General features: G+C 41.6%; 13 protein-coding genes and 2 non-coding genes across 21 annotated transcripts in view; 7 read left to right on the plus strand and 8 right to left on the minus strand.

Annotated features, from left to right (window-relative positions):
• rhobtb3 (Rho related BTB domain containing 3) overlaps positions 1-1,329 on the minus strand; it is a 33,011-nt gene extending 31,682 nt beyond the window's left edge. Inside the window, exons 1-2 of one of the 2 annotated variants that reach the window (XM_050038466.1) lie at positions 821-1,328; positions 222-453 (exon numbers count right to left, since the gene is read on the minus strand). In XM_050038466.1, the coding sequence (XP_049894423.1) occupies positions 222-453; positions 821-822 (234 nt within the window). In that variant the 5' untranslated portion in view covers positions 823-1,328. Of the gene's footprint in view, positions 1-221; positions 454-820 lie in introns of both variants that reach the window. The other variant, XM_050038465.1, reaches the window with a different exon arrangement.
• Positions 1,330-6,014: 4,685 nt separating this feature from the next.
• rfesd (Rieske (Fe-S) domain containing) lies at positions 6,015-10,376 on the minus strand. The gene is made up of 4 exons (XM_050039301.1): positions 10,237-10,376; positions 9,149-9,300; positions 6,935-6,969; positions 6,015-6,639 (listed from the first exon to the last, which is right to left on the minus strand). The coding sequence occupies exons 2-4, from the start codon at positions 9,294-9,296 to the stop codon at positions 6,346-6,348; spliced, it is 477 nt and encodes a 158-aa protein (XP_049895258.1). The 5' UTR covers positions 9,297-9,300; positions 10,237-10,376; the 3' UTR covers positions 6,015-6,345.
• Positions 10,377-12,255: 1,879 nt separating this feature from the next.
• Positions 12,256-16,173, plus strand: nudt2 (nudix (nucleoside diphosphate linked moiety X)-type motif 2). Of its 2 annotated transcripts, none has more exons than XM_050038954.1 (3): positions 12,256-12,373; positions 14,459-14,589; positions 14,673-16,173. In XM_050038954.1, exons 2-3 carry the CDS (start codon positions 14,463-14,465, stop codon positions 14,993-14,995), a joined length of 450 nt encoding a protein of 149 aa, XP_049894911.1. In that variant the 5' UTR covers positions 12,256-12,373; positions 14,459-14,462; the 3' UTR covers positions 14,996-16,173. The 2 variants fall into 2 exon arrangements, with proteins under 2 accessions (XP_049894911.1, XP_049894912.1); XM_050038955.1 differs by lacking the exon at positions 12,256-12,373 and adding an exon at positions 12,405-12,539.
• A 10,317-nt stretch (positions 16,174-26,490) lies between these two features.
• ube2r2 (ubiquitin-conjugating enzyme E2R 2) lies at positions 26,491-34,179 on the minus strand. Its single transcript, XM_050038901.1, has 6 exons — positions 33,573-34,179; positions 33,026-33,215; positions 30,995-31,081; positions 29,883-29,980; positions 27,838-27,972; positions 26,491-27,724 (listed from the first exon to the last, which is right to left on the minus strand). The coding sequence occupies exons 2-6, from the start codon at positions 33,200-33,202 to the stop codon at positions 27,439-27,441; spliced, it is 783 nt and encodes a 260-aa protein (XP_049894858.1). The 5' UTR covers positions 33,203-33,215; positions 33,573-34,179; the 3' UTR covers positions 26,491-27,438.
• Positions 34,180-35,745: 1,566 nt separating this feature from the next.
• On the plus strand, positions 35,746-44,552 carry ubap1 (ubiquitin associated protein 1). Its single transcript, XM_050038032.1, has 7 exons — positions 35,746-35,915; positions 38,289-38,337; positions 38,477-38,601; positions 39,134-39,952; positions 40,093-40,251; positions 40,823-40,924; positions 41,698-44,552. Exons 2-7 carry the CDS (start codon positions 38,298-38,300, stop codon positions 41,836-41,838), a joined length of 1,386 nt encoding a protein of 461 aa, XP_049893989.1. The 5' UTR covers positions 35,746-35,915; positions 38,289-38,297; the 3' UTR covers positions 41,839-44,552.
• A 919-nt stretch (positions 44,553-45,471) lies between these two features.
• dcaf12 (DDB1 and CUL4 associated factor 12) lies at positions 45,472-57,341 on the plus strand. The gene is made up of 9 exons (XM_050038141.1): positions 45,472-45,895; positions 49,282-49,572; positions 51,184-51,462; positions 51,937-51,997; positions 52,782-52,975; positions 53,755-53,820; positions 54,167-54,329; positions 54,958-55,136; positions 55,285-57,341. The coding sequence occupies exons 1-9, from the start codon at positions 45,836-45,838 to the stop codon at positions 55,441-55,443; spliced, it is 1,452 nt and encodes a 483-aa protein (XP_049894098.1). The 5' UTR covers positions 45,472-45,835; the 3' UTR covers positions 55,444-57,341.
• Positions 57,342-58,601: 1,260 nt separating this feature from the next.
• ubap2a (ubiquitin associated protein 2a) lies at positions 58,602-74,126 on the plus strand. Of its 3 annotated transcripts, none has more exons than XM_050038233.1 (27): positions 58,602-58,742; positions 60,651-60,788; positions 61,247-61,324; positions 61,538-61,648; positions 64,483-64,645; positions 64,775-64,858; positions 64,940-65,003; positions 65,600-65,697; positions 65,877-65,935; positions 66,039-66,109; positions 66,320-66,506; positions 66,650-66,920; positions 67,039-67,340; positions 67,788-68,014; positions 68,117-68,399; positions 69,941-69,980; positions 70,115-70,289; positions 70,531-70,582; positions 70,974-71,283; positions 71,448-71,539; positions 71,638-71,688; positions 71,808-71,901; positions 71,995-72,411; positions 72,651-72,755; positions 72,860-72,927; positions 73,045-73,236; positions 73,329-74,126. In XM_050038233.1, exons 2-27 carry the CDS (start codon positions 60,693-60,695, stop codon positions 73,422-73,424), a joined length of 3,786 nt encoding a protein of 1,261 aa, XP_049894190.1. In that variant the 5' UTR covers positions 58,602-58,742; positions 60,651-60,692; the 3' UTR covers positions 73,425-74,126. The 3 variants fall into 3 exon arrangements, with proteins under 3 accessions (XP_049894190.1, XP_049894192.1, XP_049894191.1); XM_050038235.1 differs by having other exon boundaries at positions 65,877-65,929; XM_050038234.1 differs by lacking the exon at positions 58,602-58,742 and adding an exon at positions 58,770-59,286.
• Positions 74,127-76,852: 2,726 nt separating this feature from the next.
• nop56 (NOP56 ribonucleoprotein homolog) lies at positions 76,853-83,940 on the minus strand. Its single transcript, XM_050037123.1, has 12 exons — positions 83,834-83,940; positions 83,069-83,158; positions 82,875-82,989; positions 81,472-81,636; positions 81,018-81,216; positions 80,538-80,725; positions 80,040-80,191; positions 79,751-79,851; positions 78,376-78,524; positions 78,045-78,166; positions 77,671-77,784; positions 76,853-77,424 (listed from the first exon to the last, which is right to left on the minus strand). Exons 1-12 carry the CDS (start codon positions 83,834-83,836, stop codon positions 77,086-77,088), a joined length of 1,737 nt encoding a protein of 578 aa, XP_049893080.1. The 5' UTR covers positions 83,837-83,940; the 3' UTR covers positions 76,853-77,085.
• LOC126386852 (small nucleolar RNA SNORD57) lies at positions 77,863-77,931 on the minus strand. Its single transcript, XR_007569546.1, has one exon. It is a non-coding gene; the product is annotated as a small nucleolar RNA SNORD57 (small nucleolar RNA).
• Positions 80,302-80,421, minus strand: LOC126386857 (small nucleolar RNA SNORA26). Its single transcript, XR_007569551.1, has one exon. It is a non-coding gene; the product is annotated as a small nucleolar RNA SNORA26 (small nucleolar RNA).
• Positions 83,941-87,624: 3,684 nt separating the features above from the next.
• On the plus strand, positions 87,625-90,552 carry mlnl (motilin-like). Of its 3 annotated transcripts, none has more exons than XM_050037125.1 (5): positions 87,625-87,780; positions 88,365-88,495; positions 89,958-90,059; positions 90,157-90,262; positions 90,426-90,552. In XM_050037125.1, the coding sequence occupies exons 2-5, from the start codon at positions 88,376-88,378 to the stop codon at positions 90,431-90,433; spliced, it is 336 nt and encodes a 111-aa protein (XP_049893082.1). In that variant the 5' UTR covers positions 87,625-87,780; positions 88,365-88,375; the 3' UTR covers positions 90,434-90,552. The 3 variants fall into 3 exon arrangements, with proteins under 3 accessions (XP_049893082.1, XP_049893084.1, XP_049893083.1); XM_050037127.1 differs by having other exon boundaries at positions 87,686-87,780; positions 88,370-88,495; XM_050037126.1 differs by lacking the exon at positions 87,625-87,780 and adding an exon at positions 87,798-87,914.
• Positions 90,553-92,297: 1,745 nt separating this feature from the next.
• On the minus strand, positions 92,298-109,515 carry zgc:64106 (uncharacterized protein LOC393348 homolog). Its single transcript, XM_050037124.1, has 6 exons — positions 109,153-109,515; positions 101,529-101,768; positions 101,304-101,393; positions 100,980-101,168; positions 98,956-99,065; positions 92,298-92,707 (listed from the first exon to the last, which is right to left on the minus strand). The coding sequence occupies exons 1-6, from the start codon at positions 109,307-109,309 to the stop codon at positions 92,528-92,530; spliced, it is 966 nt and encodes a 321-aa protein (XP_049893081.1). The 5' UTR covers positions 109,310-109,515; the 3' UTR covers positions 92,298-92,527.
• A 7,922-nt stretch (positions 109,516-117,437) lies between these two features.
• Positions 117,438-124,362, plus strand: aqp7 (aquaporin 7). Its single transcript, XM_050037870.1, has 6 exons — positions 117,438-117,765; positions 119,146-119,272; positions 119,374-119,511; positions 120,920-121,038; positions 121,175-121,392; positions 122,724-124,362. The coding sequence occupies exons 1-6, from the start codon at positions 117,628-117,630 to the stop codon at positions 122,920-122,922; spliced, it is 939 nt and encodes a 312-aa protein (XP_049893827.1). The 5' UTR covers positions 117,438-117,627; the 3' UTR covers positions 122,923-124,362.
• Positions 124,363-124,815: 453 nt separating this feature from the next.
• tpgs2 (tubulin polyglutamylase complex subunit 2) lies at positions 124,816-127,058 on the minus strand. Its single transcript, XM_050037872.1, has 7 exons — positions 126,890-127,058; positions 126,695-126,774; positions 126,523-126,610; positions 126,216-126,356; positions 125,935-126,048; positions 125,644-125,807; positions 124,816-125,178 (listed from the first exon to the last, which is right to left on the minus strand). The coding sequence occupies exons 1-7, from the start codon at positions 126,963-126,965 to the stop codon at positions 124,960-124,962; spliced, it is 882 nt and encodes a 293-aa protein (XP_049893829.1). The 5' UTR covers positions 126,966-127,058; the 3' UTR covers positions 124,816-124,959.
• A 146-nt stretch (positions 127,059-127,204) lies between these two features.
• Positions 127,205-139,582, plus strand: part of kiaa1328 (KIAA1328 ortholog) — a 17,850-nt gene continuing 5,472 nt past the window's right edge. Inside the window, exons 1-11 of the mRNA XM_050039157.1 lie at positions 127,205-127,289; positions 127,798-127,833; positions 129,302-129,582; positions 129,761-129,861; positions 130,023-130,138; positions 136,259-136,383; positions 137,679-138,067; positions 138,216-138,434; positions 138,788-138,883; positions 139,054-139,145; positions 139,411-139,522. Coding sequence (XP_049895114.1) covers positions 127,235-127,289; positions 127,798-127,833; positions 129,302-129,582; positions 129,761-129,861; positions 130,023-130,138; positions 136,259-136,383; positions 137,679-138,067; positions 138,216-138,434; positions 138,788-138,883; positions 139,054-139,145; positions 139,411-139,522 — 1,622 coding nt within the window. The 5' untranslated portion in view covers positions 127,205-127,234. The remainder of the gene's footprint in view (positions 127,290-127,797; positions 127,834-129,301; positions 129,583-129,760; positions 129,862-130,022; positions 130,139-136,258; positions 136,384-137,678; positions 138,068-138,215; positions 138,435-138,787; positions 138,884-139,053; positions 139,146-139,410; positions 139,523-139,582) is intronic.

Consider the following 139,582-nt stretch of genomic DNA (forward strand, 5'->3'; position numbering starts at 1 on the left):
TTCTGTGTCTGATTTACAAGCAGGAAGGTGCACGGGAAAGAGCCAAAGCAACACCTGGTAATGACTCTTAGGGGTCCTTTTTAATGTGCAAATTGAGGATGGACACATTAATGAGCAAAGCAAGAATGCACACCAATGCAAGTCCATCTTTTCCTCATCCTGCTCTGCACACACACACACCCACACACCCACACACACACACACACACACCAGTGTCTTACCCAGCTGGGGCAATCCCTAACCACCACAGTGACATCTCCAAACACACGTGAGGTGTACTCCATGAAGGCCGGGTTGTGGATGCTGCTCTCCAGGTCGCAGGGTCCCACCAGCGCTCCGTGACCCAGGTAGCTCCACAGCAGGCCTCCCTGCAGCTGCCCCTGCCCCATGATCTCCTCCCCGGGCCCGACTCCTCCGGGGCACTCGCTGCCCAGAGCCACGATGTGGATGGACCTGTAAGCCAGACAACTCGGGGTTGGAAGTGACTTGAATACAGCTGCACACAAGCAGATGCTGATCCAGAGGCAGAACTGAGGGAGAGGAGGCACTTTTGCTTTGGTCCTTATTATTCATGTCTATCACGGAGACAGTGCATCACCGTTATGTCACTGGAAATGACAGAGAAGAAGCTTGCCATGGCCTTTAATATATCTGACAGGGGATTGTGGTTGAATAAATCAGACACTTTGAGAAATATGTTCGGTGATGTGTTTATATAAAGCAGTGATATATTGACAGAGGAATAAATAAAGCATGCAGCCATACCAGGAACCCCCTCTCCTCTCATGCCTTAATGAGTTGCAGCTTCAGAGCAACTTACATTGTGGTCACCGCTGTTTTGTTCCGCTGCTGTACGCTATGGAGCCCGTTTCCCTCACGGTGCGTTTCCACGCCAGTCTGCAGCAGTCAGACTCGGCTTTTCCGCAATGAGCCGCGGCTCCGCTCCGTCGTTAATCCCTCTCATCGGTGGCTGGCCCCCCGGGAGCACGGCTGCTGGGGAGTTTCGCAGTCACTCGCATTTCCCCGTCTCGTTATTCATTCATAAAAGCGGAGCCCGATACCGTCCCGAACCCGACCGCAGAGGCGCACCGGACAGCCCAGCCGGCGGAGAGGCAGAGCAGAGTGTGTGTACAGCAGCAGCGCCCATGGGCAGCCAATGCGCTAACAGACAAACAAGTTGTCAGTCGGTAGGAAACACAATTAGCGACGAGGAGAGGGCAGCCTCGCGCCTCGGCGTCCAGACCGTATGAATGACGTCGGTGGATAAAACAAAGTCTCAGTGGCAAAAAACAACTGGAGAGAGAGAGAGAGAGAGAGAGAGAGAGAGAGACAGAGAGACAGAGAGAGAGAGTGGTCGCGCCTGACTCAGCAACACGCACGCGGGCATACACACGTAGAAGCGGCGCGCGCCAACACACACACATGCACAGGCAGCCTCACCAGGACCATGCTGTAAACATGCAGGAAATCACAATGATGTTTTGTTCAGTCAGACATAGTTTCACACCCTGGTGTCTGCTCAGAGCGGGTACAGGTCCACCTTTACACAATCACAGATCAGGAGCTTTATCCTCTGGTGAATAGGCTACATGTCACTGAACTCACCACATGAACAGGCACCACAGGGACTGCCACAAGGTATGAGCATGGGGTGCAATGTTAATGATAGTCATAATAATGAGCTCATGTTTGCTGATGTAGCAAGGAATTATAAAATACTTAACAGGCTTTGGGGATGTTTTGTTGTGGGACTCAGTTAGGGACTGTTCGTTACTTGTGAGGGAGGACTGAGTAGTGCAAAATGAAGGAGGCATGTTGAATAAGTTTTGCCTTTTATTTTGGTTTAGAGAACGGACATACAACTTAAAATAGCTGTATTTTGTATTTATTATAAATGTAACCGTTGGAGCCTGGTGTTGTCCGCCTTGTGTTGATATGAAGAGGCCCAGCCTGTGGATATCTTTGGAGGTGATCTCCCTTTATTCCTGACAACTCTGACAGCAAGAGACAAAAACAAATTCCTCCATCAATTACTTGAGACCCTCTCCCATGGAGTGCAACAGCAAAAGGGGCGAGACACGTTACGTTCAATTCAGTACAATAAAACACAGAAAACATGTGTGAGAGCAAGTAAAAACAAAATTCTCCATCAATTACAACCATATAAACTCAAGCCCCTACACAAATTAAGTGACACAGGAATAGGTTAGCATAAAATGAATTATAAACAAAGCTTAACAGCACACCAAAACAACCACACCAAGACCTTCTTGAAGAGGTGGTCTCGATCTGGTTACAAATGAACTCTGGTGCGGTTCGTTTGTGGTGAGAACGTGTTCCGACCTCGATCTGAACCAACTGCAGTCACATGACACATTGTTTGGGTTAAACATGAGCATGTTACAGTCCTGGAGGATTATTAATGTGCACCTCCTCCTGTACTGCCTTAATATGCACATTTGGCGCATCAAATGCATCAAAACAGACCCCAGGCCCTCCATTGTGACATTAGAAAGTGTTGCATTTATCTTGTAAGTGTGCTCTTCTTCAATGTTTTGTTTACTTCCTGTTTTTTTTCCCACATGGAAATTGTGACCAACCAAGAGCAGCTTTCTCACACAGCCATTTTATCTGATCTGTTTGCAAAATTTGGTCCACTTGTAAATGCTGCTGTGAGAACACGAACCAACTCTCGGCAATTATGCAACTTTAACAAAATAAGTCCCTGACTCGGACCAAAGCAAGCAAACTCTAGGTCTGAAAGCACCCTTTGATAAACCAAATCTACCAGCACACAAGCTAAGCAATGTTCCGCTGTGGATGGGGGGGCTGCAGCAAAATGTGTTTTAGCCACCTAAAAAATCCATATCAGCGTAAGTGTGCGCTATATATTTGGTTGGCCTTACCTTAGGCACTAACCAATCAAGGCCCCAGTAGACCAGCAGCTCCAGTGGTCTGCTCAGTAAAATAACTGTTTTTGTCATTGCAGCCTGGTGGCTTTGATATAATGGCTTCAGTTACCCATCAGAAAAAGGTTGTCTGAGGACAAGGTCAAGGGGTGAAAATATTCATGCATTTCCTCCAGTCACACAGGGCGGCTCAAGGAAAAACATTTGTAACTTTGGGTAGGGTAAAGATAAAAAAAAAAGTCACACCCAAGCCTTCCCCCTCTTCTGATAAGTAAAGAACAGTCCCTCAGTAGACTGGTGGATAAAAAGTGATAATGAGATCTGGTAGTCCCTCTTGGTCAAACTCCTGGGCTTCCAGAGCTTTTTGAGAGGAAGAATAGCTCGAGCCTTAAAGGTTTTATCAGAGCCTCCTGTGTCGTTCACAATATAATGAATAATGCAACACATCAAACCAACAGAGATATTTAGGCCTTGGGTTTGAATGCCCCGCAACGCTGTATTTCCATGCTGCTTACATACTGTGCAGTCCTCCTCCTCTGGAATAAGATGCACTATCCCTGCTAAGCAGTTTCCCCTGACAGCCTGCTCTTTATCTGGACAAAGAGCGCTCCACTTGACCTATTCCAAATGACCACCTGCACATAAGAGTACCTGCCTTGCATCAAGATTCCCAGTGATACAAATTTAATATCTCATGCGTAGTAACTTTGCAGAAGTGCTCAGCCCTCTCATTCCGCGTAACCCTGGGTCCTGTGCATCTCTTGACTGTATTCAAAGCGTCACATGGGCAGAGGCTTTAGACTGTGTTGTGGGTTTGCTTGCTGTAGGCCAGCTACAGAGACCAGCATCATTCATGCACAGAGGAGCATCATACCCCATAGCCTTTGTGTTCTCAACCCATGGCATTTGCAGTCATAGGGCCGTGTCACTATTAGCCTGCACGGTGGGTACAGGAACAAATAAATTACCTGAATGTGACAGGCTGTCTTGACTCTTTACATCATATGGTTAAATTATATTGGCAAATTATGTTGCTCAGCATATTAAGTATAGGATGGCTATGCCATAAATTAAGATTCAAGATTTAACATAAACAGCCTCACCTTTACATATTTTTTGCAGTAATTATAAAATTAGACTTATACTGGACTGAAGACTTTAAATTAGCAACAGACAGCCTGTTTTACAAAGCAGAGGTTTGGAGAAAGACATGGGATATTTCCAGGCGGGTAAGGTCTAACAAAGAACGCCAGTCAAGATGTCACGGCTGCTGCTTTACAAATTTTGACTCAAGTATGTATTCCCCAGTTTTATGCAAGTGCAGTGCTAAATCACTTTAGCTTTAGCACTTTTGAGTTTTCCCTTAAAGGAGCTCTACACGACCTTCAGAGCATATGATTCAGAGTCTGACCCCGGATTGCATGCACATGAGCTGAGCAGGAGGCTAGCAGCTAACGGTGCTAACAGAACAAAAAGTGCTAACAACAGCAACAGTGCTGACCTGATCATCAATGATTCTGTGATGATGCCATACCACTCTCATGGATTGGGATGCCGTTATCAGTGCCGCTATGTCAGTGCAGTGCAGAGTGGTGTCAAGTAGCTAACCAGTCAACCTGGTCACACTCCGAAGTCGTCGAAAACCAGCACTTGGGCAGTGACTTCTGGCGTCAGACACCGACGAATCAAGCCATCCTTTCCTTTCATGTTGGCATGATATGTGACTGGTTGCCGTTATTGTTTAACGGGAGGAAACGGAAACAGGAGGATAAATCATGAAAGTTAAGGGGGGGACGAAAAGTCCAAGTAGGTTGGAGGGAGGGGTTGTAGATGGGTCCAACAACATCGACGTTCACCCAAGTGCTCGTTTCAAACTTCAATATGAAGCCAAACCCAGGTGTTTTTTCCAAACCCAACCACGTGTGTTGGCTAAATGTAACCACATGCATTTAGTGTTGAAGGAAAAACACCTCAATTCGCAGTGTTGTACCAATGTGATGCATTTATTTTGAAAGAGACTGTATACAAGCTGTAAATTTCCCGTGAAAACGCAAGTGTATTCTGAAGGCAGACAAAGCATGTTATAGACAAAAGTTGACATGGCATCCCAGAACGTCACCAACCAACACACCCAGGGTACCTTGCACGTCATATATTGACATGGAAATGTCGACATATGTCGAGGACGTGAGGAGCTTAGAGTGAGAATGTGTTAAACCAGTGGGAGGCATATACAGGGACTCACATGCACTCACATGCACTGACATGTACACATGGCCAGACCAAAGAACACAGAGGTTCGGAAAATAGTGTTTTGCTGCTATATTAATGCTCTGATTGTTACGACATCGCAAAATGCAACAAAGTCAGGTTTAGAGATATTGGTGACATCATGAATATTAAATGAATAGTTTGACATTTTGGGAAGTACACCTATTCCGTTTCCTGCTGAGAGTTGAGAAGGTGGAATACTGAATGTTCAAAACAAAACCCTGAGTTTCTGTACAGAGTATGCGCCAGGGGGCCGATGAGGGGCAGGAGTGGGAGACAGCCACAGCCAGCCACAGTACCTGTCTGAGGCTGCTGTCAACTTACCGGTACCTTTTAACAATCTTCAGGGACTTGCTTGCCGTCCTCAGCAAGCTGTTTTTTTTCCCACAGTTGCTGGAGGAATTTTTTGCCAGTGGACATCAAACATGTTACAACACAAATGCCAAATGTTGGAGTCCATGCAGCCTGTGACATTCCTGTTTTCTGATGTTATCCAAGGGAAACAGATGTGGATGATACAAAAGTGGCCAGTATTGTGAGTATGATCTTTGTATTTTACATCAGTGATTTCCCACTTTAGGACATTATTGATCATAAGCCTTTTTATCTTATTGATTCATTCACAATGCATAATGCATGAGGAATATTGGAAATACAGGTGGATACACCAGTATGGGTTCGCATTTAGCCGCCTCGTGCTGCCACTCGATTTGAGAACATCATCCATCAATCCATTATCTGTAACTGCTTATCCAATTCAGGGTCGCGGGGGTGCTGGAGCTGATCCCCACTGGGCGAGAGGCAGGGTTAAGAACAGGGAATCAGAAATCAAAATTAATTCATAAAAAAACTTTTATTTAGTTAACTGCATGATTGTTTTGAGATGAGCATGTCAATCTAACATGGCAACATCTGAGCTGATTTTTTAGTACAACATTTTAATATCATGTAAACAACCAGCAAGCCACAAATAAAGCAATTTAAAATTCTAAACACTCCCCAACTCATTAAAAACAAGACCAGTTTAAGGCTATCTAGGCCCTACTGGTTACTTGATGTAGAGCATGAATTGAAATCCTCTTTATAGAGTCATCATCCAATCATAGAGGAGATCAAGGGAGACGAGAGAGGACCGTAGCGATGACATCCTCATCCATCTATCATACTACTTTTTGTCTTTCTTCTTCTCAGCTTCTGCAGCTCTGGCCCTTTCCACCTTGCCCTTCTCTCCCTGGTAGAAGTCTGAGTCGAGCCAGCGCATTTCCTCAGAGAGCTTGACATAGACATCCCCATTGGTCTCAGTGACCGTGTGGACCCGCTGCTTCAGACCCTTGGAGTACCATCTGGGCACAGGCGGATTTTCACTGGGGTCGGTGCCCTTGTATAAGCCCTCCCCTTCGGCAAGAGAGATCTTGTACTTGTGGTTTGGACAAATTATGCACAGCTTGCCGGAGATTTCCTGTGAGTGTGTTGAAAGAAAACAGGTAAACAACCTTATGTGGGATAAGTGTAGGTCACTGAGGCCCCTCAACATTAGCATAACATTATATTAATGTGATTCAGGGTTGGTATCTTAATTACAGTGTTCCTCTATGCCTCGGCCCAGCAGCTGCCTGCAAGGTTTTTAGTGCAGATGGAATATGAAAACACAAAAGTACAGTCCTGTACTTTAACTTAAATGGCATTTTGCTTTCTTTGCTCTAGGTCAGACACAAAAACAACCCATAATCTCTTAAGTAAAATACAAACCTCACCTCAATGTCTCCTTCCTGCAGCAGTGCCCCAGCATCTGTCAAGAGGGTAGAGGATCAGTGTATTGCCGAATAAGCAAACAGTTTACAGCACACTAACCTTCTGCTGACTGGACACGCTTTAGAGGTGATATGTACTAAAATGTTCTATGGATAACCAAGTAAAGCAGCTTACTGTTAAATGTCCCATAGCGGGATGTCTATCAGCAGCACCTTTATTTTGAATAGGTTCAGTGGAAGTAAGCATGTGTCAACAACAACTTTGATCCAGGCGAGAATATACATTGTTGGTGAAGTCTAATTGCCAGAGGTGGGATTAAGACACACATGCAAGTCAAAAGCAAGTCTTAAGTCTTAACCCTCAAGTCTTAAACAGGTCCCAAGTAACTGTGGTGAGAATTAAGCTAGTTAAGTCGAGTCCTTGCTTTAAAGCAACACTTACCTTTCTGGAAATTTTACGCTTTTCTTTGTTTAGGTTAAAATGCTATTAATGAGCTGATGGCACACTAAAATGTAAGTGAATTCCACCAGAGATAAAAACATAATTGTACCATTCTCATATGGTTCTAAGAAAACTCCGACCAATCATTGCATTCAGACCGATTGCTGCTAATATAACACATAACGTTATATGACAACACAGCATCCAGTTGCTAATGGCTAACGTTAGCCTACTGTAGCGTTGCCTCTGAAACATTACGCTAACACGTTAACGCTACTATCTAACGTTAGCACTGTAAGCTTATTCTAAAACTCATCAGTCATCACTGACTCCGGTTGAGTTTTAAAACTCTGCGTTTGACTGTCTTGGTTGTAACGTTACACTTGCTCTCCTCTTCCGTGTATCTAACGTTACCTTGCCAACGCCTACTTCTATCATAGACGTAATGAGGATGGAGGAGGGGGATGGGACTTTGGAGGGAGGCGGGAGTTGTGGATATTCAGATTTTTTCTAAGTGCTGTGTGAAATGCAAGAAAGGTAAGAGTAGCTTTAAGTCAAGCAAGTCACAAATCAAGTCAAATGAAATTCTGATGAACTACCCCAGAGTCCACATTTACATCAATTAAAAAGACAACAGTCATGAAGAGTTAACATTTATTTTCAACATCAACAAATAATGTTGCAGCCTGCTTACACCTGATCAATCTCATAAAATGATATTTGACATTTTGTGGCAATTAATAACAGGCTTCCTAAATAAACAGCAATGGAGAGTGGGACTCTAACACTATAATATAGCCCTGTAGCTCTAAAGTTAAAACCAAAGTACAACGCAAAAAAGTTGGATGCTGTGGGGGTCATGTGACTGATTTGTGAGCTGCAGACTTTCCATACTGCTATTCTCTTCTCACTACAACCATCGACAACATAATCCTTGAACCCCAAACGTATTATTTTTGGACTAGCCCCTCTCCATAATAGCTGCCTGATTTGCTGGCCTCTGCTGGTCTGTCATCTTGTAGGTTGCCAGGTTTGTGCACATTGCACTATAAATCATCCAATCATGTTTCAAAAACAAGAGTAAGATTTTAAAGGGGAACAATGCCCATTTGCAAAATTCATACATTATTTCTATGTTCTAAGAAAGTCCAAAAATAATAGTAAACATGAACAAAGTTCTCCCAAATCCAAAAACTGGAGTGCTAAAACTCAAATTTGTGACATCATAGGGTATAAAGCCTACAGACAATGAACTGGGAAAAATGTTACAGATGGCACTAAGAGGACCTCGGGGAGTGTTCTGAGTATGTGGGTACGTTTTCTGTTTCAGAACTGAGAACAAGGCAATAGCATAAAGCTTATTTGGGTATAAAAAAAAGAAAACATTCTGTGTGTCCACAAAATCAGGCTCCTATTCATTGTCTATGGAGCAGCTGCAGACTTTATACTCTATGACATCACAGGTTTAAGACTTACTTCTCTGGATTCTGGCTTTGAGAGAGAGTGGCTCATGTTCACAAATATTGATTGAACTTTCCTAGGCAATTATTGGAATTCTGAATTTAGATAGTGCTCCCCTTTAATATCTAGAAAAATGCAGATATTTGATAAAAAGGTCAAGTCTTTTTGAGTCATCTGTCTCAAGTCTAGGTCAAATCAAAGTCAAAGCAAGACTGAAGTCAATTTTGTGACCTGAGTCAAGTCATGTGACTCAAGTTCCCCACCCCTGCTAACTGCCACTAATATGAGTTAAATGCAAGAGGAACTGAACTCACGATAGCAGTAAGAGTCCATAGCATAGAAGGTGTTCTGGTGGTAGATGATCAGTATATCCCGACCCTCTATTGTTCTGAAAGAACGCTTTGCTTTAATAAGTTCATCCTTCTTCCCCACAAACTGAGGCTCTCCTGTAGACTCCTCCATGGCTCTGTGAAATAACGTTTAGAAGGCAAACATTAGCATTAATAATAGAGAAGTCTGTTATTTTTCTTTACCAAATCACAAGATTGGTTGTGCAGTCGATGCCATGTGGCGGTATGTCTGGGTTAGGACTTCAACTGAAATCTTAACTACACGTGAAAAGTGTGGCTTTTGGATTTGTCAGCAGGATTATCGTGTTGGCACCTCCCATCACAGTTGTCAGCTTAAATTAAGTCCACAACACCTCCAGAAGATTCAGCCTGAAGAATCCAGGAAAGGACATCTCTTGGCACTGATCAGCTCTGTTACATACATACTCAGACCTGTAATATTAATTCCTGATATCAGGGAGCCTTTAGCAGATCACAAGTTGAACTGTATCTATCCAAAGCTGAAGGATTTCTTTACTCTTGTTGTGCATTCCTGATGTACAAAACAGCAGACCAATCAAGTCCCTAATGATCACATGTATGACCTACATGAATGTCATCATTGTGCAAAAGTAGTGGCCATCTAGAGACCACAGTCCTACATCCATGCGTAATCTCTGTGACAGCCAGTATATACAGAAAATGTCTGGATGCAGGGGAACCTGACCCCAAGTGTGATCCGTGTATAGCGGAGTGGAATAATGAGCACTTCAGTGCAGGCTGAGTAAGCACAGTAGTAGTGGCAGCGAAAGTCACATGTCCTGAGGCATCTGGCAAAACTACAGACAGCTACATGCTATGAAAGATGGAGCTATAGAAAAGCAATATATTTGTTTATGTCAGGGAAATGATACATTTTCCTTAAGCGAGCCCTAACGGACTGTAGGATGAATTTGTACAAATCCTGTGTGTGCATCCCATCTGCCTGTCTGTCAGCCTCACTCTCTCCCTCCCTATATATTCTTACTTGAAAATAACAAAAACATGTATTTTGGGTGAGTTCTTGTCTTTACCTTGAAACTCCGCAGCGGTGTCTCCTCTGTCAAGCCGAACAACTGTACTGCTGACAGTTCGGCGTGCGTGGGAAGGAGGCCCCATCTCTATTATCTTCACACACAAGCTGTCTTCAGTTGGCCCTATCTACACTGGGTACATTTCTTATCTGTCTCCCGCAGGTGCAATACGATTGTGAAGAAATATGTAAGTTTGTGATAAAACATTTGTTTAATCTGTCAGCGCGAGAGTTTACAACCGGATGAATCTATTTAAATCAAATTATTTAAAAATCTATGTTACTATATATCAGGGCGTATAGTCTCATCAGTTCATCATTTTTTGAGTTCCTAAATTATGTTAATATTTTTCACATCATCATCTGCAGTTGTAGTAGTGGAAAGGACCTAAGTGCATTTACTCAAGTACTGTACTGAAGTACAGTTTTGCAGTACTTATACTGTACTTGAGTATTTCCATTTTCTGCTTTTTTACACTTATATTCCACTACATTTCAGAGGGAAATATTGTACTATTTCTACTTCACTGCCTGTATTAGCAGTGCAGCTATAGAGCAAACAGTTACTTTTTAAAATGCAAAATATAAATTCATGAAATAATACATCATTATAGGTACATACCCAACTTACCCAGTAGTAACTGATCTTAAAAACGAAGCCAATAATATAACATAATACAACATTTTCAATAACCGCTTGTCCTGTTTAGGGTCATGGTGGAGGGGGGGCTGGAGCCTATCCCACCTGACACTAGGCGAGAGGCAGGGTACACCCTGGACAGGTTGCCAGACTATCACAGGGCTGACAAACAGAGACAGGCAACCATTCACACTCACATTCACAGCCAATGTGGAGTCACCAATTAACCTGCGTGTCTTTGTACTGTGAGAGGCAGACCCACAAAACCCTCACTGACACCGGGAGAACAAGCAACTCCACACAGAGGAGCTCCCCCACCCTGGGGCTCGAACCCCAAACCCTGGGTTTGAACCAGGGACATGCTTGCTGTGAGGAGACAATACTAACCACTGCAAAACCATGCCACCTGATCATATACCATCACAATAAAATAATAAATCTGAATATAGCAATTCTGCATAAGGAGCACTTTTACTTTTTACTTTAAAGGGACAGTTCATCCCAAAGTCAATACACATATTTTTCCTCTTACCTGTAGTGCTATTCATCAGTCCAGATTGCTTTGGTGTGAGTTGCTGAGTGTTGGAGATATTGGCCACAGAGATGTCTGTCTTCTCTCCAGTGCAATATAACTAGATGGCACTCGGTTTGTGGTGCTGTCAAAGTGCTGAATTTTTTTTAATTTTTTTTTTTTTAAACTCAACAGCAATATCTCTTTTCGGGAATCATGACCCAGTTGCTCAAGATAATCCACAGACCTTGTTGTGAGCAGTTTTGTGTTGGAACTTTTTGCTTTCTACTGAACTTCACCCACTAAGCAGCATATCACTGCACAGAAGGAATTGTGCATGTACTCATGGACGAGAGGCTCATGTTCATGACAGCCCGAGATGTAAGCATGGTGTCCCTCTCAGCTTAGCTATGACGCTAGCTAGCTCAGTGATACTGGGTGATGCAGTGGCGTAAGGTTGCCACGATTGGCCGGACCCAGATGCACACTAGTTACTTGTCACATGATCAAATAGAGTCTTGACATCAGACAACATCAGCATACATAATTCAGTAATCATCATTGCATCATCATGATCATGATTTCTGGAAAGAGACATTGATGTTTAGTTTTTCAAATGTGTTTTTTGGTGCTTTGAGCACCACAAGCTGAGTGCCATCTCGTTCCATTATACTGGAGAGAAGGCAGACATCTTTATGTCTGATATCTCCAACACTCACACCAAAACAATCTAGACTGATAAATAGCACTACAGGTAAGAATAAAAAATATATTTTTGATTTGGGGTGAACTGTCCCTTTAATTAATTTCATAACCCCTTTCACCACTGGCAGTACCAGTACTGTCAAAGCAGTTTCACAAAGCGGAACGGTTTATTTCCTTCTTTAACTCCGGACTCATTTCTCAGAGCACCGCTGAGCTCCGCAGTGCTCTCAGTCGGTGAGAAACAAACAGCGCCCAGTCAAATCTTGTGACAGTGAAGAGACCGTAAGTAAGCTGTTAACATCTGTCAAGTTTAATAAGTAGCTTCTTGTCGAAACTGCAGTCTGTGTTGACAAAGGGAATAACAGCCACCATGTTCTGTACAGTGAGAACAGAAAGCATATTACACTGAGTTGACTCATTCAGTCTGACATCTGATCTGTGCACAGAGGTAAGACAGCTAACATGCTAGAAATGCTAACAGACTCCTTTGCTTTCCTACTGCTGCAGCAGTGTTGTATGAGGGTCTGTAAACCTGCACAATCTGTCACAGATCAGAAGAAGCTGCTGTGTGCTAGGCTAGCTAATGAAAGTGCCCGTCAGTCATAGCAATGCAGGAGTCATTTAGTCCTCTACAGTTTGAACACATAGCAATATGGTCAAAGTCATAATGTTTGCTTGGCATGCTCTGGTTAACTCCAGTCAGAAGCAACACTGCTGAACTTTGTCCTGACTGACCCAGCGAAGCAAAGCCGTGGTCACCTGTTTTTAGAAATTTTTAGAAACTAAACCGCTAAACTGACCATTTCAGAGCATTTTAAACAATAGTCTTAGATCAGGGGTTCTTAACATTTCGATCACTGAGTACAGTTTTAAAGAGACAGTATGTGATTGAGGGGGCCGGACAGGAAAAAAAATTGCACACACTATGACTTTTTATGACATATTATGCTATAACTTTTTAATGACAAAAACTGCAACAACACAAAAGTGATGCAGCCTATGTAACAATCAGTTCACTGCAGTTCTCCACTTTTTAAGACATTTAAGAGTAATAAAATTGAGACAGTAAAGTGTTTGACATTGACTGTACCTACTGACAGCAGTCGAGCAACTCCTTCAGCTGGGGAACGCCACTTGCACACACCACATGCAGAACTGCACTACACCATAACATTGGAACTGGTAGTAATAATATTGGCAATATATTATGTTTCTTTATGACAATTAAAAACATTTGCTTTCTGTACGATTATTTTGAACAGCAGTGTGTGTTGAAGCATATAAATTTTAATATATATTACAATTACTGCCTAGCAGCAAAGGCTCAAATTAGGCAAGTATGTTGAACAAGAAAACCTGCACCTAATAGAATAAGGGGAATAATGGGAGCTAGAATTTCACATAAAGTGATTTCAAACAATTACATTGACCTTAAATGTTACCATCACAGCAGTTTGTACACTTGATAGAAACAAACTGTGTCCTGGGCTGGTGGGGTCACACATGGTTGGTTGAGATGTATATTTTATGGTAGTAAACGGACATTCAGTTCACAGGCAACAGCTCTGGTGGACATTCCTGTAGTCAGCATGCCAATTGCACGCTCCCTCAAAACCTGCAGCATCTGTGGCATTGTGTTTGTAATTAAACCTGTACATTTTAGAGTGACCTTTTATTTTGACCACTTCAAGACACATCTGCATAATAATCATGCTGTTTAGTCAGCATCTCGATATGCCACACCTGTCAGGGTTATGGATTACGGATTGCAAAGTGCTCACTGACATGAATTTTCACAAATTTGTGACAAAATTTGAACTAAGTATTTTGCACACACACAAAAAACATTTAGATCTTTTATTTTAACTTTGTGAAAATTGTGTATGTGTTAGTCAACAGAACTATTTTGCAGGTCCTTGTGTACATGCATGGACTTTACCAGTCAAATACACATTTAACTATTGTGATTTTACTTGCAAAACAACATCTGGAACCTTTGTGTACACATACCCATTACCTAGACAAATTTATAAACATGAACATTTAAAGCGTTCCCATTAGACAAGTACTTCTTTATTTCATATTGTTTGTAATCTAGGATAATGTAAGTTTTCCCCTTAAAAGTATAAAGAGTCACGCTTTACACTCCCATAGAGCAGTGGTTTTGTATTTCATCATTAAAAGCTGACCCTAAATGTTCAGGTGGCTCGACAGCACACACTGCAGCCTTTTGTTTTCTATAGTGGAATTCTGTAACACAGTGTAATGCAAACTGTATGTGTGTGTGTGTGTGTGTGTGTGTGTGTGTGTGTGTGTGTGTGTGTGTGTGTGTGTGTGTGTGTGTGTGTGTGTGAATTTGTTGAACAGGGAGATGGCGCTGCGTGCTTGTGGCTTCATAATATTTCGCCGTCTAGCCAGCTGCATCCCTCCACCAGACAACATTGAGTACCTCCTCTTGCAGACCTCTTATGGGGAGCACCACTGGACCCCACCCAAAGGTGTTCACAAGTTCAAAATGTATCACATAGATGATCCTGTGCAATAATGACATAATAATTACATCTAACCTGTTCACCATCAGGTCATGTGGATCCAGGTGAGGATGACCTCACCACAGCTCTGAGAGAAACCAAAGAGGAGGCCGGACTGGGGGCAGAGCAACTGCGGGTGATTGATGGCTTTTTGCGGGAGCTGCGCTACGAGGTGCGAGGTAGACCCAAAGAAGTGCTGTACTGGCTGGCCGAGCTGAGGGACCCAGGGACAGCTGTGACTTTGTCGGACGAGCACCAGGACTACCGCTGGGCCCGGCTGGAGGAAGCCTGCACTCTGGCACAATACAAAGACCTGCAGGACACACTGAGAGCAGCACACAGACACCTGGAGGCTCAGCAAGACAAACAGTGATGAATCAGAATGTGGACTGTGCAGACAGGATGATTAAAAAAGGGAAAGCTGCAGCTGGCACATTGGACCCTCAGACCTCAGCACCCAATGTGAAAGTGTGTCTGTGAATTATGTGATTGATGATTTTGTCTCCGTCAGGTTCAAATACTGTTAAAATCTGTTTAAACTAGGGCTGCACAATTAATGGAAATAAGATTAGTTCAAAAAAGTGCAATATCCAAATCGCATTTTTTTGATAAAGGGAAAATGTGTCACAACATACCATTATAAGTGACTCATAGTGGTGCTACAGAGATGCCCTTGCCTACAAATCACATTCCAGGCATATGGGAACATGCTGGTTTGGTGGTACCGACCCCAGCAAAAACGACATCATCATCATCATTTTTTTTTTTTTTTCAGTAAAAATGAAATGAAAAAATTACCATTTCCACTAGAATTTCGACACATATCTCAGTTGTTTTTTTTTGCATATTGTACAGCCCCAGTTTAAACACTTTGTCTCTGATGTACGGTTTAATGTAAGCCTGAGTAGATTCCCTTCTCTCAAAACAAAGGTGAGAATGGAGGGCATGAATCAATGCTTGAAAACTGATCTTAGTTACTGCACAAAAACATGTACAATACACTTTGTCTTTAAAAGACATACATGAAGAGATGAAAACAAAAGATATTTTAATGTAAACAAAATAAAACACAAAAGTTAGTGAAGGAAAACTAAACAAGGAGAGTCCCACTGGAACTCAGTGGGGCAGTGTAAACCTTAAGAGGGGGATATGTTTACATACAGTTTTTATCTGTCTGTAATCAGAATTAAATGTATTAAAAACAGTAAAAAACAAGTTTGGTGTATATTGATATTCATAAAACTGTATTTTAAAGTGTAAAAAATATTTACATGGGGGGCTTACCTTGTAAAAAGACAGTATCCAATGGTGGGGTACAAATAACTTTCTCAAGCCAAAAGATGAGTGGATAAAAATATAGTGTAGATCATAGATGCTGCCACAGGGTGGGGACAAAAACAAGGTATCTGGTGGTGTATATTTTCCATCATAGACTACAAAAAACTGCTGGCTGTAGAAATACGACCTGGATGACTCATGATCTCAGTCACAGCCTTCAGGCTTTTTTTCCCCTTCAGCTCTCAGCATCCAAATAAAAGTGAGATACATCGATTACTTTTGCAAATTAGTTCCTGTCCAGAAATTAAAAGCGAGTAATGGGGATCATTAGAAACTGTGGTCATAAAATATAAGAGAGACCATTAGTATGCAATGATTCTGGGTCAATGTACACATCATCATAAATGTCAAACGGAGAACATCAGGTTAACCATATTTTCAGGGATGATATAGACATCTCTATATTTTACAGCCCTTAGCATACTAATGAAACCATTTGCAAGCAGGAAGAATTACCACATCATAAATTAGACTGTGGACATCGGAGATCAGGTCTTATTTACTCTGTGATGTCTGCCCTTGATGAGGGAATATTTAAGATATTTCTCAGTGAAAAAGGAAGTGATTTAGGACAAACAATAATGTCAGTAAAACTAGTCAGCACTGGCTCCACATTCTCGTTTTGAGATGAGATGATTGAGTAGGGGATTATGTTGTGTCAGCATGGAGACTGTTAATCGTATCAAAATTATAATTCTAATTTATTTTTTATTCCAATCAACTAACCCTTATATTGTTCAACAATTTAACAGTGTTATACTCTATCAATCTAGTACAAACCTGAAAAGCAGTAAGTGCTTGTTCTCTCATAAGCAAATGTTGAAAATCAAGTGGGACTTCAAACTTGACCCTGGTTACTGGTGCTGCCACATTGTTCTCTATACAGTCAGGAACATGTTCTGCTCTCAGTGCTGTGCTGCAGGATCACATTAACAGCCTCTACCAAAGGGTTGAAATAAGAGTAATTAAAGAAACAATTGTGTTCTTGCAACTCATAAAGCAGAGTGGAAGCACTCACTTCATTTAACTGTTATTTTGTTTCTGGGTATTTTAAGGACACGGGGAAAGACAGAGACAGCAGTGAGCTGGAGGTCAGGGAAAGTGCAGTAACCTATGTCTTTACACTATCACGAGACACACACAGTATACTGTAAAGTTACACTATGCATTGAGCAAAAGCTGAAATGTTGCTTTAAGACCCATCAGGGCATCATTAAACCAGTAATTAATTTCATGCCTGGTAGAGCAGAAAAGCTCCTCTCCCGGTGATAAAGGACAGCTAATTGTTCTGAATTGAAATTACAGTTCTTTTCATGATTAAACATTTGCTCTGCAACTTGGTCGTCCATGTGTCATGTTGTTATAGGGTATGGAGTATCTTAAAATTGTCTCTCTGCATTCAGTGTCAAAATGAATTTTGATTAGGGTGAAATTATGGACCATAATGATGCACAAGTTTGGCCATCAAGGGGTCTTTCAGAGTCATTTCACTGGATGTACTAAAAAACTCCCTTACTACTCTTAATATTGAGCAATGTAGGTAGTCTGATTCTGTGGAAGAAAGATTTCTGCTTCCACCTCAGTAAAATGGAACTGAATGGAGTTTTGTTTGTGGTGCTCAAATCATTATTAAGATTATAATAAAAACATTCAACAGCAAACTGACCTCCCTTGAACAATGCCACTTTGTAGAAAAAGAGCTAATGAGAAATCAACACAAATGGTTTTTGCCTTTTTATTTTCTCTCACCCCACTCCACCTCACTGTTCTGATTGTGATGATCACTCACTGATGAAAACATTAGGATAAACTGCAGGACTGGAGGTTGTACCCATATAGATAGACTGTTAGTAACAGAATTTTGGATAATTTCTCCCTTATGTTGGATTTAAAGAAAAAAAGAGGCCTGGGATTTTGAAAGTTCTGTGCACATCTTAGTTGTTCCTAGGACTGGACTCTTTTATGGACAAAGACATCAGATGTTGTACCTGGAATCAACTGGAGCGACTCTACCAGTTTGGGTGTCACAGTCTCTAATGCTCCTATTACCTATGGGACCACTTTGGACCTCACCCTCCACATCTGCTCCAGTTGTTCCTTCAGCCCCTGGTACTTCTCAGTCTTTTCATGTTCTTTCTTTCTTCCTGATGTTACCGTTGGCTGGGATTGCCAAATCTACCACAACTGCCCTCTTCTGCTTCTTGTCAACCACCACTATGTCTGGTTGGTTAGCTAGCAACTGCTTGTCCATCTGAACTTGAAGTCTAAAAGGACTTTAGCCTTGTCGTTCTCAACCACTTTCGGTGGTTTGTCCCATCAGGACTTGGGGACTTCTAGTCCATACTCAGCACAGATGTTCCTGTGCACTATCGCAGCCACTTGGTTGTGCCTCTCGGTGTATGCTGTAACAGTTTGCATCTGACATCCTGTTATTATGTGCTGGACTGTCTCAGGGACCTCTTTGCACAGCTTGCACCAGGGGGTCTTGTCAGCTATGGTGGACCCCTGCCTCTATGGATCTGGTGGTCAAGGCCTGTTCTTGTGCTGCCATGCCATTCAGGGCAGCCTTTTCTAGCCACTGGTAGAATTTCTTGATGTCAGCCACTTCATCTATCTGCCAATGGTACATCCTATGGTGGGGTTTGGTCTGCCACGATATTTCCTCTTCCTCCTTATCACCCTCTGTCTTCTGCTGCCAGAGGCACTCTCTGGGCAGGTCTTCTCAGGGGGGCATCTTCCCGATGTATTCTTGGATGCTCCTTGTTTCATCCAGAATCATGACTCTGGAGAATCACTAATCCTTGCCCTCCTTCTTTTTGCTGCTCAGTGAGTCTCAGGGTGCTGGACCATGCATTGTGAGGACTTTTCATGTCTTGACATCAGCAGTATCCATCTCCTCCTGTGACCAGCTCAGTATTCCAGCTAGGTATCTGACGACTGGTAGGGTGTATATGTTGATGTCTTGGGTCTTATTCCTCCCACTGAGCTGCCTTTGTAGCACCTGTCTTGCCATCTGGAGGTATTTGGCTGTGGCTGATCTCCTTGTGTTCTCAACCTGGCTCCCACTGGCCTGTGGGATACCCAGGTACTCGTAGCTGTCCCACGTGTCTGTTATACTGCCCTCTGGTAGCTGCACCCCCTCAGCTCTGATCACCTTCCCTCTCTTCGTCACTATGCGGCCTCACTTATCCAGTCCGAATGACATCCCGATGTCCTTGCTGTAGATCCTATTGAGGTGGATCAGTGAGTCATTGTCTCGTTCACTCCTGGCATACAGCTTATCATCCACATACAGGAGGTAGCTGATAGATGAACCCCCAGATGATCTGGCTGAGGGGATTCAGGCCTATGCAACAGCAGCGGAGAGAATGCATCACCTTAGTATATGCTGAACTTGATGGTGAAATTTTCAATGGCCTTGGAGTTGGCTTCCATTGTTGTTTTCCACAGCCACATTGAGCTCTTGATGAATGTTATCAGTGTGCTGTTAGTGTTAGTGCCAGGCAATCCAGTATCTCTGTGTGGGGCATTGACTCATAGCACTTCTTGTTGTCAATCCAGATGTGCTCAGGTTGGTCTGCCCAGTCTTAGAGTCTTGGGCAACTGCTGTGTTGACCAGTGGCTGGTGCTTCGGCCCTCTGATGTTGTTTCCTAAGCCCATCTGAGCTTTGTATTGACTCATGTGCCTACTCAGCTTAGCTGCTATGATGCCTGAGAGGAGCCTCCATGTTGTGGAGAGGCAGGTTATTGGCTGGTATTTCGAAGGTGTTGCACTCTTGTAGGGATTTTTAATGATCAGTATTGTCCTTCCCTGTGTTATCCAGTCTGGGTGAGTGTCAGCTGCTAGCAGCCCACTCATTGTGCTGTCAGGCAGTCATGGAGAACTGTCAGCTTCCTCAGCCAGTAGGAGTGGATTATGTCAGGCCCTGGTGCTGTCCAGCTCTTCATGCGTGATACTCATTGTTGGATGACTGCCTTAGTGATGGTGACTGCTTCTTGTTCAGGGAGGTTGCTATAGTCTGCTATTAGGTCCACCAGTCACTTGGCATTGGTGTTGTGTGATGCCTCTTTTTCCCAGATGCCCTTTCAGTATTGCTCAGTCTCAGCTCTGGGTGGGTTTGTCCTTGGGTTGTTGTTCCCTTGCAACTGGGAGTACACCGTTGATGGATCTTTGAAGAACAGGCCATTTATTCTCTTGGCATCCACCTCTCTAGTGTACCTCTTCATCCTAGCAGCCAGAGCTGTGCATCTTTGTTTGGAGTCTCTAGAGCCTCACTCATGGACCCTGTGTTATACTTCTTATTCATCCAGGACCTGTCTGTCGTGACCACCTTCTGCAACTCTGTTAGTCAACTAACATCTCTCCTGGTTCCCTTGATCTTGGCTTCCAACCTTCTCCACACTGTTTTAGATCCAAGACTTTTTTTTTCCATGCACTCCATAGATTTATTTCACTCATATTTGGTTGCAAATGTGTTAATATGTGTGTTAGTCAGTACTTCTCCTTTTCCAAGATAATTGATCCAACTGACAGGTGTGACATATCAAGATGCTGATTAAACAGTGTCATTACAACACAGGTGTGCCTTGGGATGGTCACAATAAAAGGCCACATTAAAATGTGCAGTTTGATCACAAACACAATGCCACAGATGTCCCAAGTTTTGAGGGAGCGTGCCATTGGCAGGCTGACTGCAGGAATGTCCACCAGAGCTACTGACAATGAACTGAATGTTCATTTCACGTCCATACCTTGTCTCCAATGTCATTTACCTGAAGTTGGCAGTCGCACAAGTTCACTTCGACAATAAACTGCTGTCAGGTTAAGACCCTGATGAGGACGACAAGCATGCAGATAAGTTTCCCTCTGGCAATTTCTGAACAAATATGAGAGAAATAAATCTATTGAGTGCATAAAAAGTATTGGATCTTTAACATACACCTGTGAAATAGGTTTATGACCACAATTTGAGGGAAACATTTTTTTTTAACTGTAATTTTCTCCTAATGCTGTGTGCACAACAAAGCATTAAAACATCCCCATTAAAATTTCAGCGCCAGATATTTTAACGTCTGGACAAATTAAATCAAAATTATATGCATGACTAGACACCATTAGGAGTATGTTTTTTATGTGATCTGGGTGAACCAACATTTCAAAATAATTAATTTACTACAATACACTAACACTAATCCATGCAGCATGAAGTCCTGACCAATGGACTATAGCAGAATAAGGTGAAAACCTTTCAACAGGCTTCAGTGACATACTGTTTTATTTTGAATGATTTTCCAACTTAACCACATTTAACTGTATGCTTCCATTTGCATATCACTCCTAATTCTACTCCAAAAACCAACTTTCTGTGTTGTCCGTTTTCCATGACATGTGGGCTTAGCAACAGATACCAAAGCTATACTGCAAACAAACCCAACAATGTATTTTTTTTACAATAGAAACTTTATGAGTGACATTTGCATCCTCACAAACACAAAATAATGAGGAAAAAATGACATGAAATCAAAGAAAAAACCAACAGCATTAACATCAATAGGTGTGGACACGCAGGTCAGTCCATTAAGTGTGTGACCATGTGAAGGCCCACACTTCAAGAAATACTCACTTGTGCACACACACATGCTCACACACCCAGATTAAATGAACTAAATGGTTTCATTCAGGCTTTTGTAACAGTGTGTATGGAATAACATCTCAACATCTTAGACTGCAGTCCTTTTTAGTTTGTCATTTCTTAGGTTGAGTTTGGGAATTATCGTCATCCCTCAAAGATAATAATTGTTGGTTGCTCTCTTCCCTCAAAAGGCCTCCTTAGCTTCTCTCCACCTGCCCTCATTATAAAAACAAGGCATACATTTGAGTAAAAAAAGAGGATTTTAAGATTGAAGAGCTCTAAATTATTAATTAAATCGCTATCATATTAAGGGCTACACTATGCCTAGACTTCACTCTAACAAAAACAATAACGCTGATTCTGATCTCTTAATTTGTGATGGGTGGCAATTGTTAAATTAAAGCAATTGTTGGACACTTTAGGACATATGCTTATTTACCTCCCGGAGACTACTGACACCACTCTTATGGTTGTCTGTTAAATATGAAGCTAATGCCAGCAGCCAGTTAGCTTAGCTTAGCTTAACGATTGAAAACAAATGGAAACAACTAGCCTGGTTCTGTCCAAAGGTAGACATCAGGAAGTCACTGCTCCTGGCCAAGACATTTTCCAGCACTTAACTCCCACACAACCTGTCCTTTTCACATTTTGTTTTTATTTTCAGCTTGTTTTTGTTGTGTTTTAGGCAGAGTTTACCTTTGGACAGAGCCTGGCTAGCTGTTTTGCCTGTTCCAGTTTTTGTGTCAAGCTAAGCTAACCAGCTAATCACTGTAACTTCTTATTTTAAGGAACAGTTAGACATTTTGAGGAATACACCACTGCTTTCTGGCAATGTGTTAGCGACGATTTACACCATTCTCACGTCTGTCTGTTAAATTCCAAGCTACAGCCAGTAGCTGGTTTCCTCATCTAGAAGTCAATAGGGTTTTCACTTTTGGTATGCGACATAAAATACATCAGTGAATTCCCCAATTGTACACTTTGAAACTTCTGTGTCTTAAAAATGGGAGTTGCTAACAAGTGGCCAAATGAGACTACAGAACGTCATCATGCCAAACATGGCTTTACAGCCTCGTTGTGATAGGGATGTCATGTGACCACGATGAACTTCCTTTATAGTCTAACATTGGCCTTTTACTTCTGGTGATTGTATTTAGGCTTCAAAACTCACAAAAGTGATGTTCATTTGTGAAAATTACCATGCTTAAGTATCTTTAAGTATCATAGTTAGCTAATCCAAAATCCAATGGAAAAATCTCATAGGCTTTTGACGAGTGAAAAAGGGTGACGCTAGCTTCCTTATCGGCCTCAGGCCCCCAGGGAAGCAGCTCGGCATTGCAGCCAACTTTTCCCCAGTGGCCACTTGTGGTATTGCAGCAAAAATATCCCCTGTAGGCCCCAAATCATTTTCTCCATAGACTACCAATGTAAAAGAGACGCCTGGAAAAGTGTTGACAGGACACCTTGAATGGCAAACAAGACCGATTATGGCTCTTTCTATTATGACTTTTTTGGCGAATGCGCTAGGTCAGCAACTCCATTGAAATGAGGAAGCACAATCTTGTCATCCGATATCTAGGTATTATAATAAATCTAAGTTTGGCCTACAGAAAATTGTCATGCCCCAGAGTACTCTGTTTCTTGGCTTTAAGCAGTTGCCAAGCAACCAGTGAAGACTCCGAAACTTCAAAAAAACCACTGAACAGAGAACCTTCGTAAAATGATGAATTGTCATTTTAATACTGTGGGAATTGTACATATTTAACAAACAAGACATAGCTAATAGCTATAGCTAGCTACAGTTAGCTTCGCTCTGTCTGGTTAATTGTTTCCCCCACTTTCCAATCTTTGTGCACAGCTAAGCTAACCTGCTTCTGGCTGTAGTTTCATATTTAACACATTAGAGTGGTTGATCTCTTCTGAGCAACAAAGCAATTGAGCATATTTCCCAATATGTCAAAGTATTCCTTTAGCAGTTACACATGAGATTGGTACATTTCATCACTATGATTTTACTTCTCTATATGGTAAAGGGTAGAGGGATGGGCAAAAAAAATGGGGACCACATCAAGAAAAGTTCTCTGGCATTTATCCTCTTCCTGTTGTGCCTTGATATCAAATCCATTAAAGATCTGGATCAGGAGTGGATTTCCTCTCCCCGTCCTCCACAGAATCCAGTCTCTGTGAGCCCCTGAAGCACAGGGCCAGGAGGAAATGTTTCACTCCTTTGGCTTCACATTTAAATCCAAAAGGTATCTCTTAAAGAGTTTATTCAAACAGCATTAAATCCACCACATGCAGCCATGGCTCCACAGTCTTTAAAATGAGCGGTTGTGGGCTGTACTTGGTTTCCTTGGCATAAAATCCATCCACTTGAATCAAAGGTTTGCGCAGTGCTCTGTTGTGTTGAAAAGGGCAACAGATTCATACCCACAACCATAAAAACACAAGTCAAACATGTGGTTTACTTGATGACATACAAGTAATATCAGTCACATTACGCTGTTCAGTGTGTCCAAAAGTTTAATACTCAGAGGGTGTTTACTTTTAATCAGTGAAATCCTCAGCCAGTTCAGGCCTCACCAAAACAGCACTAGAACACTGTGCAAACACACAATGTTTTCTCCACTGAACAAAGTCCAGAAGGTCATTTGGGCAAACTCACTGGTGTGACAGAAGTCTGCACCTGTTCCACAGAGACAGGAACATTTAAACCCTGACACTGTAGTCAATAGATGATGAATAGTAAATGTAAATATCCACACACACACACACACACACACACACACACACACACACACACACACACACACACACATAACAGGCAATCAGTGTCATATTCATTCAAATGCAAATGTGTGGCTAAGCTGCATGTTGATTTTGTCCCTGTTGATAAACAGACTCTGGATGTGGTAGCACAGTAACAACGTCCAATTTTCACTAAGTCGCATTTAAGCGGAAGTTGGAGTCACGGCGCGAAAAACGGAACATTTTCACATCTATTGCAACATAACATGTGAGCATTGTCTCGAGGAGAAAGTCCTAACAGGTGCGTTTTGATTTTGAATTTGACTCTAGCCTACCAAGAAGAAAACAACTTAAAGGACCAATCAAGACCAACAGCGACACTCAGTCACGTGTAAACACGCTGGCGGTGGGTTTGGAGACTTTCGGTTCACTCTCTGCCCTCTACAACCACCCAGTGATGCAGAAAATAAGAAAAGGAGGTGGAGGTGAGGAGCAGTTTGTGTGTTTAGTTTCTCTTTGACTGGTTTTTCTCTCTGAAAGTCTATTGAGGCCCTGAGGTTTAAGAGGCAGAGAGAGGTGTAGGAGGTGACGTGAGAAAAGGTCTGAACCTTGTCCACCCCTAACCAAATGACAGTTGCTTTGAGGGATCATGAGGGAGCAGTCGTGATGGACACTACAGAAGGTGGGTCCCAAGAGGGTGGAGTCACGACGGAGCCTGTGTTTGCAAATTTAAGTTGATTGCATCAAAGTCGAACAGACAGCCGTGGGAGGAACAGAGATATTCTGCCACGGGACACACAGAGGGACAGCGACAGGGCGAGCTGGCCAGCTCATTGACTGGTTAATGAGCCAGGTTAATGTGTCCATCAGCCGGACTGTCTGAGCCCTCTCAAAAAATACAAGGGAAAAGTCAGGGAGGACAGAATGGCAGCCAACTAAACAAAAGAATAACATTAAAAACAGACAAAAAGAAAAGACACGATGGATAGAGACACTTTTTTTAACACAAAACCAGACAATCTGACATGGTACTAGCCAGACCAAGAGCTGGCCAGCTACAGTGGGGTTCAAGAGACCACCACAGCGGCAATTTGTTTTCATCATTTATCAAAAACTAAGAATTCTTTTACTTTGCAGGAGGTTATTAAGAACGGTTCCATGTTATTTCTATCTTTGGGAAATGCTTTTAAGTAAGTGACAGACTGGTATATGAGATAGGAAGATTCTAAAAAGCTCGTCTTACCATGTTTGCAAACGTTAACACATGTATCCTCCAACACAATTTTAAATATCACAGTCTTTCAAGCACTAAGTAACTTACTGTTAATGCATGACAATGATAAAAGGACTGATTGAAAGGCTGGAAAGAGTTTCACAAAAACGAGTCATTCCCATCCAAACAAGGACAAGACAGAACTAGAGATGGCACTGTGGTTTAAAGCCAACATCTTTCTGCATCTACATCCAAGATGCAAAGCCAACACTACAAACAAAGCTGCTCCAGCTGACAAGGACAGTTTACCCCCAAATCAAAAACACACATTTTCCTCTTACCTGTCGTGCTATTTATCAGTCTAGATTGTTCTGGTGTGATTTGCTAAGTGTTGGAGATATCGGCCATAGAAATGTCTGCCCTCTTCCGAATATAAAAGCGCTAGATGGCACTCGGCTTGTGGTGCTCAAAGCTCCAATAAAACATTTGAAAAACTCGACAGCAATGTCTCTTTCCAGAAATTATGACCCAGTTACTCAAAATACTCCACAGACCTTGTTATGAGCAGTTTCATGTAGGAACTATTTGCTTTCAACCGAACTACACCTGCCAACCGTATCACCGCAGAGAAGGAAGCACCTATCTACTGCTAGTTCACCTGAGCTCGCTAACATAACGTTTACATCTTGCGCACGAGCCATGTCCATGAGTAGATGCATGCTTCCTTCTACACAATGATACAGTTGTCAGGTGTAGTTTGGCAGAAAAACAATAGTTCCTAAATGAAACTACCCACAACAAAGTCTGTGGATTGTCATGCGTAATTGGGTCATAATTTCTGGAAAGAGACATTGCTGTTGAGTTTTTCAAATGTATTTTTTGGCACTTTGAGCACCGCAAGCCAAGTATCATCTGGTTCCATTATATTCAAGAGAAGGCAGACATCTCTACGGCTGCTATCTCCAGCACTTTGTAACTCACACCAAAACAATCTAGACTGATAAACAACACTAAAGTTAAGAGGAAAAATAAGTATATTTGATTTGGGGGTGAACTGTCCCTTTACAGGACTAACAAACTATCACAGTCACTAAGCCACTTCTTTCACAGCAGAAGAAGTCTAATGGTTTAGCTTAGATTTAAGCATACTATCATTTCACTGTTTAAGACTTGCAGAAACTTTAGTTTGAAACATGGTTGCAACCAAACAACTTACAGAGATGTGTGTGAGTTGGTTGCATGAAAGAGTAATACAACAGGGCATATGAACTACAGTTAAAAACAGTAACTAGAGTTAAACAAGATGATGCAAATGTGCAGGTGTGGGGATGTTTTGCCTCATCTGGAGTCAGTTACTTGCACATGGTCAATCACACACTGACCAAAGAGTAAATCCACGCTATTCTGCAGAGGCATGCCATCATTTCTGCATCCTCGACTGCAACATTTACAAACAAACAAAAAAAAAAAAAAGCCAAGAAAAAACATAACAACAAACACACTTGGCGGTGCTCTCAAAAAGTGCTGGAATAATTTCAGTTCTCTGCAAAACATCTGATGCCAGACAGAGTGCAAGCTGTAATTAAGGCAAACGGTGGAAACACCAAATCTGACTTTCAGTGAAAACAACCAACAAACCTTTCTCGGGAAAAAGTATGTTAATAACATTGAACTATTATTTGACCAATTATTTGTATCAGTTTAATAAATGATGAAACGTTTTTGGCAGTTGACTTTTGACCCCACTGTATTTGCAAACACACACACACACACACACACGCACACACACACACACACACACTGAAAATCGTAACGGAACACGTAAAATAAGGAGGGTATTGGGGGGCCAGGGGGGTTGGCAGGGAGGAGTCATCATCCAGATCATCATGAGTCCTCATTGCCAGAGTCGTCCTGGTTGTCGTAACGTCTGGTGGACGTCCCGCCGTCCTCCGCGGTGCTGAATCCCCCGGCTTCTCCTACGGACTCCATCTCACTCTCGTCTTCCTCCTCATCCTCCTCCTCCATGTCGTCATCATAGAGGTCGTCATAGAGAAGGTCTGAACTGCTGTCCTGGGAGGGAACCCTGGTCTGGACGCAGTACTCCGCCAACGTGGTCGGCACCTTGACGCCATCACGCTCAGCCTCCGCCGCTGTTGACATCACCTGCTTCCTGTGGGCCGTACAGGAGTAAAATCAGTCAGTGGTAAATGTTATTTCTAAATGGACTGACTGCATGATTCTCTGTAAGCACATCAGAATGAAATATTAAATGCTGTGTACTACCTGATAATCTCTGCATACTCCTTGTCCTTGCCTTTGCTGTCCCTCCACTTGCGAAACATGACAGACGCATCCACGTTAGCCGGGGAGAAGGTGTTGGGCTCATTGAGCAGAGAGATCACACTGAGCAGGATTGTCCTGATGGTGAGAGAGCAGCACACAAAAACACACAGACAGAAAATGAGGACACTTAGATATATCAGGTCCTGTCACTGTATGAAAGAAAAACTCTTCACAGGCTTTTTGAAACTGTTGTTGGCTTCATCCGAACCCAGACAGAGGCGTTACCTCACCTCTTTTCCCCCTTGCGGCTCAATTACATGCTGCACCCATCTGCTTAGGTTTTCAAATACAGACTCAGCACTTTACCTCCACTCCTGGACAAAACCAGTCTTGCTGACATGTTAAATTTAAAAGAAATTCTGAGTTACCCTGCAGCAGTGTCCTGCTCTTGAGATGTTACACAGAACAAAGGAATGCTAAAAGTGAAATGTTAATTTACACAGTTCTTGATTTCTGCTGTATGTAATGTCACATGATGTTTCCCGTTTTTCATTTTCTTTTATTTGTTCTTTGTGTGATGAGCATGGCAAGTCCTCCACCTCCATCTTACTGTCTTTTCTTTTTATGTGGGGGGCATTTTCGCTTTCATTAGATAGAAGACAAATTGAGGAAGGAAAATAAATTAATGGACACCAACTACGTAGTTAGGGTTGGGGACAATTTTGCCCAAATGTTCACTGCAACATAAAACATAACTTTTTTGTACATTGTAATACCAATTAAGGCCTTATTTAAAGATGAATTAATTCAATGCCTTTTAAGACTTTTTAAGGATCTGCAGGAACCCTGTATGCAACACAGGTATCTGGCTGGAATTGAGCCAGAAACTAGGGTACTGGTACTTGATACTTTTAAGGTATCGGCCAAAATAACCCACCAAGGAGTACTGAAACTTTTCCAGTCTAATGATACCTGCATTCAATCCTTTTTATACACAGGTCTACAAAAAAAAAAAAGACTACCGAAGCAGCTACAACTCACACAGTCTGTGGTGTGGTGAAGTTGAGCATTGTGTATATGTATTATATAACGGAGTTGTCAGTTCAGTGTACTGAGATGCCACCAAAATGTTGTAAAGCAGGCCTATTCAGTTAGCGGCCCGCGGGCCACATGCAGCCCAGAAGCAACCACTGAGTGGCCGGGCAGGGATTGGTACCGAGACCCAGTATTAAACGGCCCGAGGCAAATTTAATCAAGACTGTAATAATAGTAAGCTCAGACGTTATCTGCTCTTGCCGTTACTTTTTAAAGTTTTGGTTTCATGTATAATCATGAAGCAGCCTCTCTCCTGCTCTCTACATGTCAGGGCTGACCTCCTCCTCACAGAACACACACACTCAGACACACACAACAGAGTGAAGTCAGACAACAGCAGAGAGGCCGCGGTGCAGATGAAGGGAATATACTACGCTTGTTACTGTGAGTGAGTGCGATAAAACCTCTGCCAGTAAAAAGCCAATAGTTTATCAATACATGTGATCAGCATGTAGAAAGACATATTTCAATCCGCTCTGTCCACAGTCTCTGGAGGAATATTGATTTGTTAGATTTGACATGTTAGATTTGTTTCCAGTGAGATGTTATTGAGTTTATATAGTGACTTTGTTGTTGCTGCCATGGACTGTCTAAAACTATATCCTGTGTAACTGACCTATAAGGAAAACGTCAGGAGGTGAGGTGTGTGTGTGTCTGTGTGTGGAGAAGAGAGACAGTGTGTTATTAGTTGCTGTTTATGCCACTTATTATGCTTCTGTGCATTGGTAGCTCTTTATATAAAAAAATACATATATTTATATATACACACGCTGAAAATGTGGCCCATCAACATTTTCTGATTTAAAATCCGGCCAAGTTGAATATGTAACTGAATAGCCCTGATCTACATTGTATCCAAAATAAGAGAACGGTTATATAAAGACGTCATGTCTGTGCTGTAGCATGGATCAAAGTGCATAGAGAAGCAGAGGCTGTGCGGCTGACATTACCTGACGTTCTGGGTGGGGTTCCACCTTTCAGAGGGCAGCTCCCCACTCTGAGGGTCATCGACAGGAGGGTGCAGGATGGAGATGCACACATCTCCGTTCTGGAAAGAGAACAAAATGTTCTGTATAACGTCTGTCATGAAGACATTAAGGTGTCTCTAAATGGCTCCATTTTAGTGTGACTATATGAATGCTGTTAAAACCACTGAACTACTGAACAATCATCAGCTCTTATCTTGTCTGTCAGAAATAAAGTGCTGGATGTCCCAAAACAGAGATAATTCTCTTCAGTCCTCCAAAGTCAATACCTACTCTACAAAAACAACTTGTCTCCCAGTCTACAAATGTTAAACCTGCAGCCAGAAACCTCAGTGTAATATTTGACAGTGACCTTTAATTTGAAAAACAAATTACAAAAGCAATTTAATCATGTTCTTATCAGCTCATAGAGCATCTCAGAAATCAGGTCTTCTCTCTGTCGACCTGATCTCCAGAAGGTCATTCGTGCTGTTATTTCATCTCGGTCAGATTATTGCAAGGCGCCACGCTCAGGGTTAAGCCAAAAGACCATCTCATGCCTTCAGCTGGCTTTTAACAAACACTAGAAGACAAGATGGTATCAGCTCTGTTTTGGCCTCTCTTCACCGGTTACCTGTGAGTTTGAGAATTGACTTTAAGATTTTACTGATTACTTTTAAAGCACTTCACGGTTCAGCGGCTCCCAGTTAGATTGCGGAGCTGCTGCTCCTCTCTGAGCTGAGGAGCCGAGGACTCTCAGGCTTATCTTTTTAAAAAAAAGCTTTTTATTAATGCAAACACGGCATTTTATTTCCAACCTGTCTTATATTTTTTAATGTTTTTGCTTTGTATTTTTTAATTTCTATTTTAATTTAAATCTGTATTGTTGCGATCCTCTGATTTTATGTCACTGCAGTCCTAAAAGGTTTTTGTTTTGGTTTTAAATATGTAAAGCACTTTGTAACTTTGTCTTTAAAAGTGCTGCATAAATAAAGTTTCTTCTTCTTCTTATTATTATCATTAATATTGTAATTGTCAAATTGGCATGATAATGGCTACAACAAAAACATTTCAAGTGACAAATATTGATGTTTTACCTCGTAGATGTTGGGGTGCCACATCTTGGTGAGGAAGCGGAAGGTCGGTGGAGAGTACGGATAGTCCACTGGGAACTTGATGTGAGCCTGTGAGAACAAACGGAGGTTAACAGTCATAATGTGTTTTACAGGCAGCCAAGCTTGACTTCAGTTATGCTAAGTTTAATTCCTTTGAGAATGTGGGTATCAGTGCGAGGGTGAGGAGACCCCAGGCAGATGTGAACTGATGTTTTGGAGGCTGATGTTGATATGTGCAATGTGAGAAAATATGCGTTATATATCCAAATGAACAATCTTTGTAAGACGATCTTTCTCTAGCAAGATAAATTAAATTCTTCCTTTATGCTTCTTTAAACAAGAGTGAAATAAAACAACAGGAAAACAATTTTATGATTCAGGAACCAGAGAGGTTAAGAGCAGCTGCTTTAACAGGATAAAAAAGATCGGTCCAGACTGAAGTGATTTCAAAATTGGAGTCTGTTTGTAACATTGCATTACAAGTAAGTTCTCTCTTGACTGTCTCGTCAAGCTTCACAAGTTGCATAAGGACAAGTGTTCAACCACAATGTAGCTTCCTGTGCCCTCTCATGTGAAATTAGTCACAAAAGTGAGATATATCATACATTCAGCCATGTCTACCATCACACTATGAAACAGTTTATGTTAGTAATTTAAAACAAATGTAAACAGAGTGAGGCATTAGGTGACACAACAGTTGGTGCTTCTGGTTCTGTGTTTTCTTTCCAAAGTATTGCGCAATTATCTAGGTGAAAGGCGTGCAGGCCTGGGTGTGTGTAACACCACCCCAGTTCTCACTGAACTGCTTTCCACTCAGATAGGACTATCATTACGCGACAACTAGTCACTGCCACACCAGTGCAGCCTTGGGATATTAAAAAACACAGATGCCAGGACACACTGACACAAGTTTCGATGCAGCGGACACAAAATTACACCTGCACCAAAGTCAAGGCATGTCTTCCTGTAGCATACTAGACTCAACCAGCCAGTGTTAGAAGTACATCTGTTAATGTAATAGTGTGGGTGTCACAGGGGCTCAGGGGTGAGTATATTTGCCTCAAAGCAAAAAGGTGCTTGGGTGAAAGTGTCTGCAGGCTCTCTTTTAAAAGTTGCATGTCTCTTTTAAAGACTTGCAGGTACATTTGATTTTATTATATTATTTTCTTCCTGTTTTGTGTGTGTTTTTCCTCATCTGACTGCAGGAGCTAAGGAAAGGGGGTGTAATATGATATGTTGTATAGACTGTAAAAAACACGTGATTCAAGGATGCATAAATAAAATTGATTTGACCAGACTAGACAGTAGACAACACGAGGATGTCAATGTAAAGGCAACACCAACACCTGCTCTGTATTATTTTAGCATTCCTGGGAGATTACAGCGTCATCTGCATTGCCTCAACTTGAACGCGGGCTCCTGCCGTACCGCACTTTCCTCAGGAGTTTCACCAAATAAGTGACATGAAAGATAGGGAGATGAGTCTCATCGTGCCCTTCTCTCTTACTCTTTCTCTGTGCTGAGGTGCCATTTATATCGGTCTCACGGCTAAAAATAGCTGTCTGAAGCACAACCATCATACAGCGAAGGGGGAGAGGGCTGGACAAGGAGAATGGAGGGAGAGGGGAGACAGACTAAAAATTAAAGAAGTATAATTGGCTGTCTGAGAGTGCTTTAAATCTGAAAAAGACCAGCAGAGGTGGGCAGATGGATCTGAGACAGGTCAGTGCTGAATTACAGTTTTTAAAAGTGCCTCAGCCTCTTTAATGAGACTTTACTTGGTGTGACACTTTGGTTCAAACAGAGTCACTGTCAGCTATCTTCTATATATCCTATGTAAAAAAAGGAAAGTTGCCAAGGAGCACAGCTGCACTATATACATTGATATAAACACTGCCAATGATTATATATCAGCATCAAGAATGTGTCTCATCATCCAAACACAGTGCCATATTATGACCCGTCTGTGTTCATAGTCTGCTGCCCTTTTGGTATTAGAAACTTTTGTCCCACCTTAAAGTAGCCTCCCTCATACAGGGTGTTTGGGGGCCCGAAGATGGCCACTTCCCAGTTGTAGAGGTCAGACTCCTCCACCAGAGTGATGCGGAAACCCTCCACCGGCTGCTCCTGCAGAGACTTCAGCTCCATCATCAGGGCCTTCTGGGAACTAGGGGTCGCCTGGTGGGCCATGTTGATCCCACTTCTGTCACCAGTGGCCACAGATGAGTGAAAGGTAAGGGGGATATTGTTTAGTGGAAATAAAAATGACAGGCTTAATGATAGTGTCAGGATCCTACTTAGATTTCACATGTTTAACATTTCATGGTCACAGTTGCAGCAAACAGCCTGTTAGCTTTGTTTGTATTGACATTAGCCTTTCTAGAACACGCTAGGACAATAGAAACAGTGAACAGATAGCAGCCCTGCTGGTAAACTGACCGTCACATAAAGAATTCAAACACAAACAGGATATGTGGCCTGCCAAGCTAGCTCGGGTCAGTGCTTTACTTCGCAGGCCCTATGTGGGGAAGAAAAGGCAAAGTTAATAAAAAGTGTTTACCTCTGTCTCCTTGCACTGTACTGTGTGTTCGTGTCGTTACAGCTGTCAACTGGCAGGTAAACTCATTGGCTGTCCATGCTAGCCTGGCTATGTCTTGACAAAGAGACAGTGACAGGAGCAGTGGATTCTCTGCTAAAGCCTATGGCTGGTCCTCGTGTTGTGTTTCCGAAATTCTTTGTGTGCCAGTGTTGACAGTTGACATGGAGCTAGTATCAGTGTAAGTCACGGTCTCCTGTGGATCATTCTTGGACTGGCAAGAGGAAACTCGCCCTCCCTGACATCTCTCCGTGCTGCTGGTTCGGTTCGGCCAGGCGCTCAGCTGATCCCTGCTTGTTTATGTTTGTTTATCTGCTCTCTGGCAGTCTCAACTTCTCCACACGTCAGCTAAACCCCTACCGAGCAACTTCGTTCAAATGGGGCAGCTTCCCTGCTCTCGGCCGTCCCCTCCGGCACAGTGGCAGTGGAAAAGGCTGAGAAATTCGAGCCCACGGTCGCGAAAAGGACAGTAAGTGAGTGGTTTACACTCGCGAATTACAGTGGATTTCATCGATTTTTATTTTCCTCCCATCGGTGCTTCCGGCTATCATTGCGCGTGTCTGCAAAACGTAAAGCACGTAAGGGTGACGTGACGTGCGCGCACTCGATGCTAAACTAAAAAATCTAATTTAGAAAATATATAATAGTAAAAAAAAACGATATATTATAATATGCTCCTATACTACTACTACTACTACTACTAATAATAATAATAGTAATGATAATAATAATAACAACAACAATTTGTGCACTTATTTTAACGTATTTTATTTTATTTTGTAAATCTTTTATGAGCTGCTGAACAGCTGAATTTCCCCTTGGGGACAAATAAAGTTCTTTCTATTCTATTCCATTCTATTATAATAATAATAATAATAATTCCTTCAGTTTCACTAATTATAATAATAATAAACAGGGTCCTCGCACTGAAGTCGGTGCTTGGGCCCTAATAATAATAATAATAATAATAATAATGTGTACTCACTTTCTTTACTGATCAGCAAAATGACATAACAGCCCAATACTACTTTTCATTTTATGTGTCTTCTCACTTAAATTGGACTTCCTTTTCCTTTAAAACAAACAATAAACATGAGCTGCTTGACTTAAAGATTGGATCTATGATTTCTTCAGAGATGGCATATATGTAGGCCTATCATCCTAATTTTACATCAACTATTAGGAAGTCCTATACTTCCCTATTTTTAATTCATTAAATTGTAAACAATGTAGGCCTGTGTTACAGTGGTATTTGTGTTCATTGTTGCTGTGAGTTGATGGAAAAGTTGATCAGCACAGTTCTGACAACAATGGGTGGCTTATCTCAATAGATTAGGCTTTTTCTTTATAATCCTTGATTCAATCATTATGGGTCCGTTCTTGCTATCATGTCAAAAAAAGATTCAGTATTTTGATAGTTTGACAGTTTAATTCTGATAAAAACTTAACTACAAAGGCCTAAGTGATGAATTATATTTTAAATTTATTTGACCACTTTTTATTTTAATACTGGTGAGATTATAAGGGCTAGTCAGTATGTCTACACTAATTCTCAGCATGTGAAGGAGATAAATTAGATAACTTTGTGGGTAAAAGATGCTGCTCTGTCACTCAGTCTATGATCACATCTTGAGGGCTGACTGGATTTCACTTGATCATCATCATTATCATTATGGGTCAGTCCCTTTCCATTTTTCTAACAAATACTACAATAAATATAACTTGCAATACAAATAGCCTAATAAACGTTGTCAGTCCCAGATATTTGAGTGAAGAAAGCAAATACAAATTTTCATCACCATGTTATTTGGATTCATTTGACATGAAAACGCTTTCACAAACATTTGTATTCTATATATTTCCAAAGAAGCATACTGTTATAAAGTATTTTGTGTATGCTTCCTGTTTTCCTTTCATAACTCACATTTTGGGAGTTACAAATACATTTTGTTGTACTCCTACAATGCCAGTAACGTCATTATTTAAAACCAACTCTTGATTTGATTACTGAGAAGCATTATCTCCGATATCTCGTCTTTAAAAACGGCACCTACCAGTATGCTAGCGCCACTGACTCGCACAGCTGGATGTAGTGTTGTGTTGGGTTTTTTTTTGACGTCATGTAGGTGAGTGACGTCAGACAGGAACCAGTGGAAGGGAGCTTGACAAATCAAGATGGCGTCCCACGCTGAAGCAGGAAAGAGATTTCAGTATAAATAAAACTCATTCGGAGAACAGTTTAAATTTGAGTGCCGCCTCGACACGACGTCGTTTGGATTTTGAAAGAGCGAGACGGAGCAGACACAGGTGAGAGGAGTGTGTGTTTGTGTGTGAGCTCAGTTTTGTTTCAGGGGCGGTGGCAGCAGAGGCAGCGATCTGTCTTATCCAGCCACATAACATTACAGCCAGGCCACTGGCGAAGCTAAGCGTATTAGCATGAACGGTGGCTTTTCCCCAAAAACATTATCCAGCAGCTAGTGGTGGCTGTCAGTGAATACATTAATACAACCTTAATATTCCGCCAATACCAACTAATGTCAAACCCGACGTCGACTTCTTGGCTAAACTGTCACTGAATGTTAGCTGTTAGCCCGTTGAGCTAGGAGTATCCAAAGATAATAATAGCTTAGCTTGTAGCTAATTAACTATGTCATAACTTAGCTAACTAACACGGGCTGATGAATATACGATATTGCACTTCAGTCATGGGTGAGACATCCATGACTTTAATGTGTCTGCCGGTAATATTGGGAGCAATACGTGACAGCTGGGAGCCTTGACATTTGCTATTTAGCATTAACTTGCCTGAAATGTGATAGTTACTGCGACTCTTTCGTTATCGATTCAACCCAGAAGCAGTTCAGCTCCTTTCAAAATAGTCAGCTGATCAACTACCCTGGTGAGTTGTCCAGCGTTGTTGTGGTTGTAACCGTCAAATGAAATATTTCCTCTAACTTGACTCAGCTGTACTCAAACCGTGAGTACAATTTAAGTTGTTAGCTTCGTGGAACAGCAACTTGTGGTGGAGGGGTGTTATATAACATTATGCTTAATTACAATAAATAACAACTATACAGTAGTTGTACAATTAAAACAGATCTGATCGAGATGTACCTCCTGTTCACGAGATACCTCTTGATTATGTGTGGAACATTTCCATGGCCAATCACGATTAGCCACAGAGCTATAATAGTGTAGTGTCATGTATGATGACTAAAACTGAAAATGGGGCTAATGGATTGTGTACAACTCCCAGGTAAGTGTAGTAAAATTAACCTGCCTGTAGGTTGCAATTTTACACAGTACGTGTGTTTATAATTCTAGATTAGTGCTGCTGGTTACTATTTTAGTGATCCCGGGGCCTTCTCTGACCAGTGCTGGTGATATTCAGCAGATTGCAGTGTATTACAGGCTACTGTGTATTGCTGATCATTTTATATTTTCAGCAGAAGGCACTTAATGAAGCAATATTCCTAGCAGGGATGTCTAATACTGTGATTGTAAACCTGTTCATGCTGGGGATCCACTTCAACCAGGCAATAATGAATCCCATAGACATATTTGAGGCTCCTTAGACACCCATCATTGGTCTCTCTCTGGTGAACCCTTTACTAATACATAGCACGTTTTACTGGTAATTAGTGGAACTGTTCTTCTTTAAACATAAGTTATTAATGTTTCAGTGACTCAAAGCATAGATAAAGAATGTGTAAAGTAGTTTCTGAAAACTGGGGGGCAGACAGATCACAAAATGAACTCACAGAGCAACTAGGTTTATAATATTTGATTATCAGTTGCTTATGGTTAATTGTGTACATAACTTGTTGCCCACCTAGGACTCAGAGCAATCCAGTCATCATGTGAAAATGATCTGTCTCTCTTCGGCTTGCTAGATGTTTAAATTTCTTTTCCTGGCTATTCGTTTTCTTTGCTGCAATATGTTTTTGGGTGCTAGATTGATAATGCAGGCTACAGTTGGCTTGTGTGAGTTAGATTTTCCGGAAATGACTGGCTGTAGTCTCATATAGGAAGGGATTGGTGAGATTGGGATTTAATCAAATGAGCTAGCACACAAAAGCAAAAAGCTGTGGAGCTGGGTGTTGATTTTCAGCAGTGTAGGCAGCACTGGCAAAATGATTATATATCAGTAAACCATTTGATTCAGTGTTTCTTAAAAATTTAGCATATTGGAGCTTTAAGTACTTTTTAACTAACAAATAAGCCCTTTCCGCTGCGTTAGTGGTTCAAATCACTCACTTTTTCTGCTGAACATTGCTCTAAACCAGCACACACAGAGACAAAGTTCTGTGATCAGCGGATGTGAAAACAGTAGCGTCTCTGTGTTGATAATGTCAGCCATTGTAGCATGGCATGACCATATAACAGGATTATGTGACTTGAAATGCACAGCAGCAGAATGTAGAAAGCCAATGGTGTAGTGAAAAGTTTTATAATAATAATTAGCATTATCTTGTGCTAAAGTGTCATTGCTTTTATGTTTTTATTGAAGCTGTTCCGTTAGACTTTTTTCTGAGCTCAGTGAAAGACATACTAAACTACTGTGTCAATGTGTTTTTGAAGATACATCATGTGCCATGTAAATATTAACTCTCTTTGACATTTTAAACAACATGGCACTCCTACAGCTCACTAACTTTACACCTACCATACTGTTTTCAGGGTCTCTAAATGGCTGCGAGGAAGTCTGGATCAGATGCATACAACAATGGTGAGGACCTGTTTTTAATACTTTTGTTTCTCTGTTTGACCCTCTGATGTTTTGAGTTGTGAGTGGCATGTGTGTCCAAGGTCTGTTGGTGCCTGTAGTTCCAGTGTGTATTCCTCTTTGTTTTTTTTGTCGTACACAGGACCCATCAGCTACCTTGATGACGTTCCCTTCAAGATCAATGACAAATTCCGCTGCCCAGCCAAAGTGGGGCTGCCTGTTGGTTTCTGTCTCCCAGACTGTGGCTCTTTGCTAGTGGACTCACAGGTTAGTCAGGCACAGGAAATTTGTTGATTTTTGCACTGGTATTTTCTCATATGCTGCACTTATGTGCATCTCCGCAGTATCCTCACAGCAGGGCTTAACCGTGCTTTGCTGACCTGCAATAATACGGCACTGATCATTATAGGCCCTGCTCTCTGTTCTGCGGTATCAACATTATGCATTTGGTCTTGTTGTCATGCTAGAAGTCAGAGAGAAGGCACAATTTTATGGAGAGGTATAGTCAAGGACATGCTGTCAATAGAGTACAGTTTGTTCCTAGGAGTTATTTCAGTTGTTTGTAGGCAATGAGCAGTACCTGCTCAAAAAGTCGGAGTACCTTCTATTCTTAACAAATTACAGAAACCTCAAATTTTGAGTTTATTCAGATTATGTTGTACAAGCTGTATAGATGTCTAATCTGTAAAACTGGAGTTTAAATGACTTATATTCTCACAATTATTCTTGTTTTCTCTGTCACTCTATGTGCCCTCTTTGCCCATCACCCCCATCCTTCCTCTGTCTGTGGCCTCAACAGTATGACTTTTCTCTGGAGAGGCGTAGTGTGCGATGGGGAGTTGAACTGGCTGAGGCGAGAGCAGCAGAAGCGAGAGCAGAAGAGGCAGCGGCCAAGCAGGAGGCAGAGAGCAGGGAGTGCTTGGCACAGGCCCAAGACATTGATGGTGGTAGAGGAAAGAAACCTGGGTCTGCTGCAGAGGACCAGGACCTTCTACCACCTGCGCTGAACCCCGTCCTGGCGGGGCTGAGCCATAATGCCATCCTCACTCCACTGCCTGCCCCAAGCCTTGGGCCAAGGAAAACCCAGCCTAGCACTCCCCAGCCGCACAGCCTCAACCTAGCTGACTTTGAGCGGGAAGAGGACCCCTTTGACAAGCTGGAGCTCAAAACTTTGGACGATAAGGAGGAGCTTAGGAGCATCCTCCAGAGCCAGCCACAACCTCAACCTCCTCCCTCTGTATCCCCACCAGAGGTTTCCCAGATAGGGTCACGTGGGAACAGCCCATCTCCTCCCAGCACCAACACCAGCATCACAGCTAAACCTGGCTTTACTCATAAACCCAATGGGTTGGTTGCCTTGCTGGACATGGACAGAGTTGGGCAGCCTGGGAGAACGGGGTTTGACGCAGATGATCGACCCTGTAACATCCGCTCTCTCACTTTTCCCAAGCTCTCTGACTCTGGTGATCCAGAGCCAGTAAGGTACAGCCCAGTCCCTACAGCTGTCCCCGCTCCCCGACAGAACCTACCCAACGGCAGCCCACCGACCATCCCCAAGACCCAAGTTATTGTTGCTCCTGAGCCAACCAGCCACACCAAGAGTGGTGCACCAAAACCGGTTAGCAAGAGAATACATCCATATCTTACTAATAGTGTGCATAGTTTGTGTGGAATGTAATGATGTAGATTATCCAGTGATAAAAACTATAAGGTTGCTCAAGAACCTTACTGACATTCAGTCATTTTTTTTCGCTCTAGGTCAACCCAGGGTCGGGAACTTCTGGTCTGCCGTGTGGGGGCGCCCTGCTCAGCATGACTCCCAGTGAGCGTCAGTGTGTGGAAACCCTTGTGGGCATGGGTTACTCTTACGAGGGTGTCCTACGGGCCATGCAGAGACAAGGGCAGAACGTGGAGCAGGTGCGACTCCCTTTCACCCCAGTGCGCAGAAATCTGGATTCCTAGCATATTCACTGTCTGACATGCCTTACAGTTCATTGTTTGTGTGCTTTTGTAATTGTGTCCAGTAAAGCATCAATGCAGTACATCTGTAAACATAGCCTTAAATTATAATAAGGTTGTTTCAGCACTTTTCCTGTTGTCTTAAACATTATGGCAATAGATCAGTTTTTGTGATCTGTACAGGTAGTACTGAACAATATGACTTATCCAACTATGTTCACATGACTATGGTGGCTATAGTAGCAGATGTGGGATAAAACAAAAGTAAAATAGGTTCTATGGAGTTGGTATGTCATATTTAATACCAACTGGTTTTACATTAATTAGCACTGGGCATCACAAACTTGAAGATTCATTGCACATATAGCATAAAGAGAACAATGAATGAACCCCAGAGACCATTAACATTCATTCATTTCAATCCACAATATTATATTTACATTTGTCTTTTATGTAATTCTTAATTTAAGGCTCATTAACGTGATTTTCAAAGAAGACCCATAATAAACTTACTTATTGTTTGTCTCAGGTACTGGACTACCTGTTTGTCCATGGGCGTCTGTGTGAGCGGGGCTTTGATGCAAGTGCAGTGGAGGAGTGTTTAGAGATGTACCAATGCTCAGAGGAAAAGGTTTGTACAATTTCCCATTAGCAAACCACCTTAAGAACATGCATTGTGTTTATATGTTACTAAGCAGGAATGGGAATTGATCAGATTTTATTGATACCCGTGCCGTTACTGATTCTGCATCTGGGTCTGATTCTTTATTATTTCCCTTAGTGACTCGTAATCAGTTTTTTTTTTGTGTGGGAAAAAGTAGGCCTGCAAGGGTTTTCGGCACCAATTCAACTCTTTTATAATCTCTGAGTCTAAACACAGTGTAGAAACAGAGAAAAAAAGGCATGCATGTGACACAGCATGGTGCTAATGTTATTATAACAGGATATTTAGCCTTGATAATGAATGCACTGCATGGTTGGGAAGTATTGGCACTTGTGTGAAGAGTTTCAAATACATGGCATCGTATCGAGACATGTTTCAGCATATTGCTGTTTACACCCTTACTTGAAATTATAATTTTTTATTTTTTTTTTAACAAGCAACACTGTCATCTTTTTTCGAGAAATTAAGCCATGTTTGGACCGCTTCTTTCTGTCTGTGGTGCAAAAGTTTGACATTGTTTTGCAGCGCATAACTTACAGGAAAATACGCTTGCATCGACAAAAGGTATCAATAAGCTTGGAGGCAAACGATTCCAATGGATCAGACAATTTGGAACCCGTTATCAACTGGTTTTGAAATATGAGCGACACCTCTACATCACTCTGTCTTTTGATGATTAAGATAAAGTCTGTTGATTACAGGTAATATAATCTTTAATAGGTTTATTTCATCCTTCCCAGGCGTTGCAGTTTCTTGAACTAATGTCAAGATTTGGTGAAATGGGATTTCAGCGGGACGCCATCAAAGAGGTGCTGCTGGTCCACAACAATGATCAGGACAAAGCTCTAGAGGACCTGATGGCTCGGGCCGCAGCCAGCTGAGCCACACTAACCAGCCAACCAAAGCCCAGCCCAGGGGCTTGCCTCCCGCTACTACCCAACACAGCCCCTTTCCTTCTGCCTATCCTATCACACCATGCCCTGCCCTTGCCTTGGCTGTGGAAGGGACAGCTGGGAGACAGTTGTATTTCTCTCTGTGCTAAAACGTATTGTGTCTCAGCACTTCTTAAAGACTGTGTGCCTAGAGTGGAGGGGGTCAAAGTGTAACAATACTTCATGGTGGTGTTTTTTTTTCTAAGAAACCCCGGGTTAGGTTCAAGAATTTTGTACTGCGAGGGTGTTTCAGAGTGGGAAGACTGACTGAGATGGAAAGGAAGAAAATTTGGGCTGTGGTGTTTTAATGCCCTTCTGATTTGCTTCCACTTGGAAATGTTATCCAGGCAAAGCTGCAGGACCGAATGGGAAGCTGGTGACGGGCTCTGAATTCATCAAAGAAAGATCAGTTTGAACTCTTGGAACTCCCAAACGACTATGCTGCCATCTTCCACTGCTCTGTGCAGACCTAGTAAATGGTGGCGGGGATCGGGAGCCTCAAGGAGGCTCTCTTTAAACTGAACCAACTAATATTAAAAGTCAAAAAGGAAAAAAACAAAAAAAAACAAACGGCCCAGTCGTCAGACAGACAACTGACTCTCAAGAAGTGCCCTCTCTGCTCTGGTGCCCTGCACCTAGTTCTGTTGTATGTTATTCTTTCATTCATTCATGTCTGTTTTTTTCTGTTCATTTGGGCACTTTTTCATGTCACTTTGAAGATTCCATTTCTTTTATTTCTGTTTTAGGAACTACATAGATGTTTAGTCACCATTACTCAAACCATAAGAGATACTACTGCCCCAGTACGCTGTTCGACCTGCACTGGAATGGCCTGTTAAAGGAGTGGGGAGAAATAGGGGAAAGTTCCTCTGTAGGAAATGATAAGAAATCTCCCACAGCCCACTGGCACAGACGTGTCACATACTACACAGGCGCACACACTCATAATTATCAACTTATTTAAAATAGTACACTGATTATTTCATTTACAAATAAAGAGTTTGATATGATAATGTAAGATATGTTAACTCACAAAAGTGACGCTTTTAACTGTCATGGACTTCTGTTTGCAGACTGGAAAAGAGTGAGTGGTTTAAACAAAAAAAAAAAAAAAAAGAAATGATGTAAGTGAGGGTTGCTTTAGCAGCCACATCACAGTGCAATAGAGACATTTCATATTGTGTGACTGTTGACTGGCACTTTGAGCCTCAAGTAATTGTCGGGAGATGAGGAATGGTTTTCAAGCCTTGCTAGAAATTTGGATGTAACTAGGAAAGGTTTGATTTCAGTGATCTCCATCATTTATTCTCTGTTATTCGATTTCATGCCACAAAATCTATTCAAACATGACTTTGGTTTCTTGACTTGTCTACTTTTTTTTTTTCTCATGTGGAATATGAAACGACTGTTCATCTTGATTTTAGATGTGTTGCCATCTCCACAGTCCTAAATAGCTTAAGTAAAAAAAAGTTTAAGTCACCACATGTCAAATGCAGTCTCCTATATGTTGATTGGGTGTAGTTGTTCAAAAGAGATTCAGGATTCTTTATTTTACAGTTTGTGTCTCAGTTCCATGCTACATATGTTTAAAAAACATGTCTGCTCAGCTGCAGCAAAAGCAAAGATGGCAGAAATTTTCATAATCTTGAGCTCTGTGGTACTGATGGGGATTTTGAGAGGCATGGTAACAGATTAAGGGCTTAAAGTTAGCAAAATGTGATTTGGAGAACTGGCACTTTGCTTGGAGCAGGTCCAGTACTTTGTCCTGTGTTTCACAATTGCAAAATGAAAATTTAACTAACCACCAATCTATTTTAGAACAACCCCTGGTTTGACGAATCTATAGTGATTTTTTTCCAATACATACAAAATTTTACTTGTGTAATAGGAGAAAAATGCAACAAATTGTCTGCAGAATATTCAGTACCGTGTCCAAACCTCCTCCTGGGATGCTTGCAACACATTTGCAAGCATCCTGAAAACAACAAACATCCCAGTAAGTGACATGATATATCATCATACATATGTCCTCCTATTCTTTTGGTTTCACCTGGTGCAGGCAATCATGACACGAGCAAGGTGTGAGGTTAGATCTAGTATCCTTATTCAAGCCAGCATTTTGTCTGATATGTGGTTGACATTAAGATCAACAAATCTGTTTTCCCACCACTTCTGTTCTTAGTTGCCTTCCGTTTTGAGTTACTGTGATATAGAAAAAAAAGAACATTTACTTTACAGACAGACACATAAGTGGTATTATTGTCGCCTTACATAACTCAAGTGTGGTTTCCTTAGTCATGCATAAAGCAAGTGGATGCTCACTTGCCTCTACAGCCTCTGGACCTCCTCCATCAATGCCTCCTCCCATTTCTGTTACAGTCTCCTTGTTGTGTAAGGATTAATATAGGTTCTCATTATTTAGGGCATCATGTTTAAGGGGTTTATATATCAGATCCACCTCTAAGCCACTGCGTAATTGAACATGGGGCGCTAATGAATCTAATGAACATTGAAATATCTTTATGGTATAATAAGAGGTGGTTGAGTTGAGTGTCCTTTCCCAAGCTCCTGAAATGTGATTTGCAAAATGTTCAATTTCCTCTTGAAGGATTTGGAAAATCCACATGATTAAATGTGCACATCTTTTCAGTGGTGAGACTGTTGATCGTTGCTGTTGTTACTTTTTGAGCTTAATGTGATCATGGTTATTTTCTCAAGTGTCGTCATAACATACTAGATGTGTTGACCTAAGCTGGTGTGGAGGGACAGCTCTCCTGCTCCATGTTTTCTCTCTTTTACAGCAAATGCTCTCTCTCTGTTCAGTTTACAGCAACAATACAGGTGGATGTCCATCCAGGTATTGTCAGTGGCAACTGGAAACATCTAACCGTGTGGCCTACTCAGCAGAAAAAAAAGACAATTATGCATCAGAATAGAGACAATATTCAGTCTGGCTGAGCTCACCAGGGTTAATAAGCAGAGGATTATTAAAGGCATGTAAAAGTGTATCTGTATGATTTCAGATTTCCATGTCAACCATGTCTTTGTGCCTATGCAAATAATGAATACATTCAGAAAAATCCAGTAAGCTAGCTCTGTGGAGAATTTCTAATATTAAGACTCATGATGTCTTTCCTTTAACCTGAGAATAGCCAGGTAACTAAATGTTCACAGTAACAATTATAAACATAAGAGGGAATGTGTCATAAACAACAGAGCTTAGCTCAATAAAATTATACATAAATAATTTAAATTATTTCTGTTAATCTGACATTCATTTAATAAAACTGCATTTTAACAGAACACAAACCTTTGATAACTTATGATTTAATTTGGATATTTATATATTACCTGAAATTCTATCAAATAAATAAAAGGCAATTATTCAGTTTATATTTGTACATATTAACTTACTTATTAATATATGTTAAGTTGTTCAATTTGACGATCCATTTTGCTACTGAAACAAAATATTATGTCCTTTAAACGGAGACTAACCAGAATCATCTGATCAATGAGCTCACGCAGTCGACGTGAACGAGCACGCATGACGCTCGCGTTCACGTACGACCTTGTTTTTGTTGATGTTTAATTTGAGTGCGGCTGCGCGCTGCCCAGTGCTTTCGCCGTTGCTGACGCGACTTGGCAGGAAAAAAAAGAGAACGTGAACCCTCTGGCAGCAGCTAGCGACGTTGTCGAAGCTGAAAAAGGAATACGGTCAGATTGTAGTATCGTTTAGGAGCCCAGAAGGCAAGCTAGTGACAGCAAGTCGGCGGCAATCTCAACCAGCGACTAACCAACCTCTCCCGTATGTGATCGCCCTTCTTCGTCGTCGGACGCTTCCAGCGAGGGCCAAGGAACAAAATAGCATATCGCCATTATATGATCCAGTGTCCAGCGTCACTTTTACCCTCCATGTGGGTGAGGGAGCTGTGTGTATCAGATTATGGCGAGAAAAACAGTTAGCAGGAAAAGGAAGGCAGGAGAGCCCAAGGACCAACAACAGGTAGGCGGAAACCGGTGCTGATCCATGTTAGCTAGCCAACGCTAGTCAGTTGTGTTAGCATGCTAACTAGCACTGGGCTAGCCAGGGTTAGCTGATACAAGCCATGTCAGAGGCAGACTATTGAAGACATTTCAACAAATTAACCACTGCAATATATTAGACTATGTCGACATGACATGCACAAAACAGTCACAGCTGTGGTCTTATTTAATCAATAATATAATTAGTGTGTTTCTATTCGAAAGTCAGTACCTGCTAATGTTAGCATAACGTTATCCAACGGCAGTTCGTTATCAAGACGACAGCCAGGTTAACGTTAGCTAAAGGGCTAGCTATTGCAACATATTATGGCAGTTATTTAATTGCAGTCACAGTTAAATAACATTTTCATATGTAGATAACGTTGACAGTCCCTTGTTCTGATGGGGCATTGCATGTCACCCTCTAGTAACCATCCTAAATATCGTTAGTCATCGATGAATCCTGGTTTGTTTCATAGCTAGTGTCAAATTATTAGCTATAGCGCTAGCTAACGTTAGCAAAAACGTTAACTAGCAGTTAGCTAGCATAGCTACCGTAGATACAGAACAACCGGCCGACTGCTCGGCCTGTCCAGGAGAATGAAATGGACCTCTGCCTAATTGACAGCCAACATTTATCAGCACGAACATCCTCAGCTCACAACGTGTCCTAAGCTCAGTTTTTGACACCACAAAATATTCGTTGGCTTTAACGAGAAGTTAGTTTGCAGTATTATTGTTTTTGCATGAAAGCTACTGTACGACCTGCCCTATCTGCATTGTATGTCAAGGCATGTCTGGGCGTGTGGGGCTACCATTATTCACCAGGGGAATTAGACCATAAACATATCAGCAATTTATCAGGCACTCACCTCAGATATAACAATCAAAGACCACAAGAAAAAAAAACAGCTGCAGCACCTCAGATCCCTTTGAGGTCCAGGGAATATAAGTACGTTTTGTGTGTATCCTCTGGCCCAGTACTGTTACACATCTTATAATGGGTATGAGTAATTAGGCCAGGGTTCAGGGTTGGAAATAAACTTTTTGTTCACCTGACACTGTTGCTTGTGGCTTCCAAAATCTTCCAGCCACTCAACAGATTACCATTACATATTTTATCAGCATATGGCTAGTGGCTTGTGCTAATTTCCAGTCCTGCTGAGACAATAGTTATCAGAAGCATTTGTAGTTTTATTGTAATGTCTGGTAGTTTCTGTTTGAGCAGTAAAAAGAGTTGGAAAAAATTATACCCGTTTTTTGGTATTTCTTTTAAGTATAGATGCCTGACAGATCAATGACTAGCAACTAGTGTTTACCTGTAAAAGAGAGGAATGTTGCTCAAGGACACCTGAAAGCATCCAAACTTCTGTGTCCTCTGCATTGTTTAAGCAGCTTTAAAATTAATAAAAAGTCATCCAATTGATGATTTCTTCATTTGATTACAAGACTAACTGTTCTGTCAGTTTCTGTCACCACTTTAATTTGAAAGGAGTTACAGATTTTATTTGACAATTTTTTAATTGCAATTTTTTTGCAATAATAGTGTATGTCGCTAAATAAATCTGTTAAACCAAAGCGTAATGATAAACCAGCACAATAAAGTGAAATAACATTTTTAAAAGCTGTGCTGCCGCTGTGACCTAAGGTTGTAAATTGTGAGTTTGTGAATAGAATAGCTGTAATTGCACAGACCAAGTTTGGTTTCTAAATGCCCATTAAAGTCTTTGCAACAAGCCGCTAGTGTTACGAAGGTTAAATGGATGGTCAGACAAAAGTGTGACTGGTGTGACATGATGTGATTCAGCCAATACGCTTTTTAGCATGTGTTTGTGTGAAAGAGATTTTGTGTTTTCCTGACCAGTGATAATGCAGTCAGCGGGTCTGCTGACTAACAATAGGTGTAGTCTGAAGCTCCATTATAGACGGACAATAACACTGGCCTACCTGAGCAAGATCAAATTCAGCGCTCTTGTGTGCACTAGGATTGTATTGACCCATCCTGATGAAGTGTCATTGACTGTGTGGATGTGTGGTTTTGCTGTAATACTCCCATGATCCACTAAGGCTCTTAAATCTTTACCAGCGAGCTACACATATGTGTCCACAGTCCTCTGGGGGATGGGTACGGCTCAGCGCGGATAGTTATTGAAAGCTAAGAAGGTCCGATGCAATGAGATCACGTTCTTTGAAGACTTGTTTGATTTGATATATAGTCATATCATGAATTAATGTAATTGTAAGTTCTTTTTAATTCCATGTAAAACGTTAATTATTGATTGTAAGGGAGTAGCGGTATACAAAATAAATGGTTTGGTATGAACCTTGGTTTTGGGATCACAGTATGGTGCAGTTTTCAGCATTCATTTTGAAAATGGTAAAGATTCAGTGGTGGTTCATGGGATACAAATCTTATTGTAAGAGTTAAGGCACTTGAATACTGACATATTGTCAAAAGAAAAAGACAAATAACAAGAACAAACTAGAAGAACACCCTGAGAGTGCAGAAAAAATAATTTGCGTATCTGCCCCTTGATTCGGACCTGCTTCAGAATTTAATGGGTTATTCTCTGGTATGTGCTACACCCTTCCAGCAAGTTTTCTGAAAATGGGGCTAGTACTTTTTCTGTAATCCTGCTGACAAGCAAACAAACCAAACCGGAAGCATGACCACCTTGACAGAGGTAAAAACACAAATGTCAGCAATGCTCCATTAGAACTCTGACCTGTTAATAATTCCTGAACTGTACTGCAGCTTGCCCTTGTTTGTACAGGGGAGGCACAACAGACTGATGGAAATGCACATGAGAAGGCACATTATAGTGGGGCTCTAGCACTTTGACCACATGCTTTAATTTGATTCTCTACAATGTACAGTATATGTGAGTGTGGTTGCATATACACAGCGATAACCACTCCATAGCATTACTTATTGCTTTGACATGGTCCAAATCTGCAGCGGGAGACTTGCCTTCCAGTCTGTCTTTGACTTGTTCTGGTAATTGACACATTTGGATGATGCTGCCATAACTGGAATGTTTGAAGTGTTTCCACGGGCATACTTGACATCAGTTGTACAAATCGGGGCTTACTGTGCTAAGCTGACTAGCATGCTACAGCTGATAACCAGCAACCAGTGCACCAGTGCTAAGTTTTCTGAAAAACCTGGCCTTTAGAATTTCTGTTCCAAACTGAGGTTGTTGCATACTGAACTGAACGCTCTGTACTGAACAGTGCAGGAGAAATATGTGCACTGTTACATCCCTAATTGATAATCTCTGAAACATGTTGGACTTGACATAAGTTGTGCTTTTCCCACAAAAAATCTGGAAATTGATTAATTTTTTCTCCCCTCTCCTTTCACAGCTGGGCTGGTGTCAAACGCCACACAAGCGGAGCCGTGTTTCTTGTTCATCACGCCATGCCCAGCAGTGGTGGTGCAGTCGGCGCTCAGTGGTATGTGCCCTCCGGGGGCGGGAGTTCAGACCTCAACAGCAGCATGAGTTGCGGCTCCAGCGTAGCCTTCGGGGCTTTGCAGCTGGCAGGCTCCCTGGCATCCTCAAGGAGAGGGAGTTCTCACTGGGGCGACTCAACAAGGTGTTTGCTTCGCAGTGGCTCAACCACAGGCAGGTGGTGTGTGGGACCAAGTGCAACACGGTGAGATGTCATTTTGTTAATAACCTGTGTTAATTGTTTAGGAATTCCCATATATTTCCATGATTTGGTGTTAATATGAGAGTACTGTCACTTAATCAGTAAGATTACATTCACTCAAGTAATTTGATTACAAAAAGAGAAGGGCAATACTCAGATTATTGCAACTGTCATGTTAACACTGTAACAAGGTTGATATCAGAGTAATTATAATGCAAGTAATGGAGCTGAAATAATTGTTAGGCTTTCAAATTACTTGGTTTTGATTCAGTAACTAAGTAATTCATTAAAGTCAGCAGGGTTTCCCTTTGCAATGTGATGTGTCCCTCTTCTCATTTTGCCTGAATCTTAAGTTTAATATTGTATTTCATAAAAATGCAATTTCTTTAGACTTTAGCAGAGGCATTCCTTATCTCAGGCAAGGTGGTGCGCCTCTGCTATTTATCATTTTTAGAAAACCTTTTTAATTCCAGGGCTCACCTCCCTATGCACAAATGCTCCACCAAAATAACATCCCTCCTGACACGATTTTGCAAGAACAATGTCGCTCCATCCACAGCTTAGTGCTGCCTAAGACATGTGTGATTGGTTTGAAGAAATACAAACAACCCAGAATGTTGTTTTTTCCTGTTGTGCAGAATAATGATTGTTTCAGCCAGAACTTTCTTCAGCACTGGCACAGCGTGGGAGAAGTCTAGCTATGCGAGACTAACAGAACCGTGACCCGTGCACCGTTACAGTTAGTTACGAAAACACAAACTGTTACAGCCCTCATATCCGTGATAGTGTTTCTTGAATGTTTCTACTGGATGAATGTCAGCCCGGTTGTTTCAGTCAGATCACCGGACACACACACACTGTGTCGAATCTGAAGAAATTCCCTATTCAGATCAAACGTCCTTGGACTTAACGATGAACATAGGTCCAAGGTCATTGTGATTTTGCATCTGTCTCATTCTCGTGAATGCAACATCTCCAGAACACCTTAAGGGAACTTCATCAAATTTGAGATGTCCACTTGGACTGAAGAACAAACTGATTAGAATTTGGTGTTTGAAGGTCAAAGGTCAAGGTCAGTGTGACATTAAAAAACATTTACCACGTTTTGGCCATCACTCAAGAATTCTTACAGTTATTATAACAAAACTTCACACAAATGTGTAATAGGAAATAATGATGAATTGATGACCTCATTTATCCAACAGGTCAAAGGACAACTTCACTGTGACATCATAATACTCTGCATAAAACACTTTTCTGGCCATTACTCAATGTCATATGTCAGGAACAGAAGGGGAGAAGTGTTCAGATACTGAATTGGGGACATTAATCTTGGAACAGAAGGGGAGAAGTGTTCAGATACTGAATTGGGGACATTAATCTTGGCTGTCCACCTTGAAACTGTGCGGACTGTATAGATCTTCTGTGCTGCTGAGGTTTGGGGGGGGGGGGGGGTTTGGTGAATCATCCATGTTTCACAGACATGGATGTAAACTGTAAGAGAAACTTGACTGGTGCGCGAGGCCATACAACCGCAGGGCGGTAATTCTAGTTTTTGTTTTAACTTTTGAATCTCTTATTCTGATTCAATGTCTTTTCTTCTTTCAACTGCAGCTTTTTGTAGCTGATGTGTTGACGGGCCAGATAACGCGCATTCCCATGCTGAAGGACAGGGAGTGTAATGGTGGAGGCTCTGGAGTGGTGGGTGCAGTGGTGGCGGGGCAGCACTACCACCCCACAGGAGGCTCTCGTGCCCGGCTGGACCAGCAGGGCTGTGGGATCCACGCTATTGAACTCAACCCCTCTAGAACGTTGCTCGCCACAGGAGGAGACAATCCCAACAGCCTGGCCATCTACCAGCTGCCCACACTGGACCCTGTTTGCGTGGGAGATGTGAGTGGTTTAGATCTGTTTGGGTTTACTGGCATCTAGTTATGGCCTGTGGCTGCTGAACCTCTCTGGAGCTGCAGTAAATCAGTTTGGGTCAACGCTTTCCAGATATATCAAACATGTCTGTGCACCAGCCGCAATGTTTGCACTTGTAATAGAATTAGCCGAATTTTATTTATTGTCCCCAGAACATGACTTTTGTGATTCTTGACTTTTTATCCAGTGCCACACAATGACAAATTTTCCAATTCAACACTTTTAATGACAAGATAACAGAACATTAGTGATGGATTCCCTGATTGGCATACCTTCAACCACAGAAAAGCAAAATACTGTAATTCTTTAACCATCATATATATTTAGTTAATCTTGTGCTGCCGCTGTTCAGCAGTAGTTGTTCAGCAGTTCACATCAAAGCACCCAGAGTTGTGTAAACCTTGTTGTTTTGCTTTTACATGGTAGCCATTTGTTTTTCAGGAAGGTCACAATGACTGGATCTTCTCCATAGCATGGATCAGTGACAACATGGCAGTTTCTGGTGAGTTGTCTTTATGATCTTAGCTGTGTGAAATGAGCACAGCTTTGTGAGCTTTAGGGGCTCCATAAAAATGCAGTATTTCACCCTGATGGATGTGGTTTTGCAGGACATAGCAGCGCACACTGGTTGGATCCGTGACGGCCTCGGACATCTCAGCTCGGGCACGTTCATACTTTATATGATGATGGTCATTATTTAGTCAATCTAAGTTTTAATACATTTTAGCACTATTTAGTTGTACATTTTTCCCAGTATAACTTTATGATGGTCAATTTGAGAATTTATCAGCAGTCAGGGAAAGTCATTTAAAATCTGCAGGGAGGTCTTGTTGCTGTTGCAGCTGTATGAACAGTAGCGTATAAGGAGCAAAATGTGGACTGCACCTTTGTAAATCATTTATTATAAGAATAAATAATCCTCTCCTTTTAAAGTTACAGTTCGGCATGGGCTCTACTGTAGGTTTAAACTTTGGGTTAAGGCGAAGATTCGGTTAATAAGCAACTTTTTAGGTCTCATCCAAGAAATGACGAGACAACCAAATGTGAGCCGATGAGAAAGTGCATCAGGCACATGACAGTCTATGTGATGCAGAATGTAAGGCGCCACCCCCAGGTGAAATACTGTGTTTTTAGGGAGTTCTGTGAGTATTTACATGCCTTCACAACTCTTCACTACATACCCTCGTGACAGTCCTATGTTTATGTGTTGCGTTTGTATGCTGTTAGTAGAAACATACTGTAACTAAGCAGGAGTCAAGATTTGTCTTATATGTTGAATTTCCCAGGGTCCAGAGATGGCTCCATGGGCCTGTGGGAGGTGACAGAGGAAGTAATGAGCCAGGCAGAACGCAGCCAGAACGAGGAGGCAGTACCCTCATACGCCCACATCTCCCACCGTGCCCTCAAGGACATCCCAAAGGAGTACACCAACCCATACAACTGTAAAGTCCGTGCTCTGGCCTTCAACAACAACCATAAAGTAAGATTTATCCTGACGCAGCTGTTGGGGAAACCATGTGATGTGATTACACTGTTCATGAAATATTTATTACGAGGCGTAATTTAGTAGGTGCCAGTTTTTAGGAAATAACAGGCTATGAGAAAAAGATCATTTGAGCCCAGGAACTCAAACACTGAGATTTATGTCATCTGATTGATACATATTCATTGATGTTAATGATTAATTGACTGTTGTCAGGGGATTTAAATAGCCCATTTTATTTCTCTATGTGATATATGGATTTGCTGTTGTAGGTTAGCACCCTTTTGTTTGTACAAGAATGTGTTGAACTTCGCTTTAATTAGTAACTCATCCACAGAGCCTGCTCACCTCCACTTAATCAAAATCTAGCTCAATACACATCTTCCATTCATCACTTGTGTGCAATAAGCTGTTTGTTACACCCAAGTTAATAAAACAGTCATGTGCAACAGTGTTAACACCGTTCTAAAGTAGCTACAAATGAAAGCTGTGTTTTACCCATACTTTATGACATGGAGAAAGGAGTGTTTGAAACACTCTGATTATACACATTGACAGCAAAGGAATGCATTTTGCTGCAGAAGTGGTTTGTGGATAACTTTTTTCTTTTTTCTTTTGTGTTAGAGTATTTAATACTAAAAACATTGAGGTTGAGCATAATTTGCTAAACTTGCAAAAGGTTTATTGGCAGGAAATGATGTTTCTGTGTTCTGCTTCCACCCACTTTAGCTTCAGTCATTTACATCTGTCTTCCCATGTCGTTTTAACCTTTCCAGGAATTGGGTGCTGTGTCTTTGGATGGCTATTTTCACCTCTGGAAAGCTGAGCACAACTTGTGCAAGGTAAATCACAATGCATAGTTTGACTAATAATCATGTGATGCATTTCCTCTGCACACTTCATACTAGGGTGATACATGTAACCAATGTAGAACATGGTTGTAGTTTGTTTTGAAACACCAGATCAGTTTAATATGCGGTCAGTTACCAAAACATTAGATAATCTTCGATTTATTTATTTTTAATTTTCTTTTGCTTTTCTTATTTAATGTAGCTTCACAGTGGAGTTGTGCTGGATAGCTTTTGTACTTGATAGCCGTACATACTCGCCCTCGTGAAGAAGGAAGGACTGTTCTTGACATCATCCTTTGTTGGTTCCCATTTAACATTCAGTGGCGTTTCCCTCTAGATACTGTCCACCAAGCTGCCTCACTGCAAAGAGAATGTGTGTCTGGCATATGGACAGGACTGGTCGGTGTACGCTGTGGGTTCTCAGGCTCATGTTTCCTTTCTGGATCCACGGCAGCCCACACACAGCATCAAGTCAGTAAATTCCAGAGAGAGAGGAAGCGGTAAGTGATCTGTAAAATTCTGTGAAGCCCCTTTTCCCACTACACAAAAAACCCCAACTAACACTTGCTAGCATCTGGCTTTTTTATGTAATACGAAAGGTTACAATCTGCATTCACCCCTGGGTCAAATGACTGCAGTGGTCACAGGTTCTTATCTGCTCCAGCTCTGATTGAATAATGGAGGCTTAACACCTGGATCTACGTGCCAATAAAGTGACAGGCTGCCACAAAATACTGTCTATCTCCCTCTGAGCAGCACTCAAACATACAAGCACCATCACATTTTCACTGGCCTCCATGCTGCTTTTTACTATTTACTAACCTCTTTTCCTGCCCTCTGGTGACATCAAACATGACGCAGGAAATAAAAAAAACACACAAAGGCACACCTGTCTGTTGCAGGGCTGTGTACACAGCTCTGGGCCACTGGCAACAGAAATGCAGTCTATCTAGTTCTCTCATGTTTAAAAAAACCTGCATACACGTGCTTATCTTGTTATCCCCCTGAGGGGGATAACAAGCTAATAACACAAGCAGAAAGCAGCTGAACTACTTTGTGTTGATGTTTGCATACTAAATACCACTACTTTGGAGTAGCTTTGCATTCATGACATCTGTGTCTGTGCAGGGATCCGGTCAGTGAGTTTCTACGAACACATTGTGACAGTGGGCACCGGCCAAGGTTCGCTGCTCTTCTACGACATCCGGGCCCAGAGATTTTTGGAGAACCCTTTGAATCCAGCTGGAGGGTACCGGAAGTGCCCAGGAGATGGCATCCTCAAACTCACTACAGGGAAAGGCTGGCTGGTACAACTTCTTTTTTTTCTTCCTATTACCAATAAACTAGTCCTTTCTTTTGAAAAGTGCTAACTGAGTTGTCCTGACACTAGTGTTAAAGCATTGTAGTCATGGATTACTAACATTTTCATAATTTTTCCTCTCTTCTTCTGCTCAGAATCACGATGAGACGTGGAGGAGTTACTTCTCAGACATTCATTCCTTCCCCAACGCGGTGTACACCCATTGCTACGACGATTCTGGCACCAAGCTTTTTGTAGCGGGTGGACCGCTCTGCTCCGGCCTGCATGGCAACTACGCAGGACTGTGGAGCTAGCCTCTTCGCCCCATCCATCGCTCTGTCACTACATCCTTGTCCAGATCTTAACCAGTCCCTCCATCCCTCTTCCTCTTCAAGTCCGTTGACGTCGCTGTCTTTGGTATCCCTCTTGCTCATTGAATTGTCACTCTGTTTTGCTCACACATGGACTCAGGAGCATGATCTTGCCCTCACCGTGTCACTGCTTTGAATATTGTTGTTGTGTATGTTTGTGTCCACCACTACACTATCCCCTTCTCCTCCAATTATTAGTTTGCTCCTTCCACCTCGGCTACTCAGTTTCGTTTTATATGAAAATGTACAAACAATTAACTAGTAATTTTCAAGAGCTGTGAAGTCTGCCACTAAGCAACTCAGAAGAGTACTGCAAAACATTAAGAATAAAGTAATACAAGTTCTCATCGTTTAAAACATCAAACCCGCAGGGATTAGGCTATGGTCTTTTGCTGGCTTGTTTTTGTATGTAAGGATAGTGTTTACCGCTGCTTCCTCTGTGATAAAAGATGGCGTCTTTGTGAAACAGCTGTGGAATTTTTCACTTAAAAGTTCCTTTTCGTTCTCTCACTGAAATGGACGGCAATAAAAGAGAGGGGTAAGAGGAAGACGGACTGAAGAGACAATTCATTTTGAAGGACTGAAACGGATTGCTGTTTGACATTTGATCGAGAACATTAACTGGTTGGAACAGCCCGTCCTGTCCCACAACAATCAGAACGAACTTCTCTCTTCTCCTGGCAGAAGTAAAATGAAGAAGCCAATCAAAATGGGACCTTGTGTTCATGTCTCTCTCACTGAGATGATACAAAGGAGAAACATTAAGATTGCTAAATGCGGTGTTGTTCTGCTTTGAATTAATCCCAACAAATGCATATTTTATTTTTTTGACTGTGTGTGATTTGACAGGCAATACCCCCTGCTGATATTCTAATTTGCTTTATTCGTATTTATTTTCCCCTTTCTCTGTCACCTTTATTTGGTTGGTCGGGGGTGTTTATATCTGCTTCTTTTGAAGGATATATTGTCTCTTTGCCCTTTGCTTATGTTCCTTTGCTCTTTGACCAGAATGCTTTCAGCAGATCTATCCTTAAGTGGTGTTCAGACTCTGATCTGTAACCGTTCTGGTATTACTAGAGAATTTACCCTAAGGTTATAAGTTTTGGTAGCGAATTCAGTATTATCAGAGATGGAGGAGCCTTTACTGGGTTAAGCCCCCTCCCATAGTTCTTGGACGACTCCTCAGTAACTTAGGAGAAGATCTGCTATGGCTTATTTTGACCTTCTCAACCATCCAGCTAGAAGGATGCAAGGAGAATTAATGAGACTTTTTGGACTCTACCCTGGAGTTAGATGCTGCAGGCAAACACATTGGTTGTCACAGTTGTAAAACTTTTTTTTTTCCTCTTTTTTTTTTGTACCAAGGAGCGAGTGATTCTGCTCTTTTCCTTGTTTGGTAGAGGCAGGGTAGGCTTGAGTTACGTTTTTGCCTTCCTTGGGTCTTTCTGTGAAAGACTGCCACAGGCGATCATAGTTTTCCTTTTTCTACATGGAACTTTTCTCCAGTTTTCATGATAATGACATTGAAAAGAGAAACCCCAATTACGACCACAAATTGAACAAATAACCAACACTTTTAAAGTGGATTTTATATATAAATGTGTATATGTATGTGTAAAATACATAGGGACAATTGCATACATTTTTATGTATATGTCTGAGGAAGTGTGTGGATTGATCTGTCTACTTGGTGATGCCCTGTTTTTTTTATACATGCCTCATGAATGTTTTTACAAATGACTGAATCTGAGGATATTGTAAGATATAAACATCTGAAAAAAAACAAGCTATTAAATCTTTAAAAAGAGTAAATAATAAAAATAAAATGTATATTGATGTAACGTTTCTTTTTTTTTTTATGTTTATCATTTATCTGATTGAAGGATTTTCTTTTGGATTGAAATGGGTCACTGCTAGAGGTGTGGACTCAGGTCGCAGGACTTGAGTCACACTGAGCCATAAATTTGATGACTCATTTCCCCTCATTTCCTGTATCAACTAACATTAACACAATTCATTCCTAACACATTAACACTTAATTCCCCAGATCCACTTTGAACCAATCCAACAGCATCCTATCTAGTTGCAGGAGAGAGCCATGAAGAATAAACAATACTGAGAGCCAGTTGAATTATCCTATGATAATTTAGTTCACATATAAAAACTGCAGTGGTCACCAAAAACAAGTTGCAGTATGCTAAACATGTAGGTTGAAAATTATAGACCGGGATGTAACAACTTCCAATGAAGTTGTAATGACAAATGCAAAATTTTGAAAAACATCTATGAATTTTGTAAATTTCATACATTATTAGCACATCATGACTTGTAATGAAACTTGCCTTAGGACATGAGTTCAGAGACTTACTGTTGCCTTGCAGAACAATAACTTGCTTCAACCTCTGTTCACTGCTAATTTAGCTGTTGCTATGAAAGGGGAACGCCACCTAAATTAAACCTTCCAAGGTTATTTCCATGGCCTAGGGAAGTCCAAGTTATATTTGTGAACATGAGCTACTCCCTGTCGAAGCTAGAAACCAGGGAAGTAAGTCTCAGACTTGTGATGTCATAAAGTCGGGAGCTGCTCCATAGACAATGAATGGGGGCCTGCTTTTTGGACCCACAGATTGTTTAATTTTGTATATAGCCAAATGAGCTTTAGTCTACTGCTGTGTTCTCAGTCCTGTAACAAAAAATGTACCCATATACCCCTGGATGCTCTGTGTCATCCATGTTTCCCAACTCATTGTCTATGGAGCAGCTCCAGACTGTATATCCTATGATATCACAAATTTGAGGTTTAGCACTCTAGATTTTCAATTTGGATGAGAGTTGGTGATTTTAACTGATATTTTTGGACTGTCTTAGACCATAGGAATAAAATGTATGAATTTTGAAAATGGGTGAAGTTCCCCTTTAATACTATCCAACCATATGGTGGCTTTCAGGACAGGACAGTCTGTGGTGGTAGACCAGTCTGCACTGTGCTCACATAGTGTAGGAATGTAGCTACAGACGACAAAATAAAAAGACAAAATAAAAAATATGAAGACATAAAAGTACAAACGTCAATCCTAGTTTGAACAACGTGTGTTTGAGAGTGAGTGTTAGTAAGGTTCACCCACGGTTGTGACTAAGTTACAGTCTCAGGCTGTGACCCGAGGAGAGGGGAGCATCCACCACGGCAGCGCACGTCACGTGATCACCTTGTCTGCTGCTGGCCGAGTGAAGCGTGTTAGCAGGTAATAAAAACACTATTCCTACAATGGTTTTCAAGTTAACTTTCTGTATTTCATCGCGTGTAAACCTTTAATTAAAGCGCGCTTTCACTGAGATAGTTAGTCGCTGGCTTGGCTGTGTCTCTTCCACGGGGCTGTGGGGGATGTCTTTCGCAATTTTTCTGTTGTCTTGTTTCCCGGCGAGCAATGTCGGGATGGGATTGTGCTCCGCTGAGAGGCCTTTTTCTTTTACATTTTAACACAGCTACGTTGTTAGCCGGCTAGCCTGTTGTTAAGGTGTCGAGGACAAGCCTGATGTAACTGCCAGTGTCGTTAGATAACTGAGCGGATCTATAAATACGTATAAGACACGAGCAAGCCAGTTAGACGACCGTTGGCTATCAACTCGGACCAGATTTAGATAGCACCGTTAGCTAGCTTCATCCCCGCTGCATCGTTTGTTCAGTATCGACGGTAACGCTACAGTGTCAGCATTAGCATGTTGGTAGCTAACTTGAGGCAATGCTAGCGAGGACAAAGGGACCCTAGTACCAACAGCACCAAGCCGGTCAGTGTTGAGTCGAAAAGGACGCTACGAGAATCTGTTTTGTTTGTGCTAGATAACGTTAGACGTGCTACGACAACCGTTAGTGAATAGCCCCATATGTAGACTTGAGAAATAAGTAACCTAACAGCAGCGGGCTAGCGTTAGCATTGATTCAAAACAACGCTCCGCTTCCTTTACTGTTAAAACAAGCTGTGGCTAACGTTAATGTCAGTTAGTCAGCTGTGGCTGGGTAGATGATAATATATGTTAACATGGACGTGTAATTTAACTAGTATTTTATTTGTCATATCGGCATGTCCAAATAAATGTGATGAACAATTGAGATGAACGGAGTAACTCAGTGGTTGTTTTGTTATTGTTTATCTCTAACACCGTGAACACCCGTGCTTGTACTGATATGTTAATATGTTGTTTATTAAATACAAAGTGCTGCTTCTGTTGAAGGTTTCTCACTTACGATATATTATATTTTTTACTGAAATTACATTAAAAGCCAGTTCGTCCTTTTGCTTTAGCTTTGTTCACACCAGCAGCCAATGGCAGCAGTGCATTTGCCAACGTCACTCAGGCACTGTAAACTGGATTGCTATTGTTCTCTGACATAAAACAAATGGGTCACTGGGGATATGTGTAGTTATTATTCCAGTAATGGAAACCATAGGATAAGGTTGCATGTCAAATTGCACTGCAGGGTATTTTTCCTTACAAGTTATTAAGCAATCCCCTTTTTCTATGTATTTGCAGGTGGATAAAGCCCCTGTGTGATTGTGTGTGTGTGTGTGCGTGTATATGGTTGTGAGAAGTGTTAAATATGTTCCACTGAAAATTATTCATGCTTGATTATGTGGTATCACACCCAATTTGCAAAGTGCAATGTGCACAGGACTCAGTTGTCAAATGCACACAGAGCAGAATTCAGCATTTTACTGCAGTTTAGTATGTGTATGTGTTTATAATCATAGTTTCTGTAAACTAGCATACATAGGGGATTTGGGGTCAGGGTGTGTAGTGTTTGTTCAGCCTCACACACTTAGTGGTCCGTGCTGTTTGTAAGAGGACACTGGGTCGCTCTCCCTCCTTGACCTAGATTTTCAGCAAAGCTGTTGTGTCACCAGGCCAACTGTGTCTTACAGCCTTCATAAGGGCAGTATTCATGATTGTGCAATAAGGCTTAGCTATGCTCACAACACATATTTCTGCTATTAAACACTTGTTTCTTTCTATGCACTCGCCCAAGCAAAAGTATTGAGGCTTGGCTGTAACAACACTGTAAATGAAGTGAATGTGTTTTTGTTCTGGATATAATCTGTGAGAGCTGTTGGTTGATTTCACTCATCCTTCCATGTCTCTTGTTCCCTCTGCAGATTTTTCTATTTTGTACATACAGAGTTTTGTATATACTGTATATGATGAGCTCGCTGGGCAGCGACAAGGCCCGGGGCCCTCGGGAAAAAGCGCTGCCTGCTGCCACTCACACATCGCAACCACAGAAACAGATACAGGTGAGCCACTGCAACCACATGAAAATGAAAAAAAAAATACTGAAAGCACGCTTCTCTTAGCCACAGAAATGTTGAGACAGAACACCAGTGTGCACACGATTACCCTTGCCAACAAAACCACAGTGCACACATTGTGCAAGGAGACCTCCTTGGTCAATATTGAACAGGATTTTTTTTTAATTGCAGCCACAGATTACATTAACTGTTAGCTGCGACAATTTGCCTCAGACAATAGAAACCAAGTAAACACTTTCATTCATCCTTTTAGGTTTACCCATACAGTCTGATGTCATACAGTACAACAGCTCTGCCACCTTATAGCTTATAATGTTAAGCTTTTGTTAAAACTTACCCAGAGGTGTCAATTCAACTATATGTTACTGAGGAATGGATGTACTGTGTTCTTCACTTTTTCCTCTTTTTAACCAATATATTACCTTTTGCTCTCTGTGTTGCAGGCTACTGCTGAACAGATCCGGCTTGCCCAGGTGATCTATGACAAGAATGATGCTGACTTTGAGGACAAAGTTAACCAGGTGAGAAACACTTAGGCCATTTACCATGTTTACTATGTTCTTCCATGACCCCTATGCTTTATGTAGACACATGAAAAATGCTATTTTTTAAGGTTGGAGTGACACCATGACTTGTACTGTCATGCGGTGCAAAACTGGTGCATTTTGTCATGGATACATCTTTGTTGTCTAGGAAACATTTGTAATACGATGTGTGTTTATTGCTTTCCCCAGCTGATGGAGGTGACCGGGAAGAACCAGGATGAGTGCATGGTAGCACTCCACGACTGCAACGAGGATGTTAGCAGAGCCATCAACTTTCTCCTGGAAAGCACCTCGGACATGGTGAATAACATTCTTAAACTTCACGTACTAGCCTGTTGGTATTTTCAACTGTATAAATTTGCAGTTCTAGAAGTTGTGAATACATTTCTTTTGTTTGGATGGCAGAATATGAGGCAGCACCTCGGTACAATAAGTGTTTTTACTGAGTGTGTGATTTTAGATTTGGAAAATTGAGGAGCACAGGGTAAAACAACAGCATGATTTTCAATTGTACCTGCGTTTCAACAAATCAAATGGCCCTTTTTTTCACAACAGTAATAAGCTTTATAATGGCTTAGTATCATTTATCTCGGCCGGTTTCATGGTCCTGGTATTGTGCATGCTGGCTCTCTGCCGCAGCTTAGGCCTTGTGCTGCAAGACTTTGGGAATCTCTGAGTTGCTGTGCTGCTCACGCCAAAAGACATTTTTTGTCCCAGAGTGTTGACATGTTGATGTGAGGGTGGGTGCACACACTACACAACAGGTCTCAGACCAAGACCCTGTTCTTCGTACGAAGATAACAGAGTTATCCAGATAAGAATGCTGACGATTTGTCATGTGTCTGTTTTGTTTCTTCTGTGCCACGAAGCTGGTTTAAAATTCACGTGGAGGCCGTTGTCAGAGCAACAAGTCCTTAAGCACAAACTTTAAAAAGTGCAGGCTTATTGACAGTCGGCTGGATCATGACCAAAAAACTTCTCAGATTCTCAAATAGATAAAGCTCACTTTCTTTTCTTTTCTTTTTTTTTTTTTTTTGTCCGAGTGTTGATACAGTCGAGATTTTAGATGAGAACATGCAGGTTATTGTGAACCCACTATGATCTGTTGTTGGTGTAATTATCACAATTAAGATGAGATACAGTGAGCAAAAACACATAGAGTAAACTCAAAGATTGTGACTGTTAAAGACAAATAAAATCAGGATAAACAAATCAGTCTGCAAACTGCTTTCACAGAACCAAACTATCTGCATGAGAATAATAATAGCATGCTCACCTGACACACAGGATATGTTCAGGTGGAGTTCTGCTGTGTCATCACCTGTGCTTTAGCAGCGTGCAAAGCCCAATGCACAGTCCCTGTAGTTTTGATTTTAAAATGCATGTAAAGCAAAATGCAAGCCATTGCATGGCCTGTAAAGACAGCTACACTGACTAAAATAGAATCAGATGCCTGAAACGCATCCTGTGTACACAGCCTGACAAAACAGGAAACACTACAGAGAGATAGTTAATTTGTCTTTGTGACCTTTTTCCTTAGTTAAAGTAATGCTATGCAGGGTTTTCCGAAATGAAATGTATCGACTCATGCAGAAGTAATCCCACTTAATCATCACTTATGACCCACTAGAGGTGTGTGGTGGTGTATTTTTCTGCAGAGTCTTTTCCCTATGCCTGTTCTTTTCTTGTTTTTTGTGTTTGGGACATTTATGGGTGTGTACCCCTGCAGCGCTGAGGTCAGGTCTGGGCTTTATAAAAAGGTAGCGATCAGGTGCCAGATTGTAAGCAGCAGGCATCCAAGAGGCACAGTGCTGAAAATATTTAAATATAGCGAGACGAAACACCAAACTGGAGTAAATCTGAGGTCATTCTTTACTTACACTCTCGCTAGTGAGTGTGTTTACAAACAGTAGCCTAACACGCAGTCCTGCATAGTATCCCTTTGAATTATAGATTCAAGCTTTCCGGCACATTAGTACTAGATTTCAAGTTATGTAACATGCTCAGAAGATGAACAAATGCTGTGAAAAACAGTAGGTTTTTCTATAAATGCTGGTGAAAACGAGTTCAGTCAGTCATATCTGAGCTGTGCTTTGCCACAGTGACTGCTGAGCAGCTTGCTTTCTCTAATATCAGGAAATTTTAGCACACAGTTACACCACTGTCCACGATTTTTCTTCCTCTGCTCAGAGAGCAAAGTCAAACGGTCGAAATATCTGGCAAACACTTAAGTGTTGTTCTGCCTTTGTGTTGCGAGTCAGAGTGAGTGTCCCAGCATTTCTGAAGAGTACCAGTCGGCACAGATGGCGAGGAGAGGCTGTCGGGCAGGGCGGCCAGCCAGACAGCTACCCTGGTTGCTGTTTTGGTTTCGTGGAAATCCAAAAATAGCAAATAGCCGGTTTTCTCCTTTCACGTGGAAGTCTCTGTTGTTATGGTATATACTGTAACCCTGTCATTACATGTGCTTCTACTGTACTTTTCAAGATCCTAAAGGTCGTAAACAAAAGGAGTAGTTACTGAGTGAGTTTTCTGTGTTGTAAGAGTAGGTGTAGCACAAGAGGAGAGTGGCTTATTAAATAATTAACATATCAATTGAAGTGATTGTATAATTATAATCAGTATGTTGTTTTACCCTTAGTTTCATTCTGAGTTGTTTTAATGTTGACTAATAATTAAAAGTCCTCCTCTGATATTTGTTTTTCTTACATAACACAGCTGCATAGTGCACACTTCAGTTCAGAAGTTGGTCAAAAAATAGCCGACATAACAGCTTTTCTGTTACTGTATCCAGAGATGTTTTTACAGTGTCCTCTGTAGTGTTTGGTAGTGTCTCTTTATCCTCTTGAATAAAATACACCATCCACAGAATGCCAGAGGCTACTTTGACATGATACAACTGTGAAATGTTAGTGAACTGGAGGCAAAGAAACTTTTTTCTGTATTTAGAAAACTGCCTACTCTGCTCACTGAAGCTTATTGTCAGTGCTGATATCTTCTTTTACTTCTGGCTATAGTTTGTAAGTGTTTGAAACTAGTGCAACAGGGAACATGTGAGCTACAGTTAGTGCTCCAATTGTAATCATTCTATGTGTACTTTTTTCTTCTCCATCCTCTTGTTTCTGCTCTGTATTTAGACCTCATGGGAGACAGTAGGGAAGAAGAAGCCCCTGGTGAAGGACGGTCCATCAGACAGCAAGGAGAACAAGGAAAACCGGGAGAAGAAAGGAGAGAGGGAGGCGAGCAAAGGCCGTGCGGCTGCCAACCGCAAGGGCAGGGGGGCCAGTCGCAGTCGACCGGGTATGGAGTTTTAACTTCACTTAAACTTAAATCTAGTTCAGAGTCTCTCTCTCCACTATGTTTGATTACAGCACACTGTTACTAAAGTGGTGTCTTTTCTCATTCTTACATGCGTTTCTATACCCACAGCACGTCCAGAGGAGAACGGTGTGGAGGTGACACCAGTGGACAGAGGTTCAGATCGAGGTCGGAGGGCCAGAGGCGGTGGTCGAGGTGAGCAGTTGCACATTAAAACACTTTTCAGTTCGCCCAACACTGGGGTAGATGTTGACCTTTGATGTGAATGTGATGCAGGATCTGGAGGTCGAGGCAGAGGCAGAGCACCACCAGGGAGCCGGTTCTCAGCCCAGGGCATGGGGTATGGTGGCAACACACACACACACACTCACACTCACAGGAATTTTCACATATTTTTAGGTGTAAATTAATTAGAACCAGAGAGTTATTTCAGGCTAGAAAATTGACTTTTGTTTGGTTTTAGTTTCTGAATGAGAGCATTTTCCCCTCACCTCTTTTGGATGTCTTTTTACACGCTTGTGTTTGCTTCTTAGAGAGTGTCTGTTGAAAGTCTTTGGTCACCAGTTGCATTAACATCTGAATAAAATAATTGTGAATGTATCTCACCTCAGCTTCTACACAGCATAACAACCCCAAAGGCCAGAAAAATCTTAGCCCAGTGAATAGTATGAATAATAAACATTATTACTTCAGACTACCGTTGGGTTCAGAACTCGTTCAGTGTTCAGAAATTAGACTTTTTTTTTAATTGCAGAGAGAGTAAAATACCAAAAAAAGGTACCCTGGGGTACCAATATCAGTTCAGATGTGAACGGTACCCAGCCCTACTCCAGACACCGTTTTGTAAGAAAATAATACTTGAATGTTTCAAACTCTCCCTGCCCTTTCAGTTTACTTCTGTGTAACTAAATATACCTCTCCTTGGCTGTTCCCCAGGACCTTCAATCCAGCAGACTATACCTCGGAGGCTGGATCAGGGACCACACAAACTGAGGTGTGGGACACGGCAGCCAATAACAGCACAGATGGGACAGGTGAGCTCTTCAAACGAGTGTGCTACTCTGTGGTGAAGAAATACATTCAATGTATTGAGCAGACAGAGCTGTTAGCTCTGTGTGTTTTATGCAAATGTACATAAGCAACAGACATCCTGCATCCTGTTTACCTACCTATCCCACCTGTATTTAAACTTTGATCACTTGTTGCTCTCTAGTAACCTGGAGACATACCTTGGAAGACTGGTCAGCTGAGGACTGGAGTGAAGATGTTAGTGTGAGTTGATACAATTACAGGAGAAGTCTGTCAGTCACAAGCGAATGTTTGGTGCATGATTGAAAAACACTTGTGTTTCCTGTGTTGTTGTTTGTTCCTGCAGCTCTCAGAGACCAAAGTGTTCACTTCCTCATGTGCACCTCCTGCTGAGAATCACATCACACCTGGGCAAAGGTACCTTACTGGAGCAATTATAATACATTGGCCCTGATGTAACTTAATTTTACAACAACTGACCCTTTGTAAAGCCCCACCCCTTTGCGATGGTCCGTCAAGCTGTCGGAGCATACATACATCCATTTATAACACATAACAATTAGCAGCCTTTGACTGTGTGTCCTGCAAACATTTTCTAACTGACTTTACCAACTGTTTCTGTGTTAGTCTGGACCTCGCCTCTCTGCTGCAGAAGCCTGTAGTTGGGGGAAGAGAACCACCTTCGTCCTCTTCCTCTCAGAGTCTGGTCTTCACCAACTCCCACCACCATCACCACCACCAGCCACCGCAGCAACAGCAGCCGCCCCCCAGCCGCAACGCCACCAGTAGCACAAGCTATGCTCATGCTGCTCTGGTAAAAAAAAAAGGAAGAAAAGAAAACAAAGTTGCTTTTCTCTGCACCATTTTTTCATACACATTCCTCCATATATCACATGTGAATAATTACATACACAGAAACAAAGACTGACCATTATACTCTCCTTCTGTCTCTACCAGTCGTCAGTTCTGGGAGCTGGTTTTGGGGACTTGGGCCAGGCCAAAAGGACTCAGCCCAGCGCTGGAGCTCAGATACTGGAACAGCTAAAGGGTCCTGGCTTGGGTCCGCTACCCTCATCCCAGGCCGCACCTCCTGCCAGCACCCAAGGAAGCAACACCTCTATTGGCAGACTGCCAGGCCTGGGAGCACCTGTACCTCCACCCTCCTCATCAAGCTGGGACATTAAGGCGTCGGAATCCAACACCACCTCGCTGTCCTCGCAGTTCAGCCGTAAGTGTTCATAGAGCAGCCATGAATAGAAGTTTGTGTGTTTTTGTCCCATATATGAATGTAGAGATGTATTGATTTCTCTTTTGTCCTTTGTTTGGTTGTGTGTTTGTCACTGCAGGTGAGTTTGGCCTGCAGCCAGAGCCTTCTCTTGTGCTGAGCCAGCTGGTTCAGAGGCACGCCGGCCCCTCCTTGCCTCTGGCACGTCAACCCAGTCCTCCATCGCAACAACAAGCGCCCCCCGCTTCAGCCTCGCCTGCTCCCCACCACACCAGCACGCCAGCACAGGCAGGCCCGGTGATGGCTGCTGGTGCTAAACTTCCTGCCCCCGGCGCAGGGCTGGACCCTCAGGGCAGCAGTACACCACAGCAGCAACGGGCACAGCTCAAAGGCCAGAAACGAAGGATACCTCCCACGTCGAAGGTGAGAGTTGCACTTCAATCTGATGCACATGTGGCTTCTCTTGAATTCAGCTCCTGTGTTGTTGTTTTTTTAGCATTTCTGCTTTATTTTTTAAAGCGATAGAGAGACAGGGAAGGCAGGGAATGATGCACAGCAAAGGGCCAGGGCCAAACTCAAACCACGGCCACGCTGCAATAGGGACTCAGTCTTAATGGTATGTACTCTACCCAATGAGTTACCAGGTGCCCAGCTCCAGGGTATTTTAATCTGAACTAAACTGAACCAGACTGCGTGGTGGTTTATGGAAGGTTTTCACTGTCCTGTGTGGGTCTGAGATTTTGTATCTCGATTGTCAAGGCAACAACTCACATATTGTAGCAAATGTTTTGTAAGTGACCAAATGTAAGTAGTTATATGAACATAAAGTCACAATACTGAAACCTGACCGTGATCCCTCCGTCCTGGCAGATCCCCTCCACAGCGGTAGAGATGCCAGGCTCAGCTGACGTCCCCGGGCTAAACCTCCAGTTTGGAGCTCTCGACTTTGGCTCTGAGTCGGCATTGCCGGAGTTCGGAGTTGTGGATAATTGTGTGAGTGCGGCATCCAGGGAGTCCACACCGGCCCCTGCCCCAGCACCACCTGCACCGGGACCAGGGACACAGAGCCAAACAAGCCTGTACTCTAAACCGCTCAGGTACGTCACTGCTGACTGACTAGTTCCATCTCTTTATAATATATAATGAAGAACAAGTTTTGTCTAATAACATTTTCTTCTCTCCCTGCTGTTGTCCTGCAGTGAGTCGCTGGGCAGCCCACTCTCCGTTGCCCTGCCTCTTCCCCTCTCCTCATCAGAGCCAGTATATCACTCCTCGGTGCCGCTGCCCAGCCTCACTCCCTCCTCATTAGGGACTGCCAGCTCCTCCAACCCTTCCTCCTCGTCTTCGACAGCCTCCACCACCTCCTCCTCTGTACCCTCCTCCTCTCACTTCTCCACAGTCGGGGGAAGCTACGATGGGACCATGCCCCCTCACACACGGCTGGCCTTTTCCCAGAGCAAAGAGGCCACGGGGCCAGTCATGGTGAGTGGAAATATGCAACAGAAATGCTTATCCTGCCTTTTAGGGATTTTAACTTCTGTAGTTGATAGAGATGAGAAATCAGTAAAAATATTTCTCACATATCTGCGTCTTGTATAAACAGTGTGACACTGACAAACTGCAGGTCACAGGTCAACAGTTCACATGAGGGTCAGCCCCATGTTGGGAAACTGTCTGACTGTGTGACCTTAAAGGTTGTATAAGCAGATTTATTTCAGTTGATCATTCATCACGCACATCAAATAAAATTCTAATTTGTAAAATAGGATTTGCTGTCAAAGTAAAAAAGAAAAGCGCTTTTTTGGCAATATTTCGGTTTTAACCTTAATGCTTATAGGGAACCTGATGTTACTAAGCCAACCTTTAATCATTAGTTTTGTTCTAAAGATCCAGGGTTTCCCACACATTGATGTATTTGTGGTGGCCTGCCACGTGTCAATATTTGCCGCCACATATATATTTTCTATTTTTGGTGCTGGATCGTTGTTTACGAGTGCTGTTGGAGTAAATAAAGCCTACAGTTAAGTTATTTAGAGCACAACACTGTCTGAGATTAGAGCCTTCTCTGGGCACACACAGAGCACATTGCCAGGTGCAGTGAAAGTGAAAGGTTACTTAGAAGGCTCTGTTTCCTGGCTGTGTTCCTGTGCACACCCCGCTGTCTAGCACTGAGTCTTAAAGTTTGCTCTCACTCTGCAGCAGATATTCCTCTAAACCAGTGATTTTCAAACGTTTTGTGCCTTGGGCACATCAAAGGACAAGCCAAAATTTTAAGGTACACCTGTATTTATATCTGTGCACAGTCACTTCGATAATGTGTTATCACTCTTATCACGACATGAGACAATAATAAAGACAGTTAGCTTTCATGGTACTGTCTACTGACATTTTTTTTCTCTTTTCTTTTGGTGTTAGGTCGTCTTTGCTGGTGCTTTGTTTTAATTTGCTGCGTACAGTAAAGCAATCCATTGTCCCAGTCACAGCTTTCTCCTTTTAATGTTATCATCCCTCACACTGGCTGCCAATCAGGGCCTTTGATGTGTCACACACCTAAATTTCCCAAGTGCAAACGGCTACAAATAGGTTCTCTATGAAGGTTTTTTAAATTAAATTACATTTTTAGCCAGAGTTTGCCTCTTTATTGGGAAAAGGGTGCGCACACACACCAGTGTGCCGTGACACACCATGTGAGAACCACTGCTGTAAACTAATCTGTTGATCTGATCTGATTAGATCAGCTCTGATCGATCTGACCACAAACTGATCAACTGATAAATTCTCCATCCCGTGCTTCAAACTTTACAGTTTGGAGGAACTGGAAAAACCTGCAAATTCAAGATCTCAATAAGTGCTCTCTAGATATTTGGCGTCATTGATTAATATAGCTTTTCTTGTAAAATATCCTGTTACTGGTGTTATCTCAAGTTTATTAACCATTAATAACAGTTCCTCACTGTGACATCCCTATTATTATTATTATTATTATTATACACTGACACTAAGTGGCTTTTTCTTGTCCCCAGAATGGTCTGAATGGTGTAAGGACCTCTGCAGCTCTAGACAGTAAGTTACATACTACTGATTTATTTGTTTAAAGTATAATTTCTATTGTAAATGTCTACCAACAGCTATTATTCTTGGGTAGGCTGTTTTGAGTCTATTACAAATAAAGACTTTTTCTTTCGTCCTCGTCTCAGCTTCATCAGCATCCTCCACACCGAAGCCAGAGTCGCCGTCTCTAAGCATCAGCACCAACGGTGCCTCAGCACCCTCCTCCCACTTACCCTCTACCCTGCCTGCACACAGCTCCACCACGCTCTCCAACCTGGCACAGGACCTGCCCTCAGCCAGCCAGCTCAACTCCCTCAACAGGTGACAGACACACACATGGCAGACTGATAACCAGCTTTGACTGGGCAATAAGGAAACCTGAAATTCATTGCTGAGTTGAATTTACCACCAGGTTTGGTCAGTTTGAATTCTTAAGAGAGAGCAGACTAGTGGGTGCTTGTTGCTGCCACTCCTGTTTATATAAAACAAATGTATTTATGAATACACAGTAATACTTTCTTAATGTTTGAAATTGTTTTTCCTCTTTGCCTTCACTCTGCAGCCATGTCAGCAGTCATTCCTCAGTTTCAGCTCTGGGCTCCAACTCTCTCACTGTAAGTACCTGTCGTGACTTCCACAGGCATGATTTCTAAAACTTGCGTTTGATGACTCATCCTGTCTAATGACATGTACCCAAACAGCTGACTCCATGACATGCCACATAAAGTTGCACGGTTGCAGCATTATCAGTACTCCATTACATGCGATCATGTTGATACAAGACACTGAATGCAAACTAACACCAAAGTCACAGTCACACTGATTGTTGCCTCCATGAAAATATAGAGAGTAATGCCACCTAGGCATTTACAGTAAAGACCCTTGATCTGCAGTGTATTAGTGCCAGTACACAGACAGTGCGTGCATGTATGCATTGCCAAAAGAAATCTGAAGAATAAACTTATTTCAAATTTAACAGCTGTCCCCCTTCCCGTATGTCCTCAGTACACCAGTGTTGACAACAGCAGCGTGAGCTCTCTCGCTCCTACCACTGGCTCCTACACGTCATCGCAGCCCTCAGCACTCCACTCTACCCACAACAGCAGCAACAGTAGCAGCGGCATCAGCCACCTGGCCAACATGCCCAACATGGGCAACAACATGAGCAGCACAGTCGGTGGTATCGTTGGCACCAGCGGACTTCACTCTGCTGCCATTGCTGCCAGCACAGCGCTGGGACTTGGCTCCAATGGAGCTACTGCCACGTCCAACCTCTCTGCCCCCAGGACCACACCCCTTCTCTCCTCCTCCACTGGTACGCACACACACACACACTCTGGACATGGGGAATGTTAATATGTGATGAGTTGTTTTTACTCATTGTTGCGCTCTGCTGATAATATAAGCCCAAATACTTGTTGCTGTTTGTTCACACGAGCATATATTAAAGGGATGGTTGTTGTGTGATTGTGTTGACAGGTAAAGCTCCTCCTAACTTGTCCCAGGGAGTGCCTCCTCTATTGCCCAACCAGTATATCATGGGCCCAGGGGGGCTGCTGCCAGCATACCCAGTAAGTAGCCCCTCAGGATCTACAATCATTGCAGTGTGCTTGTTTTTCTTGGTTATCGGTTTTAGTAGCTGATTGTCCCTGTCCTTTGTGTTTCACAGCAGATCTATGGCTACGAAGACCTTCATATGCTACAGTCCAGACTGCCAATGGTGGGCAACCACTACACTCTCAGGACAGCTCTTCACTTCTTCTTTAGTACTTGTTCAGGGTTTTCTAGCTTGTTTGGTTGTTATGTGGCTCCTCTCCTGATCCTCTCCTGTCCTTTCAGCCCTCTTTGCAGGATTACTATGGAATCACATTCCCCGGCCCCACAGCGACTCTCTCTGGTAGAGACGGGAGCCTAGCCAACAACCCCTACTCAGGTAAAGCCCCTTCACCCTTTCCTGGCCTTGTCTGAAAAAAATATCCAAAAATCAAGAGGTTGTTCTCACCTGACATCTCATCTGTTTCGTCAGGTGAAGTCACAAAGTTCGGCAGGAATGACTCCACCTCCCCAGCACCCCCCACGAGCCTGGCGGCCCCGCAGCCACCCCAGGGCCAGAGCCAAGGACAGAGCCAGGCGCAGCCTCAGCCTCCCCAGGCCCAGCCTCAGCCGCAGGGCCAGCCGCAGCACCACAGCAGTCAGCAGGCCTTTCTGCCTCCGGGCTACAGCTACACGGGCCTGCCTTACTACCCCGGGGTGCCTGGCGCTGTACCCAGTGCTGCCGCCTTCCAGTATGGCCCCACCATGTTTGTTCCTCCCGGGGGCCCCGGACCAGCCTCGGCCAAGCAGCACAGTATGGGCCTCGGTCTGGGAAACCCCTCGGCGAGCCCCTTCCAGCAGCAGACACAGCAGCAGCCCAGTGGTTACGGCCAGCACACCTTCAGCTCAGGTAAGCAAGTACACTAATTAGTTTTTGTTGAAATTAATATTTATCATTGTATATTAGTATTATACAGCAGTAAAAATAGACACATACAAAACATTTTCTGCAACAAAACGTCAAAGTCCTGGACTTATTTCCATCGTGGTCCCCTATGCTCCATCAGTCCTTCCTTATCACAAGGATTTTCTTGCACAGGAAATTGTGTGTATTGTTTGGACTCTGAAGTTGATGTTTTCCTGTCCCAGGGTATGAGGAGCTGACAGCGGGGCCAGCAGGAGTGGACTACAGTAAAGGATACAACTCCTCCTCACAGGCACAAGCCAAATCTGCTGCTTCTGGGCCCGGGAAAGGTAAGAAGAAGAAACACACTGTTTTTAATGTGTCAATTCAATAGGTTAGTTTTTAAAGTCATGTGGAGTTCTGATGTGTAAATGTGTTTGCTGTCATTCTGCAGGCGTCTCAGTGACGTCCAGTAACTCGGGTGTGCCAGACATCAGTGGAAGTGTTTACAATAAGACCCAGGTAAGCCTAAAACACCTCGACTAGCCATCCACCCTGTTGTCCTGCTGTGGAGTTGGTGTTTATACCAATAAATAAAAAGGTTTTGAGTGTCATTTGTCCCTCCTCCTCTGTCTGCAGTCTTTTGATAAGCAGGGTTTCCATGCGGGGACCCCTCCTCCCTTCAGTCTGCCATCAGCACTGGGGGGTCCAGGACCTCTGAACCCTGGAGCAGCTCCTGGAGGCTATGCACCGGCCCCATTCCTCCACATCCTGCCTCACCAGCAACCACACTCACAGCTGCTGCACCACCATCTAGCTCAGGATGGACAGGTAACACCTGCAGATAATTTGTTGCTGTGCAGGTTTTACCTGTGAGAGTTTTTTTATGACGCTTACACACACACACGTCTGTCCACATGCAGGGTGGTCCGAGCCAGCGTGGCCAGTCCAGCAGCCTGCAGCAGAAGAGCCAAGTCAACAAGTCGAGCTACGGCAGCTCCCCCTACTGGGCCAACTGAGATGGCTACATCTACGATGTGTGTCTGTGTGAGTGTGTGTGTGTGTGTGTGTGTACACAGACACTGACACACAACACCACACCCGCGTATGACTGACAAGATCATAGAGGGACAAACCATTTTACAACACAAGCTAAAACACACACTACCACCCCCCTCCCCTTTGCTCTGTATATCCCCTTTTCAAATTTATGGCTGTTGTATGTAAAATATATTTATGTATGTATTTATACAGTATATATGTATTGGTAGGACATAAAATGTGGTTTTCTGCATTTTGTTTTTATTTTGAAGGACATTTTATTTCAAAAAAATGTGGAAAGATGAGAATGCTAAATCATGGAGATGAAGTTGGTGAATATACTTGAACACAAACATCTTGTGATGTGGATTTTTTTGTATGCATACATGAACTGAGAATGATGTACATAGATTCTACACATCATTTTCACGGCAAAGGCCTTTTTTTATTTTAGAAGAAATGCGTTTTTGTAACTTTGGTCTCCCGCATCTGTGAATCCTTATATTGAGGGTGACTTGAGTTAATAGCTTGACTTTTCTTTTTCTGCCCCGTTTCCCTCCATCTGTCTCTCATTCCTCAACTCTTACTAGTTGGCTGGGTTTACCAGCCAGGCCTTGGATTTGATGTCATTTTAACATTGGTTTAATCCTTGTTGTCCAAATTAAAAGCTCTGAACAGTTTGTATGGGTCTGGCATCAGTATTTACCCACCACTTTGTTTCTCTGGATTCAGACCCACGCGTTATATGCACACATACGAATCAATCATAAACCAAAGTTTCCCCAGTCTCACAAGGTAATCAAGGAAACAAGCACAGACTGAAGTGGTAACATATCTGATATACTAAATGACCAAAGGATCACAGACAGTATGGACGTCAGTACCTTTAGGCTTGTGTGCACAAACTGAAGAGGCCAGTCAACAGGTTTTACAGGTTCAGGCACCAGTTACAGCGACACTTAAAGTGTCAATGGTTTTAATTCTGATGCTCAAAGATAACATTACATGTACTAATAACTGGAACACATGAAATCTGACACAGCAGGACAATAATCAGTTTTTAGTGAGATTACTTCATATCACCATTCATTAGATATCAATTATAGAGAGCAAGTCAGATAAACACAATATAATACAGTCCGATCTAATAATACTGCAGTAAACAGCAGCTGTATGAAGCCTCTAATGTTTACTTTCATGTCATTCGTGAGTTGAAAATATAACACTCCATTTTTCTGCAGTATGGCAGGGCCTGTGTCTTTGCTTAGCTCATATGCTCTCTTGTTTTTTTCTCTGACGACCCCTTACAAGATAGAGTATACTGTGTCAAGTCAGTCCCTTGGAATAACTTGACATAGTCTAAGTTTTGTGAAAGAATAGAAAGAGAAATGTCTTAGAGAGTAAACAAAGAGTTATAGACTTGTTAGATTAGGATGCAGTCTATGAATTATTATACAACCTCAATTCCAAAAAAAGCTAGGACACTGGAAAACAGAACAAAATGCAATGATTTGCAAATACTTTTTGACATTTACTTACTTGAATATAGTACAAAAACAAGATATTTAATGTCCAAACTGATCAACTTTATTTTTTGTTTTTTGTAAATATACACTTATTTTGAATTTAAGGCCTGCAACATGTTCCAAAAACATTGGGACACAGGCAAGAAAAGACAGGGAAAGTTGTGTGCATCCTCAAAGGGCTTAATTGTTCACAGGAAAGGATGGCGCCAGATTAACCACTTTATGAAAAACTGTGACAGCAAATAGTCCCAACAGTTTAGTAACAAGGTCTTTTAAAGCACAACTGGAAGAAATTTAGAGATTTAACCATGTACAATCCATAATACCATCAAAAAATTCAGAGAATCTGGAGAAATCTGCACTTGAGGGGCAAGGCTGAAAACCAGCACTGAATGCCTGTGACCTTTGACCCCTCAGGCTGCCCTGAATTAAAAACCAACACGATTGTATAAAGCATATTACTACACGGGCTTGGGAACACTTTGGAAAGGTGAAATGCCTAGGTGCAAAGTGAAAGACATTTATCAGCAACATTCAGAAACACTGTCTGCTCCTCTGGGCCTGAGCTCACCTGAGATGGACTGACACAAAGTGGAAAAGTGTGCTGTCATGACACAAGTCCACATTTCAATTTGTTTTTGGAAATCATGGACATCATGTCCTCCAGGCAAAAGAAGAAAAGGACCATCCAGATTGTCATAAGCTCAAAGTTCAGAGCCAGAATCTGTGATGGTATGTGGGTGTGTTGGTGCCCATGGCATCATGGGTAACTTCACATCTGTGAAGACACCATGAATGCTGAAAGGCACATACAGGTTTTGGGGCAACATGTGCTGCCATCCAGATGACGTCTTTTTCAGGGACGTCCCTGCTTATTTCAGCAAGACAATGAGACACATTCTGCAGGAGTTACAACAGCGTAGCTTTGTAATAAAAGAGAGCAGGTACTGGACTGACCTGCCTACAGTCCAGACCTGACTCCTACTGAACATGTGTGGTGCATTATGAAGTTGGTTAAGAATCGTTAGTTGTATATCAATCAAGAACAGGAAAAATTTTACTTTCAAAACTTCAGCAATTAGTGTCCTCTCTCCTGAAACACTTACTCTTATATGTCTCCAGTTCCACCAGCTGTAAGTCAGCTTACAGGCAGCTGCAGGCGAGTCATACAGTGACAGTGGACACCAACACAGGTGTTCAGTATAACCTTAATTACACTCAACAATGGTGAGTTTGAATGACTTAGTTCTTCTTCGAATCTTTCTGACAGACATTTTGACAAACACAGGTGCAGTTTATAACAGTAATTAATAAATGCTGCATCACACCTAAGTTACAGGATGCTGGTGATTTAGCTGGATGAGACACTTCAATGTGATAACAGAGCTTTGCTGACTGACTACTCATATGCAGGTATGTATTTATGCACGTGCTATGCATTCAGTTGAGGAAAAATATCTGCATTGTTATTATGATATAAAGACATCTGCCTAATAATTATCTCAATTCTTATAAAATTTCATTTCCAAATTAGGGAGCATCTCTCAGAATTATGCACAGTAGCAATTACTGTCAATCATGTCCTTTTTGTAGAATCAAGGAAGGAAACAAAAAAACAAAAACAAGGGGTCATTAAGGCTATTAAGTGACATCTAGTTTAACAATTTGTAAAAGCATATGGGAAATGAGAGGCCAGACACTAACTCAAAGTACTGCTGATGCATTCATCACATTAGAAGTTTGTCCTAAAAAAGACATCAGGAAAACTGTCCCAAGTAAGAGACGGTCTCTGATAGACCATTATGATCATGCAAGACTACTGGTTTCAGTTTGAAATATTAGGAGAGTTTGCAAAACAAGAAACCCATGAAACTGCAAGATGTTTTTACTTGACAAAAAGTTTAATTCATAGCTATTTACAGAATTACAAGTAAATGTCACTGACTTCAAGGCACAGTCATAAGCATTTCTTTGCAGCCTAACCTGCTTTGAGGTTTCCAAAAAAAGACGGTATAACATAAAGCTGCTTACATAATCTATCTTCGGATTAAAAGTAAAGTGAATAAAAATAAACTGTACACAGATATAAAGATTCAGTCTTTGACCACAGTGTCTAGTCTGCAGCCTCTTTTTTCTTCTTTTTCTTTTTCTTCTCAGACACAGGCGTTTCTGGGGTCTCCTCTGTTGGCTCTGCTTCCTCAGTCTTTCGCTTCTTTTTCTTCTTGGCAGGAGTTTCTGTTTCCTCTGCTCCGTTATCTGTGGCAGCAGCTTCTTCTGCCTTGACCTCCACCTCCTCGGCTTCGGCTTTTCGTTTCTTTTTCTTCTTGGCTTGAGTGTCCGCTGCTCCGTTCTCTGCAGCAGGGGCCTCCTCCATCTCCGCCTCATTCTCCTCGGCCGCTTGTTTTTTCTTTTTCTTCTTTACTACAGCGACCTCTGCTTCTCCATTCTCTACCTGCAGGGAAGTAAACAAATGTATGTGACAATACTGAACTGATTTTGTATTCCAAGCTAGCCTCACATGTATATCATTTAATGGCTGCAATGTCTGACTCACTTCAGTGATCAAGTCCATTGTTTAGGACCAGCCAATGGTTCGGAGTCAGGCTGATATAGCATGTCGTACACTGAGATAGGACCACATGAGTGGGTCAAATCTCAAATCAAACATGCATGACCAGATTCTGCAATTAACGCTTACCTCAACTTCGCCGTTGGCTTCACCGTTTTCCTCTTGCAACTTCTTTTCACGCTTCTTGCGTTTCTTTTCCTTCTTCTCCAGTTTGCGCTTGATCTCAGCTGCAACATCAGTAGCCTGGGACGAGAGAAAAAAAAAAGTTATGCAACTACAATTGGGGGGATACATCAGGTTTCACTTAAGTATCTCAATGCTGCATCAGGCTCATTAAATCAGTTTGTACCCTCACAGTGATGTCAGGGAAAGATCTGTCATCATTCAGCATTTGACAAAACCACAGCAACCACCTTAGTTCACTTTAACTGATCACGTCCAATACAGTGTAACACAGTTTCTCGTGTGCTGTGGCTTCAACAGTTTTGTTTTTCTCAGCTCACCTCTTTCACAGCCTGTTTCATGACATCCACATTCTTCCGTGGCACGTCGCCCGTCTCATAGAAAGACAAGCGCTCCTCCACCTGTTCGCGCAGCTTGTCACCAAACACGCTCGTGGGTACCTCTGCGAGACAACAGACAATAGAAATCAATCACAGGGCCAACAGAGGATTACAGTGGTTAAAAGCGACATGTGGCTTTGCTCAGGAATTAGCTTGTCACCACCATCCCGGGGGATGAATACTGTTGACGAAAAATATGAGCATCATTGCAATTATGCCGCATGGATTGTCAGCCAACGTGGGCATTGTTCCACAAGGGCGTTTTGCTCACCAGAGAAACAGTCGATGCGTGAGGCGATGGTGCACTTGTTGGCCAGGTATCTGGAGATGCGGCCTTTGTTCTTGGCGGCGGCACGTCCGATGAAGGTGGAGTGGAAGATGAGCCCGTACTTGGGGGTGTTGCCACGAGTCTTTAGGGCTCTGTGTGAAAATACAGCTCACTTCACATTCAGGATCAACAGCTTAAGTGTAAAATGTTTCAATAGGCACGAGTGGCAGTCTAAACCTCAGGCACTGTACCACAGATGTCGTGTGATAAAGAGGCGCTATGCTTACATATGAAGTATAGACTAAGAAATCAGGCCAAAGCAAATGTGTCTCCTCACTGGTTAAAGACTGTTGGTAACTTTCATAAATTTGTTTTTGGTTTTGTCATATTTGCTGGAGCAGTCACTCATTTTTTTCAGATTATCTGGCTTACTTAGTGCTGTGTGAAAACACTCCCCTGCCTCCTCTATTGCCTTGTCACACTTCTAGTGCTCGTTTTGCATGTCAATGAAGGCAACCACTCAGAGCAGAGGAATCTCTAAAGCAGCTGTCAATCATATCACTTTCATCAACTGTGTTCAAACTGTAAAACTAGGCAGCGCTGAACAAATACGAATCAGGATTCTGTTGCTGCAGTCTATGTCTCACCCAACTGTTTCCAAAAATGCACTTTAGTGTACTGTTAAGCTGTAAAATGTTTGCTCCGGTCGATAGGTGGAGCTTGATCCTTTACTTGACTTCCTCAACATGGTACCTAGGTCACAAACTCTTAATTTACAGCTTAAAAGTGCACTATAGTCTGTTTATGAAAACGTGAGGTGAGAAACGGGCAATGCAGTTACACAATCTTATTTCAGTAGAAGAGCATGATTCTGTTACGTGTACATCTTCCAAGATAGTGATGATTCAGCAAATATTTTTATAACCGTCTCAGATGCAGGTGTGTTGGAAAATACCACTTGAGTATTTGAATCCTGCACTGCTCTTCGGTCCTCCTGGACCTTCGTCGAGTGTTCACACTATTGACAATGGACCAGGCGAACCGAAACACAATTTTTTTTTTTTAAAGTTACCAACTGTAGCTTAAATGTCAATTTTTCCAAATTAAACAGAAAATTTTGGTGGAGCAGCCGGTGGAGACACATTAGCATTCAAAGAGTGCACAAAGCTTCACATTAGTCTAGTCTCTAACTAGTTTCAGATTTTCTACCTCGGTGCTGTGAGTGGCTGCTCAGACTGTGGGGGTGCATTCGGGCGAGAGGGATCACTCTAGAGGAGTCATTAGTTTTGTCTCCCCCAGTCACCCTGCTCTGCTCCTGCCCAGCCCTGCCATCACTGTAGCCACTTTGTTCCCCAGCAGGGAGGGGGTGCCCCAGTACCTGAACAGGGCCTTCTCTGCTCCCAGGATCTGAACGGTGGAGGCCGGGTACTTGGCCAAGTTGGTCAGACTCCCAGCATGGGAGATCAGGCGAGCTCCCACCTGGAGAAAAGAAAACAGCGTCAGTCCATCTGACAGAGCTACCAGTAAAAGTGGATTTGACTTTGATGTACAGTGAGGACCATCAGCACCGGATATTTTGTTCAACACAGAGATTCAGGGGATTGACAGATTTTGGTATAACATCATTGGTCCCAGAGTAACAAAAAGAAAATCAAACTTTTACTCACCACTTCTCCGATTAAGGCCGCGAGATTTGGAGCCACCTGGCTCATCTTTGAACGCAGGTACTCCTGCAGCTCCAGCCGATAGGCAGCCAGAGACACTACACGATTGGAGAACCTCTCTATGTTGATCAGGTCAATGGGAGAGATGTCCATACCTGGAGAAGAACACATCAGGACAAGGTGTAAGGCAGGGAGATACTTTGACCCACTTGCTTTGGGCAGTGGGTGCTGTCTCAACTATCAAAAGTTTACACTTGTAAAACTGTGTTGTTTCTCCCGACAGGATCCGCAGTGAGGATTTGTGCCTTCACTACAGGTTTATGAGAGAGCTATTCTGCCCCCCTGTGTTAGTCACCAAGGACAATTATTGGTCCAGGGTGGGCAAATAAGGGGCACCGTGTGGTTCAAGACATAAATGCTGTTTGAAAATGTTAGTGTGCAAATGAGCAGGTGTTGTGTGTATTTTAACATCTAAAGATTGAAATATCATGGTTTGCTGACCCATAGAGGAGCGTGATGCATCCAGGATGGCCTGAGCCTTGGCGGCATCCATCACCACTTCCTCCAGGCTCTCCAGACTCTCCTCCGACAGCTCCTTCCTGTTTCCAATGAGCTGAGCCAGGCGGCAGTACGTCGAGTTGTCTGCCACGATCTTGATCAGCTCTGGGAAGTGGTAGCCGTACCATTCACTGCACACACAAGACAAAGATTGGTAGAAAAAGGTAAGCATCGGGAGGATGTGCAAAAATAACTGATATGTCAGATAAGCTACAATGACTTCTGTCTATCAAATATGCCATATATCCCCATGAAATGTCAGAAGGTCTGAAAAAAAAATAGATACCATTCAAACCTAACAGCCATGCCACACAGGAAGTGACAGTCACTCAAACACACAAGCACTGAAAAACCACAATGTGAAACACCCTCCTTTCAAACAGATGCAACTTCTGTGGGAGTGGTGTGATGGGGGAACCTTACCGAACACGCATGGAGAAAGTGTTGATGTCTTTGTCCAGCTGATCCAACAGAGCGATGGACTGGATGATCATGTTGTCCACCCTGTTGACGTTGAACTTTACTTTAGCTCTGGAGTAGCTGTGACCCAGACCCAGCTGAGCCTTGGAGGCAGCCTGGGCAGTCAGGCCCTTCACCAGGGAGTGGAAGTGCAGACGTACACCTGACAGGACAGAGCACAGAAGGAAGGGTTTGTCTCAGTTAACAGGACAGTAGCTGAACAGCATGTGACCAGTGGCTGTTCAGATTTTCAGTATGAACCTTCATGAGTTTCAGGATTACAAAAATCACATCACAACAGGCCACGTTTTTTAACAATGCTAGGACTACTGACACTTTGATACTATGCTCAGTCCAACGAACTACCTACTCCAAACTTCCTATATTCAAAGAAAAGGCATGATCTTCCCTTCCTCACCTCTGGTAATCTCTGCCACAACCCCACCGGTCTGGATGGAAATCGTAAATTCCTCTTGCAAGGCTGCTCCAACTTTTGCATCTGAAACCCCCAACATGGCTTTCTTCTTCCCAGAGAGCGGCAGGTTTGTCTCCAGGAACAACTTCAGGTCAGCATGAACCACACCTGCAAACAAAGGAGGGGAGATTATTAATCTATCCATGCATGCTTTGTTGAAATGAAGCTTAGAGTCTGCAGCAAAGCCATTTGAAATATCTGACACTGACTTGCGACTTCTGAAAATACAATCAGGTGTGCTTCAGTGTGCAGATCTACATTCTGAACACTCAGCACACCTGAACAAGTTGTTCAGCCTCTGTATAAACAGGACAGCATCATGGGCGGCACAGGTTTGACAATTTGATGATGTGTTAAGCATGTGATCAGACGTGAAGATTTAATAAGTAGCTGATAGCAGTTAGCAGCTAACTTAAAGTAGAACAGTGGCAGAAAATGTCCGCAAATTGGGAAGACAATTAAGTCAGGACTGCTCTACGAGCAGAGGATGGAATCAGCCACCACAAGAAATGGTAAATAACCATACCACTGCCACTTTCTTGTGCCGTGTATTAAAAAAAAAAAAAATCACAGGCAGTATAACAGGTTTCTACAGCCTAAGGTACATTAGATTTAAGACTAGGACTTTTTCAGTGCCACTGGGTATAAAACTTGAGCCAATTTAAAAAAAAAAAAAAGAATGGGGAAAAACACAAGGGGGCGTCTGGGACATTTTTTCCCAATTGTTCATTGTAACATAAAACCAAATTTTTGTTGCTTCTGCTACCCGCTTCTGCTTGACATTAATGTGCGGGGCATTTAGTGAGTCATATTGAGAATTTACAATGCAACGTCACGGAAAAGGGTTTCATAGAACTCTACTTTCCATGTCCCAAACAGTTCAAGACTTCTGCAAGACTGATATGACATTTTAAAACCAATTAAGGCTTTAGTTATTTACATTTTAATGTATTCAATGCATTTACACTGCCAATAATGGATCAGCCATCTTAGTCAGGTGGCAAAAAGCCCTGTATCATCACAAATTTGACCTATTCAAAGTGAATTCAACAGTCCATGTTTGGCTGATGTATGAAGGTATGGCGCATTTACTGATTTGAAGAACAAATTGGATATTTTTATAGAATGACTAACAATTATACAGCTCTGAAATAAAAAAATAATAAAAAAAAGTCAGGTCATCATCTTCAAACATTGCTGCATTTCAAAAGGCTGTCCTCAGTTGTTCAGGGTTAACATTAGGTTGTCAGCACAGTAACTCAGGGGATTGACAGATTATAAAAACATCATTACAACCGAGGACACCACTACAGCCACAAAATAGGAAACGTGAGAAATGCGCTTGCCTTCGGAGATGGCGTTCATGTTCTCCAGAGCAGCCTGGGCCGACTTGAAGGGGAAGAAGGCAGCCAGGCTCACCATGCTGTTGAACTTCCCAATGCTCAGCACGCTCTCCTCCACCTAAAAGACGCACACACCGTTATCTCTGCTTCATCTGGAAAACACTTATGAAAGCAAAAAGCGCGGACAGAGGACCCACCTGAGGCAGCAGCATACCGATCTCCTCCACCTCTTTGACTGCAAACAGCGCATAACCTGACGCATGCTCGAATAACACATGCAACAGCACCTGTGAATGTAAATGGATTTTAATTAAGGAGCCAAACAGAAAACTACAGATTACAGACATTACAACAGTTTATGACATATGGTAATGTGCAATGTTAAGCGTGCATCCGGTCTCCACGTGGTGACCCAATATTTCCAGTTATTTATAGTATCTTCATAGCTAAACATTACTTTGAAAAAAACATGCAATAAAAGATTTAAAAGCAGTCATGACTAACTTGTAAATATTCATCTCATAACGTTGCATTACAACTTTGAGGCGCGACACGTTGTCGTCATGAACCCACGTGTTGACCAGGGCCCGTGCAGCAAAGTGCCATGAAGCTAACTTGTGCTAACTTATGCTAACAGCCCAGCTAACGTCCATGAAAACTAGCGACAGCGCTTGTGCTGCGACTGGGTAAAAGTCAGTAGGTTTCTCTCGCATAACTGCGACTGACAACGCTGCTCCTGTACGCTGTGGCAACCTAAGTCGTTAAATTAAGAGGCATTTTCCTGCTAATGTTAGCTACATGGGTGGCTAACTGCCTCTCTCTTGGTGAAAGGCCTTCAGCTGAACAGCAGTAAACGTATAAAAATAGCTGTTTCTGTTCTTAAGGCATGTTAAAAGGCCTTCAACTGTATCCTACGCTGACAAACGTGGTAACTACCAAACACTCAGCACAACTTCTCTTACCATGATTAGTAAATCTCTGCAGCAGCACGCAGCGCGTGTCTGCTCAGCTCCGTCACCTCGAGAAAAAGACGGCTATCACACGTTTCAGCTATATACCACGTGACCTTGATATCGCGATACCAGCCTAACAACGCGAGACCCGACTGAGAAGGCTCCATCTGCTGGAAACAAAGCAGAAAGTCAGCCTCCAATATTGAAGTAAAATTAGATTTTAAAGGTAAGGCTCGTGTTGTTTTATATTGTTCTTATTGTTAGTAAATCCTATGAACAAAACAAACCCAACAATGTGTTACTGCCTCTCTTAATGTTTTCTTCTTCTGTATCTTGTTTGTGGCACTCAAGCCCCTTTGTATCTGTAAATCTTTAAAGCTCTTCACACCAACACAGGAGATATCCGCATAGACTGTATAAAATAATAGACGTAGCTACCGTGAGGTCACCAGGGTTCCCACGTTCATAAAAACCTGAAAGGTCATTTCACAATCACATTTCCAGGCCTGGGAAAGTCATGGAATTGACCTGTGGCTAAGCTCCGCCCCTTTGAGGTGGTTTGACAAGCTGTCAGAGTAAGCATGAAGCCCACACTGTAACTACCTGCTCTCCCTGAAGAAATATTATCATAAATTTGGAGGAATGAAACAGTGATTCCAGAGAGAAGCAGACAGATACAGTCTGTGTTTGAAGGATATATCCAGGATGTCAAACTGACTCAGCAGCAAGAACAGGTTAAAAAGACAAAGATAGTTAGAAGCTAAAGCCGAGCTATAGGCTACAGATCACAGTGTAAAAGTGAACCACCACATCACTGCTGATCGCCACACAAGACAATGACTAGAAAGGGAAACTTTGCTAATATTGAGCCAGCTGTGTGGCATCGCAGTGTGTGCAGATGAACGGTGTTTGGCTTCACCCCCATGCCGCTGCCAGCACCTGGACCTCCGCTGCTGGACGGGCAGGGATCTCTGGGGAAGTCGAACAAATGTCTGCACACAATGTGATGACACACAGCTGATTGAATATCAGCAAAGTTTCCCTGCTTCCCCTCACTGGTTCCTGTACAACAGGGTTGGCCTTTATTCAGTGTTACAATCATTAAAAAGCAAAAGCAGCATGTGTATACATTCAGTAGGCTATATCTTCAGCAGCTAGATAGCTAACCCTACACTTTTCAGGGTTTGATTTTGGATTTGGAACATGGAAGGAAACGTATATCTTTCTCTAACCTCTCCCAGTGATAAGTATCATTTATACACGACGTGCCTCAGACACAACATTTATCTCCAAATCCACAAAACCAGTCTGAAAATTAAGGAAATCTGAAACAACTGCACTAGAGTCAATGGAGCACAACTGTTGTTTTCCGACCCTAGTCTGAGCTGGCCTGATGCTACTTTATGATTGGCCAGTCTGCGGGCGGGACTTAGCCAAGAGATAGTTACTAGAAATCATTGAAAGTTTTGGAAAAGTCATGATATTTTGTTGTGTGTACTGACAGTAAACTTCGCGTGGATAACCACCCACATAACGTAACTAACAGCTCATTTATTTTCTGAAGCTGTTGACTTAACGTAGCTCTAATATGTGTTGGTGTGTGACAACGTTTCGACACCAGCACTTACCTGTCTTCATTTTCTCGCCCTGTTCGGTCTTTCTCTTCATGTGTGCCAGCTAGCTGAAATTATTTTTGAATAGAGCTTGAATCTGATATGTTTAAAAAATGCCAGGCAAGTAGGGCAAGAAAAAACATTATTATGGGTCCTTGAAAAGTCATGGAAAAGTTTCCCAATTTTGTCCATGAAAATGTGTGGGAACCCTGGGTCACCCATTGGTTTGTGGACTTCCATTCTGAAACCTCGAGTTCGTCATTCTTGGCTTTGTGGAGCCAGAAGTGACCATATTTATGCGTGAGACACTGGTGCTGTGGAGGAACGAGGGGTGGATCTGACTGGGAAGCTGAGGACACTACTGGCAGACAGCCTGTGACTCAAAGCGGGCCGCCCTTAACTATGCATAACTTTAAGCTTAAACTGTAAACGGGTGAGTTATATAAAAATAGCTACAGAGACCAAATCTGTTTTTGTGTATCAGGCTGTAAACATGTTTATTTCTGTTGTAAATTTGGGTATTTTAACATAGATGATTATGGGAATTGACTCACATTTGGAACCACCCTCAAGTGGCCATTAGAGGAACTGCAGTTTTTGGCGCTATCGCATTGGATTCATTTTTCTGCCCCAGAGGTGGTATAGTGGCTAAGCCTAAACTTAAAGCCACCGAGGGACTGCATAGACAGGCTTCTTACTAATTGACACCCTTGTGTTACATAACCGAGTGCTGTTCATCAGATGGAAACAGAGTCCCATTTCTTCTTCTTGTCTTTGATGCATGTTTTTCTCATCAGTGTAGTCTCCAGTGAAAACATGCAGGCATCCATGAATTGTGTCTGTAAACCATTCAAAAGAACAATATTTCACCTAGCTTTACATGGCCCGGCGTTGCGGTCAAAAAACTATATGTGCTCCTCCATGTAGCAACACCTGTCCCTGAATGAATGGTTAATTGTAAAGGCAGTATGTGCCAGTGCTCTGTATTGGAGATTCACATGTGTGTGTATGTGTGTAAGCAGTTGTTGCTGTGGTGATAAATGGGGACAGCATGAAGGAGCGGGTTGAAGAGAAATGTTTGAGAAGCTCCCTGCACTCTGACAGTTCAGTCCTCCACTCTCGCTGTGAACATCCGGTCCAATACACACCCATTATACACCCAGAAAATGTCTGAAAACAGCTCAAACTGTTGATTGTGATAACTCAAAAACTACAAAACATATAAAAAGTTGAATTATAGTTGAGTAGCTGGAAGTGTTGTAACGTTTAAATTAAGTCTGTAGCTTTTACAGTTACATCACATTACATTTGCTTAATAATAATCAGTTAAAGCAAAACACATGTCTATGTCCACTTTAAAATACTGTTAAAAAACAAGTACAAGTCAATTCCACGAACATAACAACTCATTATAAAGAGCCTAATGTTAAGTGATGGAAAAATGTAACAAAAGCGTGTGCGTCACTGTGGTGTTAGAAGAAGTGCTACAGATACAAAGCTGTCCTCGTGTCCTTGAATTGCAATAAACCAGATATAATGGTGGCAATATTTTCATTGTCCACTCCTGCAGAGTACCCTGACAAACCCAGCCTGGGGTAACATTTCACCATCATCAGGAAAACAGTGTCACATGGAGGAAAGAGCATTGTTAAAGAGTTTTTAAGGGTCATGAGGTTTCCAAGGAACGAATGCATCTGGGTCTGTTTGTACACAAGGATAAATTACTGGAAGGTCATAAATGTCGCATTGTGTTGGATAATAGTTTAGAGCAGAGGATTTATGACGGACCTCTTTGGAGAGATCGTCCCCTGACTGCTACACACACACACACACACACACAAACATATTTGAAGTCCAGTATATTAATCACAGTATTTTTTCAGTATTTAACTTGATGACCCAAATAAATGTCCCGTACAGACTGAACTTTCACTCTGTTAGCAATAGTCTTTTAAGATTTATCTTCATTATATATCACATGTGATTTATTTGGTATGTGTAGAACATACACGTACATTAGTTCACACAGACTTTCTGATAATATGCCACAGAGCTGCTCATCAATGTGTCATTTTGTCAATCTTGTCAAAGGCACGGTGACTTTACTGCCCTAATAAAGGAAAGCAAGATTCCTGAGTACTACGTGTGTTTCCAGGATCATAGACGAGAGTGCTTGAAGGAGCCTGTTGAGGAGCGGATGTGAGGGAGGACAGTAAAAAGCTCAGGGCTCATGAGAGGGCTCGATATAAAGGCGGACTGGGACAGGCAGTCACTCAGACCGGTGGAGCTCTGCTCATCTCATAGCACACTTCCTTAAACAACTGACCAAAGCTGACACAGCACGTGAGTAACATATGGCTTCTTCTGCTTCTGTCTCTCGGGTTTTTCCCCCCTCTCTCTCTGTTACTCCTGTCTTTGTCCTCTTTGACGTCCTGTCTTCATTCTCTTGCATTTGTGCATGGAGCTGTCTTGCTGTTGTAAGTATGGCTGGTCCACTCTGGCCTCTTATCTCACTTGTCAGTGGAGCAGTTTGTGTTTTGTTACTTCCATGCTTCCCCCCTCCTTCTCCCGCCTCTCTCTTTCCCTATCTGCTATCTATTTGTCAACGTCTCCCTTGCATAATAATGACATGAGATCCCTGGTGTCCTTCTTCCTTTTCCAACTCACTAACTGTGTCTGCCACACACACACACACACACACACACACACACACTGCACCTCATGTCAAAGACTGTATGTTGACCTATTTGGAGTGTCGCCTCTCTTTTCCTACTGCTAACAAAACATTCCCATATTTCAGTAGTGGCTTGGCCTCAGTGCCACTCACCCCTATGGTGTGGACTGTACTGTAGGTTTGCATGAACCTGCTGTTCTGCATGTATGCCTATATGTACAGTATGTATATACACGCGTGTGTATGTGTCCAGGACAGAGCAGAATGAGCATGCGCAGAGCAGTGGCTGGTTGCTTGGTGCTGGCGTGTCTGGTGGCGCTGTTGGCTGAGAGGACAGACGGGCACATCACCTTCTTTAGTCCAAAGGAGCTGATGCTGATGAAGGTAAGCAGCCTGTGTTGGTTGGACAGTGAGCAGTGAGCAGTGAGCAGAAGAAGGGTTATATCACTCCATGGCTTTACTGGATGAGCATCTGTCTGATTATGTAATATGATTTTTCATATTATGCTCTTCGTAAGAATTGTGACAAAACCATATAATATTTTTTGATGTATTCTCTTCAATTAGGCTGGGAAAATATATTTTAAAAGATCAAAATCATTACTATATAACCTTGTAATGGGCCAGGATACATAATAGATGTTTGACAGAGTTGATGTCTTATGGAGTTGACAAATACTCATTTTAGCAATATTATTTATTGATCATTGATTGATTGTTTTATCAGAAAGTAGAAAGCTCATCAGTACTTGAGCAGCATTCCTGCCTCTTTGGAAACCAGGAAGTGAGACAGGAGTCCTTGTGATACAACTAACACCATTATATGTCTGATTAAATAATGTTTTTGTAGAAATTAGACAATAATCTCAGACACAACTTTAAAGGGCCAACATTTTCATACATATTTTAAAGCAAACATGATTATAGCAGTACATTTTTACACCAATGTTTTAAGTATGTTCTGTTAGTTTTAGATTTTGAAGGCTTTTAACACACTTTTAAAAAATCGTTTGAAGTTGTGAATTCTTGTTTGGGACAAATGTGCTTAAAGTTAATAAAGTAAAGGCAGATCAAAGTATTTTATCTTATTTATTTCATATTTAAAAATCCCTTAAAATAATGGTTCACCTCAGAAACTGAATTAGTGTGTTGATGAATTATAATTTTAAGGTTTTTTTTGTAGGACAGGGTGAAGGAACAGATCTGAAACAATTAGTCAATCAACAGAAAAATAATGAGCAAACTTTTCTTATTAAATAAAAATATGATTTTTTTAAGCAAAAGGGCCAAACTTGCATTTGTTATAGCTTCTCAGCTGTGACGTTTTGCTTCTGAAGTGAACATCTTTGGATTTTGGTGAGCTAGTTGGAGAAGACAATTTGTTAACAACCCATCTGGGTTTTAAAAACCTGTAAAATGCATTTTTTTCCTGTATTTTCTGGCATTTAATACACCAATTATTAAGAAACCTAGCAGATACATAAAATTTAGTTGCAGTTCAAGTAGTAAAAAACATCAATATTGGCTCATTTTTAAAATTGTGCTAAGTATTTTCTGTATTTTACCCAACAAGGAAGCTCTCCTAAGTTTTCCAGTGTAGTGTGTTAGTTTTGTGAGGTCTGCATGATAAAGTTACATAAAAAGGTCAAGTGGAGGTCACCCACATTGCCAAATCAGTATAAGACACTGATAAACTGACCGTGGCTCAGGGAACAAAATGAGTTTATTGATAAGGGATTTATGTCGGGATTTGGCTCTTCATACGTGTGCACAGTGACTGTAGTTCTGTATCAAGTTTTCATTTTTGTATAAATGTGTGTTTTGTGTTTGTGTGCCTGTGCTGCAGGAGAGAGAAGGCAGAAAGGACATGGAGCCTCGGTCGGAGGATGGGCAGTTTGAAGAGGTTACAGTCCAGCAACTTCCTCTGGTGGAAGGTGGTGGAAATCATGTGAGCATATATCCAACACTCCACATGTATTGCTGCCATTTTCACAAAGAATGGTGTCATTGAATAAAAGCCATTAATACCTCGTCTGTGTGTCCAGGATAAAACAGTGGAGATTGCCGTACGTCTTTCACCCCAACAGCTAGATCATGTGGCTCCGGTGCTCGAAGAGATCATCCATGAAATAGTGGAGGAACGTCAGAAAGGTACAAGTGTTGGTGTGGTGGAAAGTGTAGCGAGACACAAAAGCTTCTCCGCAGACACACAACATGGCCTTGTGTCTCCTTTTATTATCCAAAAATGATTATAGACGCATAAGTGATAGTGCCATGATTATAAACTGTTCCCTCACTATCTCTGTCTCTGCAGCCAAATAGCGAGGCCGAAGACACCGGGGGACGAATGCTGTACAAATTCTTCAAAAAGCACTGAATGTTCAAATGTTTTATTGTGTTTTAATGAATCAGTCAATAAAAGAAAGTGATTGTTTAACCTACTGGAGCGTCTGCTGTGATTTCTTGAAGAAGCATGTTAGCGTGAATTGGCCACATGGTGTCAGCATGTCTCAGGGAACTCTTTCATTTCACTCATTCACTTAACCTCAATGACAGTCTCATGACTTCCTTGAATAGAGGAAAACATAGTCACCATTTTCACAAATGAAAATTACCTAGACCAGTGGTTCCCAACCTTTTTCCTTAAGGGAGCCATTTTCTATCATTGAGTAACCTGAAGACCCTTCACAAGGTGACTGTAAGTTATTATATAAATGCATAACAGTACAAAGCAGTACAGTACAGATTATAAGACAATGGGCCCCTGGGCTGCACCATCTCACAGGATCCTTGTTGTAATTTTATGTCTCATTGTGGTTCCTTAGTGTCTCTTTGTAGTTATTGTGTGTCTCTTTGTGGTCATTTTGAGTCTCCTGTTCAGTACGTGTTAATTTAAGTGACATTTTCCAAGTGAAGGCCAGAGGCCCCCTGGATTAATATCTGGACTGCAGGAAGTTTGTGTAAAGTGAGTGATTTGGATGATTTTAAAGCTGATTCTTTCCTGTAAATACTGTATCAAAGCTAATTTTTCTTCCTAATATTTTTAGTTAATTTGTACATGATTCTCTGCTGAATTATGTGTTTGTAATATTTAACAATCATACATACTTAATGGGCTTCTTTTTTTGGACAAATTCAGTGTGTTCTTCTCCCTGACGCTTGACCATTGCTCTGTTAGCTCTTTGGTTGTTTTCCTTGTCTATTGCAGGACGAGTGAGGCTGTTTGGCAGAGAGTGAAGGCTCTATGAATGTAGTTCATGTTCAAACCTTTACTGTGCCCTTATCTTGTGAGATTTTTTTTCCAAGTTTATATCCTGAAAAATAATCTAAGCTTTAAAAATAAACAAATTCATTTAGTTTTCTTCACAAAAATGAATGAAATGCTGAGATATAGGCCTACTGTATAATTTACAAAAATTAAAATTACAACTCTTAAAATCAAGAAAAAAAAAATCATGACCCTTGTGAAGCTTTGGTAACCCCTGGTGGTGATGGGGACCCCCAGGTAGAGAACCAGAGACAGCTGATATTAAAGGGGAACCAATGTTTTTTTCAACCTGGGCCCTATTTTCCAATCTACTTTTGTCTAAATGAGTGATGGGATGTTCAATATTTGACATTTCTCCAGTATGAAGCTGTGTTTACCTTTAGCTGGATTCGGAGTGAGTGAGTGAGTGTTTTGACTTGCCACAACAAACATGTCAGAATTTTTACCCGATTTTGACCTGGATCTGGATGAGCCATTTGAATTTGATGACCTCCCTTATTTATTTGAACACGGAGTACACGGAGTACACGGACGTACACAGACGCAGAGCCGGATGAGGAGAGACAGGGAGCAGCAACAGGCAGAGGAACATGTCCGAATCCAGCTAAAGGTAAACACAGATGCTCAATTCTCCTTTCCGTTATGTTGTCGGATAATTATACTAACAATCCGAGCCTATCTGTGTGTAAAAAATGCACTTTTAGTGGACGTATTTTGATGTTGTTTGACGCTGTCTGAGTGCCCTATTATTTAATATAGCGCGCGCTCACGGGCTGCAGGCAGGTCAGCCCTAGCTTCGTACTGGAGAAATGTCACATATTGAACATCCTATCACTCATTTAGACAAAAGTAGATTGGAAAATAGGGCCCAGGTTGAAAAAAACATTAGTTCCCCTTTAAAAGTAAGTGACACCAACACAAGTGAAAAAACTTTATTATTTCTCAAATACACAAGACATGATTAATTTGTGCTTCTCTTAAAAACATGTTACGTCCCTTCAAACTACCCATGAAAATGTTTTCAGAAGCTTCACCTGTTGATTTTTGATTATGACATTATGACATTATGTCACAATGGTTCACTCAGGAGGTGCACTGGAGTTTGACCCCTTCTCCGTTATCAGGCCTCCTTTTGCCTGATAGTTGTTTCAAAGCTTTGATGTCAGTCTCTCGCAGACCTCAAAGTCCTTGACTGCAAGGGCAGCGTCTCGAGCTAAAGGGGCGGGGAGGACCAGGTAGCAGTCGCTGTCACAATACTTCCCAGTTACCCCCTCCATTTCCTCTGCTACTGCACAGTAGATTGAGCTGACGGCACCCTCCTCTGGAGACTGAGAGGAAGACAAGAATGGTGAAGAGGAAATGTGAGAGTACAGACAACAACAACAACAAAAAGAAGACAGATATCTCTGCAGGTGCAAATATGCAACAGGGATGTTTGCGTAATCTCTGCCCTGATGGGTGTCTAGTATAACCAGATGTTAAGCATAGTCTGCCACTACCGATACTCATCACTGATAAAATCACATGTACTAGTTCAAGAGCATGAACTCTAAGAGTGTTTGGAAAAAAGAAAAAGGTAATTGATCGCACATGTGAAAGCTTTATGTTTACGTGCAGCCATGGTTCCATGTGGAACACCACATGCTGCATTTATCAGTGAATTCCAGGAAAACGTACATCTTAGACACACAAACAGGAACATGATGCATCTCTTGAGAATACACTGCAGTTACCGTGGCATTTTTCAACCGAACACTTTGAACCTTTAAAACAAACCCAGTTAGCCAAACAGATTTGGAAAAGAAAACTCTTTGCTATACTGTTTTCAGAAATGTTTCATAAGGGAGGCCAGATGGGGCCACTGAAAATCTTGGACACCAAAACCAGAAACTGAATTTCAGGGTTCGAATATGCTGTTGTGGTATATAGATAAGTATAAAACTATGACAATATGGAGAGTTAAGGATTCACATACTGATATACTTTGGCTCCATGTTTTACAGTTAAAGTCACTGACTATCTGATTTGCATAGACTAAAACCGTTACAGTTAGAGTTCCAAAACAATCCTGTTTTAATGCGTTATGTATCTGTGTATAAATTTGTTGGGTAATTCATTGTTCCTCAGATAGGTTGATTGTCTTTTTCTTTACAAAGACAAATATACAAGGCTGTAGGACCAGATGAAGTACCCAGCACAGCTCATTGTGGTCTTTACAAAGATCTTTAACATCTCCCTGGCACAAGCCGCCATATCACTCTGCTTGAAGTCAGCACCCATCATCCTGGTCCCCAAAAAGGCATTCTCAGTGCACCTGAATGAACATAGACCAGTCACACTCACTTCACTAATAATGAAGTGTTTGGAGAAACTAGCCCTCCACCACATCAAAACCAGCCTCCTGCTCCCCTTTAACCCATGTCAGTTTGCCTACAGAGCCGACAGGTCAACTGAGGATGCACTTCAAATACTTTTGATTTTTTATCCTCACTAAATATCCTGTGTCTTTTATGTTCTTTGTTGGAATGTATCAATGAAGTGTCACCACTAATGTTGTTGTATTCCTATGCAATGACAATAAAGGCTTTCTAGATTTCTAGATACATTTGACAGAGTATAAATTATAGGGAGAAAACATTTAGTGGGAACGAGCCTTCTTAAGTTAAGGTGAGACTCAGTACCGGTAAAACCAGTTTTCATTCATATACCTTGAGTTGAGAGTTAAAGGTACTCCTTTGAAAATGGCCATTCCAGTTGTTCCCTTGACAAAATTTTGCCTAAATTTGCAGCATTATTTAGCCCCTACCTGACAAGCTATGCGAACACAGCCGACACCAATAATAATAATAAACTTTATTTATATAGCATCCTTCATACAAGAAATGCAGCATAAAGCGCTTCACAATAAAAGGATTTTAAGCTTAGATCGCTTCACATGAAATAAACATAATGAACATAAAACAGGACAAACAGGCAATTCAGAAATTTTTCATTTAAAAGAAGTGGTGATTTGAGATCCCATTCACTGAAATCCCATAAAGTATAACTCCTTGTTTCACCTTTCAGGCCTCTGACTTCAGCAACAATCAGAGCCTATAATTCCCAACAGGCACAGACTCACCAGCAGATATTGATTAACCAAAAAAAAAACGTCTTTCAGCTTACTACAGCGCGCAGCTGCCCCACAATCCACCACCCTGTTGTGGCGCTGGGGATCGAATAGAGCTCACTGTCTCCCTCCCTTATATCTTCCACCCACAAATCATAGCAAACCATAAATCGTAAAATCATAAAATTAAATAAATCAAAAAAGTAAAAAAAAATTATTAATATATCACTACTTTCATGCTAGCTTTAACAATGTGTGTGTCACAGCAGTAATGTCAGCCTCCAATTCATTAGGTAACATGGCAAAATTGTTGCCTTGCATGGAATGCCTTGGTAGCCGAGTAGTTACAATGCATGCCATATAACCGCAGTCTTGGGAATTTGTCCATACCCTTCTGCCCCACCTCCACCACCCCCTCTTAAACCTGTATGACCTCAGGTCTCAGTGTTCAGTGAGTTTCTTGTCCTGTCTGACTTTGTAGTGAAGTTGCCATGTTCCCAGATCTCAGTAATTACTTTGGTGAGTACAATATCATTGTAACTGATATAATAATGTATAAAATTACAATAAATGTTTTAATAAATTACTGTTTAAAGGGCTAACTCTCAGCTTTAATTCTTTTACATCCACATCAGGTAAAAATGTAGGAATTAAAATACTTTTTATACATAGTCCCCCCAATTTTAGGGGCCACAGTAAGTGAATGATTAGCAAAATCTGTGATAGCTCACTTGTATTCATCGAGGATGTTACTTCTGATAGTAAATATTCTGTCCGCTCAGATTCAAGTGAATGTATTAAAACTCCCTGGATCATGCTTTAACAATGCAGCAGGACAATGACTCTAAACATATGCAGAAAGGAGTGTTTTATGGACAAACGGTGAAGTGTTCTTGACTTGACAAGCCAGACACCTGATCCCAATACAGCTGAGAATGTAATTCATTTGCTGAACACCAGACTGAAGGCACAAGGCCCCAGAGCAAGCAACAAGTGAAGATGTCTGTGGGCCTGACAGAGCATCACTGGGGAAGTTACCAACTACCTGAGACCATGAATAGAGTACTGAATGGCTCTACTGGGCACGGGCTTGGGGGCCCAAAGTGTCAGATTCCCCCCCTGCCCTTCACCTGCAAAATGTCACTCGAATTAACACAGATTGACCAGGAAGAGACTTAAAATGACCACAAAGACATGCAAAGAAACTACAGAGACCCAAAACTACCAAAAATGACACAAATATACACCTAAAGAGACACAAAATCACCTCAGAGAGAAACAAAATAATTACAAAGCAACACAAAACAACTACAAGGATGCACAAAATTAGCACAAAGAGACACACAAACACAAAACGATTCTGACAACTACAAAGGCCAGCACAAAATCTGTGTATAGACTTTGTATCTCTACATAGGAAAGGTGGTGAGGCCTTTTGCTTGTCTGTGCCCAGGGGCCCACTGTCACATAATCCACCCATGCCTGAGACTAAATTGCAGGTTTCTGTTTTTCATACAAGCCAGCTTGACATGTTTAAAACTTGGCCAGATCTTATAGAGTTAACGGTGGTGGACTAGCTTGGTACAGCTAAAAGTTTAGCCTAAAATCTGCCAATGCCAGATCTCATTTTAGCTAGTAAAAGGGCCAGTACCATAGTTTTAAAAACCATGATTTTTTTTTAGTCTTTATGGGATTTGTTAGCTATAACAACAATATAGAACACTGGCATTATACTTCTCAAATACTTGTGCCTTCTTAAAGTGAAATTAAAATATGAATAAAAAGGTATACAGTTCCTACACCTGTGATACTCAACTTAAGACCTGCAGGCCAGATGGGTGAAGGGTGCCCACTGACCATTTTCTGATTCACAATCCAAATAAAGTGATTCACACTTCAGTTTTTTATACAGTACTTTACAGCAGTTTTATGCCTCTGCAAACAAGTTGAGTTGCACTTACAGTTTACATGGATATCACACACATCTTCTCCTCAGCAGCATCTATACAGCCAGCACAATTTTAATGTGGGCACCAATTCAGTATCTGACCAAATGTCTCCTCTTCTGTTCCTGAGATATGACGTTAAGTAGTGGCCAGAAAAGTATTTTTGCTGAATGTTATGATGTCACAGTGAAGTTGACCTTCGACCTTTTGGATATAAAAAGTCATCACTTCATCATTACTGTATATCTGATTGGACATTTGTGCAACGTTTTGTCATAACTAGCATGTGAATTCTTGAGTTATGGCCAAAAACATATCTACAGCGGTCACAGTGACTTTGCCCTTTGACCTTTGGCCACCAAATTCTAATCAGTTTATTCTGTAGTCCAAGTGGACGTTTGTGCCAAATTTGAAGAAATTCCTTTACGGCGTTCTTGAGATATTGCGGTCACAAGAATGAGTATCCACCTGACGCCTCGACAAATTTACATATTAATGATCAATGTTTGTTTATAAAATGGCCCCTGGCCTCTTGTCATTCTGCAGAAGTGGCCCCTGGGCAGAGTAAGTTGAGTATCTCCTGTCCTACACTGTTCGTAGCGATCATGACATGGATGTAAACACACTTGAATTGAAACTGAAAGCCAACATTTTAGCATAAGATGGCTGTTTCATTATAAATCCAGTGTGCTGGAGTGCAGAGCCAAAACCAAATCAACAACAACATGAATCAGGGGCATTCCTAGCACCATCTGACTTTGCTCTATTTGGTAAGCTGGGAGTCTGAATTAAAGCCTGTTTTGAAGAACAAAGACTCCTCAGAGCAATGGTCGCTTGCATCAAGTTCTAAATTTACTTCGTTATATCAGATTTCCTGCACTCATGGCGTGTGAAACTTTGTTTCACCAGCTTTGTTTCCTGTGTCTCTCAGTTAGTCATCTGGTTTGCACATTTCATTTGTTTTCTGGCTGTTGACGCTCATCATTACAACCACAAAACCTTGACTGCAGACAATAAGACACAATTCAGCCAGTTGTTGCAAATGGCTACACATGTACACACAGACTTATTCACACATGCTCATAAACAAACATCCTACCTTGTGATCAAAACTCTCTGGCACACAACAGCAGTGCCAGCTCTTTCAACTGGGCCACATGTCTTTAATGAGGTGTATCTATTTAGTACTAAATTGCTCTGTTTTTCATGGAATATTCTAGCATCTCCGGTTGAGGGAAATAGCAGATTTGAGTCTTGTTGTAGCTGAACCTAGTATGTTTCTAACTAGCCCTTTCACACCGTCTGTTCAAAGCGGTAATATCGTGCCGTTATGCTGCCTCACCATTTTTTTGTAAAAGGTCCGATCATGGAATTGGGGGACATAGTTGTCTCGCCTTTAACCCGGCAGCAGAGGTAGTAACATCGCTGAATAGACATCCGTGTAACAGGGACAGCTGGCAGCGTGGGACCATGGGCTTGACTGGTGCGATGTTTCAACAACATGTTATGTGACCCACCGCAGGAGATTTAAATAGCAGCTTGTAACAGTTAGCAGCTAATTCAAAGAAGAACAATGGCCGAAAATGTCCATGAACTGGAAAAACGATGAAGTGAGGGTGCTCTTTACTCTCCAAGCAGAGGACAAGATCAACCACAGCATAAGACAGTAAATGATTGTTGAAGCCATGTTATGCCATTGTTGTTCTTGATAAAGCGCTGCCCAAGCATACGCGATATATCACACTAGAGGCCGCAGCTGTTGTGTTAATCACCACGCTTGTCACACCTCCTTGCTTCGGTGATGCCAGCATGCTATCTAAAAGTCAGGTTCCCAGGAACGCTGCTCAGCTTTGCTGCCAAATTTTCCCAGTGGCCAATTGCAGTACTGCAGCGAAAGAAATCCCCAGTGGCCCATAGACTTTTCTCCATAGACTACCATTATAAAGGAGACATCTGACCGGACACCTCAAACTGCAAACAACCTCAATAATAACTACTTAATGCGTTTTTGATCCATGGAGGTTTTATATTTGTAAAATCTTCCTCAAGCAGAGAAAAAAATCTGTGACATCATCACAATGTAGAGTCTATGAGCAGAGTGGGAGCTCACAGAGGGCTGCATACCGCAAAATTAAACCCGGATGCTACAAACATTTTTTTTGGCGTATGCGCCAGTAGAGCAACTCCATGACAATGAATCAGAATGAATAGCCGCCATCTTGGGATCTGTTATTTAGGTATTATCAAAAATCAATGCTAAACTCACACACTGGAGCGGCATGATACCGCTGTTGTTTGGTTCTGTGCAAAAATGCAAAGGAGGCGTAAAGAAGGGACTTTGTAATGGCCCTATAGCACGATCTCTGTGTTAAAAGGCTGCTGAGCGAGAGAATTGGATGAGACTGCATTTATGTGACAGGCAGAGGTTGCCAACCAACAACCAATCACATTCAACTGGTTGCAAGACATGACAGTGGAGAAATTACGTGGACTCTGCAACGAAATGCAACAATGTACTCACCTTGAAAAAGAAAATTCCAGTGAGGTTGAAAATGCAACGAATTATGCGTGGATAGTGTCTCATCACTTCTGTCATGACAACACCAGGGTGGACAGAGTTTGCAGTGACGCCTACATGCAAAAAAGACAAAACAAAAAGACACTTAGATTCACAGTACAGACAGAAACAGAGAGGGACAGGGAAACTGTAAGCTCAGCCAGTCTCTGTGATTGTTTTTCTGATCTTTTCAGATGACTGAAATGGGGAAAGTCAGTTTCAGTTGCTTCACTGAAAGCTACAAGTGCATTCATCTGCCTGATTTATGAAGACTGACTCTAAGTTTAGAGGACAGGGAAAAAAAGACTATTTTTTTCTTTACATTCCTCTGAAAAATGTCCATTGGAAACAGAGGTCTTCTACTGGAAAATCTGGGGTGTAACCATGCCAGTATGTGTTTGACTAAGAGTGGAGCTGGCAAGCACAGGGAACAAACTTGTTCTTCTTGGCCAACAGCTCAAAACAACATTTATTTCAACATTCAGTAAGGGACCCTCACAAAGCAAAAATATAAGAGTCACTTATTGTCACTGCATCACATTTGCATTGTCATACACTTTCTGTCTATGACTGTACAGAATAAAACCTAATTCACACCTTCCTGAAGTCTCTTCCTCTGCCAAGCAAACAGAACAGGTGATTAAAACTGGTAAAAACACTGCATGGAGAATTTTCATGTTGCAAATTAGTGTTTCTTCAATGTTCTTGTTGCAGACAGGCTTCAAACTACGGTGGGCGACATGACAAAAGCAAAACGTGATTGGCCCTATCTACAGCCAGTACTCGGTCTGTCCGTTCTGGGCTAGGAACATGGTAGTGCAACTTGGCGATTTCATAATCAAGTACCCGCTCCCTATGTACATATATCGACTCATTCGAAGGTAATGAAAACACGCTAATTCTTATTTTAAGGTGATTATACACAAAGGAAAACACATTATAGCCTATAGCATTTCCCCTATATAGCCCCCTAAATCCTACACACTGGCCCTTTAAGGCTTAAAGTTATGCATAATTAAGGCTGGGGTAGCTTGAGTGACACGCTGTCTGCGAGGCGTCGCTACAGTCAGTCTAGTCTACCCCTCGCTCCTCCACAACTCCTCCCTCCTATCCAAATATGGTCACTTCAGGCTCCAAAAATGCAAGATGGCGACATCTGAAATGCTGAACTTGGGGCTTTGAAACAGGAGTCCACAAACCGATGGGTAATGTCAAGGCTTCTCTGTGCTGGACCATCAGCCATCAGCTCTTCCTGAGGTTCTTCCATTTTTTCCACGTCAAAGGTTTTTTGGGGATTTAAAAAAAAAACTGAAACAAGGGTCCTAAGACAGAGGCTGTCGTATGCTGTACAGACTATAAAGCCCCTTGAGGCAAATTTGAAAGGCTGTAGGTTTTGTTTCAACATTTGGGGAAACACATATTAAGTGGACGGTCTGGGAGCATTCTGGTGGATTTTCTGCACCAATTTGTGCCTTTTGCATTAATTTATTGTGGAGAAGTCCTGGTATTTCCTGTTTAGATCATGCATAGCTGCTTCTTCCTCTGTCTGTTTTCTGGCAGATTGCAACCATTGCTTTGTTTTGTTATATCTATGAGTTGCGTTCTAGCAGTTCGTCAAAATAAAATACAACTGCTGCTACTGTCTTTTTTTTTAAACGATTTTTTGGGGGCTTTTTTTTGTCTTTATTAGATAGGAAAGTGTAAGCGTAAAAGGGGCAGAAAGAGGGGGTGACTTGCCTTCATATATGGGATGCCTGCTCCCACTAAGCAACAGGGTGCCTGCTACTTTCACATCTCTATTGGTAGGGACAAATGCGCATGTGATATTGTCCCCTGTGCCTCCCCCTCCCCCCCAAAAAATCTACGCCTTGGCAAATTTGTGATATTAGAAGAAATTGATTTGACTCTCTGCAGCTCTTATTCAACAGGAAACCATGCATTTGCTATATTGATAAGTGATAATCATAAAAATCATGATTTTAGCCTACCTGTCCCTTCTAGCCTGCGTGCTTGCTCGCTGGTAAGGATGACATTGTGCAGCTTAGTGTGGTTGTAGACAGTATCCATGTAATAGGTGAGGTTCTCGCCATGGAAGTGAGAGAAGTCCACACAACCCTTCTTATGGTTGACTGAGGAAACGGTGACAATGCGTGCCGGAGCTGAACGCTTTATTAGGTCTGGAGTAAATCAGAGATATGCAGAGCAGGGAAAGGGAGAAAGAGATGAGAAGCGGAGAGAGAAAATGAAAGACAAATACTCCACCGAAGTCCACAGTATACCTGCTGTACTAAAAAGAGACTGCAGAGTCTTACCCAGCAGCAGGGCTGTGAGGAGAAACGGTCCCAGGACATTGGTGGCAAAAGTGGTATCAAACCCATCTTTGGTTATCTGCCTGGGTAACCCTGTAATGGGATTGTACACACTTGATTACAAATGTACACATACATATGCACAAACACATTTATACTTTTACACTTCTACTCTTCATGCTGAACACTTGTAGGTTATAATATTCTCTGTTGTGTTCATGTTGTAACCTGATACTCCAGCATTGTTAACAAGGATATGGAGAGCTTTCTCCTCTTCAAGAATCCTCTTCGCAAATTCCCTGACAGAGTCCTGGGAGGACACGTCCACCAGACGCAGGTGGACGTCGGAGTTTCCTGTTTTCTCTCTGATTTCTTGAAGTGCTGCTTTTCCCCGGGCCTCACTTCGACAAGCCAGGATAACACGAGCCCCACGGCGTGCAAAGTCCAAGGCAATGAACTTTCCAATCCCTAGCAGAGTGGATGAGAGCAAAAAATTGTTTACACCTGATAACAAAACATATCCATACAACACATGACAATCAACAGGTGACCTTGAAACTGTTCTCAGCTCTCTGTGTAACTATTAATCAGAGTTCCAAATTGATAGTTTAGTGAACTTTATGAGACTGATATCATTAACTGGCTATCATTTTTCCCTTTTAAGGAATGGTGCCTCAAGAGGTGATTTGATGTAAGTCACATTATTTAACGTTAATAATTATTAATTATGTCTGATAGCCATTTTGATACTTCCCAATAACTGGAGACTTGTTATGAGGTCAGGTCCCATCATCAGTAACTTATGCAATTCCTTATCTCTCCATACTGACTTAGGTTTCACCTAGCCTGTGGCCTATACTTCAACAGCATAACAGAATTCCTGAAATCCAGTAAAGGCTTTTGGTTTTGGTGTGCTGCTCCAAGATTTTCAATGGCCCCATCTGGCCACCTCTAAAATTTCTCAGAGCGCCACTGGGGGACAGGGAGTGCAGGCCAAATAGTGTGTGTGCGGTACAGCTATCTGTAACATAACGCCACTGTGGTGCAGATCATCTACTGATAATGACAACAGGTGTGTATGTCCTTCAGCAGCGACTGACTAGACTGTCAAGTTGTAGGTGGAAGGTCAGACTTGTTCTGCATTAAATCACAGTCTGTTAAAATCAGTGCACTCATGGGTGCGTGTGAGCCTGTCAATTATCATCCTCAGCGGTAACAGAGGAATCTGATTTCCTGCTTTGTTTTGTAAACTTTAGTCGAGCTCACCACATGATAACCTAATCGTGGGTTCATGTTAGGTGAGGCTGAAGGTAAAAGGCCTTTCCTTTAGCAATAGGGGACAAGTTTTGGCACAGAAACCTGACCTCTTGAGACTTTCCAGTACCACACATGATGACTGCTGTGCTTACAGTGTGGCAGCATTGTTTTTAAGTTTATAGTAGATCAAGTGACTGTGTCAAATCTGAAACGTTCCATGCTGTCATTCACAGTTGCTCAACTGGTTTTCTGGACCACCACGACTCCACCCCTATCAACCTTGTCTCCAGCTGCAACAGGCAGCTGTTTTTAGTGTACAAGCTCTGATTATCACACTGGGCCGAGCATTCTCTTATTTTTTCTCTTTTATTTTCAATTAATTTTCTGTTAAGAGAAAAACTAAGAGAAGTCAACTCCAGACTTATCAAACATTCTTAACCATCCAAAGCTGCTCTCACCCAGGTCTGCTGAATGAGGAATCCCACTGGATCATAAGTAAAGTATTAGCACTGGTAATACCCCCTAAACACTAAATAAGGTTGTGGTATGCGCAAATACTTTAGCACATACCAAAGAACTGGAGAGATGCCACCAAACACAGGCTGTAAGAAGAATACCTTCAGCAGTGGTGACATCCAAACAGTGTAATATAAACTTAACCAAGTTACTGATTTACTTAATGATTCACCACAGTGTCAGTACTGGTGCTCCAGGGAAATCAAAACGCAGCAATGACAAAACTCTTTGTGATGCTGTATATCTCGTGTCAGCAGCAGTGATGGAGGAAGTATTTAGATCCTTGACTTTAGTAAAAGTACTAACTCGACACTGTAAAAATACTCTGTTACAAGTAAAGCATTAAGATATTAATTAAGTAAAAGTGTGTAAGTACAATGAGGAAAATGTATTAAGTTAGTAAATGTGCTCATGCAGAAACTAATAATTAAACTAATTAATAAAAGGAAAAGCAGCAAGTCCTCACATTTGAGAAGCTGGAACCATGCAATGTTTTTGCATGAAAAATGACTTGATTATGATGATTATCAAAACAATTGCCAATTCATTTTTTAATCCATTGACTGATCCTTTCACAGTTCTCTCCATCCCACTCCCACTGCTTCCTCTAATCAGCTGTTTACGGTAAACTTCACCATGATCTCTCTCAGCCAATCAGGACGCCACTGCAAAATTTTAAATCCGCTCTCTCCTCCTCCATCATTTTAGGCAGACTCGTTGCGCCCTGCTCCACTCCATTCACCTCCAGCCATCGTATCTAGAGTCCAGGACAAGCTCAACAAAGGCTCATTCCTCTACTCATCAGCACTTCTCCATCTTCTCCACATCCTCTTCTCATCCCCTCTTCACCACCTCTACCAACACCACCAGCGTCTAGACCCCGGGGGGTTCCCTATTCGACTATGGATTCATCACCTTCCTTAAATCATGCCATCTCTAATCACCAAAGACTTTTCACATTTTTCATTCATATATGCACATGCTAATAAATATTCTTTTCACTATAAAAATGAGTCTCTCCTGATTGAAATGGTGTATGTGCAAAAATCTTAATTTGTAAAGTAACTAGGAACTTAAAGTTTCAAATAACTGGAGCTGAGTGAAGAGTACAATATTCCCTTTGAAGTGTGGTGGAGTAGAGGTAGAAAGTGGCATGAGATCAAAATACTTAAAAGTAAAAGTACATCAAATTTGTACTGTAGTACACTACTTGACTAAATGTACTAAATTATATTCCACTCCTGGCAGCAGAGTGACGCAGAATAACTGAATTACAGTAATTGGGTTCGATGGACCAAGCATAATAGTATTTCTATAGGCCTGAAATTTAGAAATCCAATCATTGTAATTACTCCTGAAATGTTTCTCAGATGTGAAACTTATGTTTCCTCACATTGGACAAGAATTTGTGGACTGTGAAAATGAGATGTTAAGATGATTTCCTCTTACCTAAGAGAGGAGCAAAAATAAGACAACATGATAAATCCTGGAAATCAATGGGTGTTAACAAAATAGGAATAAATTATGGACAAGAACAAAAATAAGAGAAAATCTGTGTGCACTAACTGCACAAAAAATAATGCAGCTTTAAGTTCACTTCATTCTCTGCCTTCATGCATGCAGAGGGACCATATGAGCCAGTTTTCAAACACTGGCAAATGGAACAGGATGTAACAGAATAATAAAACAAATATGCAGTACGCTCAGCAGTGATTAGCACAGATGGACATGAAGAAGTCGTGCTCGTCCATCAACTTTCTAACACAACAGAAACCTACAGCTGGCTGCATTCGCTCACCGGTGATTGCTATTTGTTGCTTAATGCGTCACAGCTGTCCGATTATAAACTTGGAGAAGTAAATACTGTTTAAAGCCATGGATAGCTGATGTCACATTTACTAATGGTGTCCTTCTTCTTCTTTCTAATGTGAGTCAGGTGGACACTTACAGGGTTCCAGAAACCAAAATATTATATATAGTTTTTGTTGGCAATACTGAAAGAGAAAGACAAAGAGAAATGAAAGAGCCTCAGTCCATTTCTAGGTAAAGGCTGAATCAGCAGAGATGATGCACTGGGCAACACTCCTGATCACGTCATAGTTCCCATGTGAAAACTATTACAAGGCATTTGGTCAATAAGATGTTATCTTTCTACCTGGGCAGGAACGACAGAAAATATTTTTCTTTTTTTGTAGTTTGGGTAAACTGACCTTTTAAAACAGTCTCTGAGGAGAGACCAGGCATAACGCTGATTCTGTTTATGTTATTTGTCCTCATATGGCTTCCAATATGATTGCTTTGGGAGACGGTGCAGGATAGGCGTGCCAAAATATAACAGGGGAGGAAGAAGAAATGTGGCGGCTGATAAGAAAGCCAATGGAACTTCAATGTTTGGAAAAGATAATTGCCGCTCCAGTTTAGCTTTGCTGGTCAAAACAACTATAATGTGTTTCTCTATGATGTGTTCTGATTGAGCTGTAAAAATTACTGTCTCCCTGTTGTGGGTCATTACAGCCTGGCAATGTCCTCGCCTTCTATGTTTTGAGCTGCTGTCAGAGAGTTCTGACTGTTGGTTATCTACACTTGTACTGGCTGCCACTCCTTTACCCGCCCAATTAAATAAAAAGTAGCCCAACAGAACACCACCCCATCTGGATTTGATTTTCTCTAACCAGTCACTGGAGACCAATGTATCTGCCTGAATCTAACGTCATGTTAATTCCACACTCGTGCGTAGCCATGCCAACGTGTGTGTGTTGCCTGGGTTTTAAGAGTGGAGCGGAGCAACATAAAAAGAAATGATGTCAGGTGACATTCACAAGATGTACGCTGCTATTCTTCTAAATCAAGATGTCAACATGCTTGGCATTCTTGTAATTAATCCTCATTGGTTCTGGTGCAACGCCTAACAACTTGACAACACAACTGCTGGACAACGGTGCTGCTGGTGCTGCTGATTGGCTTATCAAGTCCCCCTTTGACGCTTATTGGTTATTTTTTATTTTGACCGAGAAACAACTGTTTCATGTCAGACAAATCAGTCAACAGACAGCCAATCTCTATCGATTGAAAGCTAATCATTAGACGATAGCTGAGGGTTTCCGAGATTTGTTCTCCACATGAACTGTTTACCTGCAACCCCCCTGAATTCTGTGTGACGTTGCAATTTTGTCCAGTCACCGCAACTTGACCGCAAATTAGACCATTTAAAATGGGTAAAGGGTCATTTCACTGTAAAGCTGTGCACAACATATTGATTCACTCATCCCCCAGGTCTCTCTGTTTATCATAAGACTGTTATGATATGCTGTTGTGCGACTGGACATGAAGTGGCTGTGCTTACTGTTAACATCACACGGCTAACGATTCCGAACGGTTATTTACAGGTTTAACGACAGTCAAACCGTTTTGCCATCGGTGTGAGATTAACAAATCTGGAATCCGAGACAGCACCACAACTATCTTTGCAATTTTAACTTGCTCCCAACAATGGTTTTTTTTTTCTCGAAAAGCTGATGTGAAATCAGGCATTTTAGGCCACAACAACAGCGCAATCCTGAAGGGACTGTAAATGAAACCAGAATCTTGTGGAGTTGCCTAAAGACTCTGCTACATGTGCTGATATCTGTTTAAGAAATGTTATTTGGGGTCATGCCTGGTTTCACTGAGATTTACAACCAGCTGTACTTCAGAGTTTAAACACAATATGATATCACTGCATTGACTTTGCTCCTTTACATGACTCAGCTGTTTTCTCTGTGGAGTAAATGAGGGAACATGGTTGGGCTAAAAATTGCTCTGAAGCTCCAGAATGCAGCTGGCCTGGCTCTACAATAATTATCAGATATGCCCAGTAACCCCAAGACCTTTTTACTGACATAGAGTCATATATTTGTATCTTGATCCTTATTGCTTGTATCTAATTTTCTATCTTTGCTCGTCTCTATTTTTCATCTTTTCTCTTGCTTTTTAAATGACTGAATTGCATTAGTTGTATGAAATGGTGCTGTAGAAATAAACTTGAACAAAGAAATCAGTAAAACCTGAAAAAGTCAAAATTATACAGAGGGCACAAAGAGGCAAAAATGTTTAACTGAGAGGCCAGGTGAAAAATTCTCATCCTGATTGTTCATTTTCATGTTGTAACCACTTATCCTATTCAGGGCCACAGTGGGTGGGGTGAGAGGCACGGCACACCCTGGAGAGGTCACTAGATTATCACAGGGCTGACGCATATTGAAGCCCTTTTTACACAGATATCTTACTCTAGGGCTGCTATGAAGTCCCTTATTTACATCTTAGTATTTTTGCTGCTTCACTGTGTGATTTTAGATAGCATGCCGACATTGCTGAGGTAAAACAGGCGTGACGTGCATGACATGTAACACAACAGTACTGGCTTATATTGTGACATATAACATACACATCAGCAGCACTTTGTAAACAATAACAATGGCATCAACATGGCAATAACTATCATTTACTGGCCCTGTCATATGGCTGTTGATCTTGTCCTCTGCTCTGAGGGTAAGGAGCTCCCTCACCTCATTGCTTTCCCAATTTTCTGACAATTTCGGCTGCTGTTTTTCTTCTTTGAGTTAGCTGCTAACTGCTATCAGCTGCTTTTTAAATCTCCTGCCAGTGGGTTACCCACACAACACGTCATCAAATGTCACACCTGTGCTAACGATGGTCCTGTCCTGCTGGCTGTCTCTTTTATGTTGTTACAGATGCTGTTTTGGTGCTGTTACTACTTCCACTGCCTGCTTAAAAGTGAGACAACTCTGTCCCCCCATGCCACAACTGTACAGAACGGTGAGGTGGCTTAACGACGTGAAACTCCTGCCTTGAAGAGGCTGTGTAAAAGAGACTAAAGACAAACAATCACTCACACTCACATTCACACCTATGGGCAAGTTAGAGTCCTCAACTGACCTAACCTGCATGTCTTTGAACTGTAGGAGGAAGCTCGGGAACCCTGTGAAAAGAAAGTGCAAACACTCACAGAAGGGCCCCAGCTGATTGGCAAGGTCAGTCCTAGAACCCTCCTCACATGAGGCCGCAGTGCTGACCCCTTCACCACCATGCTGCCCCTGACTGTTCAAAATCAGACTAAGAAAAAAGAGCTGTGCCTCACAAAGATAACATAGTAGCAGTGAGGTTTATAGGCTGTAATCTAATTGTATAAACCTCACAGGCAAAAAAAACCATCATATCACAATAAATACAATATGAATTTAGTACAAATATACAAATCTATGATGTATACTGATAATAAAAGGGAAGAAAATCAATGGCACAGATTTAGAAAGGTGTAAAAATTATTTGGGAGCAGAGAGCAGAGAGCAGCTCTTACAGTATGTGTTATTTGAGGGGACATAAAAATGGTGAGTAATGGTAAAGTAATGAGGTATAAGTAATAGTGATTATCAAGCAAGCAGTTAGAAACAAATCTTGTTTCATTCTGCAGGTGATTCTCAGTTACTGCTAAAGTGGGGTTAAACATGAACTTGATATAACTACAAGATCAAAGCTCTGTCACACTGTTTACTTGCTCTTTGATAGGCAACAGACAGATTTGACATCTGGCTGTGATGCAACTCATGAATGCAATGTTTAATCTAGCTGAAACATTCACAGCCATTGTGACAACAGTCAAGTCTATACACAAAGCGTGCTCTTAGTGTTTCTTTTTTAAAATGACTGTAAGCTCTGTTTAAGGAAAGGACAAATGACGAGAGAGGCATTTTATAGGCTAATCATTACTGTGTTCATTGTGTTTTAATACCTCTCATTCATGGTCACAGAAAAGTCAGTATACCATTCATGCTGATGGAATTTCCTGTTAAACAGTCTGTTTAGGGAAATGCTTGAGCAGTGGGAAAAGATGATTTACAGCTCAGGATCAAGATCTTGCTCAAAACCGCCGAACCAAATTTAAACACGCATCCAAGAACAAACAGCCCCCCAAGTTCCACTTTCCTTATGACAAACACTTTCATAATGTTACAGTAAAAAATGCCCTTACAGCCCCGTGTCATCACCCAAGTGAGAATAAAACCGACTGAATTCCACAGACCTGTGTTGGCTCCTGTGACAATAGCAGTCTTGCCTGTCAGCCGCACGGTGCAGGCTCGTGGATCCCAGCGTCCTCTGCGCTGAGAGCGCACGACGAGCGCCAGCAGCGCCGTGATAAATGCCCACACCGGATGACAAAGTATATCCAACAAAAACATTGCACAGTCGGTGCTGACCGTGGGAATCTGTTAGCCGTAAATGGAAAGGAATCCGATGAGCAGCTGGCCAGCATATGCGCCAGCCTCAAGTAGGTGTAGCCTAAAAACCTAACAGTGAACCATGCGAGTCAAAGTGGCACAATCTCCAACTGAGCAGACGGGTTGTGCTTTAAAGTAAAATGAATAGCTCCTCCTGAGAGAAAATAATCAGCATTTATTGTTCTTTGCAATGCTCCATGACCTATGAACGCAGGGGCGGAGCCAGATGTGTAAACATTTGGGGCTCAAATAAAACCTACAGGGCAGACATCAGTGGTAGAGTCTAGTTTACTGTAGTGGGTATGCTGTGATGACCCCCAGCACTCATTACAGATCATCTGAGACTGTCTTCCTGTGCAGTTTAAATAAAACTCAATAAAATTTCCCCAAACATGGTTTCTGTCATTTTAGGTAGTTCTTATCACGATGATGTATGTTCAAGTGTTCATTTTCTCCAATTAGTTTGGTTTTAATTCGTTATTTGATGCTATAAACACAGTCTGACCTCGTCTGACCAGTCTGTCTATTTTGGTACTTCCATTGACCACCAGTGTGCATTTGCATATTAGCTAAATATTTAGTTTCACTAAGCACATTAAGGTTTAACATTTAACATTTAGATTTAACATTTAGATTTAGATTTAACATTTAACATTTAGATTTAGATTTAACATTTAGATTTAGATTTAACATTTAGATTTAGATTTAACATTTAGATTCAACATTTAGATTTAACATTTAGATTTAACATTTAACATTACATTTAGATTTAACATTTAGATTCAACATTTAGATTTAATGTTTAGATTTCACATTTAGATTTAACATATAACATTTAGATTTAGATTTTACATTTAGATTTAACATATAACATTTAGATTTAGATTTAACAATTAGATTTAACATTTAATTTCAACATGTAACATTTAGATTTAACATTTAGATTTAGATTTAACATTTAATATTAAGGTTTAACTGTGACATTATATTTAACGTATTTCAAATATTGCTGTAAATGTGGTAAAAAGTGACTTTAAAAAAAATCACACCACATTTTTAGTTTTTTGAAGTTAAATGTGGCAAAATGTTGCTGTTAATTTCAGTGTGAGCCACTTTACAAAGGGCACCCCATACAAAACTGCCAAATTTAAACACGCATCCAAGAACAAACAGCCAGCATTCATATAATAAGGCCTATAGTAAAAAAGTTGTCCATACAGCCCCGTGTCATCACCCAAGTGAGAATAAAACCGACTGAATTCCACAGACCTGTGTTGGCTCCTGTGACAATAGCAGTCTTGCCTGTCAGCCGCACGGTGCAGGTTCGTGGATCCCAGCGCCCTCTGTACTGTAGACGCACGACGAGCGCCAGCAGCGCCGTGGTAAAGGTGACAAAGTATATCCAACAAAAACATTGCACAGTCCGTTTTGACCGTGGGAGTCTGTTAGTAATAAATGAAAAAGGAATCCGATGAGCAGCTGGCCATCATATGCGCTAGTAGGTGTAGCCTAAAATGCTTAAATAGTACACCATGCAGGCGTACTATTTGTGGCACAATCTCCAACTGGGCAGACGGGTTGTGAAATTGAATTAAATAGCTCCTCCTGAGAAAATAAATAAATCTGCTTTTAAGGTTCATTGCAATGCTCAATGACCTATGAACGCAGGGGCGGAGCCAGATGTGTAAACATTTGGGGCTCAACTCAAACCTACATGGCAGAAATTAGTGGTAGAGAATAGTTCACTGTAGTGTGAGGGTATACTGTGATGTAACATGTTGTACATGTGTTATCATTATCATATAAATCAATAATCAATAAAAAAATACAAATGGACTTGTTCAGAAGAATAAATAACAGAATAATATATGACATTGTAAAATAATAATGTACAAATTAACTTTCCAATTGAACTAGGAATGCACAAATTTCTTTCCGGGCTGATACTTATACCAATGTTTAAAATAATTTCACTAATAGCCGATGCTGTTGTTTTTCTTTTTCTTTCCTGTTTTTTTAAACTTCTTTTGTGCTAGGGAATAACAGAAATCTACACAATAGAAAAAATAACTGAACAGTTTTAAAGTCATTCAGTCCTTTATTACACTACCTTTGAATGAGCATAAATTCAATAATACACATTTATGAAACAACCTTTAACATAACCTTCTTTCACATGAAGAGGGGGGGCACAGGAACCCAGAAAAAGAGGCCTCTATTATTTCGTAGGCTTTGCTATGTTCATGTAGCCTTACGTAACATTTAAAAATAATAGTAGTTATAGTATTAGTAAAAAAAGTACAGATAAATATTTTGATTTTTTTCTTCCCCCATTTGTGGCACCCTCTATGAGAGATGGTGTCCTTTGCATTCCCCTATACTACCTATGCCACGGGCTTGCACTGACCACTTGTGATTAGACCTCACTTCCCCGCTCTGTATGAAAATAAACAACAGCAACAGAGACAAGTTTGAGTCAGATAAGCAAGAATGTCTGGTGAGTAGGCGGCCCATCGGTGTGGCCCAGGACATGTTAGCGTCCACACTGCTGACAGAATGGGACCATATGCAGCCTAGACCACCTCCAAATGTGGTGAGTGATCAGATCTCAAAATGCGGTGAGGACACATTGTGCATTCACACCTGTACTGAGAGCTGTCCACTTGTGCTCTGATCACCCAGGACTCATGTTAATACCAAGTGTATACAGGGTCATAGTGTCACACTTTTTGCAGCAACATCCATATGGATTAATCGCATTGAAGACACAAGATGACGCAAGTGCCTTAATTATGTCAGATTTCATTCAATATTTCATTACATATATTCAGACTGTGGTTCTAATTTTTCATTTGGTCATTCTATAGCTTCTGTGTGGCAACAAGACTCCTGAAATAATCCATTGTCTTTAAACAGCAGCCGAAATATGTAGAATAATGGATATGTGATTTATTCCTCTTTACCTACATATTGGTTAGATGAAGACTTTAAATCTCCATAGCTGCCCCCTCCCTCTGGAACACCCTCCCTATACACATCCGTGACTGTCTAAATCCATCCACTTTCAAATCACTCCTCAAACTCCACCTTTTCAAATCCGCTTTTAACCTTTAACATTAGCTTTTCGTTCTCTGTTTCTCATGTGCCCTCCTTTTCTTTGTTTTGCACTATGCTTTTGCACCTTGTTGTTGTATATTGTCCTTGTCTTCTGTTTATCTCTTTGCACTTATATGTATGTACTTCTTTTCCTTGGTTTTAAATGTAAAGTGTCTTTGAGAGCTGTAAAAGCGCTGTATAAATAAAATGTATTATTATTATTATTATTATTATTAAATCAGGGATGTCCAAACTTTTTTTGAACTGTCACCATTTTAGAAAATGTGAAAATACCTGGAGGGACAGCTGCTTCTTGGATCATATGGGTTATGAAAAAAAAATCACATACAAATGAGACCAATGCAACCGCTGAAGTATTTAACTTTCCATAAAGTTAAAGCCCTCGCTGTCGACTCAACACTTCTTTACTGTGGCCATGTTTGTTACCTATCAAAAAATGTCTGCTGTTGGGTAATTGTGTGTTTGCTGTCTGTATATGGAATCTCATCAGTTCTGCCTGGCAGTGCCTACTTGATGCCTGCCTACTGCAAACTGTGTGATACTCCTGCCATCTTGAGGTGAATGGAGAAAATGCAAAGCAATCTCTCGTTTAACCAATATTGCATGGTAGGCCACATACATGACCAACAAGCCACATGCCACTTAGAGTTTACGATTTACCCCCGGGCTGGACTTTGAACATGCCTGCTTTAAATGTTAGCTAGCTTCTATTGCAGCAGCTTGTATATTAAATGGGATTATGATGTGAAACTTTAATATTTGAAGCTCCAGTGTGAGATTTAGTAGCATCTAGCATTGCAGTTGCAGAACTAAAACTGTACCTAGCGTGTAGGAGACATACAGTGGCCAACATCAAAATAGTGAAAATGGAAAGGGCCCTATCTAGAGCCAGTGTTTGACTGTTTGTTCTAGGTTACTGTAGAACAATATGGCAGACACCATGGAAGAGAACTGCGTGTAGATTTAAGTTAACCACAACGTTGTCACCACATTAACTTTATAAACTGATAGTAAATTGTAAAGTTTCAATATATCTGCTACATATGAAACATACAATTGTAACGGTCTGTGGTTTGTAGAAATGTACATTGCTAACATTTATTGTGAAAACTTTGAATCTTCAAATTTGATGATTTTGAAGAGAAAAAATAAAAAAGAAAAGTTGAGAAAATTAGATAAAACTAAATTAACTAAACTAAATTAACTATTCAAAAACCCTCTTGGGTCAGCTGGAAAATGCATTGTCACAAAGCTGAATTGCAGAGATGCTACCAACATACACTGATCTTATAGAACGTGAAGCACTGCTGTAAACTATTCAACAGTATATAAAGGAGTTAAAGTGAGCACAACCTCAACACATCTACAGCAGCAAAATGTGACATACACATTAATGTAACAGTAATATTAATCCAAAAACATCATATGTAAAATGAAACACAGGCAGGGGCCATTTTACTGCAGAATAAGTACTTTTACGTACAAATAGCCTCTAATACATACTTTTACTAAAGTAAGGTTTTGATTGTGGGACTTTTACTTGCAGTGGAGTATTTTCTATGTGGTTTTGTTAGTTTTACTTAAATAAAGGATCTGAATACTTCTTCCACCACTGCATATATTTCACATACACGTAAGAAAAGGCAGATTCGGAAAGTCTTGAAATTTGACTCAAAGGAAAGATCAAACCATCCCCAACTTCTTGGCTGGATAGCTGTGTGAAATTGTGCAGCAGTGAAGACAACAAACACGTTCCTTTTTTTTTTTTTCTTTTCAAAAGTAACTCATACAGATTTAACTTTTTAGTGTTATGGTATCTGAGTCTTAAATAGTCCTAAATAACTGCTGTACACCTTTATGGCCACTGGAGGGCAAAACATGCCAACAAGTTGTATTGGTTATGAGCAGGATTTAGACAAATTATGCTCATTAGTTATTACTCTTTCATTTCATATTTAATTGAATATTTTAAGTTAATTGAGTTGACAGCTTATAAAATCATGTAGTATTTTATTTTCTTATAATTGCATCATTTCTAATTGTGCATCACTACAGTGTGATGAAAAACAAAAATATATTAATCCCGCTGTAATTAGGTCTGCATGTACATGTCTGATGAATCTCAGGTGATTTCATGGTCTGCAGAGTTGCAGTCATATCAAATTTAGACAGTTATTTGTCTGTGTAAGCGGCAACTAGAATGTATCTCCAGATTTTGTATTTGTTCATGAGTTTATTTAGATATTTTGTCATAGCTATCACAGTGGCTATGCATCTTAGTGATCCTACTCTGGTGAACTTTGCAAAAACACAAGCTTGAAAAAATAAACCTCTGCCCTCTGCCCCAGCTACATCACTGCTGCACGTTGAAAGATCATGCAGTCGCTGGTATTTCGCAAGGCAAGCAATCTAGAGGTTGATATGGCACGGCAACATAGCTTTACTGCTACCAGTTTGTCTCAGAGTTCAACTGGTGTGATGCAAAAAAAAGGTTGAGAAAATCCTCTCAGTCCAAAAACGACTTTCGAATTTGTTTTGCTGAAAACAGGCACACTCATTTTCATTGATTCATTTGTGTTCCACATTGACCAAGTGATCTCTACATGGTGCAGCTGAAGGAAATAGCACAAGCAAGTGAAAAGATCATCACCAAGTTGACAATATTTACACTGTATTTAGAGAAACAACCCTGCATATACATAACATCATATAGTATGAGGAATAGTGCAAGTTGCACAGAAAAACCTCTCAGGGATGTTTTAAGGAGACACTAAATACTGATGAAGACACTAGTAGTGCAAGTAAGTGCAAACAGAAAATGTTGGTTTCTCAGGGGTTGACGCCCTTTATAGCACAGCTGCCACTCATACCCCTTTTTCCGCAAACGTGGCACCGGTTCTGTTCTGCTTCCCAAACCTAATTTTGAATCGTCCAGAGCATTTTGACCAAAAATAAATTGATTTGGAGTTGGTTCTCAGCTGGAGCCAAAAATACAAGGAAACATCCTTGACTATAGTGGTTCCAAGCAAAAGTGGTATAAAAACGGGTCTGGTTCGCTAGATAGCACCAAGGTACAAAGAATCCTGAATGTGACCGGTTCAAAAATCAGAGCTAATTTGGAGGAAAATGGGAAACAAAGAACTTTTGAAGCCCCTGTATTGTTCTTCAGAAGTTCTCTCCTGGTTCTTTTCACATGCAGTAAACCAAACCAAACTGAAGAACCAGTAGAGTACCATTTAAGTCTGCTTCTTCAACTTATTTTAGTTTAGATTACTGGGGAAAGAATAAAAACACTACATTAAAATAGCTTGCAAACAGTATATTTTCCAGAGGATGGGCTCTCAACCTTATTCCTGGTTGGAGAAGGGAACATACTGTGTTTCTCAGTAAGCATTTTGTACAGATTCTGGATCTTCTCAGCCAAAGTTAAATAAAAAAGAATTAAAAACCATTCATATTTCAAGTTAAAGTGTCATGTGAAAACATACTATCTGGCATCATTCAAGGCTCCCAGGCTCAAAAATGGAAAAACTATATAGTGCTATAGGGTCTCTGATGGTTGTACATAGCACTATTTGTCAAAGCGCCTTTAAAAGATGGGTGCTACATAGCACCAAACAGGGTTCTCTCTGGGCATCCGAGCCAAAGAATCACTTTTAGGCACTGCTTAGCACCATTTTTGTTCAGAGTCTGCAGCCAGTGTCTCCAGTAACCAGAAGGGTTGCAACACCAAATCATTCTACCTGGCATGTTTATATTTATATATTATTATCACCTAAGAGCTTCTAATGCTTTAGTAGCACTATTCAGTCAGTCGTTATGTATCAAGTGATATTGACAAGCAATTCTCCAAAAACAGCAGTCTGCAAGAATCAATTGTTCTTGATACATTAGCAACAGTAAAGAGCAGTGGTACTGATTGGGTAAGCATGTGTGAACATGAGGGCAAGCTTCTGGAAATTTCCGCTGTCCATCAGACCACATAGGTGTGACTGATGTGGTCAATCAAGCTCTGCTTTTAATCAATACTTTCTGCTGTATTGTAGTTTTCCTACCGCCCTCTGATCTCTGGTTTAAATGTGAAGTATGTAACAGAGTTAACTGTGTAGTTAATGTAGTAAAAATGACATACATGAAACAATATCGACCAGAAATGTCTGATGTTAATGAAAAATAAATAAACATACGAATGGCAACATTTTTCCCTGAACAGACTGGTCTATGAAATGTATTTTGCAGAATAACATTCTCTGTGAGCAAGTGATTGCTATTGTAAATCCTGCGCGTTTTGCTGTAATACGTTCACTGATAAAGCATTAAAACTGAAACATCAACATCCTCATATCTCAAACTGACACATATATAAGGGACGACTATGATAGGTTTTAGAATCTCTTAAACAAACAGATCTAAAATTTAGATCCATTTGTATTACAGATGTGAATTCACATGGAATTTTTTTTTAATTAAGCAACATGTCTAACCATTTTTTATGTCAATCATAGGGGGCATTTAACATCTCTGGCACAGCAGGTTAATCTTTAACATTTTTCATCAGCACAGGCGTGTCCCAACATTTTTGAAAGGGGGCAAGATAGATAATGTGACGAGACCAGGTGGGCAGCTGCGTCCCACATCATATAGGTTATACAATAAATTTGAAAAAAGTAATTGTAAACTGACTCCTGTAAATATATCATAGTCCTGCCATCTTGAGGTGAAGGGAGAAAATGCAAAGTGATTTTACTTGATGGACTAATATGTTTTGTTGGGCCACGTGTAGCGTATTACAATGGACCCATGAGCCATGGTTTTGAATGGCCCGCTGCCGAACTTTGTACATGTCAACCTTAGGCTCCTGGTATCCTCAGATAATGCAAAGCTATTGGGGGATGGGTCTGCCTGTGGGTATTACATATCCAAGAGGAGGGGGTTGGGTTAAGGCTATAAAAAGTGGATAGATCCCAATGGGTACGTGTGACAGGGAGAGGGAGCCACACAAAGAGAGCAGGGCAGAAGTGAAGAGGCGTCAGAAGGGGAAGAGGAAAAAAGCCAGAAGGAGACTTGTTTGAGGATTACTGTTTGACATAGGAGAAGGCACCACAGATTTTTCCAGGAGGTCTAAGCTTGATCTTGAAACGAAAAGAAGCAAAGAAGAAGAAATGAAGGACTTGGTGCAGTCAGTAGAACTAGGGGTCTCTCAGCGGAAAAGAGTCAACGTAACACAACCCAGAGTTTGGCTGAAGAATGAAATTGTTAGGGTGGGACTCGCTGAATGCCTTTGCACATATGTCATGATGGTAAGAAAAGCTTCTTGTAATAATGACTGGTTTTATTAAACTGTCAATAATATAGCTTCTCATATCCATCCCTCTGGTGACAAGTTCACTTTCCATTCATGAGCTCGTCTCTGTTTTGAACCTTGCTGCATGCTTATCTGTGCCAACCATGTGTCATTAATTATTAATGTGGTGCTCCTGACCCTGACAATGTGTCCCCTCTCTCAAAAGCACACACATGCACACAAGCAGATTTCAGTCACATGGTGGGGGTCATGGATGGGGATTGGTGGCTTCAAGTGGGTGAAACAGGAAATCTAGTGTTACGGGAGGAATGGTCAGGCAGAGAGCCACATGGAGAGGGTTGACAAAGTCACATGTTATATGTCAGCTGTTAAAATAAACCCCTCATTCAGAACCCTGGAAGAAATACATTTCACACTCACAGTGAACACATGCTGGACACAGCTTGTTGATAAGTACATGAGCACACACATCGCTCGGCTTTACTCACTAAATAAACAGAAGTCACTCTTCACCTAAATACACGACTTTCGTAAGAGGAACCACGTTTCCTGTTTTTGAATGAATGTTTTTCAGTGTCAGCGTTCTTTCACTGGGGTCACAGCCTCTTTCACTGACGTTCAAGTTAGATGACAGTTTAGTTCACCTCAGTTCAGGCTCTGTTGCACATACAGTACCATAGTTAAACATTTCTAAACAAAACTCATTTTTCACTGACACTGCAGCTACCTGACTGATGCACTGACTTTAGTGGCACAACTGCGAATTAAAGGTCCATCTGTTTGTTTTTATTTTTAATTTTTAGATAGAATGTTTCCCTCAGAGGCAGATCTTCCTATAGGTGACATGGGGGGCTGCCTAGCATGCCACCACTCCCACAATTTCTTTATTTTATTTGTTTGAATTTTAAAAAATCAATACAAAAATCTATTGCCTATGATCCTGCAGTTCACCTTAATGTGTTCATCAGTGAGAGAGTCAGGACATGCTAGGGCATTGATGGGTATGGTAGAGTGGACTGTATGTGGAGAGCATTAGAATAAGACAGAATGAAAAGGCAAAAGCCACCTGGAGCATAGTACAAAGAACCCCCCCCCTACAAATTTGCACATACATAATTTTTTTTATTGTTTACTATGTGTTATCATTGTTAGCTAAACTTTGTATAAATGTTGAATTTTCATTAGTTTTTGTTGGTGTTTGTAATAAATACAATAAATACAAAGATCATAATACATTTTTTTTGGCAGGAGTGGGGCTTGCCTAAGGCGCCAAATGTGCTGGGTCTGGCACTGGCTTTCCCAAATTACACTCTCTGGAAATTCCCCCTGTAACTTCCTCCTTTTTAATTGCGTGATTTCTCCTCTCTGTGTCTAGGCGTTTGGCCTGGGGTCGGTGGCTCAGGTCGTGACAGGTCAAGGAGCGTTTGGACAATACCTCAGCATCAACTTGGGTTTTGGACTGGGTGTTGCCATGGGGGTCCATGTTGGAGGGAAGGTCTCAGGTATGAAAGATGACCCTTATAAACCCTACTATCAAGAATAATTGAAAGTCATCACCAATCACTATTACCTGACATGTCTTCTTGCTTTATTGCTCTAACAGGGGCTCATATGAATGCAGCAGTTTCATTCACAATGTGCACGTTTGGCCGCCTTGGGTGGAAGATGCTGCCTCTGTATGTTTTTGCACAGTTTTTGGGGTCGTTTCTGGCTGCCGCAACAATTTACGCTGTCTATTACGGTGAGGGCAGACTGCATGTTCAAGCACACTCTACACTGAACACCTGTATTCTTACAGTTAAGGTCAAGATTAGCTCCCAAGGAACTATGGAACATTTCCCTAAAATTCTCAAAATACACCTGACCAATCAATCAGCTTTCAAAACAGACCTTAGCAGTCAATCAGCACTGAACTTGAACAGGGCTAGTGGCACTTGAACACTGGATAGAAAGAGACTACTTTTAAGGTCTTGGTAAGAAGTAATTTCATCATGCCAAAAAGTAAAGAAATCAGTCTGGAACTCAGGAAGAAGATAGTGGATGCTCATCTATAGAGAAGGCTATACTGCCATTTCCAAGTGTTTCACAGTGTGTAAACAGCTGTCTTAACATTGCAAAGCACAAGGAGACAGATTATGTTAGAAACAAACCTGGGCATGGTCAAAAGTGCAAGATTTCAAAAACTTTGGAGAGGAAAATAGTCAGAGATGTCAACAACAATCCCGGGATTTCTGCCAAGATGACTGTTGCTGAACTGGCCTCTTCTGGACTTGATGTTTCAAGGAAAATTGTTATGAGGATTCTTCATTGTGTTGGGCTTCGAGGTCATCGTCCAAGAAGAAGAACTCCACTCACCCAGTGGCACAACAAAGCCGGACTGAAGTTTGCCAGTGAACATTAGAAACATGTATTTTGGAAGTCTGTCCTTTGGTCTGATGAGACTAAACTTGAGCTGTTTGGGCACATGGGTGTCGCTTTTGTCTGGCAAAGGAAGGGAGAGGCCTTCAACCCTAAAAACATAGGTACCACAGTATAAGATGGTGGCGGCAGCATAATGCTGTGGGGCTGTTTTGCTGCTTCAGGCACAGGGAACCTTGTTCGCTTGCATGGGATCAAGAAGAAGACTACTCTGTTGAAGGATAATGTAAAGAAATCTGCTGCCAGTCAAGCTTAAGGTTGCCACTGGGTCTTCCAGCAAGACAGTGACCTGAAGCGTACATCCAAGTTGGTCTGAAACCTTTTGAAGGACACCAAAATCAAGGTCCTGGAGTGGCCATCTCAGAGCCCAGATCTCAATCCTATAAAGCATCTATGGCGGGAGCTCCAGGTTAATGTCCATGCTCCAAAACCATGCTATTTGGATGAGCTGGAACCATTTGCCATAGAAGAATGGGCTAAGATCCTCCAAGAGACATGTGCCAACCTAGTTAGGCACAACCACAAGAAGCTGTCAGTTGTGAGGTGGTAGACACTTTTGGTTATGGTCATTCACATGGAAACGTTAAGGGCTTTGGTTGATTTCATAAAGGGGGCTAATAATGTTGACCTTAACTGTATAGAATCTTATACATGTAATTCTTGCCACGATTTTTCTGATGTAGTCAAACATCTAAGAGTGTCTGTCTTGTCAATACTGTTTCCATATGCAGAAGCCATATTTGACTATTGTGGAGGAAACCTGACTGTAACAGGAGTTAAAGCCACAGCTGGTATCTTTGCCACCTATCCTGCACCGTACCTCTCCTTGATGGCGGGATTCGTTGATCAGGTAGCTATGAAACCAGATTAAAGGATTGGAACTGCAAATCACTGTCATCCTACACATTCTGCACTGACCATTTTGCTTTGATGTGTTGTTTCTCACACAGCTATTTACGTGATGTTTTGATTTTTGTGCTTGCCAGGTGTTTGGCACAGCTATGCTGCTGCTGTGCTTGATGGCTCTGTCCGACCAGAAGAACAAACCAGCCGCGGCGGGAAGCGAGCCTGTCGTAGTGGGTCTCCTGGTGCTGCTCATTGGCATTTCTCTGGGCAGCAACAGCGGCTATGCTATCAACCCCACCAGAGACATCGGACCCAGGATCTTCACTGCCATAGCAGGCTGGGGGGCTGATGTGTTCAGGTATGGAGGAAAGATGTATTGGTTTTTAATGGGAGGTTTTGCTGTTGTTACTGTACATGTCACTTTAACTAGGAGTTAGTTGAGGGCAAAATATCTCTGTTAATTATCAAATGACCCGTGTAGCTTTTCCTCACACATTAAGAGGATGTTGCTTGTTGGCTGCTTTTCAACCAGCTGTAAACAACTATAGTAAACTTCCCTCCATCTTACCCACATCCCAGATCTCCCTGCTCGTTTGCGTCATCCAGCGTATTTTTGCTGGCTCTAGGGCTGTTTGAGGAACTATAGATTGTACTTCCTCATTTCTGTCAAGGCTATTCAATGAAGGCTAAGGCACGCTCTTTGACCCCATGGGAGCTATGACTTGGCATACACTCGGCCTGACAGAATTTTGGGGTACTCTCAATTGGATGACGGCTGATATGCAACAGAAGGTTTAAATATAGAAAGCATGTTTTTTTAAATGGTATTTTAATCCAGACCTTTTCATTAATACCAGAATTTTAATTCTCACCCATATCTTTATTTTACATGCAGAAATATTCCAACCTGCAGATGCTTCACTGACATAAAGCAATCGTCCACCGTGTTCTGTGATAGCGCGCCAGCTATTGATACTGTCTGCAAGTGCAGACCAGATTTTACTGCGCATGTGTTGTACCCCAATGATATGACAAGATATCTATCGCTCTCAAACTCAGACTAAACTCTAATCAAACTGTAAACCTAGGCAGTACTGATCAAATATAAACCAAGATTCTGTTACTGTATTGCCTATTTGTCACTTAGAATGTTAATAGAAACAAATTTTAGTGCTCTGTTTGGCTGTAATACAACAGTGTGTGAACAGGAAGTCTGCACCCTTCTGTTTCCTGGAGTGCAGTAAGCAGTGCTAAAATATGAACAAAGATTCCGTTACTGTGTCGTCCATTTCTCACCATTAATATGGACTAGCTACAAGATTGTTTGTTACCTGTTTGTGACCAGCAGACCGCCATGTTGTTACTGACCAGTGGGACTATTAATTGGTCCGATGCAGTGCAGTGCATTTTGGTAGTTGAAGTTTTCTCTCTCTCTCTCTTTTTTTTTTTTTTTTTTTGACCTTTTAAGCAAAAGCAAATGCCACAGCGCTTTCCCCTTGTTTTCTCTGGGCATGTAGCACCAATTTCAAAAGGATTTGCAACTTTCTACTGCATAGACAGCCCAGTTTTAGGAACATCTTAAACAATGGCAACGGAAAAATGCTTTATTTAAATATTAATGCTTTCTTTTCTTGAATCTGCCCCTGTAACTTTAAATCAATTCACAGTTATCTGTCTCTATCTGTGCAGGGCTGGAAACGGGTGGTGGTGGGTGCCTATAGTTGCCCCCCTTATTGGAGGAGTACTGGGTGCAGGGGTCTACAAGGCCTTGGTGGAATTGCACCACCCTCCCCTCTCTGAGCAAGGTGAGCGGGTGGTGAAGGACTTTGAGGAGGAGACTACCCCTCTGGAGAAACAGGAAAACATCTTTGCTAATGAATGTGTCTGAGACCCCCGACTACATAGAGCGTACAGGCTGCAAAGCTACGTGGACACCTGTATGCAGCCGAAACATTCCATGATGACAACACACCAGAGACAAATTGCTCGGATGGAGGACAGAAGAACTTTCACAATAAGAGAGAAGGGCTCAAATAAGGTTATGAACATCTCAAGCAGTTTTAAAATGATGGGTCTGTTTAATGGGATTAATTTCAACACCAGCCTTGGTTACTCCGTACCAGTGACTGCAACACATATAACATATATTATGGGATATTTTAAACTGTGATGCTGACATGTAGGGCTCCAATCCATTATAGTAACTACATTCAGGACAGAAGGTTAAATATTAAGGTCATTTTTATGCATGGAAGATGAAAAAACACATGTCACAGCTGATATTTCATGTTTATATTACTGAGGTAATAGCAGCTGATATAACCTTGGAAGATACCATAAATATCATTCATTATAACAATCAACGGGAGACCACTTACATGAGCTTTTAAACCACAGTGTATATAAAGGAAAGTAAAGAGCCCCCATACATTGCACTTAAATAAGCATGTAGCTTAAGGAAAATAAAATAGGAACAGTGGGGGTCGGCTCCTCACAGCTTGAAAGGGCCTTCGCACAAACGAAGATAGTATACACATTGAACTCTCCAACAATCCAGTGCACAGCAGCCTAAAGCTAAAATGTGTAAATGTGTCTTGATTAACTTTGTAGAAGCTCCAAAGTACTTGAACCAAAAAGTTAATCCTAGATGTCTATTAAGTCTGCACAGCGGTATATATTTGGCATCAAGAGCCCTAAATGGATAAAGCGAGCACATTTTATCTCTGAATTCCTGGAATACAACCTGCTCACCTCGGTTAATTGATACGGAGTCATCAGAGCAGATGTCATTATACAAGAAATCACTGGGCCTAAACTCTGGCTCATTTTTATCTTTGGGAGATTTACACAGCACTGGTGAAGCACTGCAGTGATGCAACAGTCACTGTGAGAAACTTGATTACCAGCTTGATGGTTTATTGTCAGAATTTGATAATGCAACATTTCATGGTTCACATTTGCACGCACTCTAAAGTGATGCAACGTTTGATACTGTAATGCTGAGGTGTCTGTCAAGTATGTGCAGAAGTTTCCACTGAGGCTCGGTATCGCAGCTTTTCAGTGAATCGTGTGATCAATTTCTTTCTGTGGAACAATGAGTTTAAAATTGTAGACATATCAAGCACTTCTACTGAATTGAAACCTGTATAGTATTGTGTTAATTTTTTGTGTTTCCTTCAATTTTTTTGAATTTTTGACGTAAAATTAGAGATGTTACTTACCGAATTTCATACCTCTTCTAAAATCGTATATATTATTGTTGTATGATACATAAAAAATTTAAATATTTACAACAAAGACGCCTAGTTATGATAACTACAGATATAAACTGTGTCTTTATTGAGTATTGATGGGTCCTTCTCATGGGTTACAGCAGTGGTACAGTTTATCACAACATGCCCTGATTATTTGTCACATGTCAACAGTGTATGATCATTTTTTATGAATTGTCTGATTTAAGTTACTGGTGAACACTGTCAAACAAGGCTTTGAATAACGAATCTATCGGTGATGCACTTGGCTGGTAAACCTCAGTGCTTTAGCATGCCTCATTTCTCCATCACTAACACTTAACTGTGAAAGATAAACAAAAAAATATTAGTCTTATCACAATGTTCCATGTGTTTCGGAAAAAAATTGCTCTTATTGTGTGAAATCTTTAACATACACAAGGTTAGAAACATCTTTACACACGCCAGGTTGCCTGCACCAGCTGGAGCCACTTTAGCCTTGTGTTAAGCTGATAAAAAATGCTGGTTATGTATCTATGCAGACATGCAGCATTCCAAACTTAGTTTGGGACAACATGCTCCCATGGAGCGTAGAGAGGCTAACACACCAAATCCAGCCAGTGATGGAATCGCAGGCTGCTCCTCTAAGCTGTGTTGGTTGTATAGACAGCAAAGTTCCTTGGATGGGAACAATCTCACCGCTTTCCTCCGCCGTGTCTTCCAGTGCTGCCTTGGCTCTTTGCAGTGCTCCCTTGGCTACACTGTGTCGACTGCTTCTTCTTAGGGACGGGTGTCTTAGCTTTGCCTTTGAAGGCCTTTGTAGGATCCAGCTTGTTGAGATGGGAATCTCCAACAGGATCAGCCAAGCTGAGCTCACTGCTGAAAGTCAGTGGCTGGTACAGCGATGCCCACTGCTGTAGAGGGAACAGGAGGTAGACAGTTTACAATGCTGTTTAGAGTTTTGCACACTAATGGAATAACACAAAACAACAAATACAATGTCTACAACTTTCTTGGCCAAATTCCCAGAGACATTTGGCACACAATGCATAGAAGTAAAAGACAGTAAGGAGGTGGAGACTTAAAGGACTAGGCCGCAAATGTCCTATTTCAACACTTTTATGCTTTGTGTTAATGTCTTAAAACTTTGAGTGTTGTGTCATGTTGATAAAGTGTTACATCTGCCAACATTGTAGTATATTGTAGAGGGAATAGAATGAATAAAATATATTTTATACATCTGCAATGACTTTGAATGTTGTTAACAACTGAAACTAAACATGGGTGGTAAATTCTGAAAGACTTTTAAAAAATCAAATACACAAAAAAACAAAGAAAATAAATTTTGAAGGTGCCATTTAGAAAGAGTGATTACGTACCTTGGCTTGGGGGCTAGGGCCATATGGGGTGAAGGCGTACTGCCACTCAGGCAGACCCAGGTGGGTGATCATCAGTCGGTAGTAGGAGGTGAAGGTTGCCGTCAGGAAATGCCAACATAGCGAGCGGTCAAGGAACCAAATTTCACTCTGCTGGGCTACCACACCTGAAAAATACAAAGATAAACAACTAAATGATAGTTTATTCTAAAACAGATAACATATTTATGTCCTATTAACTTTGTTTTTTAGAGAAATCATTCAAGTTGCAATTTGTGAATACAAACAAAACACCTGGAGTGCAGTTTTTGTAGACTAGACACACTTTGCCATTCCCACTGCAGGAATCCAGCTCGAAGATGCGGCTCCGGGCATCAAAATGGGGTGCAGCAGGAGCATGCCCCGTCCCTGGCAGATAGCATTAATGAGTCTTGAATAAATATTTACTTTCCAATCAACATTTCATTCATTAGCCTGCTTTCTGCCCAACTGAGCACACAAACAGACTTAATCAAACTTGACATGGTGTAATTGTAGAGTTGAGCCCACGCGAGGATCTGACAGGTGAGGTTTACCACTCTCTGTGTTGCTCTCCTCCCAGTCCAGGTCGGCCAGTGAGGGTGCATTGGGTAGGGAGAATAATGATACTGGTTGAAGGAGTGGGCACAGCCTGGCCACACTGTTAATCATCATGCACCCAAGGGGAACACACTCATCTGAAAGGCACACAGTTATGACATTCACATAAGTCTTTGGTGAAAGAAATTGCTAGAGCTATTTGCATTCACCCTTATCATGTAATCTTAATAGTATCCTTAAATTAAAACTTATGTGAGAGTGGTTTTATTACAGACAGAACATAAAACTAATGAGGTCACCTACTGTCTAGTTTAATGCTCCAGGTTAGTGTAAACCCATCAATGGTCAGATAGAAATCTCGCAGGTCCTCTGGCAAAATACAAGTGTTTTTCTGGGGAATAAATACAGCAAGTTCACATGATAATTATGTATAACCAGACCTCATTTTAATGTCTTTATGGTGTCCATTTTTCACCTGTTCCCACGACAGCAGGCTCCTCTTCTCTGCAGGCTCCCTCTCTACAAAACGCACATCGACCACACCAGGCATGTTCTCTGGTACAACAGGGATAAATTCAGAAAATGAATTAACTGTCCAGTGAAACATGAATCTGTCTGCTAGCTAACAACGTTAATGGCTAGTGTCAGAGCAAAAACCCATAATACACACCGAGTATTCGAGTAATGCCAAGCGTCAGTCTCTCAGCCACACCTTTAAATGCCAAGCTATCTTTTATCTCTTCCATTTGGAAGACCGCAATCACAAATTTGTAGAAAACCCTGAGAGCATCCTCTGCAGCTATCTGCACTGCACCGTTCACCTCTCTCCACAGAACTCAGCTGGCAACACACAGGAAGCGACAACAGCTCTGACGCAGAATTGACACATGTATCAGCCAATAGAAACACGCCTTCACGTAGCGTAGCCAATTGGCTGTTGAGTTGAAAGAGAAAGGCGGGACTATAATCCCTTAGCAACGCTTGGCTCCCAGGGAGTGGTGGCGGTTGTTTCAACATGGCGGCAGAGGCAGCAGAAAGTGGAAACTCGGGGATATTTTGGATGAATGGCGGTAGGCTTACATTTATTAAAGTGCTCTAGCTTCCTTTGTCATTCGTATACATTTTATGTAAAGTTATAAAAAGTTTTCTAGAGGGTCTCACACATGGTACTTTTGTGTCAACGCTGGCAAGTTGTTATTTCTGAGGAAGTGAGACAGCTAGCTTAAGTTAACGTAGTGATAGTTACGCGTAACGGTAATTGGTTAATTAAAAGTGAAGTTACGTCTGTAAAGTTACCTTAACGTTGCCTATTTTATGTTGAAACTTGGTGATGATAGTGTTAATGCTCACTGACATTACCAAGCAGCCCTGTTCAGCATTTAAGGAGTTAGACAACGAGCTTTTGTTTTGCTTCTAACGTTACGTGATTGTAGGGCACCAGCTATTTGTTTGCCCTAAAACACGGGAGGAGGGTATTGATTAGACAGTTAGCGTTAGAAAGAACATGCCTTAACAAACTTTAGTTTCATTTTACTGACCTTTCACTTCTCTATCTGTCTTATTTTTGCCTTCACACAGTGTCAGATGAGGAACAGCCTTTAGTGTTTGTTCCTGGTGAGTCTCAGTGGTGTTTTTTGGACAATTTCTGAACACAATTTGAAATAACTATATAGCTGGGGAAATAAGAATTCAACACATCAACATTTTCACATTTCCAATGCAGCTATTCACATGAGATTTAGACCAGACATTGGGATTAACTCAATTAAACTATACAGATAGAAAAATTGTAATATTTCAATCCATACAGAAAATCATTGACAATAAAGTGGATTGACACAGGAACAAAGTATTGGACATGGTTTGTTTGCAATGGCAGCTTTCTGTATAAAGAAACCAATGTTTCACAGTGTTCGGGGGGATTTGTGCCCATTCTTCCACACAGACAGTCTTCAAATCTTGTAGATTGTGGAGGGCCGCTGGTGAATCTTGATCTTTAGCTTCATCCACAAATGTTCTATTAGGTTTAAGTCAGGTTGTTGACTGTGCCATTCAAACACCTTTCATTTTCTTCCTCTGGAACAATACACAGTCTTCTTTGCAGTATGTTTTGGATTTTTGTCCTGCTGGAAAGTCTGTCTTCTTTTATCCTCATCATCGTGGTGGATGGCGATAGATTCTTCTCAAGAATTTGCTGGTGCATGGCTCCATTAATCTTCTCTTTGATAATTTTGACTCTGCTGGTGCCAAGAGAAGAGAAACACCCCCATACCATGATGCCTCCACCACCAGACTTCACTGTAGGTGGGATATTTTTAGAGTAATATACAGAGCCATTTCTCCTCCAAACATGACCCATTGTATTGTTGCCAAAAAGCTTGTTTGGAGTTTGCTACATGACATTTGGAGATCCTTTTACTGGAAGAATGTAGTGTGGTCAGATAAGACAAAAATGGAGCTTTCTGGCAACAATAAAATACATCTTGTTTGGAGGAAAAATGGCTCTGTGCATTACCTAAAAATACCACAATTACAGTGAAGATTGGAGGTGGAAGCATCGTTGTATATGGCTGTTTTTCTTGGCACCGGCAGATTTTAAATTATCAAAGAGAAGATTAATGGAGCCATGCACCAGCAAATCCTTGAGAAAAATCTGTTGCCATCCACCGGGATGATGAGAATAAGAGGAAGGTAGACCTTCCAGCATGACAACTATCCAAAACATACTGCAAAGGAGACGATGTATTGGTTCCAGAGGAAGAAAATAAAAGGTGTTTGAGGAGGCGTCTTAAAGCTGGCATTGCAAACATCCCCTCCATGTATTGAGTTAGCATGTTTTTTACCTGTATTATTCCACTTAATTGCACTTGAGTTTTTTTCTGTATTTAAATGTTACAGTTTCTTTATCTGTGTCGTTTTATTGAAGTAATACCAATGTCTGGTGTAAATTTTATGTGAGCAGCTGCATTGGAAATAAGTTAAATGAAAGAATGTTTATGTGTTGAATATTTATTTCCCCCGCTGTATGTAGATCATTTACACATAGAATCCTCTTCTTCTGTCTTCCCACGAACTGTCTCAGGAGTGGATGGAGAGGTAAAGACTCACACCCCTTTCAGCTTGAGACCAGGCAGCACCAGTACATCCAGTAACAGAGATACCAAGATGCGAGCCAGGCGTAGCTCTGACTGCAAGACAGAGACCACACTAAAGAAAGGTGGCAAGAAACTGAGCCACTTACAAAGTGAGCGCTCAGGGGTTTATACCAAGGAAAAAGTGTCAGTCCATCATAGGACTGACACTGCTGCAGCTACAGAGCACACCCTCTCACCAGCCTTGGGTACTTCTCTCCCCTCGACACAGGTAAACTAATGTTTTATGTTGGGTACTTTTCTCTTCCCTCCATGGGTGTAAGACGAAATGTGTGAATATGGAAGAGAGCATATGAATAATCTAATACAAGGAAGAGTATTTTGAGACAGAATTTTGTTATTAGTTAGTGTTAATATCTTTGAATACTTGCTAACCATTCTTTGCACAGGTTTTCCCTGAGACGAGCAGAGCTAAGAGCCAGGTCTGTTTGAAAGACCTCTGTCCTGAAGATAAGCGCCGGATTGCAAACCTCATTGAAGAACTAGCCAGGTACCCAGCAGTATATGCCACTGAACTCTAAGACAGTGATAAAGTTCATATGAATGTATGAATGGAACAATTTATATTTGGTGTCTTTTCATCCCTTTTCACACCTGGATTGCATAATGTAGACCACCTATCTTTTAACACCGTTATTTCCTGTTCTCCAGAGTGAGCGAGGAGAAAGAGGAGTCAGTACAGCGTCTGAAAGATGAACAGGAAAATTTTGAGTGCAAGATCCAGCAGCTGGAGCAACAAAACCTGATCATTGTACACGAGAGGGAGAGTATCCTTTCAAAATAACTGAACAAACAAAAACACAGCAGTGAGTTGGATTCTCTCACCCACCCACTTTTTGCAGTGGTGGGTGAGGTGATTTGTCGTAATTACCATATTGTTTTTTTGTTTGTTTGTTTTTTTTAAATGAAATGGTAGGGCATTTAATGTGCGGTCGCAAGTAGCAATACTGAGTCGTAGTGGAACAGTGAATAAATGCACTTCACCAACGCTGGTTTAAGTCCCACATCCTCCTTTTTAGTGTTTTTGAGTAATTTTCAAAGAACATGGCTATGTTTAATGGTTTAAAATATGCTCCATGCTGTGTTGATTGTTGCAATCATGGTGTATTGATTGCTGCAAACTGTGTTGCATTGTTATGAGAAAGCCAGAGGTCCCTCAAGAATTCCAGGGTATGATAGTTTCATCAATTTTGTAATTGTTACCAAGATGTTTTTATAAGTAGAATATGATGGTGCAGTTGCATCATTCTATTCTTTAAAGAAATCCCTGCAGAAAACATATTTACCCAGAATAACAGATGTGGTGCATTAAGATTTAACATTGAACACACCCCAAGAGATTTCGCTTATTATCCCAAATTAAACCATAAATGGGGGATCATTCAGTAAGATCGTCTGTTATAGTCTTTGTTTGGAATAAAAACTGTTGCCAGTTCTCCATAGTACACTGGAGCATATCCCTAAGATGCACATCTCTATATTTTATATTTTGTCGGCTGTATGGTTCCATGGGTGTATGGGCTATTCCATAAGTTAGTCTGCAGGGGGCAGTGTTGTCTTAGGCAAGGCCATGTTGGCCAAGACCCTTCAATTTGATACAAAAGACAGAGAAATACAGCAGATTGAGATTCATTTGAATGATTTGATGCCTGCTGCAGATGTATTTTGCAAGTGCTTGTAGCTTATCCGCTGTTGTGTACAGAATCAATTTCAAGGTTGGAGCCGTGGCCCGAACCATCTAAATCATCATATCATCCAAAGATGAATTTTGATATTTACTGCTTTCACCACAATGTGTTTTTGTAACCCTCCCTGAATGTTGAACGTTAACTGTAGACTATATCTCTCAGTTCCCTCTCACAAAATGAGAGCAGGTAGGTCACCAGCTCATTCTTGATCGTCTAGCATGAGGTTAGTGCTCGAATTACAGTGATAGTATGCTGTTTATCGCACCCCACAACCCACCTACTGTCTTCATAACAATTCCGCTCAGGTCAAACCAGAACATGGCCAGCAGTCAATTTAGGTTAAAAACACTGCGAAATATGAAGAGTAATTGACCCCGCTGGTAAATTGCACGATTGGCAACGGCAGCGGGGAAAATTAGGAAAGCACAACTCAATTAAAGGCACTTTGGCTCGGAGACTTGGCATTTACACCAAACTTCTAAACTCCATTAAAAAGGTATTTGAGAGGAAAAAGTGTTAGGATCCAAGCACCTCAGGGGGGATAACGCAGTCTTTTAAAGTGCGTGCAGGAGTCATGAAGGCCCTTCTCAGGCAGAAGGTTCCGGCACTTCTCTGAAAGGTTAAGGAGACACCAAAGGCAAACACACTGAATGAGAGTCTTGTCAAATTTAATTCCATTACGCCTCAGTTTATCTTATCTAAGCAAGATTCAGGATTGTCAGGGTTATAAAGAATGTAGGGCTATACCTTAGCCCCAAGCCACCTAGGATGAGAGGAAAAAAGTACCCTTGATATTTAGGGTGTTCGGCTGACATTTGGAACTGACTGACACACAGGACTGAATTTGTGTTTCAGATAGGAAGGATGCCTTTTGTACTTCAAGGCATGTTGGCATGGGCAGAAGTCAAGGTGGTGTTACTAACACTTGCTGTATCCAGAACAAGGCACAGCAGGCGCTAGAGCTAATGCCATTTATTGAGTTGAAACAATTGGAGGGAATCCTGAGGCCATGGAGAGAGGGGAATAACAGCCCTGTTTGAATATGTCATTGAAAAATGCTACATGTTGTGATAGAGGATTGTCGGAGAAGAATCCATTTTTAGCTGACATTTACAATGTGGAAATCTGGTTTTATCAAGTGTGCTTTTTGTGATATGCGTGCATAAGAAGATAGATTTTGGAGATTTTTTAGCGCTTTGTTTTTAGGTAGATTGAGCCCCTAATATTTCCTGATGTCATGATCATGTTGTCATGATCTGATTTGGATGTTTTGTATCTTGCCTTTATTGTAGGAAACAGATATGCGGTTTAAGCCATGTGCTGTGTAAGTGCACGCTATCTATTTAAGGTTTTAAACAAATTAACCTAAATTCTAGTCTGTTTATGAAAACTGTATCTTGGGAATACTGTTGACACTGCCAAGAAATATGGAAAATAACTGTAACTTTAACTGGTTAATTTAAAGGTATGCTAAGTAGTAATTGTCTGTTTCTGTTTGTAAAAACAGTATTCAGGCCCCCCCCTTCCTACACTACTGTTGTAGCAACGTTCCAGGAAAAGCAAATACTTGAACAAGCTAACTGCTGGCACTCACTATATTTGTGTTTTTCTGTGCTGTCTGTGATTTTTGTAGCTTCCTCTTGGATGCGTGCTGCTTATGGTCTGGCACCTGGTCGCTACCTTTTTATGAAGCCCTTACCTTGCTCGAGGCTACATGGCACAACCAAAAATGTCCCGACCACAGCAAAATAATAATGAAATACAGGCCGAAGGCAGGATCTCTCCAAATAAACACACTGCCATGCAATTTGAGTGGGTCATAATAAATGATTGGCTACATTTAAATGCACAAAATATTCAGATGTTTGCCCTTATTCCAAAAAAGAAAATATTTCTACTAAGCTGTTTAAATGGCTAATGAAAGTAAATATTCTACTTATATTCCCATTCACAGTCAGACGTGCATACTCACATAAAAGTGCCATAACATGTTGTTTTATCATGTTAAAATATTGGTAAGTGGAACAGCTGTAGCCATTTTGTGTCTTTGTGTCAGAATAGGATTTTTTCACAGTTCTTCCATTGTTGATGGACTTCTTAGACTGTGCAAACACATCCTCCCTTTTTCGTTCCTTCAACTACCTTCTTGAAAAGGTCACCATTGGAAAGAAAATGTGCATATCTAAATGAGTATTGATTTCCAAGTCTTTTATAATCTTTAAAAGTAGTTTCTCTGTCTTACCCCAGCCTTGCAAACTGTTAGCTAGTAAAACACGTTCATGACAAGGCACATAGCTGACCGTAAACAGGCACATGCGTCATCACAAACTGCAGTAAAAACTCCAACTGGTGCGCATATTCAGAATGAGCTGTATACATGTCCAGAGAATGCTCCTAAAACCTGAATAATATCGACATATCCCACATGTATAATTCTCTTCTGTATGAGCCTATACGTTGTTTTTTAGGAAAATCCTGCATAGTATGCCTTTTAAGAACAATTTTGTGAGCCCCTCATTCTGTACAACTAAATAGCAGCAAAGTCTGTGTCCATGGAGAGGTTTAGAAAAATATAAACACACTGAGCTGCTGTCATTTGAAGTTTAACCTTGAAAACAAATATAATTCTATGAACTGGAGTATTAGAGTAAGGTTTATGTAATTGTTGACTAAATCAGTTTAAATTCTTAATTGAATATAATAAAATCAAATTGAACCAATCTTGGGCTTAATGTGAAATTAATAATGCATAATGCATTGACTCTTTGCTGAAACAATCAAAATTTAATTGAGTTGTTGTTGGCACACCAATATAATGCATGGCCTCTATTTTTGGCTTTTTGAATTGTCGTCTTTTGCAGATGTGCAGTCGACATATTCTTTAGACAAAAGACAGTTTGTACAGATGTCAAGTGCAATGATTTTAAAACTAGTTACACATTTTAGTTGTCATCGTGGCAACAAAGATGGCTGAGAATAGTTATGATGAGACTGGTTTTCTCAGTGTTTGCTCTCAGAATTTTAAAGGCCTTTTCAAAATAATACTTATCTGACGTTATTTGTGGGTTTATTGTGTGACTTGCACTAATGTCTCTTCTCTAGATTCAGTAGTATTGAAGCAGTTATGTAAACTGTCGTCTTCTATTAATTCCCCGTCATTGCTTCCTTACACACACATTCATACATATCAGTCTCCGCCCCCGTTTCTCTCACATTCCTGCTCAGGCTCAATCTGTTTGGCACAGTGAGCCAAAGCAGGCTTTAAAATATTCCCCTCTCCTGTGCAAATTTGTTCCACCTTGAAGTGGATTTCATTATTTCATTTGAGCCTCGGCCTGACAGGGAAGTGAATCATTTTGACAGGCCCCGTCTGAAGCCTCTTCAGCCCAAGCCCTTGATTCTGAGTATTTTTGGAGCAGAGGGGAGGAGTAAGTCATTGTTGGCACTTTGCAGCTCTGATGTAAACTAGGGGCTTGCCGAGTGCTTGGCCCCCATTGGCTGATGTCCAAGGCTGTGGAGGAAGCATGTTTAGTGTGGCGACGGGCAGAGCGGTGGAATCTTATCAGTGTTGCTCCACTCGGTTCAGATTACCTAGCGCTTGCTGTCTGCGTCAGCTTGTCAACACATTAACACACGTTACCTTCAATTATGGCATTGGGATGCTATGATGCTGCAGTCCTGTTGGTACTGTAGCACAGACAGTCTTTATGTGTGTATTTTGGTCTGTGGGCTCCCACCATAGCCGATCTGTATTCCAGTGTACTGTACTATATATCTGCGTCTATTGGGAAACATTTGTTTTAGGTATGAGAAATCATGTGGAAAGGGTTTTTCATGCCAATGCTGAAGTATGAGCAGCATGCATTTTTCGACTCAGCAAACAACTCTCTATCTTGGACTGAGGTGAGGTGGAGCTGTACGAGCATATTCAGTATCTCCCCTTCAAGACCCTTATTCATGATGTAGAAGAAGACCTACCAGTAAAGGTTTACATGATGTGATATCCTTGTGATGTCCATATAGAACTACTTCCATGGACATTATCAGTGCAGCGGTGGAGGAGGCTTAGTTAGATAGAGGGTTCAATCAAAGTGTTTCCTCACATTTTCCTAATGTTTATGGAAGCTGCTGCATTGCATTTGTCTGGTGTCTGGTCATCAATTCAAAGCCGTCTCCGCTCTCTTCTCTTTCCCTCTGTTTCATTTCCACAGCCTGATTGAAGTCTTCTAACAACCAAAGTGTTTTCTTATGGAGTGTTCCGCCAACTATTCCTTCAATAAGGCTCTACTTTGAACTTTGATTTTCTTTTAAAATGGGGGCTTTTTTTCCAAACGGATGCTGAGAAACTCATCAGCTGGGGGAGCAGGGCCACCATCATAAAAAGATATGGCCTGGAGGAACACACTTTAAGGTCAGCTTGGGCCGGAGTGTGTGCGTGTACCACTTTCTTTATTGTAGTGTTTGTGTGTGGGCTGTTTACAGTGCAGGTGGGGAATTTGTGCTCTCATGTCTCGCTGTGATGTGTGTGTGTGTGTGTGCATTAGGAAGTGAGAGTCAGACCGAGGTTGATTATTGAATGTGTGTGAGTGTGTCTGTGTGTAGTCTCCCTATTCTCGTGCTCATTATCTTTGTATGTGCTAGTGTGGTGTGGTGCTGCCACTGTCATTAGTGGGCTCCTGAGGCGCAGCAGTAGTTCCGCTCCAGATTAGTTTTCTTGTGTCTGCCAGCTCTCTGTCTGGCAGATAGCCTGGCACGGCACAGCCCAGCTCAGCTCAACACAGCTTGGCCCGACCCAGATGGTGAAAGCTCCGTGCCACAACAACAACTTTGATTTTGCTGGCCTCTTCTCCCTCTCTGTTTTCAACTTTGCTGTTCCCTCTACTTTTCTGGTCCAATGTGTAATTGATTGCAGAAACAAGGGTTTAATTCAGATTGTCAATCTAAATCCACTCTCTTTTTTCCATTTAAGTTGCATAAAAGAACTTTCTCCTTACCTTCTCAGTACATCCACTGTGATCATTTTCATTTTTACTTCGTAGAGCTATTTCCCTAAAAAATGTTTGTGAAAATATTTAAGCCTGCACAGGATTTCTCTCAGCTGAATGCAGGGGAGGGTTTTAATGTTTTAGGCTAAAGGTTTTGTCTTGTTATTTTCAGTTTACTTGTTGTTTGTTAGTTACTTAACCCTTGGTCCTCCAGGCCTGCAGCAGCAGTACAGAGAGTGCCAGGAGCTGCTCGGGCTCTACCAACAATACCTTTCTCAGCAACAGGCAAAACTTAACCAGTCCATCGCCCAGCTCAGCCAGGCACAAGCCCATAGCAAGGTATGGTATGGAACAGTGTGGGTGGGTGGTAGACTGCAAATACGTGTTGTAGCAGGTAGTGTTGTCAGAAATATCGATTTATTAATACACATTCTTTCTTTCTTTTTGAATGTTTAGTTGAGTCATTCTTCTGTTCTCTGCTACTAACCAAGTAAGAACAGTCATCAGGCCTGCTCCTATATGAAGGAGAATAATTATACACACATCACATAGGTGCAAGGCTATCAAAATACAGTGTACATGAAGGAAAGAATAACACCTGCACACTTGCTCCTGTTTCAGCCATATTTAGAGAATACTCCTGTTTCCCATCCGTCAGGCACTCAGGCACAAAAATGTGCAGTGGCAACACATGCTACAGCACATTGTCCCATGGCCAAGTGCCATAATAATGCATAACAAAGCACCGTAGAAGTCCACAACAAGCACTGGTTCGATATGACTACAACATAGTGAAAACTCTCTCAAGGTGACACTTCAGAAGCGAAGACGCCTCTCTGGCTTCAGCCCCTGTAAGAATAGATGACTTGGCCATCCTCATTGTCCCGCCGTGGCTCTGAATAATGTGTGTTTGCCTGCTCTCTGACCCTCAGCAAATTAGTCACAGTCTCATCCCCAGTCAACTATAAGATGGGCTTTCCCTCCTTATGTTTATCTCATAATGTTTCTGACCTTGGCTTACCTGCCAGTTATGCTCACTTGGAAATTGTCTTCTTAATCTTGTGGCCACTGTCCAGTTTACAGTTTTGAAGGATGATTTGCATTTGTGCCGCTATAAACCCAGCCCCACCCTAACGCCATGCCTATAAAGCTGCACAGTGAAAGCAGCACGTTTGCAGAGCAGCAGCGGCGGCATGAGTCCTCTGTCAGTTTCTACACAGGATGTGTTCAGGCACAGTACTGCTGTGTATTGTCACCCGCGTGTTGGCAGCACTCAGAGCTTAATACACAATCACTGTAGTTACGAGCGTAAAATGGGAAAAAGTAGACTTTAAGACTAAAAAAAAAAGCTTCAGGTCACGGTAGCCCACACAAATTGGAAGTGATATTTGAGCTCTTATGAAACAGCCCTCACAAGCACACGGGGAAAGCTTTTACTGCACATTGCAACATGAGCAAATTAGGTTGGTTAGTGACTCCTTATTCAGTATTGGTAAATTTTGGTTTGTAGCCCAGCTCTACATTAGGGTTTTATGGAGCAGTCTAACGTTTTTGGCTGAAATACTCCATCAATTTTTCAGAGGCTTCCTAAATTGGCCAAAATGCATTCATTGTCCTCTTTGTTCTCTATCCAGGTGCTCAGCGGTGAGGAAGCCCCCAGCAGAACTTCTGCTAGCAGAGCTAATGGCTCAGGCTTTGATGGCTCATACCTCAGCCTCGCTGCTACTCGAGCACAACAGCCTCAAGTGCACAGGAGCGGTGGTGGAGGAAAGGCAGCAGTACAAACCCTAAGCAACTGTGCCTCTCAGTCCTGTGCAAGTGAATTCAGTCCAACTGATGGGTCGATCAAACAGCATAGGAGTCAGAAAAGGGGGAGTAGGGAGCCACACTCAGAGTCCCATCACAGATGTGAGCACTGCCAAGGCTGTGGTCAAGACAGTGGCTATGGAACACAGCAACGGAAAAATGTCTCTCGTCTTGAGAACGGCCACAATGACACCTTTAATCCTAAAGACTGGAAAAGGTACAGTAGTACTCTGTACAGTCATGATCTATAGTCTCACATGATTGCATTACTTTCCTGTAGTTTTAATGAAATTGTGCATTTTATCAAGTCATAAACAAGAAAAATGTCAGGACATTACGCTAATGAAATGTGTATTTGCACACAGGCTCCACAGCGGGAATGCCACTGGCTCAGAGGCCAAGGAAGGCTTGACCAGGCCTCTGCTGGGTCACGAGGACTGGGAGGAAAAGAGGCACCAGCTGCTGCTGCAGAAGATGCAGTTGGAAATGGAGAGAGAGAGGCTGCAGGCACGGCTGGCTGAGCAGGAAGAGAGGCTCAACAGACAGAATCAGCAGCTATATCAGTCGCGTCTTGATTACAGCAGGTAGAATACAGACGCCAATGAGAAATGAACCGTATCTGGTCACATTGCTAGCTTACATTCAGAGGCACAAATTGGTAGTTACTTCTCATAGTTAGTGGCCAGATAGATAGTTACGCCTATCCAAGAAGTAATTACCTGTCCATGTTTAGTCCCTTTTTTGTTTGCCCTCACAGGGCTTTACAGCATACGACAGAGGGATGTCGTATGCTGTAAAGCCCTGTGAGGCAAATTGTGATTTGTGATATTGGGCTTTATAAATAAAATTGATTGAAATTGATTGATTGACTTTTCATTATCTGTTATTTCAGACCAGTAAAACCTCAGTCCATTTTCTTCTTCTATATTCTTGTTAGGTTTCAGCAAGCTACTCAATCTGATCTCAGTAGCTCAAACACTAAAAATGAAGATCTCCCGCCGGAGGGTCCCTCCCACCAAGATTTACCCCCCAGGTAAACCAAGGCAACGGGTAGACAGGAAGACAGACACTCACACTGCAACTCCTTTTTTTCACATACAGGCTCGCTCACACACCTTACACATCAAAAACACACATATACACACACACGAACGTCCATATACTCATGTCACCACCTTAATATTTTGTGTCTGTGGTCTACAGTGCGTGTGAAGATGCAGAGGTACATCCTGCAGGACAGAGCTTGCATAGAAAACACTCCCAAACTGTACCCACTCCTCTGGACAATAACAATGGTAAGCTTGTATTTTCAGTTAATCAGAACTATGTGTGTACAGGTCTACACACAAGATGAACATCTTCCCTCAAAACATAAAAGACTTAGGCCTTTCAAGAGTTGGATTTATTTAAACTTGAGTATTTTAGTACTTTCATATACCTGTAAAACTTAGATAAAGAACTGTATATCACCAGGGTAAGTTTCTCAAATGTCTTGCCTGTGTTGCTCTCAGCCTTGTTGTTCTTGCCTCAAATATAACACTCCTATCTTGCATCTCTCAGCAGACGCCTTAGAGCGGTCCAGAAAGGACATGGCCACATCTCCTGCTAAGTCCCCTGCAAGCCTGAGTAGGCCCATCTCATTGTCTGTGATCCAGAAGTCTCCTGAGGCTAGGTAACACATCTTTACGGAACACAAATGAAGCATTTATAAAGATTTACCTTTTATTCTAAT

This window comes from Epinephelus moara, chromosome 24, assembly GCF_006386435.1.
Source record: "Epinephelus moara isolate mb chromosome 24, YSFRI_EMoa_1.0, whole genome shotgun sequence".
Classification (NCBI taxonomy): Eukaryota; Metazoa; Chordata; class Actinopteri; order Perciformes; family Serranidae; genus Epinephelus; species Epinephelus moara.

What these genes read in the sequence shown, in the direction of transcription:
- zgc:64106 (XM_050037124.1), bottom strand. Translation starts at nt 109,309, where the DNA reads ATGTTTTTGTTGGATATACTTTGTCATCCGGTGTGGGCATTTATCACG. An exon ending in TAACAATGCTGGAGTATCAG is followed by an intron (nt 101,394 to 101,528) that starts GTTACAACATGA and finishes ATCCCATTACAG; the next exon opens with GGTTACCCAGGCAGATAACC. An exon ending in CCTCACAGCCCTGCTGCTGG is followed by an intron (nt 101,169 to 101,303) that starts GTAAGACTCTGC and finishes GATTTACTCCAG; the next exon opens with ACCTAATAAAGCGTTCAGCT.
- ubap2a (XM_050038233.1), top strand. Translation starts at nt 60,693, where the DNA reads ATGATGAGCTCGCTGGGCAGCGACAAGGCCCGGGGCCCTCGGGAAAAA. An exon ending in TTGAGGACAAAGTTAACCAG is followed by an intron (nt 61,325 to 61,537) that starts GTGAGAAACACT and finishes TGCTTTCCCCAG; the next exon opens with CTGATGGAGGTGACCGGGAA. An exon ending in TGCTTCTGGGCCCGGGAAAG is followed by an intron (nt 72,756 to 72,859) that starts GTAAGAAGAAGA and finishes GTCATTCTGCAG; the next exon opens with GCGTCTCAGTGACGTCCAGT.
- tpgs2 (XM_050037872.1), bottom strand. Translation starts at nt 126,965, where the DNA reads ATGGAAGAGATAAAAGATAGCTTGGCATTTAAAGGTGTGGCTGAGAGA. An exon ending in GGAGAGCAACACAGAGAGTG is followed by an intron (nt 126,049 to 126,215) that starts GTAAACCTCACC and finishes GCTATCTGCCAG; the next exon opens with GGACGGGGCATGCTCCTGCT. An exon ending in CTACAAAAACTGCACTCCAG is followed by an intron (nt 125,808 to 125,934) that starts GTGTTTTGTTTG and finishes TGTATTTTTCAG; the next exon opens with GTGTGGTAGCCCAGCAGAGT.
- ube2r2 (XM_050038901.1), bottom strand. Translation starts at nt 33,202, where the DNA reads ATGGCCCACCAGGCGACCCCTAGTTCCCAGAAGGCCCTGATGATGGAG. An exon ending in ATGAGGGAGGCTACTTTAAG is followed by an intron (nt 31,082 to 33,025) that starts GTGGGACAAAAG and finishes TTGTTCTCACAG; the next exon opens with GCTCACATCAAGTTCCCAGT. An exon ending in AACCCCACCCAGAACGTCAG is followed by an intron (nt 27,973 to 29,882) that starts GTAATGTCAGCC and finishes TCTCACCATCAG; the next exon opens with GACAATCCTGCTCAGTGTGA.
- mlnl (XM_050037125.1), top strand. Translation starts at nt 88,376, where the DNA reads ATGAGCATGCGCAGAGCAGTGGCTGGTTGCTTGGTGCTGGCGTGTCTG. An exon ending in AGGAGCTGATGCTGATGAAG is followed by an intron (nt 88,496 to 89,957) that starts GTAAGCAGCCTG and finishes CCTGTGCTGCAG; the next exon opens with GAGAGAGAAGGCAGAAAGGA. An exon ending in TGGAAGGTGGTGGAAATCAT is followed by an intron (nt 90,060 to 90,156) that starts GTGAGCATATAT and finishes CTGTGTGTCCAG; the next exon opens with GATAAAACAGTGGAGATTGC.
- rfesd (XM_050039301.1), bottom strand. Translation starts at nt 9,296, where the DNA reads ATGGAGGAGTCTACAGGAGAGCCTCAGTTTGTGGGGAAGAAGGATGAA. An exon ending in TATGGACTCTTACTGCTATC is followed by an intron (nt 6,970 to 9,148) that starts GTGAGTTCAGTT and finishes CCCTCTTGACAG; the next exon opens with ATGCTGGGGCACTGCTGCAG. An exon ending in TGCAGGAAGGAGACATTGAG is followed by an intron (nt 6,640 to 6,934) that starts GTGAGGTTTGTA and finishes ACACACTCACAG; the next exon opens with GAAATCTCCGGCAAGCTGTG.
- nudt2 (XM_050038954.1), top strand. Translation starts at nt 14,463, where the DNA reads ATGGCGCTGCGTGCTTGTGGCTTCATAATATTTCGCCGTCTAGCCAGC. An exon ending in CCACTGGACCCCACCCAAAG is followed by an intron (nt 14,590 to 14,672) that starts GTGTTCACAAGT and finishes GTTCACCATCAG; the next exon opens with GTCATGTGGATCCAGGTGAG.
- dcaf12 (XM_050038141.1), top strand. Translation starts at nt 45,836, where the DNA reads ATGGCGAGAAAAACAGTTAGCAGGAAAAGGAAGGCAGGAGAGCCCAAG. An exon ending in ACCCTGTTTGCGTGGGAGAT is followed by an intron (nt 51,463 to 51,936) that starts GTGAGTGGTTTA and finishes TTTGTTTTTCAG; the next exon opens with GAAGGTCACAATGACTGGAT. An exon ending in CTACAGGGAAAGGCTGGCTG is followed by an intron (nt 55,137 to 55,284) that starts GTACAACTTCTT and finishes TCTTCTGCTCAG; the next exon opens with AATCACGATGAGACGTGGAG.
- nop56 (XM_050037123.1), bottom strand. An exon ending in GCAGAGAAGGCCCTGTTCAG is followed by an intron (nt 78,525 to 79,750) that starts GTACTGGGGCAC and finishes ATTTTCACACAG; the next exon opens with AGCCCTAAAGACTCGTGGCA. An exon ending in TGAAACAGGCTGTGAAAGAG is followed by an intron (nt 77,785 to 78,044) that starts GTGAGCTGAGAA and finishes CTCTCGTCCCAG; the next exon opens with GCTACTGATGTTGCAGCTGA.
- aqp7 (XM_050037870.1), top strand. Translation starts at nt 117,628, where the DNA reads ATGAAGGACTTGGTGCAGTCAGTAGAACTAGGGGTCTCTCAGCGGAAA. An exon ending in TTTGCACATATGTCATGATG is followed by an intron (nt 117,766 to 119,145) that starts GTAAGAAAAGCT and finishes CTCTGTGTCTAG; the next exon opens with GCGTTTGGCCTGGGGTCGGT. An exon ending in TGGGGGGCTGATGTGTTCAG is followed by an intron (nt 121,393 to 122,723) that starts GTATGGAGGAAA and finishes CTATCTGTGCAG; the next exon opens with GGCTGGAAACGGGTGGTGGT.
- ubap1 (XM_050038032.1), top strand. Translation starts at nt 38,298, where the DNA reads ATGGCTGCGAGGAAGTCTGGATCAGATGCATACAACAATG. An exon ending in CTTTGCTAGTGGACTCACAG is followed by an intron (nt 38,602 to 39,133) that starts GTTAGTCAGGCA and finishes TGGCCTCAACAG; the next exon opens with TATGACTTTTCTCTGGAGAG. An exon ending in AAGGGCAGAACGTGGAGCAG is followed by an intron (nt 40,252 to 40,822) that starts GTGCGACTCCCT and finishes TGTTTGTCTCAG; the next exon opens with GTACTGGACTACCTGTTTGT.